The following is a 132,660-nucleotide window of genomic DNA, read 5'->3' as shown; positions in this document are numbered from 1 at the left end:
ACATAATATGACATTTGAAATGTCTTTATTCTTTTGGAACTTTTCTGAGTGTCATTTTTATTACACTTTTGTTTATTATCTATTTCACTTTTCTTTATTCTATTTCACTATTTCACAAATTGAAATTAAATATTAAAAGTGTTATGTGGGAAGAATTGTCAGGGGGGAAAAAAAGAGGTTTAAAAGCGTGGGGGGAGAGTAGTCTGAATTGGGTTCTGGAGGTGTACTCCAACTCACACATCGCACTCATACGCCAGCCATGAGTGTTTCCAAACCAGTGAGGTTCACATCCACCAGTAGTGCTGGAGAGCTGCACTGGCTGGTTTCTCCTGTAAAGACAACTCACAATGGCCCATATTCTCTGTGCACTCACTCACCCAGATCAGGTGATACCCTGCTAGGGCAGTGATTGGCTCTTGTCTCAGACCTTCCCCAAGGTGATTGGTTGAGTGACTAGCACCCTGCATGTGACCTCTACAATGAGCTTCCTCCCACATGATCAGAGGAAGCGTGAACGTTGTTATATAGTTTCACATCAGCCCAGACAATCTCTATTACGGTTTAATGACAACATTTAAAATTACCTTCCAAAATGTACCATGATTATAGAATACATTTTTATATGTATTACTTCGATGAAAATTCTCACATAGGTACAGTTGTCTGCGTTTGTTTCTGTTTCTACTACAAAATCAGACAAACTAGAGTGAAGCATCCTGGGAATATGCAAATCAGGAGAGCTATGATTGGCAAATTAAGGCATAGTTTAGGATTTTGGCAATCTACTTCCCCAAGTGGATACTACTCATGGATGTAATTTATGTTCATCCCATTTCAATCCAGTAGACAGCAGCAGTGTACTTTAAGAAAATAATGTGTTAGTCTTAGTAAAATGAAAATCATACGAAAGAGTGCTTTTTTWAAATGTTCTTTATTTTTAAACTGTTTATTTTTGATAATTTGGGGCTTTAACCCCAGAACTGCTCCCATCAGAAAAAAATATGTATACACACCCAGAGGTGTCATGCCCATAGGGTGCAACAGGTCTCAAGCCAACTTCATAAAATTGTTAGGTGGACAGCAATATTACAGAGATTATATATGTAATATGTATATATATAAATACAGTGCCAGTCAAACGTTTGGACTCACCTACTCATTCCAGGCTTTTTCTTTATTTTTACTATTTTCTACATTGTAGAATAATAGTGAAGACATCAAAACTATGAAATAACACATTTGAGTTACCTCTGCTGCAGAGGATAAGTTCATTACAGTTACCAACCTCAGAAATTACAGCCCAAATAAATGCTTCACAGAGTTCAAGTAACAGATACATCTCAACATCAACTGTTCAGAGGAGCCTTCATGATCAAATTGCTGCAAAGAAACCACTACTAAACAACACCAATAATAAGAAGAGACTTGCTTGGGCCAAGAAACACGAGCAATGGACAATAGACCGATGGAAATCTGTCCTTTGGTCTGATGAGTTAAAATTTGTGATTTTTGTTTCCAACCGCCATGTCTTTGTGAGACGCAGAGGAGGTGAACAGATGATCTCTGCATGTGTGGTTCCCAGCATGGAGGAGGAGGAGGTGTGATGGTGTGGGGGTGCTTTGCTGGTGACACTGTCTGTGATTTATTTACAATTCAAGGCACACTTAACCAGCATGGCTTCCACAGCATTCTGCAGCAATACACCATCCCATTGCGCTTAGTGGGACTATCATTTGTTTTTCAACAGGACAATGACCCAACACACCTCCAGGCTGTGTAAGGGATATTTGACCAAGAAGGAGAGTGATGGAGTGCTGCATCAGATGACCTGGCCTCCACAATCACCCGACCTCAACCCAATTGAGATGGTTTGAGATGAGTTGGACCGCAGAGTGAAGGAAAAGCAGCCAACAAGTGCTCAGCATATGTGGGAACTCCTTCAAGACTGTTGGAAATCATTCCAGGTGAAGCTGGTTGAGTGAATTCCGAGAGTGTGCAAAGCTGTCATGAAGGCAAAGGGTATCTACTTTGAAGAATATAAAATATATTTTTTACATGATTCCATGTGTTATTTCATAGTTTTGATGTCTTCACTATTATTCTACAATGTAGAAAATAGCAAAAATAAAGAAAAACCCTTGAATGAGTAGGTGTTCTAAAACTTTTGACCGGTAGTGTATACAGTGGCAAATAAAAGTATGTGAACCCTTTGGAATTACCTGGATTTCTGCATAAATTGGACAAAAAATGTGATCTGATCTTCCTCTAAGTCACAAAAATAGACAAACACAGTGTGCTTAAACTAATAACACACAAATTATTGTATTTTTATTGTCTATATTGAATCCATATTTGAAATATTCACAGTGTAGGTTGGAAAAAGTATGTGAACCCCTAGGCTAATGACTTCTCCAAAAGCTTATTGGAGTCAGGACTCCGCTAACCTGGAGTCCAATCAATGAGATGAGATTGGAGATGTTGGTTAGAGCTGCCCAGCAATTTAAAAACACTCACAAAATGTGAGTTTGCTATTCACATGAAGAATTGCCTGAAGTGGACTATGCCTCGAACAAAAGAGATCTCAGAAGACCTACGATTAAGAATTGTTGACTTGCATAAAGCTGGAAAGGGTTACAAAAGTATCTCTAAAAGCCTTGACGTTCATCAGCCCACGGTAAGACAAATGATCTATAAATGGAAAAAAGTTCAGCACTGTTGCTAATCTCCCTAGGAGTGGCCGTCCTGCAAAGATGACTGCAAGAGCACAGCGCAGAATGCTCAATGAGGTTAAGAAGAATACTGTGTCAGCTAAAGACTTACAGAAATCTCAAGAAAATGCAAACATCTCTGTTGACAAGTCTACGATATGTAGAACACTAAACAAGAATGGTGTTTTGGGAGGACACCACGGAAGAAGCCACTGCTGTCCAAAAAAAATATTGCTGCACATCTGAAGTTTGCGAAAGAGCACCTGAATGTTCCACAGCACTACTGGCAAAATATTCTGTGGACAGATGGAACTAAAGTTGAGTTGTTTGGAAGGAAGGAAGGAACACACAACACTATGTGTGGGGGAAAAAAGGCACAGCACACCAACATCAAAACCTCATCCCAACTGTAAAATATGGGGGAGGGAGCATGATGGTTTGGGGCTGCTTTGCTGCCTCAGAGCCTGGACAACTTGCTATCATCGACAGAAAAATGAATTCCCAAGTTTATCAAGACATTTTGCAGGAGAATGTAAGGCTATCTATCCGCCAATTGAAGCTCAACAGAAGTTGGGTGATGCAACAGGACAACAACCCAAAACACAGAAGTAAATCAACAACAGAATGGCTTCAACAGAAGAAAATACACCTTCTGGAATGGCCCAGTCAGAGTCCTGACCTCAACCCGATTGAGATGCTGTGGCATGACCTCGAGAGCAGTTCACACCAGACATCCCAAGAATATTGCTGAACTGAAACAGTTTGTAAAGAGGAATGGTCCAAAATTCCTCCTGACCATTGTGCAGGTCTGATACGCAAAGACAAAAAACATTTTGTTTAGGTTATTGCTGCCAAAGGAGGGTCAACCAGTTATTAAATCCAAGGGTTCACATACTTTTCCCACCCTGCACTGTGAATGTTTGCACGGTGTGTTCAATAAAGACATGAACTGTTTATGTGTTATTAGTTTAAGCAGACTGTATTTGTCTATTGTTGTGACTTAGATGAAGATTAGATCAAATTTTATGACCAATTTATGCAGAAATCCAGGTAATTCCAAAGGGTTCACATACTTTTTCTTGCACATGTATATATATATAATCTCTGTAATACTACTATCCACCTAGCAATTTTATGAAGTTGGCTTTAGCTACTCTCCCCACACATTTCTACCACTATTAGTAAAAGTTATGTGGAAAGTTATGTGTGTTAGTTGTGGGGGTGCCCGTGGAGCTGGAGATCGGAGGTGTCCGGTGAGAAAAAGGCAGATTGAGGTTGTCAGAGTCAGAGTAGTACAGAAAGTGTTATATGCCGAAGCAGTAAAGAGAGTTGTTTTTTTCGTTTTTTTCTCTCTTTTCTTTTTTTCTTCTTTCAGAAACGTTTTATCGCATTTCCTTTAAAACAGCTCAGAAATATTTTTGTGTAAAAAGTACATGTTGTTAAAACCAATAAAATAGTACTTTTCTATGTAACACATCCAATTCTGTAAAAGCCATTTAAAATGTGTACAAATGATTTAACAAAAGTAAAACATTTTTAAGACATGGAAAACATGTTAAAAAGTAACTTTGTTAAAAAGCTGTCTTCGGTCCTTTGTACAGGAGCGGGGTGAGTCCTTAACAAACTTGCCTCCTCCTGCTCTTCCGAATCAATCACCATCCTGTCCTTCGGGGCCAAGAGAAGATCCCTCCCCTAGGCGCACGCCTGGGGGGTGGTCTCTACTCGTTTCACTACCAGCAGGTTGCGGGAGGACCACAGTGCATCCTTCAGACACGTGAGGGTGGGCCAGAGCTTGGTGAAGGCCTTCGGTGGAATAGGCCTTCGGCCCACCCCATACAGCACGAGCTGGGGCGTTAGGTCCTCCCCTGCAGGCAGACATTCGGAGATCAGGGGGCCTGCTTCCTTTCACAGGTCCCTGGCGGCTCTGCACTCCCAGAGCAAGTGCCTCACCGACTCCTCTTGGCCACAGCCTGGTCGGGGGCATGCGGATATCCTCGCCATGCCCCGGGAGTGCATAACGGCCCTGACCGGGAGGATCTCGTGGGCGACCATCCAGGACAGGTCCCAGTGCCGATTCAGGAGAGCAGGTAACGCTAATCCGTTATGGGCTCGCCTATAGCAAGCCCGCGCACTGGACACACTGGTTCCCACTCCTGCACCTGCACAAGAGAGAGAAGAGAGCGGTATTAAGTTAAAACCGTGACTGCTTCTTTTTCCAGTTTAAAATGTCTTATAAACTTCTGGAGCTGGACGAAGTGTGTGTGGGGCAGGAAAGAAAGTGTCTCGCAGGTCGACTAGGATCAGCCTCAGGGTTCTGAGGTAAGATCCCAGCCAGAACCGTGCGAGGGCCTGTGTCTTGTTGTTGACCGGGCAGGTGGCAAGAGTGAGATGTAACGCTGTGTAGCAGCTGCCCAGAAACAAGTAGAGGTCAGGCAAGCCTTTCCCCCCCTTGGACCTGGGCCTCTTGACCACCTCCCTCCTCAGCCTCTCCCACTTGCTTCCCCACAGGAGGTAGAACAGCATCGGTTCCAGAGCTAAAAGAGTTCTTCGTGGGGGGATAAAAACAGAACTGATTAATAAAAGCACAGGTAAAATCACAGCTTTAATGATAAAAACCTTGCCCTCAAAAGTCAGCTGTCGATATCCCCAAAAACCCAGTTTCTGTCTTACTGTCCCCAGGATCCCACTCCAGTTGCCGCTCCCTCCTACCTCCCAGTCAAACTTTATCCCCAGTATCCTTATGTCCGTCTTTTTAACAGTCAGTGGAAGTCTGGTCAAGTCTGGGTCTGTCCAAAAAATTGGGCCTCTGTCTTGTCTCTGTTCAGTCTCGCCCCAGAGGCTCGTCCGTACCAGTCAGTCCTGTCCAGGGTCCGGTCGACGGATAAAAGGTTGGTACATAAAATGTTCACATCGTCCATGTAAAAAAATCACTTGGCGGTCATCCCCCCACTCCCCGGGATACCCACCCCACTGATTCATTGGTCCCTTTGCAAGACCTGTGCCAGTGGTCAGATACAGGCCACAAACAGAAGAGGAGTTTATCGCCCTGACGGGCGCCACAGTGTACTCCCACTGCTTTTGACAAATGCCCATTTACAAGGGGTTTTGCTGGTGACATCCTCGTACAGCAGTCCCACCCAAGCTAAGAACCTGTCCGGGAAGCCCATTTTTTGCAGTACCTTGAAGAGGTACTGGTGCGAGACCTGATCAAAGGCTTTTTCCAAATCTAAATTTAGGACTACAAGCCGCATGTTTCTGTCTCTCGCATAACAGATGGCATCTCTGATCAGTACCAGGCTGTCCGTGATCTTCCTTCCGGGAATGACACAGGTTTGGTCCGGGTGGATCACCTACCCTAAAATAGAAGACATTCTGAGTGTGAAAACCTTGGTAAAAAGTTTACAATCAAATTTAAAAGGGTAATCGGTCTCGAGTTCTTCAGGTCAGTCCTGTAATTTTTTTAATGTAAAAGAGTCACGATCCCTACTCTAAAACTGTCAGGTAGTCTGTCAAGGTGTTCAAAGTCAGTAAAAACAGTGAGAAGTTTGTTGGCTAAAACATCCCAAAAGGTCAAATACAACTCCAAGGGGAGGCCATCCTCCCCCGGTGACTTACCCCTCTTAAAATGTTTCAGTCCTCGATCGATTTCTGTCCTCGTCAGGTCGTTTGTTAGGTTGTCTGTGTTGGGTAAGGTCCTGTCGATGTACAGAGAATGACACAAATATAAATTTTCGCAAAGTCTGCTGCCTCACTTTGTATGATGCCAATTTGCATATACTCCAGAATGTTATGTAGAGTTATCAGATGAATTGCAATTAATTGCAAAGTCCCTCTTTGCCATGCAAATGAACTAAATCCCCCCAAAACATTTCCACTGCATTTCAGCCCTGCCACAAAAGGACTAGCTGAAATCATGTCAGTGATTCTCTCGTTAACACAGGTGTGAGTGGTGACGAGGACAAGGCTGGAGATCACTCTGTCATGCTGATTGAGTTCGAATAACAGACTGGAAAAGGAGGGTGATGCTTGGAATCATTGTTCTTCCTCTGTCAACCACAGTTACCTGCAAGGAAACACGTGCTGTCATCATTGCTTTGCACAAAAAGGGCTTCACAGGCAAGGATATTGCTGCCAGTAAGATTGCACCTAAATCAACCATTTATCGGATCATCAAGAACTTCAAGGAGAGCGGTTAATTGTTGTGAAGAAGCTTCAGGGCGCCCAAGAAAGTCCAGCAAGCGCCAGGACCGTCTCCTAAAGTTGATTCAGCTGCGGGATCGGGGCACCACCAGTACAGAGCTTGCTCAGAGAATGGCAGCAGGCAGGTGTGAGTGCATCTGCCAGCACAGTGAGGCAAAGACTTTTGGAGGATGGCCTGGTGTCAAGAAGGGCAGCAAAGAAGCCACTTCTCTCCAGGAAAAACATCAAGGACAGACTGATATTCTGTAAAAGGTACAGGGATTGGGACTGCTGAGAACTGGGGTAAAGTCCTTTTCTCTGATGAATCCCCTTTCCGATTGTTGGGGCATCCGGAAAAAAGCTGTCCGGAGAAGACAAGGTGAGCGCTACCATCAGTCCTGTGTCATGCCAACAGTAAAGCATCCTGAGACCATTCATGTGTGGGGTTTTCACTCAGCCAAGGGAGTGGGCTCACTCACAATTTTGCCTAAGAACACAGCCATGAATAAAGAATGGTACCAAACACATCCTCCGAGCAACTTCTCCAACCATCCAGGAAGTTTGGTGATGGACAATGCCTTTTCCAGCATGATGGAGCACCTTGCCATAAAGCAAAAGTGATACCTAAGTGGCTCGGGGAACAAAACATCGATATGTGGGTCCAAGGTCAGGAAACTCCCCAGACCTTATCTCATTGAGAACTTGTGGTCAATCCTCAAGAGCGCGTGTGGACAAACAAAACCCACAAATTCTGACAAACTCCAAGCATTGATTATGCAAGAATGGGCTGCCATCAGTCAGGATGTYGCCCAGAAGTTAATTGACAGCATGCCAGGGCGGATTGCAGAGGTCTTGAAAAAGAAGGGTCAACACTGCAAATATTGACTCTTTGCATCAACTTCATGTAATTGTCAATAAAAGCCTTTGACACTTATGAAATGCTTGTAATTATACTTCAGCATTCCATAGTAACATTTTACAAAAATATCTAAAGATGCATAAGCAGCAAACTTTGTGGAAATTAATATTTGTGTCATTCTCAAAACTTTTGGCCACGACTGTATGTTAAAACGTCCCCCATGGTTTCCTCACACACATCCTTTACTCCAAACAGTTCCCCATAAAAATCCTCGACTACTTCCTTCTGTATTCCTTCTGTATCTGTTTTTAAAATCCCATCTTTATTTTTTTAATCTGTCATTGTTCTACCTTTACTATTTTCTTAAAAAAGTACCTTGTGCACTTGTACCCTCTTCTAATTCCCTTTCCTTACTTCTTAAAATAACCCCCTTACTTTTCTGTTATGCTAAAAGTGCTATTTCCTGTTTTACTTCTTTAATTTCATGGTTAAAATCAAAGCCCTGTTGACCTAGATTAAAATACCTTTCCAGTCGCCTCTACAGTCTCACCATGCGTCTATCTTTTTCTTTACTTTTCGTCTTTCCTATCTCTCTAAAGAAGGTCCTCGTCCTACCCTTCACCATTTCCCACCACTGTGCTCGTGTGTCAAAGAAGTCCTGTAGCATCTGCCACTGGCTGAACTGCTCCCTGTACTGACTAACTACTCTATCATCTTCTAAAAGGGGGCAGTTCAGTTTCCAGGGCCCTCTTCCCACAGTCACACCCGAAGTTAGTGATCTGAGAAGAAAGCAGGGGTTATTCTAGCATCAGTTGGGGAACAGTCACGGGTAAACAGATAGTCAATGCGAGAGGCTCTGGTGCCGTCACCACTGGTCCAGGTGAAGCCCTCCTCTCTTGGATGCAAGGTTTTAAAACAGTCAGTCAGTTTAAAATCCCTGCACAGCCCTTGCAATAAAACACTTGACCTATCTACCTTAAATCCTTTCCCGCCCCTCTCCTGTCTGCTCTACTTAAAACACAATTAAAATCCCCACCCACTACTAGAGGATCCCTCCTTAGCATGTGGGACTGCAGGTCTTCTTCTACCGGTCATGTTTGTCGTTAAAACCATACACATTTTAGCACATTAAAATCCCTCCCATAAAAGTGCAATTGGCTAAAAGAGCACTCCCACCTACCACCACCGTGCTCCCCCTCACCACCACCTGTGGGGTCTTGATTAAAATGGCAACACTGTCATTCTTGTTAAAATTGGAACCACTCCAAATGGAGGGCCCGTGCTGCCACTTATCCTGCCATTTATTGTAAGAGGATAAAAAGGGTAGACCACACTCCTGTAATAAAAACACATCTGAGTTAAACCTTTCTAAAAAGGATAAACCCGACTGTGCTCTTACTTCCGTTTTTACACACCTGACATTTATTGTGGTGATGTTAAAAGCCATAAAAGGGGTGAGTAAAAACAGTGCTAAATAAAAAAGATGGCATTTTAAAAACAATTTAAAGGGGTTACTTTTCAGGTACTTTTTCGCTCTCCCTCTAGGGCAAAGGGGGTTGGCAGGGAGAGGAAGTTAAAACCGGACTTAAAAAGGAGATTTGGTTGGGGGAGTTGGAGGGGAAGGTTCTAGGTTCTTCCTCCCCCTGGGAGCTCTCCCATTCCGCTTTGCCCTTTTTCTCCTCACCCTGTTCGGGGTCGGAGAGATCCTCAGCATTTCTTTTTCGTGGGGGAAGGTGTTCCTCCAGAGTCTCCCCCTTCTCCCGTATCTCCTGACACCGTCTCCGTGGTGCTATCCGTTCCCATGCTGTCTGACCCACTTGGGGAGCACTCACTCAAAACCTCTCCGGAGCCGTCTTTCTCAGCCCTTTCTCCTTCAGGGGTCACATCAGTCTGGAGCAGGGGGATTGGGGTGGGAAGGGTTTTGTCCTCTCCTCCCACTTCTTCCACCACCGCACCCTCCACTACAGCCACCACCTCCACTACCACCGGCTCCACAACCGCCTCCTCCACCACCTCGGCAACTGCCGTTCCTTCCATCTGGCACTCGGAAGCCCGGTCCGCGACCACCATCTCCCTCCTGCCAGCCCTGACCTTATTGGCCCAGGAGGAGGGGCAGCCGCGGATGAGGTGGGACCGCTCGCCACAGAGGTTGCACGACCTTCCATTCGTGCATTCCTCGTAGCGATGGCCCACCTCCCGGCACTTCATGCAGACCACCTTTTCACAGGCGCCTACTAGGTGGCCATGTTCACCACACTTACAGCACAGCTTGGGCTGGTCCTGGTAGTAAACATGGCCCCTGTTCTCTCRGAGGACTATGGTGGATGGGATGGCTTTCAACCCACCATGGCCACCAGGGTCCTCCCTCTGCTGGACAGTGACCCTCCAGGCCCCTGTCCAGATCCCATCGGGATCCTTCACCTGGACCAGGGGCCCCCTCACGTTGCAGTACCTGCCCAGCCATATTGCAACATCCTCCGGCTGTACGGTTTCATTGTACATACTTAATGCTATTATCCGTCAGCTTGGTCAACTTGAACATCATTGTCAGGGACCCCTGGGTGATCAGGGCGTTCTGGAGTTTCCCCCAGATCTCCCTCAGGAAGATGGCACTGGAAAAACTGTCAAAACTTTTCTCCCTTCTCCTTTAAGAGGAGGCGCACAACATGGTGCCTCCTCATTCCAGCCTGTGCTGCTCACATGATGGAGGCCCACTCCATTTTAAGCCCAACACCAGTGAAAGGGGGGAGGGGGATGGAAAAAAGGGGAGGAGGAAGGAAAAGGGGAAAGGGAAGGGAGAGGGGGTTGGGAGGAAGGGGAAGGAGTGTAAGCAACCGAGGAAGCTAGCAGGCTCAGCCAGGCTATGCTAACAGGGCCTACCAGCACCACGGGACACACAACAAACTATCTAGCACAGCAACTTATCGACAATGGGAAGGGACACTAGGAGGGGAATTTTATTATTTTTTTCCACAAAGGGGAAGGGCACAAGGGCGAGACACAAAAATAAACCACACAACCCAAATAAAGGCCAGGAGGCTAGCAGGCTACACCAGCAGGTCAGATTAAGCTAACCAGCTAGCAGGCCTGCCAGCCATGAGGCCTCACAACAAAAACAAACAAAACACACAAACCAAAAGGAAGGACAAACTAGGGGGTAAAACTAACAAAACAAGATGATTAGGTGAAAAGGGAAATGAGGGAATAAAAAAAAACCTTACCAACAACACCTGCCAAATTTGAGGTACGAGAAAGCTAGCAAGCCTCACCAGCAGGCTAGGCTAACCAGCTAGCAGGCCGGCCAGCAAAAGGTCCCTCAGTTGTGTCGTAGCTGAATCAGAATTAGTTAGGTAACATAGATAAATAAGATGTTTTATTTACTTTATACTTGTCATTAGAATGTCTTCTTTTGGACTATACTGTTGGCAGTTGCATTTTCCTTTCTTCTCTTGGGAAAAGTCACTTGGGGCCCAGAGAGGGGAGAGGTCAGGCTTGTCTTTTACATGTCTGGTAATATGCAGAATATCAGAAAGGGAGAAGTCAGGTTTGAACATTGTCTTGCATATGTGAATATATCTGTGAAACCATGTGAAGGGCTCCACTATGTCTGTACTCCAGTCACTCCCTCATTTTCCCATTGGGGGGGAGGAGTATGGCAGTGTCTGGAAACATTGTATTACCCCTCTGATGTTGAACTTATCTTTCATAGATAAGTCTTTCATATGACCTAGAGGTTCACTCCCCTTAGTGAGCTTCTCCAGGAGTGGGGAGAAGAGGGGGTGTATTTGAGATCGGAGTATCTAGAATTGACAATTGATATATGCCATTGGATGAGGTAATGTTTTGGTACTAAGAAGTACCAAGAACGAGATTAAAACCTCGTCTTAGAGAGCAAACTGAACGATAATTTATAGCTAACGCTATCTGGCTATGGGATACTCCTCTCTCAAGTAAAAGTCTTTCTTTGTGAACTGTTCCTGAGATCTGTGGTTCGTCATGTGAGTTGAGAAATGGCTAGCTAGTTAGCGGTGGTCCGCGCTAATAGCGTTTCAATCGGTTACGTCACTCGCTTTGAGACCCTGAAGTAGTGGTTCCCCTTTCTCTGCAAGGGCCGTGGCTTTTGTGGAGTGATGGGTAACGATGCTTCGTGGGTGACTGTTGTTGATGTGTGCAGAAGGTCCCTGGTTCGCGCCCGTGTCGGGCGAGGGGACGGTCTAAAGTTATACTGTTACATTGGTGCCGTGACCCGGATCACTGGTTGCTGCGGAAAAGGAGGAGGTCGAAAGGGGGGTGAGTGTAACGGATGTGAAATGGCTAGCTAGTTAGCGGTGGTCCGCGCTAATAGCGTTTCAATCGGTTACGTCACTCGCTTTGAGACCCTGAAGTAGTGGTTCCCCTACCCATTTATCTTTGTTTCATAGTGTAGTTTATTCTTCTTTTTATTCAGTTGAAGTACCTGAGGTGCAGGAAGATCAGGCTCCAAGCAGCTGAGCAGAGTACTAATCTTAAATAAATAATTTGCGTTATCCAAACTGGTGGAGAGAGTGCTGGGGAAAGTGAAGGCTGTGAGGATCACCAGTGGCGGGCTTGTTAAGATTTCTTTGTGCTTCTGCAGATCAGAAGGAACGTGCGTTGTGTCATAACTGATTTAATAAGTTTGAAGTGTTGTGCGTGTCTCTTCCGAACAGGGCACCCCTCTATGGAACGCCATTTGGGTCTTCACGTGTCAAAAAAGATACACGTCAAAACTATTTGAAGCGTTAAATAAGCTTTGAATTTGACACATCAAATAACACAATTATATTATAGAATGTTGCGTGTGATGAATTTGCACGTGGAAGCCAAGCACCACCACTACTATCAGTAGCACTGTCAAAGCTGTACAAAAAGTCTGCAAACAAGCACACACTGGCCACGAACGATGTGTTTACAATACCGTGTTGGTAATAAGGCATTCTTTTTTCGACCGCAACTTCTGGGGTACCTAGCTAGCAACAATACAACCAGCCTAAAAACAATAACCAGTAGAAATTGCAGTCATTTTTATCTTTCTTAACAATGCTTTAGGAATCCTTGTAAGTATTAGCTAGGTAGCCACTTGTTGTTCGCCTATTGAAATTGAACTTCAGTTCATGAAAATAAATAGCTAACCAGCTACTTAACCCTGTTGCCCAAAGCTAACGTTATAAGCAGCCAGCTAGCTTCTTCTGGCTAGTGAGGCTCGACCTGACCGGGTTATGTGTTGTGAAACTAGCCACAATAAGGAATAGGCACAATAGTGGAATTTGCGGTTCAAACTAAAAGTACCTCTTTGAACGTGATGCAGAAGGTTACAATTTGTGGAATCATGCCATATTTAGACTAGATAATGTTAAACAAGGTTTGAATGTGAAGCAATGAAATGGGGTATCAGTCTACTCAGTGACACCCACAGAACACAACTGTGAAGAGTTTACGCAAATATTAGCGTTGTGGCTCTTATCACGGGACTGTGACTGTGAAATCACCTCCCGAGTCAGCCTATTGTGTGTATTGACATTCATATTGCACTGTACAGCTTTACCTAAGGATTGGGGATCAATGAAATGGGGTATCAGTCTACTTTTCCCAACGTCCTCCTCAAAGTTATCAGACCCCAAAACATCCACAAAGGAATGTTTTTCCTTGGGAATAGTGTTCAATACACATTTAATTATTATTTTTAACCTTTATTTAACTAGGCAGGTCAGTTATGAACAAATTCTTATTTACAATGACAACCTACCGGGGAACAGTGGGTCAACTGCCTTGTTCAGGGGCAGAATGACTGTTTCTGACCTTGTCTGCTCAGGGATTTGATCCAGCAACCTTTCGGTTWCTGGCCCAACACTCCAACCACTAGGCTACCTGCCACCCCAATACACATAGGTGGACAATAAATGTGGCTCAATTCAGAGTCCCGCAATAAGAGCTACGACGCTAATGTTCTCTGGGTGTCACTGAGTAGACTAATACCCCATGTCATTGATCCACAATCCATAGGTAAGGCTGTACAGTGACATAAGTATGCCCACAATGCAATTCTAAAGTCTAATACATCCAGTGTGATTTCAACAGATTTTTGTCAAATTAACAAATTATTGTCTTTTGTTGATTGTATATAACAACATTCAAACCTCGTTTAGCATGATCTATTCAATTATGGCACAATTCTACTATTTGTATTCATTTGCATCACTGTCAATGACATACTTTCATTTTGAAGGCTAACTGCAAGGTCCATTATTGTGGCTAATCCTTATTGTGGCTAGCTTCACATAGATGGTCTGACCACCATTAATCAAATGAGAACTGTTTTATAAAGGTTATTTTAGATGATGACACCTAGCTATGTAGTTAGTTAGCTAACTATAGCTACTGAAACAGATGATGTTGTTTTGCTGTGTTTTTGGGGAAGAACATTGTTTACATCAAATCCATCAGCTAGCTAGCTTTTTTACGACCAGAGCTTGGGGAAGGGCAGGTGCGTGAGACAACTTTACCAGCATCATAGCATACGTATCGATGAATCGTTGTGACATATGAAATACGAGTGATAGTGTAATCAATGTGTAATAACTATGTAAAACATTCATGAACTCGTTAAATTATTATGTGACGTGCAGTCATATTCAGGTCCTGATTGGTAAACAAGCTTATTTGACACGTCAAATAGTGTTATTTCAGTCTTAGTCTTTTTTGACATGTAAAGACCCAAACGGCGTTCCATACACCTCAAGGGGGTTATATATGGTGTCTCATGGGAAGTTGATTTTGAAGAGATTAAAAATATTCCTGGAATGATTGAAGCATGTCGGATGAATCGTGTGGTGAAGGGTGAAAAAGTGAAGTCTATCTGTTCTTTTGTTTTTGAAATGGAGTCTCTCCCTACTCAAGTGCAGTTAGGGTATATTAACTACATAGTCAGATAATTTATCCCAAGACCAATTGTAATGGTTCTCCTCTTCCTCTTCATCCAAAGAGGAGGAGCATGGATTGAACCAAGACGCAGCGTGATACTTAGACATGATATTTATTTAGACACGACAAAACYACGAAGACAAAAAACGAACTATACTTGAATTAACTAACAAAATAACAAAACGAATGTAGACAGACCTGGACGTAAGAACTTACATGTAACACGAAGAACGCACGAACAGGGAAATMACTACATAAAAACCGAACGAACAAAATGAACAAACAAACCGAAACAGTCCCGTATGGTGCAACATAGACAGACACTAACACAGGAGACAACCACCCACAAACAATGTGACCCCACCTACCTTAATATGATTCTCAATCAGAGGCGATGAAAACCACCTGCCTCTAATTGAGAACCATATTAGGTACCCAAACCAACATAGAAACAGAAAACATAGACTGCCCACCCAAACTCACGTCCTGACCAGCTAACACATACAAAAACTAACAGAAAACAGGTCAGGAACGTGACACCAATGCGGTGTGATCATTGTAAAGCTTTTGGTCATGTAGCAAGTGTTTGCAGAAGGGAGAAGCCGAGATATCCAAGTTGTGGAAAGTATCATATTATGTGATAAAAGTGATGAATATGTGACATGTTGCAATTGTGGTGGGAACCAGGAAGCCACGTCTTCTGATTGCCCCACAAGGGTTAAAGAGGATGAGGCGACCAAAGTCAGGGTTGAACAGAGCATTTCATATGCAGCAGCTGTGAAAAGGGTTGAGGGTTTGAATGGTGCACCAGAAGAGTCCATGGTGGTGGATAGGCCTACACTGCAAGATGCAGAGGTTGCCTTTCACCAGCAGGATTCGTACTTTTTAAAGATTAAGAGGGTGGACCTTGTGGCATTTATAGCTATGGTAATTAATGGCACTGCCAAGGTGGAGATCCAGGAAGATAGAAATCATAGTGAGATATGGGGCTGAAAGATTTCTCAGCAAAGGAGTTACATGGAATATTGGCACAAGCCATACCACTCTCTCAGGTCATAGTGCCTGAGAAGAGAGATATGGAACACTAAAAGAAGGTAGAAGTGGGAGTTTTGTTTGTTTTGGCAATGTACTATTTTTATTAGAGTGGATTAAGTTAGTTTCACTATTACGTATGAACTTATTTATTTAAAAAATGTTTTCAAACCGTSCAATTGGTGGCGACAATACACCTTTTTGGGTGTAGTCCGCCATAAATCACACAGAATATGAAGAAGAAGAAGACAAATAAAAAGAAGATCAGGCTCCAGGGAAGCGAAACGATTCGTTGTTTGTGGAAAGCCGCTGTCTTCGGCTTCCACGGTTTGTGACATGCGACCAGCGTTGATTGCCATGCTCCTCTTGCTGTGCTCCTTCGACTACCCTATCAGATGGGGGAGGAGAGGCAGGAGATGGCTCCCCTGGCAAACGAACCCCGGGCAGCACCGGCCAGTCGGATAACGACAAACAACAAGACGGAGATGCATCCAAATGCCGTCTAGCCACCGGCGTAGAAAAGGTAAACATTCCACTCTGCGTTTTCCCAAGTTTCTTACGTAGGCTGTTGACCTGCGTGATCAAGGAAGCCACCTCAAGCKTATTATCCTCGGCAAGCAAACAATTGCCGCATTGGAACTCTGAGTGATCCAGTTTGTCCTGAAACAAAGAGTAGTAGATACAGCTCCTACAGTGCTGGAACCGTTCATTTACCTCTCCAGACAAAGAGGGCTCTGTTGGAAAACTCATCATCTGGGACTTACTTTGTTAGCTTGATGGCTAACGTTAGTAACTTAGCTAGGTTAGCGGCTCTTTCAAATAGACTTTAACCTGTCAGTTAAGCAGGATTCCGGGACAAGAAAAAGCGGTCCTAGCTGCTAAAAGCCAACCGTGCAGCTGCGCACTATGACGACGTTGGATCACGCACTCTGATGACGTCTATGACATGTATTGAATGTAACTGTGGGGGGAAATACTGCTGTTGGTGATAACACATTTATGTGCATGGATAACATGCTGACAACCTGCGCACATCCAGTCCCCAACTCAGGCTATTACCTTACGCCCCGACACTCCAGTCAAGCCCCAGGGGAAAAAGATGAGAGGGCAAGAGGGTATGTCACTTCTTGAGATGCTAAATAATATTATGATGCTTTTGACAGCAAAGATAGATGAAAGGGCAGATGGCTTGGAGGGCACGGTTAGGAGGAATACAATGAAAAATTAGGCAATAAAAACATCTGTTCTCTTCATCTCTGGAGAAGTGAAAACCCTCAAAAGTGACACGAAGAAGGTGAAAGTTAAGGAAAATGAAAAGAAGGTGGCTGAACTCAGGCTTAAGGTGAATGAGGTGGAGAGATACCAGTGCAGGTGGAACCTAAAGGCTTCATGGAATTCCAGAGCAGGTGGGTGAGGACATCAAACGCAGAGTWGTTGACATCTGTGGAGCTGTCATTCCCCAATCAAAAGCAAAACTTCAGGAAAATGTAGACATCGTTCATCGTTTGGGAAGACTCTAGGATCATCCGGTTCACCAACAGATCTACACGGGATCTTCTCTGGAGGCGAGAAAAGAACTGCAAGTTCCTCATCAAGCAAAAATTAAGGTTCACGGAGGATCTGACCTCTGCGGACAAAGAGACTTGGGAGAAACTGGTGGCTGCAGCTCTAAAGGCAGGGAAAACCTAATTCTTTGTCGAGCAAGATCATTGATGGGAAAGAAATGTGGCCAAATCTAACTCGGAGAGAACAGTAGAGAAGTCTAAAAGGAACTGAAATCTGAATTATAAAAGTGTTTGTTTATTTAGTTGAAAGAGTAAACGTGAGAGAGCAGGAGGACAGTAGTTTGAGAATAAAACTGTGGGCAGAGAGTAGTCTGAATTGGGTTCTGGAGGTATACTCCAACTCACACATTGCACTCATATGCCAGCCATGAGTGTTCCAAACCAGTGAGATCACATCCCCAGTATGCTTGAGAGCTACACTGGCTGGTTTCTCCTGTGAAGACTGCTCACAATGGACAATATTCTCTGTGCACTCACTCACCCAGAGAGGGTGATGCTGTAACGGTTCTCTTCGTCCTCCTCTGATGAGGAGTAAGAAATGTCGGACCAATGCGCAGCGTGGTATGTGTCCATAATATTTTTAATGAAATATCACTGGACACAGAAAAATAAAAGGAACAAGAGAATAAATTAAAACCGAACACAGTCCCGTATGGAACAACAACTGATACAGAAAATAAACACCCACGCAACACAGGTGGAAAAAGGCTACCTAAGTATGATTCCAAATCAGAGACAACTAACGACACCTGCCTCTGATTGAGAATCCTACAAGGCCAAACGAAAAAACCAACATAGAAAAACGAACATAGATACCCACCCAACCTCACGCCCTGACCATCCTAAAACAAAGAAATAACAAAAGAACTTAGGTCAGAACATGACCTGCTAGGATAGTCATTGGCTCCTGTCTCAGACCTTCCCCAAGGTGATTGGTTAAGTGACTAGCACTCTGCATGTGACCTCTACGATGAGCTTCCACCCACAGAAACAGAGACAGGGTAGATGTTGTTATATAGTGCCACAGCAGCCTCGACCTTATCTATTACGGTTTTACAACTACTTTGAAAAGTACCTTTTAAAAAGAATCATAATTTTACATATGATCATTTTTTCATCAACAATCCCACCTAGGTACAGTTGTCTTGTTTGTGTCTGTAACAAAATCATACAAACTAGAGTGAAGAATTCTGGGAATACAAATCAGGACAGCTAAGATCAGTCATAAAGGATAGTTCTGGATTTGCAATGAGGCCTTGATCTTTGGGTAGAGTAGTCTAATAGTAACTGAAATTTGAATAGTAAAAGTGTTTGTTTATTTAGTTGAAAAGAGAAACGTGAGAGAGCGGGGGACAATAGTTTGAGAATAAAACTGAGGGCAGAGAGTAGTCTGAATTGGGTTCTGGAGGTATACTCCAACATCGCACTCATATGCCAGCCATGAGTGTTTCCAAACCAGTGAGGTCACATCCACCAGTAGTGCTTGAGAGCTACACTGGCTGGTTTCTCCTGTGAAGACAGCTCACAATGGACCATATTCTCTGTGCACTCATTCACCCAGAGAGGGTGATGCCCTGCTAGGCAGTCATTGGCTCTGCTCAGACCTTCCCCAAGGTGATTGGTTAAGTGACTAGCACTCTGCATGTGACCTCTACGATGAGCTTCCACAACAGAAACAGAGACAGGGTAGATGTTGTTATATAGTGCCACAGCAGCCTCGACCTTATCTATTACGGTTTTACAACTACTTTGAAAAGTACCTTTTAAAAAGAATCATGGGCAGAGTATTATTTTACATATGATCATTTTTGTTAATCAACAATCCCACCTAGGTACAGTTGTCTGTGTTTGTGTCTGTAACAAAATCATACAAACTAGAGTGAAGAATTCTGGGAATACGCAAATCAGGACAGCTAAGATCAGTCATTAAAGGGATAGTTGGATTTGGCAATGAGGCCCTTGATCTTTGGGTAGAGTAGTCTAATAGTAACTGAAATTTGAATAGAAAAGTGTTTGTTTATTTAGTTGAAAGAGGAAACGTGAGAGAGCGGGGACAATAGTTTGAGAATAAAACTGGGGCAGAGAGTAGTCTGAATTGGGTTCTGGAGGTATACTCCAACATCGCACTCATATGCCAGCCATGAGTGTTTCCAAACCAGTGAGGTCACATCCACCAGTAGTGCTTGAGAGCTACACTGGCTGGTTTCTCCTGTGAAGACAGCTCACAATGGACCATATTCTCTGTGCACTCATTCACCCAGAGAGGGTGATGCCCTGCTAGGGCAGTCATTGGCTCCTGTCTCAGACCTTCCCCAAGGTGATTGGTTAAGTGACTAGCACTCTGCATGTGACCTCTACGATGAGCTTCCACCCACAGAAACAGAGACAGGGTAGATGTTGTTATATAGTGCCACAGCAGCCTCGACCTTATCTATTACGGTTTTACAACTACTTTGAAAAGTACCTTTTAAAAAGAATCATGGGCAGAGTATATATTTTACATATGATCATTTTTGTTAATCAACAATCCCACCTAGGTACAGTTGTCTGTGTTTGTGTCTGTAACAAAATCATACAAACTAGAGTGAAGAATTCTGGGAATACGCAAATCAGGACAGCTAAGATCAGTCATTAAAGGGATAGTTCTGGATTTGGAATGAGGCCTTGATCTTTGGGTAGAGTAGTCTAATAGTAACTGAAATTTGAATAGTAAAAGTGTTTGTTTATTTAGTTGAAAGAGAAACGTGGAGAGAGCGGGGGACAATAGTTTGAGAATAAAACTGGGCAGAGAGTAGTCTGAATTGGGTTCTGGAGGTATACTCCAACATCGCACTCATATGCCAGCCATGAGTGTTTCCAAACCAGTGAGGTCACATCCACCAGTAGTGCTTGAGAGCTACACTGGCTGGTTTCTCCTGTGAAGACAGCTCACAATGGACCATATTCTCTGTGCACTCATTCACCCAGAGAGGGTGATGCCCTGCTAGGGAGTCATTGGCTCCTGTCTCAGACTTCCCCAAGGTGATTGGTTAAGTGACTAGCACTCTGCATGTGACCTCTACGATGAGCTTCCACCACAGAAACAGAGACAGGGTAGATGTTTGTATATAGTGCCACAGCAGCCTCGACCTTATCTATTACGGTTTTACAACTACTTTGAAAAGTACCTTTTAAAAAGAATCATGGGCAGAGTATATATTTTACATATGATCATTTTTGTTAATCAACAATCCACCTAGGTACAGTTGTCTGTGTTTGTGTCTGTAACAAAATCATACAAACTAGAGTGAAGAATTCTGGGAATACGCAAATCAGGACAGCTAAGATCAGTCATTAAAGGGATAGTTCTGGATTGGCAATGAGGCCCTTGATCTTTGGGTAGAGTAGTCTAATAGTAACTGAAATTTGAATAGTAAAAGTGTTTGTTTATTTAGTTGAAAGAGGAAACGTGAGAGAGCGGGGACAATAGTTTGAGAATAAAACTGAGGGCAGAGAGTAGTCTGAATTGGGTCTGGAGGTATACTCCAACTCGCACTCATATGCCAGCCATGAGTGTTTCCAACACGTGAGGTCACATCCACCAGTAGTGCTTGAGAGCTACACTGGCTGTCTCCTGTGAAGACAGCTCACAATGGACCATATTCTCTGTGCACTCATTCACCCAGAGAGGGTGATGCCCTGCTAGGGCAGTCATTGGCTCCTGTCTCAGACCTTCCSCAAGGTGATTGGTTAAGTGACTAGCACTCTGCATGTGACCTCTACGATGAGCTTCCACMCACAGAAAYAGAGACAGGGTAGATGTTGTTATATAGTGCCACAGCAGCCTCGACCTTATCTATTACGGTTTTACAAMTACWTTGAAAAGTACCYTTTAAAAAGAATCATGGGCAGAGTATATATTTTACATATGATMATTTYTSTTAATCAACAATCCCACCTAGGTACAGTTGTCTGTGTTTGTGTCTGTAACAAAATCATACAAACWAGAGTGAAGAATTCTGGGAATACGCAAATCAGGACAGCTAAGATCAGTCATTAAAGGGATAGTTCTGGATTTGGCAATGAGGCACTTTATCTCCTTCCCCAGAGTCAGATGAATTTGTTGATATCATTTTTCTGTATCTGCGTCCAGTATGAAGGAAGTTAGAGGAAGTTTCGGGAGCCAATGCTAACTTTTGTTAGCGCAATGAGTGGAAGTCTATGGCATGGGCTTGCACTCTAATTCAATTTATGTTCATCCCATGTCATTCTAGTAAGATAGCAGCAGTGTACTATAAGAAAAGAATGTGGTAGTCGTTGTAAAATGTTAATTATACAAAATTGTTATTTTTAAACTGTTCTTTCTTTTTAAACTGTTTAATTATTGGTTAAGAATAATAAAGGATATTTTTTTCAGAACTTCTCCCATCAGAAAGAATATACACACCCAGAGGGGGCACAGGAGCACTTGCCCCCTCAGATTTCTCCAGGTACGGCTGCGATATGACAACAGCCAGTGAAAGTGCAGGTCGCCAAATTCAAAACAACAGAAAATCCCATAATTGAAATTCCTCAAACATACAAGTATTTCACACCATTTTAAAGATACACTTCTTGTTAATCCCACCACAATGTCCGATTTCACATAGGCTTCACAGCGAAAGTACCACAAACGATTATGTTAGGTCAGAGCCAAGTCACAGAAAAACACAGCCATTTTTCCAGCCAAAGAGAGGAGTCACAAAAATCAGAAATAGAGATAGAATTAATCACTAACCTTTGATGATCTTCATCAGATGACACTCATAGGACTTCATGTTACACAATACGTGTATGTTTTGTTCGATAAAGTTCATATTTATATCAAAAAATCTCAGTATACATTGGCGCGTTATGTTCAGTAGTTCCAAAAACAACCGGTGATTTTGCAGAGAGCCACATCAATTTACAGAAATACTCATCATAAATGTTGATGAAAATACAAGTGTTATACATGGAACTTTAGATAAACCTCTCCATAATKCAACCGCTGTGTCAGATTTCAAAAAAGCTTTTCGGGAAAAAGCAAACCATGCAATAATCTGAGTACGGCGCTCAGAGCCCAAACAAGCCAAAAAGATATCCGCCATATTGTGCAGTCAACAGAAGTCAGAAATAACATCATAAATATTCACTTACCTTTAATGATCTTCATCAGMATGCACTCCCAGGAATCCCTGTTCCACAATAAATGTTTGTTTTGTTTGATAATGTCCATAATTTATGTCCAAATAGCTCCTTTTGTTAGCGCGTTTGGTAAACAAATCCAAACTCAGGAAGTGCGTTCACTAGGAGCAGACGAAAAGTCAAAAAGTTCCATTACAGTCTGTAGAAACATGTCAAACGAAGTATAGAATCAATCTTTAGGATGTTTTTAACATAAATCTTCAATAATGTTCCAACCGGAGACTTCCTTTGTCTGTAGAAATGCAATGGAACAGAGCTCGCTCTCACGTGAACGAGCGTGGCCAGCTCGTGGCATTCTCGGGCAGACCTCTGACTCATTCCCCTGTCATTCGGCCTCCCTTCACAGTAGAAGCATCAAACAAGGTTCTAAAGACTGTTGACATCTAGTGGAAGCCTTAGGAAGTGCAACATGACCAATATCCCACTGTATCTTCAATAGGGAATGAGTTGAAAAATGACCAACCTCAGATTTCCCACTTCCTGGTTGGATTTTTTCTCAGGTTTTTGCCTGCCATATGAGTTCTGTTATACTCAGACATCATTCAAATAGTTTTAGAAACTTCAGAGTGTTTTCTATCCAAATATACTAATAATATGCATATATTAGCAACTGGGACTGAGTAGCAGGCAGTTTACTCTGGGCACCTTATTCATCCAAGCTACTCAATACTGCCCCCAGACATAAGAAGTTAAATATATATATTTAAAAAATGTATTATTTATCTGTATCACTACTGTCCACCAAGCAATTTTATGAAGTTGACTTTCACTAGCCCAGATAGGTTCCCAATCTCCCAACCTCATAACTAGCCACCAAKAAGCTATGTCAGGCAATCAATCAAGTTAGAGTAGCTAGCTTGTCTAATTATCTTAGCTTGCATGTCTAGTGACAAGGTTGGTAGACTTTAGACAAGTAAGCAATTATTAAACGTACAAAATAAGACTCACATTTCTTTCAATCTTTTACCCATATTTTTGCAGTGATGCAGAAAAGCATATTTAGTTCGTTTTTGAAAAACGACCAGTTTTTACAGACAGCTCAGTAGGTATGCTTAGATAAACAAAAGGAAAAATAATACAGTGTCAAAATTATGCCGCATACCAATCTGCATCCCACTGCTGGCCTGCTTCTGAAGCTAAGCAGAGTTGGTCCTGGATGGGAGACCAGATGCTGATGGAAGCAGTGTTGGAGTGTCAGTAGGAGACACCCTTTCATCTGGTCCAAGAAAATATCCCAATGCCCCAGGGGGTAGGGTGCTGTCTTTCAGATGGGATGTTAAATGGCTGTCCTGACTCTCTGTGGTCACTTATCATAAGAGTAGTGTTTCTTGCATTTTGCCACCAAGTCATGTTTTGCAGAGGGGTCAAATACTTATTTCCCTCATTAAAATGCAAATCAATTTATAACATTTTTGACATGCGTTTTTCTGGATTTTTWTGTTGTTATCCTGTTTCTCACTGTTCAAATAAACCTACCATTAAAATTATAGACTGATAATTTCTTTGTCAGTGGGCAAACGTACAAAATCAGCAGGGGATCAAATACTTTTTTCTCTCACTCACATTTATTTTATTTTTTTTAAATGGAAGATGTTTGGAACCACCAAGACTCTTCCTATAGCTGGCCGCCTGGCCAAACTGAGCAATTGGGGGAGAAGAGCCTTGGTCAGGGAGGTGACCAAGAACCTGATGGTCACTCTGACAGAGCTCTAGAGTTCCTCTGTTGAGATGGGAGAACCTTCCAGAAGGACAACCATCTCTGCAGCACTCCATCAACCAGGCCTTTTTGGTAGAGTGGCCAGACAGAAGCCACGCCTCAGTAAAAGGCACATGACAGCCTGCTCGGAGTTTGCCAAAAGGCAGCTAAAGACTCTCAGACCATGAGAAACAAGACTCTCTGGTCTGATGAAACTAAGATTGAACTCTTTGGCCTGAATGCCAAGCGTCACGTCTGGAAGAAACCTGGCACCATCCCTACGGGGAAGCGTGGTGGTGGCAGCATCATGCTGTGAAGATGTTTTTCAGCAGCAGGCAGCAGGGACTGGGAGACTAGTCAGGATCGAGGCAAAGATGAACGGACCAAAGTACTGCTCCAGAGCGCTCAGGACCTCGGACTTGGGCTAAGGTTCACCTTCCAACAGGACAACGACACTAAACACAGCCAAGAAAACGCAGGAGTGGCTTCGGGACAAGTCTTTGAATGTCCTTGAGTGGCCAAGCCAGAGCCCGGACTTGAACATCGCCAGAGAGACCTGAAAATAGCTGTGCAGCAACGCTCCCCATCCAACCTGACAGAGCTTGAGAGAATCTTCAGAGAAGACTGGGAGAAACTCCTCAAATACAGGTGTGCCAAGCTTGTAGCGTCATACCCAGGAAGACTCGAGGCTGTAATTGCTGCCAAAGGTGCTAAAGTCAACACTGACACACTGGAGACACTGAAGAAGGTCAAAATTGAGATTCCATCCCCCTGTATTACATTATTCCCAATATATTAGGAACCACAGTGTTTGCATATATTCTCTGTTCTAATTCAACTGACTCAAAAAAACAAGTGTTACCGACTGGTCCACTGATTATAGACAGAAATTGCACTTCTCAATAAGTTAAAACGCATGAATAATGTATAACATGATTCTGAATAACACATTAATAACACTATGACTTTATTTCCCCTCAGGGGGACTGCGTCAACATCAATGGAGTGACAGCCCACTCGCACGGAACAGTGTTCAACATTGGAGACTGCATGGGAAAAGGAGCGTCACTGACCTACAATGTTGTCAGAACACCACCCACACAGAACGCTTGGGCTTGTATACCAAGAAAATAAAAAGTGCACGATATTAATTCAGACTTCATGCACATGTTCCACCTCTTAGTCGATGTTTGAATTAAGCTACAACATGTAAGCAACTTGGCCTTGATATCTTAACATGTTCTGGATTGGAGAACTTGGAACAGTAAGGCAAGTGGAAGGCTTGTGCCCTGATTGCATCTTGTGTTCTTTCCTCAGACCTCATTGAAAAGTCTATGGCTGTGGTGCAATTCCCGAGTGCCAAGAGGTTCAAGCCCTCCTATTTGCACAGGTGGGTCATAATGACATGTCCATCATGTTTATAGTCAAACTTGAGGTCCCTGAAACAGCATAAAGTCTAACATCAACACGCCTCCTGTGTTACAGACTGCAGTGGCAGTTTGTGTAATTGGACTAAGCCATATGTCATATGGTTTCCATATCACCCTTAGTTTTGGCATGTCGTAGAACTACATTGTCTTCGTGAAGACCCCTGTGAAAATCAACCTTAAGTTCCTGGAGCATCCGAGGCGCCAACTACATGTATTGCTTTGAGTCCAATGACGTTATTGGTGTCAGGAAATAAACACTCAATATACTTTGGTTTAAAAGTGACACATTTATATACAGGAACATACAGTAACAGCATACTGTACCTAATCCTGGCACTGAGAACCAAATCATGCATGTGTGCTGTCTCAAGAGACTTCAGCATACCCCACCTGCATTTCACAGACGTGGTTCCACATCGTCAGAAAGGACATTGGAGGAGGACAAGGAGAGTATGTTGACCATAAGTTCAGGGCTGCTCCTATCAACCTGTTTCATCACATCAACACTTACGAGGAACAAGGCTTCGTCGTGGCTGACGTGTGTACATAGAAAGGGTAATGGAACAGCAAAAAATGTCTCTCATAAGCAATGGCAATGTCAGTACACTGGCAAATGTAAATGTGTATATAAAAAGTGATGACGTCATAACTGACTAGATAGTTTATGGAGGGATTTCAGGGGTGGCATACATTTGAAGTGAGTTGCCTTACACGGAACCCAAACCGGCTGCGCGCGTGCGCCATAGTGCATAAATGTATTTTGTCCCCCCACACCAAACGTGATCACGACACGCAGGTTAAAATATCAAAACAAACTCTGAACCAATTATATTAATTTGGGGACAGGTCGAAAAGCATTAAACATTTATGGCAATTTAGCTAGCTAGCTAGCTTGCACTTGCTAGCTAATTGGTCCTATTTAGCTAGCTTGCTGTTGCTAGCTAATTTGTCCTGGGATATAAACATTGAGTTGTTATTTTACCTGAAATGCACAAGGTCCTCTACTCCACCAATTAATCCACACATAAAACGGTCAACCGAATCGTTTCTAGTCATCTCTCCTCCTTCTAGGGTTTTTCTTCTCTTGACTTTATATTGCGATTGGCAACTTTCATAAATTAGGTGCATTACCGGCACTGACCTCGTTTGTCTTTCAGTCACCCGCATGGGTATAACCAATGAGGAGATGGCACATTTGTAGCTGCTTCTATAAACCAATGAGGAGATGGTAGAGGCAGGACTTGCAGCACGATCTGCGTCAGAAATAGAACTGACTTCTATTTTAGCCCTTGGCAACGCAGACGCTCGTTGGTGCGCAACAATTGAATAACATGTATGTCTAAATTTATTTTGCAGTCGTGGTGTAGTCAGCCTGTTAGCAATGTCCWTTTTCAGAATAATTGATTAATGATTCCTAGCCCATGGTCTTTAAACACTGTCTGTTCAAAGGATTATACAACTCATTCTTTATTTTGTTTCCTGGTAGGTTTGAGTTTGTTTACAACTACCTTTGGCTGGCCAACCTGCGCTTCAACTGGGAGGAGGTGAAGAAGGCAGCCACGATGACTCCTCAGCCAGAGGTCAAGAGATAYGTCATCCCACTGGACATCCACAGGGTAAGTTATTCCCTGCCCTGAATGGAAATCCTGAAATGGAAGCTGAAATACGCGAAAGGTGAAACAGCGCCACTGGTCGCCCCAAGCACGTTATTGTTTTTGTTCTGGTTTTGAAACGGAGGACATGAGCATCCAGCTTCGTGAAGAAGAAAAAAATCTTAGTATGTACTATGTTCTATTGCGCTTGCAATAATGTCCGAGGGGTGGGGAAATGCATTTGTTTGAAGTAACGTCTTTGTTATTGTAATATCGCAAACACCACGGATTCCAGCTTTAGAAAAAAAATATTTTTCATTTCCATATGTGTCAATTGTTTTTTACATTCAAGTGCATATGTGCATACCCTGTATTTCCCCTTCTTTTGGATAGCAACATATACYGATTATATGTTCCAGGAGGAGCAGGGAAAGAACCTGATCTGCCTGCCATACACCACGGCAACAGCGGTGATGTGTTCTGATGGGACCATCTGTCTGGAGCCTGAAGCGCTGTTCTCTGGGCCCCGCCAAGCCTTTGAGTTCCTTTAAATCAACTATTAGAAGCACGGTGGGAAGAACTACACATATGCCTACGCCTCAACCACTTCAGGGTTGAGGCGATCCCTGACAGGGTGAGTCATCCTGTTTGCCACAAATCGGTCTTCAAAATCTTCTAACTCTGAGCAGTGAATAGCAGGGGCCATAGCATGTTACCTGAGTGACCATGAGTTTCTGTCTATATATGGTTGTACATCATCAAGCTGAATGTGAAGACCAAAACATGTATGTTAGACCTTGATGAGTCTCTGTCCACTTGCGGCTGTAGATTCAAGTTGAATGTGAAGACCAAGGAGACCTAGGTGTGGAAGGAGCTGGACTCCTACCCCTCAGAGCCTGTTTATGCAAACCCCCGATGGCATGGATGAGGATGATGGTATGTACTGTACTGTTACTGTAGTATACGGTAACAGTTACAGGTATGGTGCAGGGCAAACACATACCCAGTATCTTGTTTGTGTTAGTGTTAGGAAGAGAGTTTAAGAGACTTTAGCTATTTATCCAGGGACAAGGCATTTCAATTTAGTAGAAACATTTTCTCAGCAAAATTGATCAAAAGTGGGGTTACTGTAAAATTTGGTGGGCACTCTATTTTCAAACCTGGACTCAGGGGTAGACGTGACATAGTAAATGTAAATCTGTCTACCTCCATTTAGTATGATATGTTGTGTATTAATTTGTGGATGTCCATCATCCATTTCGTATAATATGGTATGAATTACATTTCGTATGATATGTTACGAACTGCAATGCGTACAATATGCTATGAATATATGATATGTATGATTTGTTACTAACTTCAATTTGTTGTGGCTAACGTTAGCTAGGTGGCTACCGTTACCTACCCTAGGGGTTTGGGGTTAAGGTTTAGGTTAAAGGGTTAACCTTCGTCTTATGTAACCATACCAAACATAACATATCATACTAATTTGAGATTCCCCGATATAATATGTTACGTCTAGTCTATGCACCCAGGCTGTTTTCTAACAACCAGTGTGGTTTTCCAATGACTCACAGGTGTCCTGTTGACCATTGTGGTGGCCCCCGGGGCCCAGAGGCCAGGGTACATGCTGATCCTCAACGCCAAGGACATGTCGGAGATCGKCAGGGCAGAGGTGGAGTGCTCTATGCCTGTCACCTTCCACGGAATGTACAAGCCATAACCTGGCAACAATACTCAGGGCACAAAGACTAGTATTCACCATTCCAAGCTATTCAAACTAACTAAGCACCAACTGTCACTCAACAATAGAACAAACAAATAAACAATGACAAACTATAGGTTACAAATAACTTACAAAAAAAGCCACGTACCTGATCATCTTACATCATGATTTGAAGTCATTTAACTTTGTGAAACCTATGATTTAGTATGGTTGAGYGTTCATTTTGGGGAAAATAGAACCTGCAGGTATCAGGGCATCAGTAGGCTTCTTACAATTATTTCTCTGGGAGCCCACAGACAGCGTACAAGATCAGCGGCACCACAATCATAACAATCTGAATACAATTACTGTGCCAGTGCTGGAAATCAATGACTTTGTTCACAGTGCCATGTCTGTTGAGTACTTCAGGGTTGCAATAATAAAAAATAGAATCAAAACACTGGCCTTGCTTTTGTATGCCAATTATTTTGGGAAAGTTGCATGGTGTAACTAATAATTTGACTATTTTATATTGTATAAAAACACCTCATCCCCTATAGATGCACGTGTAGTGCAGGTACATATATGAAAGCGCTAGTCCCAAAGGCAACAATAAAGTCCCTCTGCTCCATGTCAGTGCTCCTTCATGAAAATAAGATTTGAATACATTCTGAGACCTTGCACCCCAAAACCTTTCTAATGCTGATTGGAACTACTAGTGAAAGGGAAACAAAGACTAGCTGTTGCCATAGAAAATCTGATTAGGTGTATTGTATGCATGCACGACTAAGTCGTTTTGGATAAAAGTGTCTGCTTAATGGCATATRTTATTATGATTGTATTAAGTTTCAAGGAAAAGTACAAACATGTTAGCATGTTGCAACTAGAGTAATTCTTTTGACAGAGCCCATGTTTTGTTTAACGTTGCCTAATGTAATCTTGCCTACGTATCATGACATTAGCCTCGCTAGCCTAAGCTTTTCAGGTGATTGCATTGCAACATTGCTAAACTAATCACACCGATTAATTGATTAATTGGGTCAAACACCTAATCTGAGGAACAAACAGGCATGTTGCTAATCCCTTTTGTAAAAGCACAGATCATGGCCATAAAAGCCTGGCTTTGTACAAAACTGTATGGCCATGTCTTGACAGGCAGCCTAATTCTGATATTTTTTTTCACTAATTGGTCTTCATACCAATCAGATCAGCTCTGAAAAACATCTTATGTGAAAAGATCTTACGTGATTGGTCAAAAGACCAATTAGCGTAAAAAAAAATCTGAATTGGGCTGCCTGTGGCAAGAGACTTTCAAACACCATGGCAACGATAATAACAGCTATAAAAATAAAAAAAAAGGAGCAAGATATACTGTATGTACTGTGTTGATAGAGCTTTAAAGGGGAAATAACATTGTACTACCATCTGGTTTAACTAAAAGATACTATAGTCTCAGAACACATTCAGGGATTACCCAAGTGTGTGCTTTCCGGTTTATTTATTTTTTTACAGATTCAATATGGGGGCTGTTTGGCCTTCCAAAAACCAAGATTACATTTATTTTCAGATTCCTGAACAAAAAAAAGAAGCAAAAGATGTAAAAAAACATTTACTTTTTCCACATTGTTACATTACACCCTTATTCAAAAATGAATTAAATTGTTTTCGCCCCCTCATCAATCTACACACAATACCCCATAATAACAAGCAAAAACTGTTTCTTACATTTTGGCAAATGTATAAAATTTTAAAAACGCATCACATTTACATAAGTATTCAGACCCTTTACTCAGTACTTTGTTGAAGCACCTTTGGCAGCGATTGCAGCCTCCAGTCTTCTTGGGTATGATGCTACAACATTTCCCCCATTCTTCTCTGCAGATCCTCTCAAGCTCTGTCAGGTTGGTCAGGTCTCTCTTAAGATGTTAGATCGGGTTCATGTCCGGGCTCTGGCTGGGCCACTCAAGGACATTCAGAGACTTATACGAAGCCACTCCTGCGTTGTCTTGGCTGTGTCCTTATGGTCGCTCTCCTGTTGTAAGGTGAACCTTGGCCTCAGTCTGAGGTCCTGAGCACTTGGGAGCAGGTTTTCATCAAGGATCTCTGCACTTTGCTCCGTTCATCATTCGCTCGTTCCTGACTAGTCTCCCAGTCCCTGTAGCTGAAAAACATATCGACAGCATGATGTTGCCACCACCATGCTTCACCGTAGGGATGGTGCCAAGTTTCCTGCAGCAGTGTTGCTTGGCATTCAGGCCAAATAGTTCAATCTTGGTTTCATCAGACCAGAGAATATTGTTTCTCACGGTCTGAGAGTCTTTAGGTGGTTTTTGGCAAACTCCAAGCGGGCTGTCATGTGCCTTTTACTGAGAGGTGGCTTCCATCAGGCCACTCTAACCTAAAGAACTGATTGGAGGAGTGCTGCAGAGATGGTTGTCCTTCTGGAAGGTTCTCCCATCTCCACAGARGAACTCTGGAGCTTTGGCAGAGTGACCATCGGCTTCTTGGTCACCTCCCTGACCAAGGCCCTTCTCCCCCGATTGATCAGTTTGGCCAGGCGGCCAGCTCTAGGAAGAGTATTGGTGGTTCCAAACTTCCTCTATTTAAGACTGATGGAGGCCACTGTGTTCTTGGTACCCTTCCCCACATCTGTGCCTTTACAGAATCCTGTCTCGGAGCTCTACGGACAATTCCTTCGACCTCATGTCTTAGTTTTTGCTCTGACATGCACTGTCAACTGTGGGACCTTATATAGACAGGTGTGTGCCTTTCCAAATCATTCCAATTTAATTTACCACAGGTGGAATCCAATCAAGTTGTAGAAACATCTCAAGGATGATCAATGGAAACAGGATGCACCTGAGCTAAACTTTGAGTCTCATAGCAAAGGATCTGAATAACTATTTACAGTTGAAGTTGACATACACTTAGGTTGGAGTCATTAAAACTCGTTTTCAACCACTCCACAAATATCTTGTTAACAAACTATAGTTTTGGCAAGTCGGTTAGGACATCTACTTTGTGCATGACACAAGTAATTTTTCCAACAATTGTTTACAGACAGATTATTTCACTTATAATTCACTGTATCGCAATTCCAGTGGGCCAGAAGTTTACATACACTAAGTCGACTGTGCCTTTAAATAGTTGGAAAATTCCAGAAAATGATGTCATGGCTTTAGAAGCTTCTGATAGGCTAATTGACATAATTTGAGTCAATTGGAGGTGTACCTGTGGATGTATTTCAAGGCCTACCTTCAAACTCAATGCATCTTCGACATCATGGGAAAATTAAAAKAAATCAGCCAAGACCGCAGAAAAAAAATTGTAGACCTCCACAAGTCTGGTTCATCCAAATGCCTGAAGGTACCACGTTCATCTGTACAAACAATAGTACGCAAGTATAAACACCATGGGACCACGCAGCCGTCATACCTGTCTCTTATACACATCTAGATGTGTATAAGAGACAGGACAAACACCATCCCAACCGTGAAGCACGGGGGTGGCAATATCATGTCACAAAATAGATGGCATCATGGGGTAGGAAAATTATGTGGAAATATTGAAGCAACATCTCAAGACATCAGTAAGGAAGTTAATGCTTGGTTGCAAATGGGTCTTCCAAATGGACAATGACCCCAAGCATACTTCCAAAGTTGTGGCAAAATGGCTTAAGGACAACAAAGTCAAGGTATTGGAGTGGCCATCACAAAGCCTTGACCTCAATCCTATAGAAAATTTGTGGGCAGAACTAAAAAAGTGTGTGCGACAAGGAGGCCTACAAACCTGACTCAGTTACACCAGCTCTGTCAGGAGGAATGGGCCAAAAGTCACCCAACTTATTGTGGGAAGCTTGTGGAAGGCTACCCGAAACGTTTGACCCAAGTTAAACAATKTATAGGCAATGCTACYAAATACTAATTGAGTGTATGTAAACTTCTGACCCACTGGGAATGTGATGAAAGAACTAAAAGCTGAAATAAATCATTCTCTCTCCTATTATTGACATTTCACATTCTTAAAATAAAGTGGAGATCCTAACTGACCTAAAACAGGGAATTTTTACTAGGATTAAATGTCAGGAATTGTGAAAAACTGAGTTTAAATGTATTTGGCCAAGTTGTATGTAAACTTCCGACATCAACTGTAAATAAGGTTTTTGTTTTTATATATACATTTGCATAATGTCTAACCCTATAATGACAAAGTGAAAACAGGTTATTGTGTGTAGATTGATGGGGGATTTTTAAAATGTAATCCATTGTAGAATAATGTGGAAAAAGTCAAGTGGTCTGAATACTTTCCAAATGTACAGTAAATCTTCTCCCTCTTGCACTCTATATCTTTGGGACAGAGTTTTGCAGATGCATAGTTAAACCAGTGGAAACTCTAATGGCCAAAACTTTTATCTCCTACAAACACAATGACAAACAATACATCTAAAGGTAGGAGATATACAAACATCCAGTGGTGTAAAGTACTTAAGTAAAAATACTTTAAAGTACTACTTAAGTAGTTTTTGGGGGTATCTGTACTTTAGTATTTATATTTTTGACTACTTTTACTTCGCTACATTCCTAAAAAAAATCATGTATTTTTTACTCCGTGCATTTTACATGACACCCAAAAGTACTCGTTACATCTTGAATGCTTAGCTGGAAAGGAAAATGGTCCAATGCATGCACTTCTCAAGAGAACATCCCTGGTCATCCCTACTGCCTCTGATCTGGCATACTCAATAAGCACAAATGCTTTGTTTTGTAAATTATGTCTGAGTGTGCTCGTCTATCCGTAAAATTAAAAAACAAGAAAATGGTGCCGTCTGGTTTGCTTAATATAAGGAATTTGAAATGATTTATACCTTACATTTGATACTTAAGTATATTTTAGCAATTACATTCATCTTTGGTACTTAAGTATATTTAAAACCAAATACTCTAACTTTTACTCAAGTAGTATTTTACTGGGTGACTTTTACTTGAGTAATTTTCTATTAAGGTATCTTTATTTTTACTCAAGTATGAATTTGGGTACTTTCTCCACCACTGCAAACATAAATACAGAAAATGGTATCATTATAATATAAACTAAACATTTAACGGAAATAATTCACCGCAGCAGCAGTTTCAAACATATATATATATAAAGCGACAAACAAAAAAGGAAATCATAGTGTACGTAAAAACAACCAGAACGTATTTTTGCGCAATGATGTATTGACTGTGGGAGAAGACTGAAAATACAGATAAGTAAGCTAAGTACTTAAGGGCTGTAACGGCGGTCCTCTCTCTCTTCATAAGAAGAGGAGGAGTAGTGATCGAACCAAGGCGCGCGGATTGTGAATACATGATGAAATTTTAATACAAGACAACGAAACAAACTATACTTGAATAAACTAACAAAAATAACAAAACGAAAGTAGACAGACTTAGTACGACGAACTGACATAAAACACGCCAGAACGAACGAACAAGAAAATAGCCTACACATAAATGACGAATGAACAAAAACAAAAGAACAGTCCCGTATTGTGCGACAAAAACACTGACACGGAAGACATCACCCACAACGAACACTGTGACAACGGCCTACCTAAATATGACTCTTAATTAGAGGAACGCCAAACACCTGCCTCTAATTAAGAGCCATACCAGGCAACCAAAAACCAACACAGAAACAGATAACATAGACTGCCCACCAAAACACATGCCCTGACCTAAAACACATACAAAAACAACATAAAACAGGTCAGGACCGTTACAGAACCCCCCCTCAAGGTGCGAACGCCGGGCGCACCAGCACAAAGTCCAGGGGAGGTCTGGGTGGGCAGTTGACCACGGTGGTGCTCCGGCTCTGGACGCTGTCCCACACCACCATAGTCCATCCTAGCTTCCATCTCCCTCTAAGAATGTCCACCCTCCTTTTACCCCACAAAATCTTCTTAGTATCATCACTAATAGAGACAGCACCGAGACAGAGAGATAGATCAAGACAGAGGGATAGATAGAATATAGAGGTAGATCAAGATAGAGAGGGAGATAATGATGAGAGGGGCAACTCCGGACTGAAAGGCAGCTCCGGACAGAGAGACAGCTCTGGACTGAGGGCAGTTCTGGGTAAATAGCCGTTTCTGGCTGAAGGGCAGCTCATGGCTGACTGACGGCTCTCGACGCTCATGGCTGGCTGACGGCTCTCGACGCTCATGGCAGGCTGACGGCTCTCGGACGCTCATGGCTGGCTGACGGCTTCTCGACGCTCATGGCTGGCTGACGGCTCTCGAGCTCATGGCTGGCTGACGGCTCTCGACGCTCATGGCTGGCTGACGGCTCTCGACCGCTCATGGCAGGCTGACGGCTCTCGACGCTCATGGCAGGCTGACGCTCGCTTCGACGCTCATGGCAGGCTGACGGCTCTCGACGCTCATGGCAGGCTGACGGCTCTCGACGCTCATGGCTCTCTGACGGCTCTGGCTGCTCATGGCTCGCTGACGGCTCTGGCTGCTCATGGCTCGCTGACGGCTCTGGCAGCTCATGCTCGCTTGACGGCTCTGGCAGATCCTGTCTGGCTGCGGCTCTGGCAGATCCTGTCTGGTTGACGCTCTGGCAGATCCTGTCTGGTTGGCGGCTCTGGCAGATCCTGTCTGGTTGGCGGCTCTGGCAGATCCTGTCTGGTTGGCGGCTCTGGCAGATCCTGTCTGGTTGGCGGCTCTGGCAGTCCTGTCTGACGGACGGCTCTAGCGGCTCCTGTCTGGCGGGCGGCTCTAGCGGCTCCTGTCTGGCGGACGGCTCTGTAGGCTTATGGCAGACGGGCGGCTTTGCAGGCTCACGGCAGACGCGGCGGCTTTGCAGGCTCATTGCAGACGATGGCTCAGACGGCGCTGGGGAGACGGATGGCTCAGATGGCGCTGGGGGAGCGGATGGCTCAGATGGCGCTGGTGAGACGGATGGCTCAGATGGCGCTGGTGAGACGGATGGCTCAGATGGCGCTGGGGAGACGGATGGCTCAGATGGCGCTGTGAGACGGATGGCTCTGGCCGGATACTGCGCACTGTAGACCTGGTGCGTGGTGCCGGAACTGGAGGCACCTGGCTAAGGATAAGCACCTTCCTACTAGTGCGGGGAGCAGGGACAGGGCACACTGCATCTCAAAGCCCACTCTATACCTGATGCGAGGTACGGCACTGGTGACACCGGGCTGAGGACAAGCACATCAGGATTAGTGGGGGAGAAGATACAGTGTGTTCAGGGCTCTGGAGACGCACAGTGGCTAGTGCGTGGTGCCGGAACTGGAGGCACCGGGCTAGATACACGCACTACAGGAGAGTGCGTGGAGGAGGAACAGGGCTCAGGAGACGCCACTGGTAGCCTAGTGCGTAATGTAGGCACTGTAGGTACTCGTACTAGGCTGGGCGGGGAGGTGGCGTTGGAAATACCGGACGTGCAGGCGTACTGGCTCTCTGAGCATTGAGCCTGCCCAACCTTACCTGGTTGAAGCTCCCGGGTGCCCGACCAGCGGGGAAGTGGAATAACCCGCACCGGGCTATGTAGGCGAACCGGGGAAACCATGGTAAGCAGGTGCCATGTATGCCGGCCCGAGGAGACGCTGGAGACCATACGCGTTGGCGCGCCCTCCTGACACCTGCTCAATACCCAATCTAGCCCTACCAGTGCGGGTGAGAGTGAGAATATACCGTCTCGCACTGGGCTAATCGCAGCTGTATCGATAGTCCACGGAGACTGGACAGTGCGCTCTACTGCGTATACACGGGCGCCTGCTCCGTGAAGTCGTCGCGCTCTCCCACGGATATCAGTCCTAGGGTAAGGGGATCGCAATGGTCATCACGCTACCTGCCTTGGCCCACCAACCTTGAGTCCCCGCCCCCCAATAAATTTTTGGGAGTTACTCAGGCTTTTCGGGCTTCCGTTGAAAGACGCGTCCTCCTCATAATTCCGGATAGCTCCTGCTCTCATCAGTCCTGCTGTCTGCCTCTATGGGCAAGGCGATGGCTCCCTCACCAGGTTTATCTCCCTCCATTGGTGTAGACAACCCCTTTGTCCGCAATATTCGCGATTCCCATGTCCATGGCTCCTTTTTTCCTGTCCCGTTACTGTCCGTTTACCGCTGCTTGGCTCTGGTAATGGTGGTTGATTCTGTACGGTTCGCGGGTCCCTCTCTCCTTCATAAGAATGAGCGAGAGTGAGTTAGTCGAGACCCAAGGCGCAGCGGATTGTCGCATATACATGATGAATCATTTTAATACCAAGACACACAGACACAATAAGCTTTGAACTTGAAGTATAATAACAATACATACAAATACGAAAGAGTGCGTACGTATCACACTTCAGTAGCGTACTCGATACTTGACATCAAATACACTGCTAAGAACCTGCAAGCAAAGTAAATATTGTTTTCGTGCGTTAACAATCATTAAGGAGATCACAACGTCTTACCCAATGAGAGCAAAAACAACCGAACAGTCCGGTTGGTGGCACAAAACACTGACACGGAAGACCAATCACCCACAAACGAACCACTGTGACAACGCCTACTAATATGACTCTTAATTAGGAGGAACGCCAAACACCTGCCTCTAATTAAGAGCCAACCAGGCAAACCCAAAAACGCAACACAGAAACAGATAAACATAGGACATGCCCACCCAAAACACATTGCCCTGGACCTAACACCCATACAAAAACACATTAAAACAGGTCAAGGACCGTTACAAAGGCGAAAAAATTCCACTATTCTTAATGTCTCCCCTTCTCCCAGTCACTTTCACACAAAAACACACACTAGGATCAAGACAAGCAAAACAAAGCAGAGACTCACTCTACTGAATCACACAATTCATGAATGTATATTCAGCTATTGAGCTTTTCTTTAATGTGACAAGTGACCAATGGTAGCATTGATACCATTATCAATATCAATCCTAACTTCTGTGCTGCAAAAATAATAAATAATATTGAAAAGTGCAAGGTTATAGATATATATATATATTAACATAATGCTTCCGTTAATGTCCTATAAGTAAAGTGCAAATCTCGGGATCAGATTTAATGTGTGTGCAAGCATTCCTAACTTCTAGACTGATCCTCCACCACATGCACAAATGAGCCCTTTACATTGGCTGACAGCTATGTTAATCCTCTAAAAGTAAAACATATTAACCTTACACAGGGTGACTGACATACAGCTCATACACTTCTTTAGGCCATTCGGAATGGCAGTGGAGCTATTTCGAATGGTAAATCTGAATGGCAAAACAAAAGCTAATGCATGTAGTATACAGTCTAATAAAGGATGGACTTTGGGTGATTTCTGCACTGTGTATGTGCATACCATAGTTACATTGTTGTAAGCCTAAAGAATACTATGCTCTGTAACTTATTTTACTTTGCAACTGTAACACTAAAACAGGGTAAGCTTCAGTCCATAGAGAGATACCTATTATTACGCCACCATGCCGGCTTTCCTGGGGCTTTTTTACCCTTACTAAGCCATATTCAGAGTGCAGGATTTGGAGACTTTAGAAGACAGATAAGTCATGTCATCGTGTTGCCAGCTGTGGCTTTTAAAGGAATCTGATAGGATACCTCCTGGTGGCCAAATTCAGACTACAGAGAATTATCCAATCCCATTCCCAACTACTAATCATGGTGAACAATTTGCTGGGATGGGATACCACCGAGACCTGCTCAAGTGGAAATGCAGTGTAACAGCCCCCCCCCCCCTCCTTCCCACCATAACATCACCAACCCAGGCCTACTGTATTCAACAGCTGGCTCAGGAACCCAGTCCACCACAGACACACAAACATATTTTGCATGCTTGTCCTCCTATGTCCTCCATGACTCAGCCTGTTCAGTTCAGAGCCAGTTCCAGGTGATGGGTGGATGGGTCAAAGTCTTTTCATTGTTAATCACTAGTGTTCGCATAGTCTCTCTCTCTATGTCATCACCGACCAAGACACCATGCTACTTTTTATCCCAAAGTTAAAAGCGGAGGGGAGGAGGGCAGCGTGTGTATGTATTTGTTGGGGCTGGTGGAGGTGGCGCTGTAAGAAGTCTGTGATGGTTGTAGAATGTGTGTGTGTGTGTGTGTGTGTGTGTGTGTGTGTGTGTGTGTGTGTGTGTGTGTGTGTGTGTGTGTGTGTGTGTGTGTGTGTGTGTGTGTGTGTGTTTGTGTGTGTGTTTGTAGGGGTGCGGCTAGGCGGAGCTCATCATAATGGGGTAGGGTTGTCTTAGGGGTCAGTTGGTCTCGTAGGTGGAAAGCAGGGCAGCATCCACAGGCTCCATGCAGGAGGGGCAGGTGAAGGACCTCATCAGCCAGTCATCTATACAGTCCATGTGGTAAATGTGCATACAGGGCAGGAACCGGATGGGGTCCCCGTACACAAAGTCCATCATACATATCACACACCTAGAAAATGGGTTATATACAATTATGAATAGTAGTTTTGATTAGAGTCTGTCTGTATATTTTTCCTGAGCACATTACCTGACCAGGAAAAACTATGGGCACTAGTTATGTTAAACACACAGTTAAATGTTACAGCTAGGGCCGAAGTTTTACCTAGTTAGGTCACATGATCAGTGATCTTTATCAATAACATCAGAGAATAAAAACAGTGGTAAACTAATTATATCAATATATAATATCAAAGAATAAAAACAGTGGTATGCAGATGCTCACTCTCTGATTTTTTTCTCGGAGCCGTCCCGGCCTCCGTCATAGACGCCCCGGGGAAGATGCTGGATGAGGCCAATACGCTGGGCGATACGGACCTGCTCCTCCTCAGTCAGCTGGGTGGCCAGGCGGGCCTGGCTGGGGGTGGGGTGGTACACCGGCATGTGAGCCTGCTCCTGGAGAAAAGACACACATACAGAGGAGAGTCAATACACATGCCAACTCAACTGGACTGATCGCACAACCCAGTGTTTTATCAATCACTGTATGGGTGAGGTGGGATGGGCACCCCTCCTAGCTCGGTTTCACCCTGCCTATAAGAGTGGCTGGGCTTATATTGGTTTTCAATTGATAAAGTTGTAATAGCAGAATGCACAAGGTGCAATTCTGAAATTGGGCAGTGCATCATCAGTTCCTCTTGTCATGTTAGTCATTGCATACCTTAGAGAGCTATTTCTAACTTGTCAGAAATTTCATGTCAGCTAAAGTTTTTTCATTTAGGCTTTTTAAGCTCATAGATACTGTTGTACTGTTATCCACCCTGCCGTGGATAAAGCAGTTGACAAAAACTGCCCATTATGGACATTCTTGGCAAAAGGAACACTTTTGTGAGATTTAAAAGCATTTGGGCAACAAAAGTGCTGCGTGTGTGTTTTTTCCTTTGTGTAACTGGGTTTGTTAAACTATTGTAATATGAAAACTCAGACCCATAATCAGTTGCAATACCTAGCTATGAAAATAATAATTTTAATGCACTATGGACTCCCGTGTGGCGCAGTAGTCTAAGGCACTGCATAGTCTAAGGTGTCACTACAGTCCCTGGTTCGAATTCAGGCTGTATCACATCTGGCCGTGACTGGGAGTCCCATAGGGCTGAGCACAATTGGCCCTTGTCCAGGTTTGGCCGGGGTAGGCCGCCATTGTAAATAAGAATTCGTGCTTAACTGACTAAAAAAAAAATATATATATATCAAAATATTCAAAACCTATTATTTCCCCTGGTCTTTAAATCTTTCATTCGGACTAATCTGAAGGCAAATTGAAACTATACATTTGACAGCAACTTTAAACTATAACGTTACCGAGCTAGATTAATGAGTCATAAATGGTCTGGAAGAATACAAAAGAAAATACATCAACCAGCTAGCTAAATAATCAGAAAATGTTTTGACCAGATTCCCAAGATGTTAAATGCATTTGACCCCTACCCTGGGTTTTGCATAATTCTGTCAATTATCATAACCCTACTTCACAGCAGTGACTAGCTAACGTTTGTTAGCTAAATAACTAATAAAACTATCTAGCTAAGTTAATATTAAGTCTGACCTGGTAAGGCGGAGGTGGCTCCAAATCCGCGTCTGCGTCCCCATAACTTCCTCTGTCAGACTCGTGAAGCAAAGATATATCGTCCGACGTCGGCGATTTGAGACAATTGCCCATGTCCTCTTCTCAGCCCCTCGTTGTTTAGCTAGCTATAGTAGCTAGCTTGTAAACTTACTATTGTTAGTTTACAACCACATGTATCCTCCACTCGTTACAGAAGTAACGGTATTACACATTAACTACTGTTTAACAACCCATTAAAATATAATATGTCTGTTCATACGAATACTATATCGAGCCCCCAGCAGCTGTCCAAGCTATTCAACATCATCAGACCATCACAGTCAAAACAAAGAGCTAGATAATAACAGTAGCTAACGTTAGCTACTTCGCCTAGCTAGCTAATGTTATCGACATGTTATTCCTAAATGAAAATCACTCATTCCTCGGTCTACGATTTGAAATGTAAAACGTTCGCTTAAAAAGCAACTACCATAACAACATCAAGCGATAGAAAATGAATATTTTGCACAAATATCGACCACTGACTTCGCGAAAAAAATTCACTAATAACTGTCTGGCTAGCAATGTTATCAGAGATCCTGGACAAAATGACAAGATGCTTGTGACTCCGCCCTAACAATGGGATTCGCTGTCCATAGAGCGGAACAGCGGGATGTCAAGCTCCCGCCCATTCCTCTCTGGATTGGTAGATACATCTCGTTATTTGAATATATTTTCAATATTCGATAAGGGTGTTGACGTCAACCGCCTGTATTCAATGGAGAGTGAGATGCTATTCTAGCCTCATGAATATGCATAGATGCCTTGAATTTCAACAGGGACAATTCAATGAATTGTGTTTTTTCTCAGTTTACCAGAATGTCACGTGCATCACACTTATTATCAGTATGCTCATAACAACCTAAGCATTACTTAACTTTTATTAGATCAAATAAGCCTCAGGTATCAAAAAAACTATTAATTTTTTTCTCAACTAAATTCCACCCTCTCTCAAAAACTCCTCACTTGCTTAATAATTAAAGATGCACTATGCAGAAATCGCTCCGCCATTTCTTCAATGCAAAAATTCTAATAGTTCACCTAATTTCAGTTTATGTAACAAAACAATTAAGTATAGTGTAGTGTAGAGTATAGGGTAGAGAATCATTAAGTGCTGATGGTGCCGACAGAGAGGGCTGCCTCGCTTCTAGTCAATAGGAAACTTTGCAGTATTATTTCTTACATTGCTAGCCCAGAAAATCTATATTAGATTTGCGATTATATACACTCTATCGGCAGGATAGTGTTATTTCATACAGCCAGGAAGAACTATTGCTAGTTTGTTTCTTTTTTTCGCGTTGTTCGTAACTTGTTTGGTACATAATGTTGCTGCTACCGTCTCTTATGACCGAAAAGAGCTTCTGGACATCAGAAATGCAATTACTCACCTTTCATGAAGCTGCCAGTTGAGAACTTGTGAGGCGTCTGTTTCTCAAACTAGACACTCAAATGTACTTGTCCTCTTGCTCAGTTGTGCACCGGGGCCTCCCACTCCTCTTTCTATTCTGGTTAGAGCCAGTTTGCGCTGGTCTGTGAAGGGAGTAGTACACAGCGTTGTACGAGATCTTCAGTTTCTTGGCAATTTCTCATATGGAATAACCTTMATTTCTCAGAACAAGAATAGACTGACGAGTTTCAGAAGAACGTTCTTTGTTTCTGGCCATTTTGAGCCTGTAATCGAAGCCACAAATGCTGATGCTCCAGATTTTCAACTAGTCTAAAGGCGGACAGTTTTATTACTTCTTTAATAAGCATAACAGTTTCCAGCTGTGCTAACATAATTGCAAAAGGGGTTTCTAATGATCAATTAGCCTTTTAAAATGATAAACTTGGATTAGCTAACACAACGTGCCATTGGAACACAGGAGTGAAGGTTGCTGATAATGGGCCTCCGTACACCTATGTAGATATTCCATAGAAAATCTGCCAGTTCCAGCTACAATAGTCATTTACAACATTAACCATGTCTACACTGTATTTCTGATCATTTTGATGTTATTTTAATGGACAAAAAATGTGCTTTAATTAATAAACAAGGACATTTCTAAGTGACCCCAAACTTTTGAACGGTAGTGTATATATACTGAACAAAATTATTAACACAACATGTGTTGGTCCCATATTTCATGAGCTGAAATAAAAGTTCCCAGAATTTTTCCAKAAGCACAAAAAGCTTATTTCTCTCAAATGTTGTGCACAAATTTCTTTACATCCCTGTTAGAGAATATTTATCCTTTGCCAAGATAATCCATCCACCTGACAGGAGTGATATATCAAGAAGCTGATTAAACAGCATGATCATTACACAGGTGCACCTTGTGGTGGGAACAACAAAAGGCCATTCTAAAATGTGCAGTTTTGTCACACATCACAATGACACAGATGTCTCAGGTTTTGAGGGAGTGTGCAATTGGCATGCTGACTGCAGGAATGTCCACCAGAGCTGTTGCCAGAGAATTGAATGCTCATTTCTCTACCATAAGCCGTTTTAGAGAACCTCGTGGTGCCCCAGATCCTAATGAGTTAACTGTTACATTCTTAATTTAATCAGGTAACAATTTAACATAGTTAGTTAATTAGATAAATAACAGTCTTCAGATTAATGTTAAAGTCAAGATAGCAGAGCAGCACTTCATCGAGGACATACAGTACCTCTCCCCATCTTAGCAAGCAATGCATCAATATGTTTGACTACTTCAGTTTCAATCTAGGTTACACCAAGCCGTTTAGTCTCCTCAACTTGCTCAATTGCCACATTATTCATTACAAGATTTAGATGAGGTTTAGGGTTTAGCGAGTGATTTGTCCAAATTACAATGCTTTTAGTTTTTTATATATTATGGACCAGCTTATTAATAGCCGCCTATTCTAAAACTGACTGCAGCTCTTTTTTAAGGGTTGCAATGATATCACTTGCTGTGGTAGCTGACATGTATAATGTTGAGTCATCAGTGTACATAGACACACAGGCTTCACTCAAGGCTAATGGTAGGTCATTAGTAAAAATAGAAAACAATAAAGGACCAAGACAGCTGCCTTGATGTATACCACACTGGTTTACGTTAGAGGCTCCCATTAAAGAAAAACCTTATGTGTTATGTTAGATAGGTATCTCTGAATCCACAATATGGCAGATGATGTAAAGCCTCTGACCATTGGTCTAGTCTACCTCAGATATGGAGACAAGCAGCCACATATTGTATGTGCAATTGAGGACACTTTTATTAATATATACAACTATTATACACATATAAACCAAACAACTATTTTGCATTCCAGGACAATTCTCCATGTTTTTTGGTTAACTGAGTTTCACAGAATCATTACCCTTTTTCAGGCAAATAAAACAAATACAAATACCTTAAATTAACATTCCAGAGATATCCTATTCCATCCTTCAAGTGTGTTGTGAGCAGAAAGGGATATTGTCTCTTATAATCCTACAGAAAACATGATATAAATGTACTGTACATTATTAGTAAACCATTCTAAATAACGGGTGAAACCAGGTGTGGAAAACATCTTTCTACATCTGTCGTCAGTAATGGTTCATACAGTATTGACATAAATAATAAAGGAGGAAGATATACAGTTGCAGTGAGTTCTTTGACACATACTGATGATGTTGGAAGCTAATGTAGAAGAGGAGAATGTGGACGGCTACATTGATGAACAACAAAACACTCATGTTCATGATTGCTTCTGTGCCAGTTATTGATTCTGGAAGATGACAAGGAATGAATCCGTCAAATGGTAGAATATTGTAACAACTGAAGAAAAACAGGTACAGTACATGGACAAGATGAAAGTTGGTCCAAGACAGGCAAATGGTCTGCTGGTTTTCCTAGTGACTTAATAAAGGTTCGTTGATGAATTGAAGCCATGTTCTGGGTATAATTCTAGTCATTTGGTTCTCTAGAGTCCAGTTCATAGCAAAGCACTGTCTTTCAAATCACACTGGATATTTAGGCATTCCTTTCTGAAAAATAGTTTATCACATTTCATAACATTGTTGGTTGCTTTCAATTGTCCTGCAAATCGGTAAAAAAATGAAATAAATCATACAGATTCCCAACAGAAGAGTGTGCCATTCACTTCCTGTTTGTATAAAGTGGATAACTGTCCTATTGGTCATTGTTTTATTCCTTTGACATTTTACAACAGGAATTACATAGTTTACGTATGAATAGATAATTACTAAAGAAGTGTGTTCCCTTTGTAGACAGTAAATGGATAGGAAATCTAATGGTGGAGGGTGCAAAAGGTTAAAAAAAATATCTCTACTACATTTCAAAACACATTGCTTTGATCAATTATTGTTTGGGTGTATTTTTTTACAGACATGATTCCATTTTATTAACTTTATAATACGTCAACAGTTAACCTTCTCTATGGCCATGTATCCTACTCAGACAATCAAGTGGTATTGGTGGCATTACAATTTTATGACAAAAATCACATGTATTTACAAAAACCATGGTTTTCAAAGATATTGTTTCTCCTTATTTTGCACATATTCACACACCCCACATACACTGTTAAGAGAAACACAAAATCAATGTCAGAGAAACACCTTCAGAAATGACAATACCTATTGACACATAACGTAATTCTATCCTTTCTATTTATTTMATCTCTTTTCTGTACATCCAAGGCTATTTGAGGTTTATTATTAGTCACTTTCTTTTGTTAGTCAGAATATAAATAAACCACAGTCAAATATTTGTGGGTAGATATTTATTGTACATTTTCTGTGTGACTTTAAAAGGGATCCCACTTGCAGGAAGTGAAAAAATGGATGTTCTTAATTTTTTTCTCCCCTCACATTTTATCAAACATACTGCAATCACACAGGTATGCAGTAGTAATGCAAGAGAGCGACAAATGTCCCTTTTTCTTTTATATTGTAGTACATCTTATACACTAGCACCTTCCTCACCTCTCATCCACCACCACTTCCTCCTCCTCCTAGCAGCGGTCGTCCTCCTCTGTGTCGCTGAGTGGCTCACAGCCTGCAACAGAGACGGTCTGAGCCAGGCGTTTCCGGAAGTGTCCATTGGGGATCTGCCAGCCGCTCCTGGAGCCCCGTCGGGCTGAGCTGAAGCTAGAGCTGGAGGTGGAGCTGACTGTGTTAGCGCGTCCCAGGCTAGTGGCCACCGCCGCTTCGAAAGTCAGTGTCTCCATGAACCCGGAGGGGTCCGGACTGTGCTCGTCCTCCTGCATGGTGAGATAGGGCTCCGACGGGTAGCGACGCAGAGGGGAGCCCTGCTGGTGGTGGTGGCGACGACCCCTTGGCCCGGTCTGTCCCTCTCCCCCTGCCTCTCTGGAGGCCTCCCCCCGCCTCTGGGTCTCTGGGCTGCCCCTGTCGTCATCATCGTCCCCGGAGGGAGGGTGTGTGCGACACACCAGAGGGGAGTAGGAGATGTGTGGATGGGAGCGAGTTGGAGTCTGGGACAGGGGGCGGCGACTAGGGGTACTAGATTCAGAGGTGGGGATGGGGCTGTCGGAGCTGTTACCCTGGACACAGGAGTCGAAACACATTTAATACAGACGTCTGATTGCCTTTTTTAAAAGTGTCTATTGTGTAATGTGGGTATGTGTTTGTCGTCTACTTTGTCTCAACCAGAGTTTACACCAGAGCTTTGCCCTGTGAGTCAATCCACGCTCTGTGTGTGTGTGTGTGTGTGTGTGTGTGTGTGTGTGGGTGTGTGTGTGTGTGTGTGTGGTGTAGTGTTGTGTGTGTGTTGTTGTGTTGTATTGTAGTGCTGTTTGTGTGGTGCTGTGTGTGTGTGTGTGTGTGTGTGTGTGTGTGTGTGTGTGTGTGTGTGTGTGGCCTACCTGTTTGTCCAGGGGGTGTGTGCGCTCTCGGCTAGGGGAGCATGAGGGCTGCAGACTCCTCTCCTCAGAGTTACAGCGGGATGTGTCTGGGGAGAGGAGGTGGCGGCGCTCTTTGGACCTCCCGCGCTCCTTCTCCGTGTCCAACTGCCTCTTTCTTTCTGACCGGGAGACTGGAGGAGGACGAGGAAGACCATGGAAAGGAGCACAGAGAGGGAAAGCAAGATAAAAATATATAGATTTTTTTTAACACTGTAGATCATTAAAAAGTATGTTGACAGGTAGATCATTGATGCACTTAGGATAAAAGAAAAGGAAAAGTGGCACTTGTATATAGGATAAAGACATAAGAAAATAAAGGGAAAATGTAGGGAAGAGAACTTGACATATTAACACATGCAAACAATAACCACACAGTAACATCCCTCATCATGCCAGTAGGAGAGATAAGAGGAGAGGTCACGTGAGTGGAAATTGGAGAGTGGAGACTGACCGGCAGCCTTGTAGCTCTTGTGGCGTGGTCTGTACAGTCTATCGGGACTCTTCTTCTCCTCCTGCCACAGTCCATTAACCCTCTGGTCAGCCACAGTAGACGAGGACCGCTTAATGGAGCCACTGGCCATGTCCGTCTGCACGCACACACACACAGAGGGAGACACAAATAAATACCCACATGTACCATAAAATAGGTTTTGTTATTTTCAAAGGTAATTCATCCATCTGTCGATCCGTGCAGCATTCTCTGTTTTTAATCCATATCCATGCTCACTATTCCAGGAAATTAACAGGTCAACTAGGATGCTTGAACCTCTTCATTTTACTCTTCAACTCATTGTTTAGCGCAAGACAGAGACAAAACATACCAGTAACCCAGGATTAATCAAACACCATTCTGAAACGCTAGCATTCCTTTGAAACATCCATGTTGATTATCCCTCTCCAGAAACCCAGCAGCAAACAGAAGATCCATAAACCCATTTTTCTCTCCAAATGGCACAACCAGTGTAGCCCTTCTGGCCCCTGGAGGAGTCAGTGTGGTCAGAGGGCAGTACCTGTGGCTCTACAGCCAGACGGGGCATAGAGGAGGCCCGTACACACAGCCCCTTGCCAAACGGGAGTGCCAGTGAGTCAGGAATCAACCCACTGAACTCCCCTGCACTCACCTATATGAGACCAGAGACAGAGAGAGGGACGAGGGGAAAGATAGAGTACAGTACAGATCAGGCTGGTCAATTTAATACCGGGACTAACTGCCTTATGGGATTCCAGCCAAGGAGGGTTTCGGCCAATGTTACATCGTAATAATTTGGGAGAAAACTTAAGCCATTCCATCATCACCAACCAATCAGAAGCCATTCCAGCCAAAGAGCCACAGATTAACAACCAATGACAACAAGGAGACTGACCCCAGAAGGATTGGGTAAAACAGGAGTAGGAGAAAGAGTCAGAGGGCGTAAGGAGATGGCGACATAAGCACATCGCTACGACAATAAATGAGAAGAGAGAGGACAGAACAACTATCGGGCTGTTGTTACACATACACTCATGCAAGTTCAGATCTGGATGCACCAAACATACTGAGCCAGACAAGTTCACCTGCTTTAAAGCCAGTCATGTTACTCCCCAGTGAAAATATACATAGAAGAAGGCAAACACTAACAGATTCCTATAGGGCAAAAAGTACACTGCAGACCAGTTCAACCAAACAGCATAGAAACAGTACAGTGAGCACTGAGAATGACAACATCTCCTTTCAAACCTCCACTAACCGGACTACAACTTGGCAAGGACAGAAACACCTTGAAACATCAATGCTGTGCTCTGTAATGCACTACTAGTATCTTCATTCAACCATTACTAGGGACAGTTGTTTTAAAAAAAATGTTTTTTTCTTTGACCGGTATTTCCAGCATTATCCACTAGGTTTGCTGCAGGTAGAAAATCCTAGGAAATCTTCTTTAATTGACACAAGTTGTCTCCAATCAATCAATCAATGTCTGGTTGCACTTGAGTGTTTGGTGGGGGGATCGCCTAAGCCAGGGGAGGCGTAGCTCTTCGAATCTTAATCAACAGCCTGTTATTTGGCAGGGAATACTATTTGTAGATTAGATATTCTACACCTCACTTTGCTCAAGCTGATCCTCTCCAACAGACTCAGAAGTATAGCTAAATATTGGTAAATTAGGTGCTGTTTAAGGGACGAGTCAATTAAACCAACCATGGAAGTGTGTTGTAGTAAATTCGTGGGGTAGCCCCGACTAGGATTCCAACCCAGGTCCAGCAACTGTCAAGACAACACCTTAACCAGAATTATGAATTTCTTGACGTTTTTACAAGGAAAAGTACTTTTATTCATGGTTATTTCTATTGTTTTTAACAACTTGTACTTTTTAACAAATTTAAATGTAATATTCAAATACTGTGTTTTATGTTTTTATGCCGTTTTTATGTGTATACAATTCTGTACAAAAATTTGCTGTTTTTAAAGGAAATGCAACAATAACACTTTTCCAAAAKAAAATAAAAAATGAATTTCTTGCAGTGAAATTATACAACAAATGTTCATTTTGTCTCAGGAACACGAGTGGAGAAATATTTCTTTCTTTCAGCATCTCTTGAGAAAACACAAATGTGCCTGTAATGTGTAATCTTTGACACTTATATAAGCAGACAATATTTTTTAACCACATGAAATATGCACCCAAGACGAACTGAAGTCTTATCAGAAAGGTGTTTCGTCGTTTTCTCAGCTTTTCATTTCCTTAAAACCGGTCAAACTGATGACATTGGACATTTTGCACAGGACCAATCTTTCCACTGTTTGAGTTATTGCGTTTTCACCCCGGTCCCTATACAAAACAGACAACTTTACTGGTGTTAACTAGATCACCAATGCATTAATTCTACTGATGTAAGACATTCTGGTAGCACTACTTTACTTTGACAGAAGAGACGCTGCATGTATCAAACCATAAACAAATGTCCTACCAAATGTCGGAAATTATAATATGGCCAGTGTCGGAAATTACAGTTGAAGTCGGAAGTTTACATACACTTAGATTGGAGTCATTAAAACTTGTTTTTCAACCACTCCACAAATTTCTTGTTAACAAACTATAGTTTTAGCAAGTCGGTTAAGACATCTACTTTGTGCATGCCACGAGTAATTTTTCCAACAATTGTTTACAGACACATTATTTCACTATATCACAATTCCAGTGGGTCAGAAGTTTACATACACTAAGTTGACTGTGCCTTTAAACAGCTTGGAAAATTCCAGAAAATTATGTCATGTCTTTAGAAGCTTCTGAGTCAATTGGAGGTGTACCTGTGGACGTATTTCAAGGCCTATCTTCAAACTCAGTGCCTCTTTGCTTGACATCATGAAATAAATCAGCCAAGACCGCAGAAAAAYWTTTGTAGACCTCCACAAGTCTGGTTCATCCTTGGGAGCAATTTCCAAATGCCTGAAGGTACCACTTTCATCCATACAAACAATACTACGCAAGTATAAACACCATGGGATCACGCAGCCGTCATATAGCTCAGGGAGCAGACGCGTTCTGTCTCCTATAGATTARCGTACTTTGGTGCGAAAAGTGCAAATCAATCCCAGAACAACAGTAAAGGACCTTGTGAAAATGCTGGAGGAAACAGGTACAAAAGTATCTATATCCACAGTAAAACAAGTCCTATATCGACATAACCTGAAATGCCGCTCAGCAAGAAAGAAGCCACTGCTCCAAAACCACCATAAAAAAAGCCAGACTACGGTTTGCACATGGGGACAAAGATCACACGTTTTGGAGAAATGTCCTCTGGTCTGATGAAACAAAAATATAACTGCTTAACCATAATGATTATTATGGTTAAGCCAACTGACATTTATTCCTGATTATTATTTGACCATGCTGGTCATTTATGAACATTTTGAACATCTTGGCCATGTTCTGTTATAATCTCCACCCGGCACAGCCAGAAGAGGACTGGCCACCCCTCATAGCCTGGTTCCTCTCTAGGTTTCTTCCTAGRTTTTGGCCTTTCTAGGGAGTTTTTCCCAGCCACCGTGCTTCTACACCTGCATTGCTTGCTGTTTGGGGTTTTAGGCTGGGTTTCTGTACAGCACTTCGAGATATTAGCTGATGTACGAAGGGCTATATAAAATAAACTTGATTTGATTTGATTATTGTTATGTTTGGAGGAAAAAGGGAGATGCTTGCAGACCGAAGAACACCATCCCAATCATGAAGCACGGTGGCTGGCAGCATCATGTTGTGGGGGAGATTTGCTGCAGGAGGGACTGGTGCACTTCACAAAATAGACGGCATCATGAGGTAGGAAAATTGCGTGGATATATTGAAGCAACATCTCAAGACATCAGTMAGGAAGTTAAAGCTTGGTCACAAATGGGTCTTCCAAATAGACAATGACCACAAGCATACTTACAAAGTTGTGGCAAAATGGCTTAAGGACAACAAAGTCAAGGTATTGGAGTGGCCATCACAAAGCCCTGACCTCAATCCTATAGAAAATGTGTGGGCAGAACTGAAAAAGTGTGTGCGAGCAAGGAGGCCTACAAACCTGACTCAGTTACACCAGCTCTGTCAGGAGGAATGGGCCAGAATTCACCCAACTTATTGTGGGAAGCTTGTGGAAGGCTACCTGAAACATTTCACCCAAGTGAAACAATTTAAAGGCAATGCTACCAAATACTAATTGAGTGTATGTAAACTTCTGACATTTCACATTCTTCAAATAAAGTGGTGATCCTAACTGACCTAAGACAGGGAATTTTTACTAGGATTCAATGTCAGGAATTGTGAAAAACTGCATGAAAAACTGCAAACAAATGTTTTTGGCTAAGGTGTATGTAAACTTCCAACTTCAACTGTATAACAGAAACTTGTCTAAATTACAGGTGAACATAGCAGTGAAAGTAGCAAGTAGTAAATTAATTATAATAAGCAACATTTATTATTTAATAAATATGGTGGCTCGAACTGCACAGGTAGACTACTTTTTGAAGTGATTTGTTTGTTTGACAATCAGATGAAAACATCTTCACACAATACGCATGATATGYGAAACTGAGCCTGGACAGTAAACGGGATAAGATGTTTACACAGTATCCCGTTTTAGATCAGAATATCCCAGGCATCTTCTCCGGGTTTCTCATAACCAGGATATAGGCTTTTTCCAGTTATTGTAAACGGGATAGGATATTTATATGAGTCGACTCAAAAACAGAATACTTGAGTATCCCAAATAATAATGGGGTATTGGTGTGCATGTAAATGTGGTCATTGACTCTCCCCTTAAACTGCCTCTAGGGCTGCGTTTAAACAGGCAGCCCACTATTTGTAGAGCAGTGACTCTACACCTCACTCAAGTCGATCCTCTCCAATGGACTCGGAAGTTGTAGCTAAAGATGGCCCAATTAGGCTGCATTTACACAATTCTGATCTTTTTTTCACTAATTGGTCTTTTGACCAATCAGATCAGCTCTGAAAAAGATCTGATGTTGTTGGTAAAAAAAGATCAGAATTGTGCTGCCTGTATAAACATAGCCTTATTGACCAACTTTTTSCTACAACTGCCGAGTCCATTGGAGAGGATCGGCTTGAGCAAAGTGAGGTGTATAATCACTGATCTACAAATAGCATTCCCTGCAAAATAATAGTGGAAAAAACACAAAAACCTACTAAAACAACTGGCCCTAACCCTTACTACTAGATGTGTCATTGATTCATTGTTGTCTATGTGTGGGTTGATATTGAGCTTTACCGCAGGAGGTTAGGTATTCATTGTGCATTATTTCATATTTTGCCCATAGCTACTATATCAATGTGATTTTACTTTTTCCTTTTGGCTCCTAGCAAAGGGCCTTATAGAGCTATCATTGTATGCTTACTAAATTATATAAAGCCTCCTTTGTTAGTGTACTATGTGTTGGTGTCTGTGCTAGTTTAGTGTGATATACAGTACTCCTGTGATACGTTTCTACAGTACGTAGTCCTTGGTACTTCTCCTTACCCTGGAGTGTTGACTGCTGGTGTCCTGGTCAGAGGCCATGGGCTGCATGGCGAACAGGTCCTGGGAGAGAGGACTCAATGCCACCAGGCCTCCTCTGGTCCTACAGATGGAGGCAAGCCCCACATGAAATACTGTCAAATACTTACTAAAGGCACAACACACACACACGCACGCACGGCCGCACGCACGCACGCACGCACGCACGCACACACACACACACACACACACACACACACACACACACACACACACACACACACACACACACACACACACACACACACACACACACACACACACACACACACACACACACAACACACACACACACACACACACACACACACACCACAAAGTCTTGAACAACTAACTTGTGGGGACACACAATTCAGTCCCATTCAAAATATTTTCTATAACCCTAACCTTAACCTGAAAACCTAACCTTAACCCTAAACCTAAAACTAACCCTAGCTCCTAACCCTGACCCTAATTCTAACCTTAACCCTAAACCCCCTAGAAATAGCATTTGACCTTGTGGGGACTAACAAAATGTCCCCAGTTGGTCAAATTTTGTTTTTTGTTTACTATTCTTGTGGGGACTTCTGGGCCCAGATTCACAAAACCTTCTTAAAATAAAAATTATTCTTAACTGCCATTTTTCCCTTAACTATAGACTTGAGAAGAAAGATAAGCMAAGTTGCTAAATGGTTATTGGAAAATGTATTGCGCTATTTCTTGTTTCTCGTTAAGAAAAAAGTTAAGAAGAAATGTGATTCTTGAAGATAAAGTTATTGGAAATATTCTTAATTTCAAGATAGCTAAACCCTTGTCTTAAACTCAGAGCAGTGAGAGAAAAAGCTCAGGAAAGCAATTGAACATGTTTAATTTACTCACAAACTTCATCTGAAAGTTTCAGTATTGATTATTTTGAACCCAAAAACATGTTTTAGAACAGTAATCTCAGTGAGAAATAGGCTAACATGATTGCCATTGCTAGCTAGATAGCTACCTAAAACTGTTGCCTAGCAACACACATCTTAAGAAGATTTGTAAAAAGATATTTGAGAAAATCCAAAATATATTTAAGAAAATCATTAAATCTTAAGATATTGTCGAGGAATTGCACTTACGAACTTCTTTTTTTTTCTTAAGAAGCTTACGTTTTTGCGTAAGAAGTGTTTTGTGAATCTGGATCCTGGGTCCCCACAAGTATAGTTAAACACGTCCACACACACACACACACACACACACACACACACACACACACACACACACACACACACACACACACACACACACACACACACACACACACACACACACACACACACACACACCACAACACACACACACAACACACACACACATACACAGCACGCACACACAACACCACACACACACACATCACAGCACACACACAGCGTGGATTGACTCACAGGGCGGAGCCGGCACTGAGGGACATGCAGGGCAGGGGATGGGCATTGTACAGAATGTCTTCAGAGAGAGTCGAGGCATCCAGCCTCTTGAACGGCATCAGGCTGGCCTTCTGTAGAGGAGACCACACCAAGCAATGTATCACTACAGGCACTGGGTTGTGTCAACAGATCAGATGCCATGATAATCTTATACAAAAGAGAAGTGAGTTTTATACAGTATATATGATGTTAATATAGTGTGTACATCTGACCTGTGCTTCCAGCTGTGCTCTCAGCTTCTTGGCTTTGTTCTGTTTGAAGTAGTCCATGATCATCATGGAGGCATATATCTTACCTACTGTCATGTCGGAATCTGTAAGACACAAACACAGTTAGATTGCTAGTCATTGAGTGACTGACTGCCTCCCAGCTCTACCTCTCCAAATCTCTCTAACGTGGGTCTGACCTTTGTTGATGGGCACCAGTACATCCAGGGTCTTCTGGGGGAGGTACGGCCATATCACACTGATCTCCTTCTGTAGCTCAGTGTCCAGAGCTACTCGGTCCTCCCCACCTGGAGCACAATAAAATAGATATTTATTCATCCATTATACACAGGCAGTGGAAATTGTTGATTTTGCTAAATTTCCTGATTCAACTACTCAAACAATCATCAAGCCATTTATAAGTTGAATCAGGTGTGTTACCAGTAATGGGCTGGACCAAAAGCCTGCATCCCTAGGATTTGTGGATCTCCAGGCTTAAGATGGAAGACCAAGTCTAAACTGGATAAATGCATGCAGATGCAGTGATGCATGGTGGTTTCAAACTCAACTCATTCCCTGACCTCGTGCGATCTTGATCTCCAGAGCGGTGCGGATGAGAGACATCAAGGTGGAGGTGAAGTGGACTGACATGTCCTCATCCACTGGCATGTTCATCAACACCAGCCTCTGTGGAGGGAGGGAGAGGGAAGAGGGAGGGAGGGACAGAGTAAACAACAGTAAAACAACTTAAATTAAAAAGAAGAAAATAAGTGTTTCTCCCATACCTTGTAGGCCATACCTCTGGGGCATTTCTTCCCCAGACCAAGGGGTGGAGACATGTGGGTCAACATCTCATACATGGCAGTGTAGTGTATACGCCCACTACGGAAGAAACAGAGAAGATGAGGAAGGAGAGAGAGAGAGTTGAGGAAAAAAGGAAACGGTAGAGGCATTCATTAAGAGTTTGTGTAAGTTGGAAACAGAACAAGTTGGCAAATCTTGCACAGGAATTAAGGCAGTTTAGGCCTATTTTGTCTGTAGCGAATCAATACACTGCCCTCTGCTGGGCAAAGTTGAGACATGGTGGGGTTCTTATCTCTCACCATGCTACGCGGTCGTACTCTCCCCAGACACGGACAAACTCATCCAGGTGATGAGGTCCCAGGATGGAAGAGTCTCTGGTCAGATACTCAAAGTTATCCATGATCACAGCCACAAACAGATTCAGCATCTACAGTGTCACACAAGAGGAGAGGACGTGTGAAGGACAGCATGTGTGTATGTACAAATATACAGTATGTGCTATACTGATGTGCACATGTGCATGCATACAATAAAAATAACTGCTTTTAAAGTATGAAAATGAATAAGATGGACAGAGAGTGCTGACAGACTGGAGAGAAATATGTGTATCAAAATGTACTTTGTGTATCAGTAAGATGGACACCACACACAGAGAGAGAGAGAGAGAGAGAGAGAGAGAGAGAGAGAGAGAGAGAGAGAGAGAGAGAGAGAGAGAGGAGAGAGAGAGAGAGAGAGAGAGAGAGAGAGAGAGAGAGAGAGAGAGAGAGAGAGAGAGAGAGAGAGAGAGATAGTGGAGGTAAGGAGAAAAAGTGTATTTCTGGAGCTTCCTCACCAGGAAGGAGCTGAAGAAGATGAAGGAGACAAAGTAGCAGTAGGCGAAGTCAGTACCACAGCCACCCTCGTGGTCAGGGGACATGGTCATGGGTGCCATTGAGGAGTCTGGCTCACACTCCTGCCCCCCCAGACACGATAGCATGATCTCCTGCCATGACTCCCCGGTCGCACTCCTGTCAGTCAATGAGTTAATCAATGAGTCAATTAATTAATCAAGCAAGCAAGCAATTATTTGATCAACCAGTTAGTCTATTAATATATATTAATTCATCATCAGTCAGCATAATCATCTACTTATAGTTTAGAATATCTCAGTTCAGCTTCCGAGGCCTTCTCAATGCGCCCACCTGAAGAGAAGCATCAGCGCACCGGAGAAGGTCTTGAAGTTGTTGTGCTGGTTTATGTGGTTTTCGTCGTTCAGTTTGATGTTTCCAAACACCTTGTGTGGATCAGGTGAGAAAAAAACATGATACAACATCCCTTTGAGCAGGGTTCCCCAACTGGCGGCCCCCCATGTTTTCTGAGCAAAAATTAAGTACATGCATTTTTGTTTTTTGACATAAAAGACTGTAAAAACACTAACAAATCAGCTCCAAGTGATTTTAATTTTGGAAATCTGTTCCAAAGTATTCCCACGTATAATAGAGAGATATAAGGGATGGTATACAAATGTMAACATGGTTTGAAACGATCAGGGGCGCAACTTTGTTTTTAGAAGTGAGGGGTACTGCTCAGAGGCGTCTGCATGGTCCTAAAACACCCCGTGCCTCGTTTTATATCACATTCCAATGATAAAACTGGGGGGGACAAAAATTTCAGAACGTGTGGTGGATATGTCACCAGTGAAAGTTGCGCTCCTGGAAACAATTATGTTTTAGTCAAATATTATATCTGTTTTGGCTTCTTGGTAACTATTGGTGTATTTTCCGGCTCCCTGATCATCCACTGCTGAATCTAGTTGATGATCCATGCCTTTGAAGCTGAAGTTACCATTGTAAAGCATATAAGCGTTTGGATGCTTTACCTGCATCCCAATGATGGCATAGATGAAGAACAGCATTGCGATGAGCAGACACACATAAGGAAGGGCCTAGAGAGAAGAAGAGATAAAAAGAGATAAATAATTATTTGGTTTTCCCAATAGCATACACTCTGGCAGCATACTGCAGGTCAGTGGTCACCAACCAGACTGGTCGAACTTCAAGGCATTCCTAGTCGATTACCAAACACTTCTGTAGAAAAGCCAACGATTAAGGCTAGCTTTCCTTTTTTTTGTGTTGCGCTGTTGACGGCAGATKCACTTGATTTAGAAGCCCTGCGCATTGGGTAGGCAAAGTGTTCCCTTTTGAAACATTCCATTTGTCTGAAAATACAAACTGCGGGAGATCTGTGGCTAAATCAAGTGAGTCTACTGTGCTGGCCAATCGGATAGCTCAAATCACCATGCCTACCTACAGCTTCCACGACCCTGCCCACAGCAAAGTTTGATACTAGCCTATGTGAGATTTCATAACTTTTAAAACCATGACCGGAGAGAGACTGTCAAATACAGCAAAGAGCTGCTGTTTTTATGAGTGAGTTCATGTATACGTTTTATCCAGCACTGTCAACACATTTACATTACATTTAAGTCAACACAGTTTTTTATTCAAAACTATTACAAAACATAAAACGGGCTTCTCTCTACTTCCACTCGGGCTGCAGCTGCAATGAATGTGTAGCCAAGTGTATCGCTAACGTTGCATTTTTATTATTAGCAGCAGTTCATTGTGTCTATTTTAATATCGAGGAGTATTTCACTTTCTCTGGTCATAGGAACAACATGAATTTGTGCCTGAGGCAGATGCGGTGCAACTGAATGACTAAATGACTAAATGACTATCGCCCCGTAGCACTCAYTTCTGTCGTCATTAAATGCTTTAAGAGACTAGCCAAGGATCATATCACCTCTACCTAACCTGTCACCCTAGACCCACTTCAATTTGCTTACCGCCCCAATAGATCCACAGAMGATGAAATCGCCATCACTACACACTGGCGTATCCCATCTGGACAAGAGGAATACCAATGTAAGAATGCTGTTCATTGACTATAGCTCAGCATTCAACACCATAGTACCTTCCAAGCTCATCATTAAGCTCGAGGCCCTGGGTCTGAACCCCGCTCTGTGCAACTGGGTTCTGGACTTCCTGACGGGCCGCCCCCCAGGTGGTGAAGGTAGGAAACAACACCTCCACTTCTCTGATCCTCAACACTGGGGCCCCACAAGGGTGCGTGCTCAGCCCCCACCTGTACTCCCTGTTCACCCATGACTGCGTGGCCAAGCACGTCTCCAACTCAATCATCAAGTTTGCAAACGACACAACAGTAGTAGGCTTAATTACCAACAACGACGAGACAGCCTACAGGGAGGAGGTGAGGGCTCTGGAAGTGTGGTGCCAGGAAAATAACATCTCACTCAATGTCAACAAAGGAGATGATCGTGAACTTCTGGAAACAGCAGAGGGAGCACCCCCATGTCCACATCGATAGGACCGCAGCAGAGAAGATGCAAAGCTTCAAGTTCCTCTGCGTACACATCACTGACAAACTGAAATGGTCCACCCACACAGACAGTGTGGTGAAGAAGGCGCAACAGTGCCTCTTCAACCTCAGGAGGCTGAAGAAATGTGGCTTGGCAACTAAAACCGTCACAAACTTTTACAGATGTACAATTGAGAGCATCCTGTCGGGCTGTATCCCCACCTGGTACGGCAACTGCACCACCCGCAACCGCAGGGTTCTCCAGAGGGTGGTGCGGTCAGCTCAACGCATCACCGGGGGCAAACTACCTTCCCTCCAGTACACCTACAGCACCCGATGTCACAGGAAGGCCAAAAAGATCATCAAGGACAACAACCACCCGAGCCACTGCCTGTTCACCCTGCTATCATCCAGAAGGTGAGGTCAGTACAGGTGCATCAAAGCTGGGACCGAGAGACTGAAAAACAGCTTCTATCTCAAGGCCATCAAACTGTTAAATAGCCATCACTAGCACATTAGAGGCTGCTACCTATATAAATAGACTTGAAATCACTGGCCACTTTAATAAATGGAACACTAGTTGTAGAAAAGGCCCATGGAGTTGGTGGAATAATCCTTTAATTCATGGCCATTTGCTCAGCTGGGCCAGGGGACTTTAATTATGTCAGGTGGAATGTCCGACAGATCTCAACTCATTAAAAGGAGGAAATCGCCATCGCCCGACCTCGCTGCTTTCTCTTCCTTAACTCTGTCTAATTCAGACACTGTGCGTCCGTGAATCCACGTAAGTCCACCGAATCTGTTACCTTTCATCTGAACTATCTGTTGCAATCAGGAGAGCGGGCCATCAGTTATTATTTATAGTCATTACCGCGGAACGCGGCTTGGAGCGCACGCTTCAAACCTATTGCGTAATGTAAATAGACAATAATCACAGCCCTACAGATCATCACAGGCCAATTATGCCATCGATATCTGGTTAATATGTAATGAAATGACATGTACATATAAAATGTAGTGGAAATTCAGTACTGAAAGACTTGGTCTTGGTAATTTCTTCAAACAATCATCTTTATTTAATATCGATTAATTATTGCAATAATGAGACCGTCAGCCCACCAGTCTTGACTGACTGTTAGGCTGAGAGTCTAGCCTTTACAGACGGTGCACAGTTTTTATATAGCTGATACCAAGATTGCTTAGTCAGTCACTTCTAACCTTCCCATAAGACACCCTGGTTATCTACACAGGATGGTCTTTTACTTAGTTTCCCAGATGCATGAAAATGAGACAATGAGGCATTGTTCTTAACTCTTCCAGGCTCTCTCTATCTCGAGTCACACACACCACATCCTGTCTATAGAATGCTAGCTTTTAGGTTTTTATCACCAACACAAATCAATTGTCAGCTTTAAGCTATCTCTAGTAGAACCCATGTCCTCAACACCCAGACTAGCTGCAGGGTGCTAGAGTGGAGACAGCAATAGCAGGACAGAGATATCTCACTGTTCGTTAAGTAAATAATTGTTACATAGCCAACAAATAAGGTGAATACATMATTTTTCCCTCACAGAAGTCAAACTTGAAAGGTGAAATATGAAACGTCATTATTGTTTGCTGAACTGATCAATTCTGATATCAAACTGATGGAGATTATAGATTGAATAACCGATCACTGATTTAATTATTTGTATTATTATTCTCCTGATTATGATGAATAGTTATGAGCCTAAATGACTCAATGATGATTCCTATTGACTTCTTATTGAACTGAATTGCTGAATTACGTAAATATGTTAATAATGAGAATGATTGTTATGATTTGACCTTTGTGATTATGAATTTCATACATGTTATTCTGTTTCCTTTGTTATGCAGCAGAGACAGACTACCCAGTAAAAATAACACTTTATGGTTAAAGGAATTCCTGCCTCAGTCTCATCCATTCCGTGACCACCTGTTCACCTTCACTGTCAGTCATCCTACCTGTCCAGCTTCCCACACAGATTCCAATAATCTTTCACTAGTCATTTTAATAATGTTTACATATCTTACATTACTCATCTCATATGTATATACTGTACTATATACTATTCTACTGTATCTTAGTCTACGCCGCTCTGACATTGCTTGTTCATATATTTATATATTCTTAATTCCATTCCTTTACTTAGATATGTGTGTATTGGTATATGTTGTGAAATTGATAGATATTACTTGTTAGATATTACTGCACTGTCGGAGCTAGAAACACAAGCATTTCGCTACACCCACAATAACATCTGCTAAACATGTGTCTGTGACCAATAAAATTTGATTTGAACTCGAGTTTCGCCATCAGGTGGAAGACTGGCCCTTTCTCTGGTCAGTCTCACCGGAGGACAGGAAGAAGAGAGCAGAGACGGTGAGAGGCAGACCCTCTGCTGCTCTCTCCCTCCCGCTGAGACTAATGCCATGTTAAAATAAACTGGGGACTTGGAAATCTCCGACTTCTGATTTCAGTGCGTTCAAGACAACTGTGAACTCGGTGAAAAAGATCAGACTGGGGAAAATCGTTTTGAACAGTCATCCAACTCGGAAACTCTGGCATCTTTTTAGAGCACTGACTTTCTGACCGGATATTCACTGATGTTATGATTTGACCTTGTTTTTTCCGAGTTCCCAGTTGTCTTGAAAGCACCATGACCATCAGATGCTGGTACCAGTCCAGTAAAATAAAAATRTAAATTATTAGCAAATTATTTCAATTTATGCTCAGCTGTGCCTCGCAAGTGCTACACTAACTGATCTATCTTGTTATCCGAGCTCGAGTTTTCAAACATAATATGGTCTGAGAAGAACAATATTGGCAGGCCAGGAATATCGGCAATATGCTGTGATAATGTATTAGACCTACTGCACAAACCTCATTCATACAGAACTGTTTTTATTAGTTTAAAGTTACATTTATTAAGTCAAGTAAAAAAKAATTGTGAGCGGTAGTTCTCGGCTTGCTTTTTGACTGCGAAAATGATCTTAACTTAGAAAAGGTTGGTGGTCCATCGTAGTGTACTGGGACCAGGGACATACAAAATAAAGACTGAAAACCATTTATATTAACAAAGTTGGATATTTATTAAGTGGACATGAGAGATGGTAAAACTAGGGGAGAACATGGCTGACCTTAAAGGATTGTACGAAGGTCCAGAGCAGGATTCGTATGGTGTAGCCCTGCCTCAACAGCTTGATCAGCCTGGCAGCCCGGAACAGCTTCAGGAAACTCATATTGAACGTGTTTATTGACTGAGATAGACAGACCATAGGAAATATAGAGAAAGGAGAAGGGTCCGGGGAGAGAGAAGGTGTTAGAGAAATGACAAAGACATAGGCAGATAGGGACAGGCACTCAAGTGAACGAAGTRAGTTTACAACTTTAATAGCCTAGTTTTTACTGAGAGAAAAAGCTTTACAGTACTACCACCTTGGGAATCAGAATTGGTACAAAGTAAAGGTTAAGGTGCTAGAGTGAAATATTACCTGTAAGTCCACAATGATCTCAGTGATGCTGCCGAGCACGGTGATGAAATCAAAAATGTTCCAAGTGTCTCGAAAATAGTTCTGTCAGGGGACAAATGAACACCATTGTAAAATGGCAAGGMTTCTTTCTTGAATGGAAAAGATTATATCTGTACATGCTACCATGTCATTGGATCAGTTAATTACATTTTGCCAACAGTTCACTAATGTCCTACTGTCTTGCTCACCACAAAACCAAAGGCCATGATCTTGAGGATACACTCCAGGGAGAAGAGAACGGTGAAGGCTGTGTTCAGGTGCTTCAATACTGTATCATACGCTGCTGGAGCGGAGTTGTACTGCAGATAAACAGGACACAGTCAGGATAATACCGGGATGTATCAAACAGTGAGCAGGTTGGCATTTATTGAGATGTTTCATGCCAGCAGCATACCACCCTGCATACCACTGTTGGCTTGCTTCTGAAGCTAAGCAGGGTCGGTCCTGGTCAGTCCCTGGATGGGAGACCAGATGCTGCTGGAAGTGGTGTTGGAGGGCCAGTAGGAGGCACTCTTTCCTCTGGTCTGAAAAATATCCCAATGCCCCAGGGCAGTGATTGGGGACACTGCYCTGTGTAGGGTGCCGTCTTTCGGATGGGACGTTAAACGGGTGTCCTGACTCTCTGAGGTCATTAAAGATCCCATGGCACTTATYGTAAGAGTAGGGGTGTTAACCCTGGTGTCCTGGCTAAATTCCCAATCTGGCCCTCAAACCATCATGGTCACCTAATAATCCCCAGTTTATAATTGGCTCATTCATCCCCCTCCTCTCCCCTGTAACTATTCCCCAGGTTGTTGCTGCAAATGAGAATGTGTTCTCAGTCAACTTACCTGGTAAAATAATGGAAAAATAAAATGTACTGGAGGCAGCTCTGCAGAGTGGTTACTAGCCAAGTCATAAAATCTGAGTTTAACCTTAACCACACTGCTAACCCTAATACCTAACTCTAACCTTAAATTAATACCAAAAAGCTCATTTTTGTTTTAACCTATTTTTATGATATAGCCAATTTGACTTTGCAGCTGGCCCATCTAGTGGAAACCTCTCAGTTCTGCCYCCAGGGTACAACTCATGACAATAAATGTCAACCTCTGCAGAGCGATGGCAAAGAAGAGGGTAACATATTTAATACAAAGAGTCTGAGATGTGTAATATTAAACTGTTATCAGACAAACAGGGGCACACTGGGCTTTATCCTATGGATTTGAGTCTTTGAGAGTGAAACTAGATTCTAACAAAGGCCTGTCATGTTTATAAGCTCTGTTAAAAATATATAGGTTCCATACCTTCATCATGAGCACCACAGTGTTGAGGGCAATCATGACCAGCACTGTGTACTCAAATGACGGTGACACCACAAAGTGCCACAGCCTGTACTGGAAAGTCTGTCTGTTCTGAGGCATGTAGCAGGTCAGGGGCTTGGCACTGATGGTAAAGTCAATGCATGCCCTCTGATGGAGAGATAACAAAAAGAAGAGGGTGGAAAATCAGTAATTAATCTGTTACGAGTATTGTGATCAATAAAAAGTGTATATCTGATCAAGATACCAAGATGGTTATTGTATGTGAATCAATTTCATGAACTCCTGTAATTGTACAGMGCATTCGGAAAGTATTCAGACCCCTTGACTTATTCCACATTTTKTTACTTTACAGCGTTATTCTAAAATGTATTACATTGTCCCCCCCCATCAATCTACACACAATACCCCATAATAACAAAGCAAAAACAGGTTTTTAGAAATGTTTGCAAATTTACAAAAATAAAAAAACTGAAATATCACATTTACATAAGTACTCAGACCCTTTACTCAGTACTTTTTTAAGCACCTTTGGCAGTGATTACAGCCTCGAGTCTTCTTGGGTATGATACTACAAGCTTGGAATGCCTGTATTTGGGGAGTTTTTCCCATTCTTTTCTGCAGATCCTCTCAAGCTCTGTCAGGTTGGATGSGGAGCGTCGCTGCACAGCATATTTTCAGGTCTCTCCAGAGATGTTCGATCAGGTTCGGGCTCTGGCTGGTCCACTCAAGGACATTCAGAGACTTGTCCCAAAGCCACTCCTGCGTTGTCTTGGCTGTGTGCTTAGGGTCAATGTCCTGTTGAAAGGTGAACCTTCACCGAGTCTAAGGTTCTGAGTGCTCTGGAACAGGTTTTCATCAAGGATCTCTCTGTACTTTGCTCTGTTCATCTTTCCCTCGATCCTGACTAGTCTCCCAGTCCCTGCCGCTGAAAAACATCCCCACAGCATGATGCTGCCACCACCATGCTTCACCGTAGGGATGGTACCAGGTTTCCTCCAGATGTGAGGCTTGGCATTCAGGCCAAAGAGTTAAATCTTAGTTTCATCAGACCAGAGAATCTTGTTTATCATGGTCTGAGAGTCCTTTAGGTGCCTTTTGGCAACTCTAAGCGGGCTGTCATCTGGCTTATATTGAGGAGTGGCTTCCGTCTGGCCACTCTACCATAAAGGCCTGATTGGTGGAGTGCTGCAGAGATGGTTGTCCTTCTGTAAGTTTCTCCCATCTCCACAGAGGAACTCTGGAGCTCTGTCAGAGTGACCATTGGGTTCTTGGCCACCTCCCTGACTAAGGGCCTTCTCCCCCGATTGCTCAGTTTGGCCGGGCGGCCAGCCCTAGGAAGAGTCATTTAAAAATGATGGAGGCCATTGTGTTCTTGGGGACCTTCAATGCTGCAGAGATGTTTTGGTGCCCGTCCCCAGATCTGTGCTTTGACAAAATCCTGTCTCGTAGCTCTATGGACAATTCCTTGGTTTTTGCTTTGACATGCACTGTCAACTGTGGGAACTTATATAGACAGGTGTGTGCCTTTCCAAATCATGTCCAAACAACTGAATTTACCACAGGTTGACTCCAATCAAGTTGTTGAAACATCTTAAGGATGATCAATTGAAACATTATGCTCAAATAGCTCAATTTCGAGTCTCGTAGCAAAGAGTCTGAATACTTATGTAAATAAGGTATGTGTTTTTTCTATTTTTAATACATTTGCAAAAAATGATAAAAACCTGATTTCGCTTTGTCATTATGGGGTATTGTGTGTAGACTGATGAGGATTTTGTTTTATTTAATCAATTTTAGAATAAGACTGTAACATAACAAAATGTGGAAAAAGTCAAGGGGTCTGAATACTTTCCGAATGCAATATATTTGTGTTGTAAACATTTGTGTATGAGTGAAGTATGTTTAAGCTACAGTAGACTGGGAGTGCATTTGTATGGCGCTTTTCTGTCCTGTACCTCATTTTTCTCTAAGCTGCACTCCTCCATCATCTTATCCCCCTGCTCCTGGAAGGTGATGATGATGAGAGCAACGAAAATATTGACAAAGAAGAAAGGGAAGACCACGAAGTAGACGACGTAGAAGATGGACATCTCCATCCTGTTGCCCCGACTTGGACCTCTGTCCTCCTCTGTCACATCCACAGAATGCTGCAGGACCCTGGAGGGGAGGAGAGAGAAAGATAGAGAAAGAGAGAATAGTAACACGCTAATGTCTAAACAGTCTCTCTGAATCCCCTATCAAATGGCATTCATTTGGTGTAAGAGCATACACTTAGAAAAAAAGGTGCTATCTAGAACCTAAAAGGGTTCTTTGGCTGTCCCCATAGGAGAACTGTTTGATAAGCCCTTTCCACAGAGGGTTTGACATGGAAACAAAAAGCGTTCTACCTGGAACCAAAAAGGGCTCTACCTGGAATCAAAAAGGGTTCTCCTATGGGAGACAGCCGAAGAACCCTTTTGGAACCCTTTTTTCTAAGAGTGTAGGGCTGGGAACATCAGGGACTCACTGCGGCCAGCCCTCTCCAGTGGAMACAGTGAAGAGGGTGAGCAGAGCCCAGCAGACATTGTCATAGTGGAACTCATGTCTCTTCCACTCCCTCTTCTTCACTTCCTTCTTGTCTCGAGCGTAGTCTATGTAGTAACCTCTGTATGAAACAGAATGGTGGTTAGGGGACAGAGCCAGAGGAGGTTGGGATTCCTCTGATCACTCACAAAATGGGTGGTGTGTGGATGATCACAACTTAATGGTATTTATTTATTCATTCGATTATGAAGAGATAAATTAGTACGGTCAATGTGTATATCTTTGTTTGTTCCAGTGTGCGTATTGTAAGAGGGGACAGTAGGCAGTGTGTATATATATATATGTGTGTTTGACTCACTGGCACTCCTTCTCTGTGTCCATGGAGCTGTCTGTGCAATAGAAGAACTTTCCCTTGAAGAGCTGCACGGCGATGACAGCGAAGATGAACATGAAGAGCTTGTAGACGATGAGGATGTTGAAGACGTTCTTCAGGGACGTCACCACACAGTCAAACACTGCCTGTATAGGAGAAGGAGAGATGATAACGTAATGACATGGTAGCACAAATCAAAGGTAAAAACCCACATTCACTGGAAATTCCTTGAAAGGTTTCATTCATTTTAATGTAGAAGCCAAGGTCGACTAAACACTGACATGTTGGCAGATGAACATAAATGAACATATACACAGTACATTACCTTGAGTTTGGGGAGTCTCTTGATGGTCTTCAGAGGTCGTAGGGCTCTAGGACCCTGAGGGACTTGATGGTCTTGATGTCTCTGCCTTTGTTTTCCTGTTAATGTAGACATGTGTTTAGTGTGCTGTGGGGACAGGGAAGACGCACGCAACGCACGCACGCACGCACGCACGCACGCACGCACGCACGCACGCACGCAACGCACGACAAACACACACACACACACACACACACACACACACACACACACACATTAACAAAAAAGATCTCAATCTATCTTTTGATGACAAACAATACTATAAAGAACATTTTCAGAGTAATATGAAAACACTTGTATTCAGTACTTTAAAGTTTTGTAGCTGAGTGGGAAGTATCAGACAAAAGACATGGCGAATCGTGTACAAGAAGTATGGGAAGTGCATGAGAATTCTATGAGAAGTGTATGACAAATTGTACATGACAAGTATGAGAGTGAGAAGTGTTTGCTTTACCCAATCACATTCCTGGAAGCCCCAACAGTGATAAATTCCCCAGGAACAACAGAGAAATAGAAGCATAAATAGAGATACACAATGAGGATCACAGTTACAGCTATATCCACAACAGAGAAATCAACACACAGTCATATCTATGTATAAGGCAGAGGAGAAGCACTAGTTCATTAACCTCGCAACCCAGAACGGAATATTTTGTGCGCTAGCTAGCTATTTGATTACGTTACTAGTCTGTTAGCCTACAAGAGACTGAAAGTTATTTAACATGTTCACCTGTCAGAGGGGAAAGAGTTAAACAAAGAGATAAGAAATGTAATATTTATATCCCCGCATGAGGCATCAACCAGAAGATGAATGTCAGACACTTAGTTTTATATATTTGGAGATATGCTACAGTGCAGTGTATAATATATGTGAGTCAGTGAGTCAGTGTGATTACTAATCCAGCACCAGAAGTATTGTGACTCACGTCAGAGCGAAGGCGAACAGAGCTCCCACCACCACGATGAAGTCCAGAATGTTCCACAGGTCACGGAAGTAGGAGCCGTCGTGCAGAAGCAGGCCCAGGTCAATCATCTGGAGGACACACGCACACACCCACATACACAGGACAACATAGATACACACAAAGACACACACACACACACACACATAAGACAACATAAGTTACTACACTAAAAACAATGTTACAAGTGTATTTCTGTGCATAGTTTTAGGAGGTTCGTAATTGATCGTTTCTCTTTGAGTATCTCACCTTTATGATCATTTCAAAAGTGAAGACTCCAGTAAAGACGTAATCAAAGTAACGGAGAACCTAGAAAAGCAAAAACACATCCAACAATTACGTGAGAGGAAATACACATCTTCACGTCACTGACACAAACATTCCAGATTCATATTGAACTTACCCTGTTTCTGTCAGAGTTGGTGCACACAGGGTCTTCAGCAGCCAGAGCGATGCTGCTAGCCACGATCACCAGCAAGATGGTCATCTCAAAGTAGCGCATGGTCACCATATAGTGACAGATCCTTCTGATCCTACAGATCAAAAAAGAGAAGCGGAGTTGACAGTATCGCATCCACTTATGGTCGCTCATACAGGCTCAGAAAAGAGGGTACAGAATTGTACGTAAAGRGGTACAAACTTGCCACTGTAGTGGTACCCTCTAAGGTAATTGTACCCTTGTAGTTTGTACCTTAAAAGAGGCAATTGTGTACCTTAGGGGACAAGATAGAAAAAGGTACAAATGTGCCTTTTTAGGGTACCCCGACAGTGACAAAGCAGTTTGTTCCTTTTAAGTGGCAAAAAGGACATCTTCTCTATACCAAGACCCTCATATGTACACACCTCTCTGCAATCCTACTTCTGACACCAATGTAGCGAATTCAGCCCTGACCAGGACTTGAACTTGAGTCCAGCCAACACCTTAACCATTATACCAAGATATCTGTACCTCTTGACATTGTCTCTCAGTGTTGGGTCAAGGCCAGGCACCACACCCAAATAGGGTATTTTKATTCCATGAATCATATCACAATCAACTTTAACCAGTTGAATGTGGACACAAATTAGGTTATATCTAATTAAGTATGCACATATATTCTAATAAAGTTTTCTGGCCACTGATGAAGTCAGCCTAAATATTTTTGCTTCATTTTGTTAAGACACTTCATGACTGGATTTTGAGATAGCAGATTGGTTAAGGGCTTGTAAGTGTACACCTGTTGTATTAGGAGCATGTGACCAATACCATTTGATTTGAATTGAGATTGTGGATTAATACTTTTTACATACTAAAGAAAGGTAGATATAATGAATGTGTCAAATTTTGGGGAAGAAAATGTAATCTAAAATAAACATTTGACAACATATCAACAATTCCCTATGTATAAATCTGGAGAATAGGTGTAAAGATAACACCACAAAATCTGGTGAATCCAGAAGCTTCTGAGGCTGGGAAAAATTTGTTGGCGTATGGGAAGAGTCTGACTTTCGAGTAATGGTAGTTACAGACAAGCTCACTGAATTTAGAGTAACAAACGCCAAACTCCTATTTAGACCCAATCACCATCTTTTCAAAGTAAGTTACTACATTTAGACTAGTTTGTAACATTGTCTATGAAATGGGCTTTTAAATTATGTGTAATTCAACGTTGTAAGCTTTGAAATGATGGATGTATAGTTGAAGTCGGAAGTTTACATACACCTTAGCCAAATACATTTAAATACAGTTCCTGACATTGAATCCAAAAAACAATTCCCTGTCTTAAGTCAGTTAGGATCACCACTTTATTTTAAGAATGTGAAATGTCAGAATAATAGAATAATAGTAGAGAGAATGATTTATTTCAGCTTTTATTTCTTCCATCACATTCCCAGTGGGTCAGAAGTTTATATACACTCAATTAATATTTGGTAGCATTGCCTTTAAATTGTTTAACTTGGGTCAAATGTTTCAGGTGGCCTTCCACAAGCTTCCCACAATAAGTTGGATTTCAAAAATGGACATACACAAAATAGTCAAAATTGGTGAAGTGAAATGAAAAAAATTTAAAACGGAAAAGTTGTGCGTGCATATTTAAGTTTTTATGCTATGAAGCCCCTAAATAAGATCCGGTGCAACCAATTACCTACAGAAGTCACATAATTAGTTAAATAAAGTCCACCTGTGTGCAATCTAAGTGTCACATGATCTGTCACATGATCTCAGTATATATACACATGTTCTGAAAGGCCCCAGAGTCTGCAACACCACTAAGCAAGGGTCACCACCAAGCAAGCGTCACCATGAAGACCAAGGAGCTCTCCAAACAGGTCAGGGACAAAGTTGTGGAGAACTACAGATCAGGGTTAGGTTATAAAAAAATATCAGAAACTTTAAACATCCCACGGAGCACCATTACATCCATTATTTAAAAAATGAAAGAATATGGCACCACAACAAACCTGCCAAGAGAGGGTCGCACACCAAAACTGATGGACCAGGCAAGGAGGGCATTAATTATAGAGGCAACAAAGAGACCAAAGATAACCTTGAAGAAGCAGCAAAGCTCCACAGTGGAGATTGGAGTATATGTACATAGAACCACTTTAAGCCGTACACTCCACAGAGCTGGGCTTTACGGAAAAGTGACCAGAATAAAGCCATTGCTTAAAGAAAAAAATAAGCAAACACGTTTGGTGTTCGCCAAAGGGCGTGTGGGAGACTCCCCAAATATATGGAAGAAGGTACTCTGGTCAGGTGAGACTAAAATTKAGCTTTTTGGCCATCAAAGAAAATGCTATGTCTGGATCAAACCCAACACCTCCCATCACCCCGAGAACACCATCCCTACAGTGAAGCATGGTGGTGGCAGCATCATGCTGTAGGGATGTTTTTCATCAGCAGAGACTGGGAAACTGGTCAGAATTGAAGGAATGATGGATGGCGTTAAATACAGGGAAATTCTTGAGGGAAGCCTATTTCAGTCTTCCAGAGAATTGAGACTGGGCCGGAGGTTCACCTTCCAGCAGGACAATGACCCTAAGCATACTGCAAAAGCAACACTCGAGTGGTTTAAGGGGAAACATTTAAATGTCTTGGAATGTCCTTTTCAAAGCTCAGACCTCAATCCAATTGAGAATCTGTGGTATGACGTAAAGATTGCTGTTCACCAGCGGAACCCATCCATCTTTAAGGAGCTGGAACAGTTTTGCCTTGAAGAATGGGCAAAAATCCCAGTGGCTAGATCTGCCAAGCTAATAGAGACATACCCCAAGAGATTTGCAGCTGTAATTGCTGCAAAAGGTGGCTCTACAAAGTATTGACTTTGGGGGGGGTGAATAATTATGCACGTTCAAGTTTTCAGTTTTTTTGTCTTATTTCATGTTTGTTTTACTATAACAAATCTTTTGCATCTTCGAAGTGATAGGCATGTTGTGTAAATCAAATGATACAACCCCCCCCCAAAAAAAAATATGTAATTCCAGATTTTAAGGCAACAAAATAGGAAAAATACCAAGGGAGTGAATACATTCGCAAGCCACTATACGTGACAGGCGGTCCTCATGAGAGCCAGTTTCATCATAGCGCTTGATAGTTTTTGCGACTGCACTTAAAGAAACTTTCAAAGTTCTTGAAATGTTCCATATTGACTGACCTTCATGACTTAAAGTCATGATGGATTGTCGTTTCTCTTTGCTTATTTGAGCTGTTCTTGCCATAATATGGACTTGGTCTTTTACCAAATAGGGCTATCTTCTGTATACCCCCCTACCTTGTCACAACACAACTGATTGGCTCAAACGCATAAAGAAGGAAAGAAATTTCACAAATTAACTTTTAAGGAGGCACACATGTAAATTTAAATGCATTCCAGGTGTCTAACTCATGAAGCTGGTTGAGAGAATGCCAAGAGTGTGAAAAGCTGTCATCAAGGCAAAGGGTGGCTATTTGAAAAATYGCAAATATAAAATACATTTTGATTTGTTTAACACTTTTTTGGTTACTACATGATTCAATATGTGTTATTTCATAGTGTTGATGTCTTCACTATTATTCTACAATATAGAAAATAGTACAAATAAAGAAAAACCCTTGAATGAGTAGGTGTTCTCAAACTTTTGACCAGTAGTGTACCTCTGAAGATACATTATGTTTATTTGGATATTTTTGTACTACAGGGAACAATATGGGACTCTAACCATACGTTTTTCTCTGAGAGTGAGAGTGCTGTACAGCTACAGTGCATGAGAGAGTGTGTGCAGAGAGAGAAACACAATAGCCTACGTATACTAAAAGGGATCAAAGAAACATGTTTCTGAGTCCTTTTATAAAACTGAACTGAATTGATTAGTATCGCACTAGAATGCATGCCAAGACATGGCCAGGAAGGAGAGTCTTACGGATTGGAGGCCTTGAAGAGGAACATGCTGTCAGGAGGTACAGGTTTGGGCGGGCTGGCCTCCTCCTGCGCCTCCTTCTCCTCCTGCGCCTCCTTCTCCTTCTCCTTCCTTTCAGGCTGGTACACCTCCATCTCTTTGTTGCTGTGTAAAGCTAAATGTAAATTGAAGATAAAACCTGTTATTTGACCTGGCTCCTGCCGGGCATTGCAAAAAAAGTCCATCGTTATCGTTACCATCCTTGTTCCAGCAGGAAACGGTACAGAACAGTCAATGGCAATTACATTGCTCTCAATTAACTAGAACGTATCAAGCTACGAATGTCGGTCAAGAGCGACTATATGGAAGCATACCTGTCATAGGGATGATCTCCAGCAGTGGCTGTTCTCCAGACATCTCTATGATCACACTAGTCTGACTGTCTAGGACTTGGCCTGGCTCCTCACCCTCCTCACGGTTCAGGGAGGCTGGGTTGTTCTCTGAATCATTGACCCCGGATGCTGCCTGGAGCTCTGGGGGGTCTGTGAACTGTTCTGGGGCTGGCTCCAATGGAGGGTCCTGAGACAGGGGCTCACACTGCCCAGTTTCCCCCACCTCGCCCTCCTCCATCTGGGGTGGAGGGTCCAACAGGGGTGGGGGTAGGGACTCAGGGAAGTCATCACATAGGGGAGGCTCAGGGATGTCTGCAATACACACTCTGAAGAGGAGGTGTATGGAAGAAAATGTGTGGATGTGTTTAGACACTTAGCCAATCCTAATGTGGGCCTGAAGTCTTATCTCATGAATCACAATGCCTTAACCCTTAGCGTAAAAGAATGGAACCTAGCACCACTGTCTTACCTCAGATGCTCTTCTTCACTCTCTAAGTTGACAATGCTGGCTCCTTCTTCCTGGCCCGACACTCCTCCCTCCACCTCAGCGACCTCTTCTTTGTCCGTCTTCTCCTCTTTTTCTTCTTTCTCCTCCCTCTCTTCTAGTATCTTCCTCTCTCTGCTGCCTGATTCTCTGACCTCCTCATGTGGGGACTCTCTGCTCTTGGCCTCAGCCCGGGCCTCACGATGACGGTGCCTCCTATGCCGAGCCACCCCTCCCTCCTCCSCCCCCCCAAGGCCAGGTCTGAACTTCCGGGCCACCCTGTGCCTCCTGTCCCCACCGGCGGGTCGATGGTGCACTGCTCTCTCCTCAACCAATGTAAACAGAGGCCTAGGCTCAGAGTCTGGAGGTTCCGGCAGCTGGATGGCGATGGACATCGGGGGTTCAGGCATGGGCATGATCCCGGACATGGGCGACTCGGGCAGGTGTCCGGGACTGGTGTCTGGGGAACGGGTGGGTGCACGGTAGGCGGTGGTAGGGTTGTCAGTGGTGTCCTCGGTGGGGCTGCCTCCGAACAGCACCTCCTGGCTCTCCATCTGGCGCCGCTTGCGTAACTGGTTGGCCCTCTGCTCCCACACGGATCTTCCGCCTCTTCCTCCTCCTCCTCCCCCCCTCCTCCGTCTGTCACGGCGGTTGGAGAAGGCGTTGGCCCCATTGGGGGGCTGGTCAGCTCCGCCCGGGGCGTCGCTCTCCTCCTCCTCTTCGGGGACGGCCATACGGCCCCTGTGAATGGCCTTCTTCCTGCGGAGATAGGGCCTCCTCCTCCTCCTACAGAGCACAACACAAAGCCTGTCACTAGAGGGCAGCATCACGCCTATGTCATATGTACACTTACATATCAATGAAATACTAAATACAGTATAAACATATTACATATTATATAACATTGTATGTATTCATGTATGTATGTAAGTCAATAATGAAGTACGAAAATTGCATGACATATATTAACATTTTGACTCAGATATATTGCATATTGTATGGCTAAAGATGAATTGAATTCACATATTGAATTATCATCAAATAAAACAAACATCCATAAATTCAATTGAAATTCAAATTATGAAAGTACCTGGGAAGAAAGCACACAAACTCAAAAAGCCACAAAAACAAAAAGGAATAGTGCAGGATTAAAATAGGGAAATACTGTTATATCTAGCAATTAACTTCTTCTTCTAAGATAAAGGAAATGGAATTAGGTGTGACAGGAGTACAGACAAACAACTTTACTTACGGGTATTCAAACTCTTTTGTAGTCCATGTAATCAATGAGTGATTGGTTGAAAACAAGACATTAGTGATTTTGGAACAAAGACAGAACAGAACCTTGTGACACAGTCCAAAACCAGGTCAAGGGTCAAGGCCAATGGTCAACAGACGTCACCTTAATGCCAGTCTAGTATATTTGGTTATATCTTATTTTATTTTTCTTATAATTATATTTTATATTTGGCATGGGGATTTGGCTTTGACGGCTTTGACGGCTTGATAAATGGATCCAAATCCTGTTCACTTAGAAAAATCATTATTTCCTAAGTAGTGACAGTGGATGTTTATAAATCTTATCAGATAACAGTGGTTATCCAAGTTACAAATTGTTTCACCTTGACCGTACAGGGGCAGTGGTAGAATTTAGACTGCTATATTTTGTCATATCTATTTGGTCAGTGCCACATAACAGGCATAGAGTAACAAGACAACATGATGGAAGAAGCATGACATAACATTACACCATAGTACAGTATATGTATCAAAAGCAGCACCATCTTGATAGCTCTGAAACACATAGGACTGACACTCAAATATGTAGTAACAGACAAATGACAGTCAGCGTAACGTGCCTGGAGAAGATCAGAGGACAGTACAATCCATGCATCCTTTTCCCCCCTACCTGTACCTGTTACAGAGGGAGCAGAATGGTTGGTGGTGCTTATACACTAAGCACATACTATGCTTATATTCTATAATTGCCCCGTCATTTGGTTTTATTTACCTGTTGACTGACATGCACAAATAAACAAACTCTAAAAAAATTAAAACATGCGCATATGACTGGCCTGTTATCTTTCTTAATTTACCTGTTGAATGACATGCTCAAATAAACAGAAAAAAAGTATAATTAAAATCATGCATTATCCTTTAGCAAGTCCCCAGAACAACATCAGATTCGTGAGCGAAGATGCTTGTAATCACTAGGATGTGCGCCTCATCCCTTATTTCACTAATGCAATTACCATTACACATGCTATGTGACAGGCAGGTATACATACATTTTCCACACTCAGAACATGCCTCTCTAACCCTGAAGACTCATCATGCAGCTGTACGCAAGGAAAATAAACATTCTTCCTGACGCCTACATCAGATTCTCAAAGAGAATAGTGGATCCTTATTTTTCTGTGGGTGTTACGGCTGTGTAATCGACAGATATTGAGAAAGCATCATGATCACCCCTCAGATTCAATCTCCTCCTAATCATCATCAAGACTAGGCCAAAGTAGGTGACTGACCAACTGCCATTGTGATAAAAGTATAAACAGAACACTCACTCAGACATCGGGCCATCTCTGCCTCTGGCGTATCTCGCATTGAAAAACTCCTCTTCCTCCTCTTCGTCCTAAAAAAGGTCAAATAAAAACACAAAGTCATTTACATCCCACAATTAGTTTATGATATAGGGCAGATATGGCTTTAGGTCATGACCCTTACACATTTCTTTGAAAGCACTTATTTTAATTTAAAGATACCCCATTCCGTAAAAACTCTTATAACAGTACTAGACACCTTGGTGAGTTCCTGTGCGTTGGCAAGGTTATCCACAGCGATGGCCAAGAAGACATTGAGTAGTGTATCTGTTCACAGTATGGTCAAGAGTCACAGGGATGGATGAAACTGCAATGCATGAATTAGGTTGCTGTCGGACAGTTCCACAAAACATCTGAAATACGTTTAAAACAAGTGGAATCGCTTTAAAGGGTTATCCCCTGGGTTGAACTCAGTGCATCTTTTCCCCCAATAAATCAACCCATCACCCTACTACCACTTTAGGTCTATGCTACAACTTTCAAAGAAAAAGAAAGATACATGTAAACCTATCGACAATGTGAGCAGAATCTGTCAATTGTGGTTATGTTGAGCAAGGATACAGTTCCCAAACAGGGTGAGCACTATGAAGTATATGGAGGACCACATGCCGTACTGCACTCCTCCTTGGGAGCGGATGCCATTGTACATCACCTCATTCCAGTCCTCACCAGTCAGAATCTAGATTGAAAAGTACAATATCTATAATGATCAGCCTCTTGAAATCTGAATGAAAGTAATACGCAAACAGAAAGCATAAAGTGCATTAGGAAAGTATTCAGACCTCTTGACTTTTTCCACATTTTGTTACGTTACAGACTTATTCTAAAATTGATGAATTGTTTTTCTTTCTCATCAATCTACACACAATACCCTATAATGACAAAGCAAAAACCTGAAATATCACATTTACGTAAGTTTACTCAGTACTTTGTTGAAGCACCTTTGGCAGTGATTACAGCCTCGAGCATTCTTGGGTATGACACTACAGGCTTGGCACACCTGTTTTTGGGGAGTTTCTCTCATTCTTCTCAGCAGATCCTCTCAAGCTCTGTCAGGTTGGATGGGGAGCGTTTTTCAGGTCTATTTTCAGGTCTCTACTGAGATGTTCGATCGGGTTCAGGTCCGGGCTATGGCTGGGCCACTCATGGACATTCAGAGACTTGTCCCAAAGTCACTCTTGCGTTGTCTTGGCTGTGTGCTTAGGGTCGCTGTCCTGTTGGAAGGTGAACCTTTGCCCCAGTCTGAGGTCCTGAGCGCTCTGGAGCAGGTTTTCATCAAGGATCTCGCTGTACTTTGCGCCTTTCATCATTCCTTCGATCCTGACTAGTCTGCCAGTCCCAGCCGATGAAAAACATCCCCACAGCATGATGCTGCCACCACCATGTTTCACCGTCGGGATGGTGCCAGGTTTCCTCCGGACATGACGCTTGGCATTCAGGCCAAAGAGTTCAATCTTGGTTTCATCAGACCGTAGAATCTTGTTTCTCATGGTCTGAGAGTCCTTTAGGTGCCATCTGGCAAACTCTAAGCGGGCTGTCATGTGCCTTTTACTGAGAAGTGGCTTCCGTCTGGCCACTCTACCATAAAGGCCTGATTGGTGAAGTGCTGCAGAGATGGTTGTCCTTCTGGAAGGTTCTCCCATCTCCACAGAGGAACTCTGGAGCTCTGTCAGACTGGCCATCGAGTTCTTGGCCACCTCCCTTACGTTGGCCCTTCTCCCCCGATTGCTTTGGCCGGGCGACCAGCTGTAGGAAGAGTCTCGGTGGTTACGACCTCTTCCTTTTAAGAATTACGGAGGCCATTGTGTTCTTAGGGACCTTCAATGCTGCAGAAATGTTTTCATGCCCGTCCCCAGATTTGTGCCTCGACACAATCCTGTCTCGGAGCTCTATGGACAATATCGTCAACCTCATGGCTTGGTTTTTGCTCTGACATGCACTGTCAACTGTGGGACCTTATATAGACAGGTGTGTGCCTTTCCAAATCATGTCCAATTCATTGAGTTTACCATAGGTGGACTCCAATCAAGTTGTAGAAAGGGAAGGAGTCTGAATACTTTCCGAATGCACTGTATCTTATAAAATGCTAACACACAAATACATTATGGGCCATAATTTAATCACATCGTTAACAGGGTTATTTCTCCCTGCAGAGTTAATAATGTCAGAACTAGTATTACTTGATTTGTCACGGAAACCCAGTTTATGGTTTTGATCAAACATTCTTCCATATTTCACAGCTCTGACATGTATGTGCATATGTGTATGTATGGGATGCTAGTAGATGGAGGGGGAGGTGAGCAGTGTTGTTCCATTTTGGCCCTGGGGGGTTGTGGGAGATATTCCCGGGTAGGTTATGTGTGTCACCATGGAGAAGCCAGTGAGAGGGACGGTCTGGAGTGTATGAGCCAAACCTGGAACACTGTCATGATGGCAGCTGGAAACGTGTCAAAGTTGGCAGGAGTGTAATCTTCAAAGATGAACCTAAAGGGAGAGAAAGAATGGATGGGCAGATATGACCGGGGAAGAAGAGGAGGAAGAAGTGGGAAGAGGAGGAGGTGGACATTTCTATTTTCAACTAGACGTGTAATTTCAGGTCTAGGAAATCGTTCAATTTCCGACGCAGCAAAACAAAACATGGCAAGCTTCAAGCTGCTTCTGAAGTTATATTTGTAAATATATACGGTGACATGATGATGGGAAATACACATCATTAGTCAATGAACAGATCAACTGAAAATACATTCATGGGACCTGGGACTTCTGCATACCAAAACATATTGATATCCTAATATTGGTGAAGCACTGAATCGCTATCCTGAGATCAGTGACACCGTATCTAATAAGTGAACCCAACCCTCTGGTTGTGCTCACCTGCCCCCAAAGAGCTGCATGCCCAGCAGGGCGAAGACGACAATGAAGAGGAAGATGAGGAAGAGCAGACTGATGATGGACTTCATGGAACTCATTAGAGACACAACCAGGTTCCTAAGAGATGCCCAGTACCTGGTCAAGAAAAAGGAAAGAAGGTTCACATACAAAATAGACAGACCTCAACATCTTCCGTTTGTCATTTTATTGTATTTTGGAGAGTATTACATTGTACTTACAGCAGTATAACCAATGCTGACCCTACATTTACATTTACATTTGAGCAATTTAGCAGAAGCTCTTATCCAGAGCGACTTAAAAAAGTGCATTCATCTTAAGATAGCTAGGTGAGACAACCACATATCACAGTCGTAGCAAGTACATTTTCCCTCAACAAAGTAGTTATCAGACAGGTCAGTGCTAGTAGGAAAAGACAGCAGTAACACTAAAGCTGACCCTACCCTAACCCTAACCATAGAATGGTAATACATTGTACTTACAGCAGTAACACTAATGCTGACCCTACCCTAACCTTTAACCTAGAATGGTAATACATCGTACTTACAGCAGTAAAAATATTGCTGACCCTACCCTGACTCTAACCCTAGAATGGTAATACATTATACTTACAGCAGCAACACTAATGTTGACCCTAACCCTCATTCTGGTTGATGTCCCACTCACTTGGTGATCTTAAAGATCCTCAGGAGTCTCAGTGCCCTCAGGACGCTGATGCCAAAGGACATGCCAGGCCGGAAGAAGCCCCACACCACCTCAAAGATGCTGCCAACTATCACCTGCACGGGAGAGACACCACGCAACATTCAAACACCATAAGAGAAGTTTAGACAAACCTGTATCATTAAGAACACACAGTAGTCACCAATATAGGAAAGTATCACATAACAATAGGACTTAATTGTCCATATTGTTAGAAATTAAATGTCTTGTTGTTTTTCATAACTCGCTAATATAACACACCTTGATTCACCTGTACAACCATAAGAAAATCTTATGTTGCCACACTTCTAAGTCCTGGTTCACCATAAGCTAACATGGAGTAAAATGCATGAACTCACTCCGCAGTCGAAGCAGTTGAAGGAGGAGTGGAAATAGAGCCGGAAACCCAGGCCGTACATCTTTAAGAACATCTCTGCCAAAAAGAGCCCCAGGAAAACAAACTCCGCATAGTCTGAAGAAAGAATAAATCACTATGAATCAAAGACTGGGCAAATGTTCACAGTTTTTTCTCTGTTCAAACAAAGCTATTTAGCTTTTTTTCATGTTAGAAACTCTGTACAACAGAAGAACCACATCTCCATAGTCTAGAAGTATATTTGAAAGCCGGCCAGATTGCATTGATAGTTTGCTACTGTAACTGTAAATACACTACATAGCCTATACTTAGGACCTGGAGTTTCTTCTGAATGTGCAATCGTTGTTGTAAAAAGGGCTGTAAAAGACACATTTTCATTCATTGATTGGTTGATTGATAGTCCAGCCCAGACGTACACAAGAAGGTGGAGAGCCATTGGGGCTGGTTATGATGTACGATGGCCACACAGATGGTGTTGAGAGCCACCAGGCTGAGGACGGTCCAGTAGAAGGTGTCGGTCTTCACCATGCGCCGCAGGGAGATACGCAGCATACGCTCYTTACGACGTATATACGCTACCGGGCCACGCCGCACTGTCCGGATCCGCATACGAGGTGCTCCTGGGGCAGGAAGAATGAGAAGAGAGGAAGAGAGGATGAGTAAATAGAAAGAAAGAGAGCGAGAGAAAGRATATGGAGAAAGAAAAAGGTCAGGGTTGGAGAGGAGAGAGAAAGGATATGGAGAGAGAAAAAGGTCAGGGTTGGAGAGGAGAGAGAAAGGATATGGAGAAAGAAAAAGGTCAGGGTTGGAGAGGAGAGAGAAAGGATATGGAGAAAGAAAAAGGTCAGGGTTGGAGAGGAGAGAGAAAGGGTGTTGAAAATAATAAATATGTCAAATAGAGGTCAAATACAGTAGATATTGGGGAAAGAGACCAGAAATGAAGGTGGAGAGAAAAACAGCAAGACGCCTAAATATGAGGATCTGGGCTGTGTGTTCCTCTCTCACCTATAGTGGAGATCTCTGCATCCCCAGGACCTCCTCTATGCTTAGCATTTTTACTGGTGGCCCGCTTCAGCACTGAATACACACACAACACAAAATTAGGACAACAGAGAATATCTCCAATAGCATAGATAGAACAACAGATGCTTATAAGCATAACGGCACAACATATTTCACTTGCCAGCCATTTTGTCCATAAGGAACGACAAACTAGTTATAGAGATAATGATATATTAATGGATGGAAACGGTAATGTTGACATACTAACTKYCAGGGCAAACTGACTGAAATACTCTGAACATGAGAGGAAGGAGGAAGAGCCAACTAAATGTGGCTTTATTGATGGCACCTTTTTGTTAGGTTGATAAGGTATGGTGTAAATGAAAGTGTCATTCTCGTTTTCCAAAAAGGAGTGAGACTAACAAAAACATGATAAAAACAAGACGATATATCACTACAGGCGTGCGCCAAGCCATTTTCACCTTGCTGTTACCAAGACACCCGCGATGTTCACACAGTAATCAAAACAAATTCACTTCTTGAGGGTTTTATGGTGTATTTTCCWCTGAAAGAGGTTTAGCCTTTTCACTGCAATTTTCAATTGTCTGCAGCAGCTCTAAGCTAATGGAGGTCAAAGAGGAACAACATGTCTGCCTTTGTTTACAACTGGAGTTAAAGTGTAGTGGGTGGAGAGAGGCAGGTTGTGTAACAATTTTGGAACATGGTATAGAACATTAAAAAACATTGTACTGTACTGTACTGTACTGTTGGAAGTGTAACAGAGTTAAGAAGGTACCGTAAACTCATTCCACAGCAAGCTTTCAAATTAGATATTTTCCCAGCAGCCAAAACCATTGGAACCATTGGAAGGTCAAGGAGGGCAGTCCTTTTGCAAAGCAGAGGATCACTGGTTCAAGCCCAGTAAGGGGCATTTGGACAGTAGAGGAAGCAAAGCTCTTGGCAGCACACTGACCCCTGTTACATAAGGATTTACTGATGTGAACGTGGGAGGAAAGGACTTCAGCACAATTGAATTCACCATTATGGTGGTGACTCCTCTCAATGAATTGTGTTTTCTGGTTCTTACCATCTAAAGCAGATCTCCCTGAACTCTTGTTCTCCTCAGCCAGCATCACCTCCTCTGAAACATTGGGATGAGCATGTCATTGTCATCCACACAAAGTGAATTCCAGGTCAATCATAAAGTGCTCCTGAAACATAAACAGGGCTCTCTCTCTCTTTCCCTTAGCACTCTCAGAAGATCGTGAGCAAATCATGGGGCTAACCTGTTTAAATGTAATATTGTGATGATTTTATTAGCATTACAAAGGTGAGTATTTGGCCTGAATGCATAGTGTTGCATAGTGTTGATGCTCTGAGAGAGGGAAGAACTCATCATCAGGTAAGAGCTCATCCAGCGCTCGCCTGGTAGCTAACTTTTCACTTTCAGGGCCCTGATGACGCCCTGCAGAGAGGGAACACTTATTGATTTCTATGACTAATGCATACATTCAAACACACACGGATGGACGCGTGGATGTGCACACACACACACACACAGACACACAGACATTCACGCGCACATACACATACAGATGAGCGTACACACACACATGGATGAGTGAACACCCACCCACACGGATGGACGCGTGGATGTGCACACACACACACACACACACGGACGTACACACACAGACATTCACACTCACACACACACACAGATGAGCGTACACACACGGATGAGTGAACACACACACACACACACACACGCATGCGTACACGCTCACACACACAGATATGCACAGACTCACACTCACACATTTACACTTGAGTCAAGGAGTTCGCATCACCTTCCACTCAACCTCTACTTGCGTGGGAGAAAGATACTGTAGATTGCCATTATAGCACTGCAGCTTCACAAAGTCACCCTCCAGCCATATATTCACCAGGTATCTCCATCAGGGCAGAGCCATTTCAAAAGCACCACAGCAGCTTGCAAAATGAACATGATCTACTTCGACCAAACCATAACACCCAAATCACCACTTGGATCTTATAATATATACATTGTTCCATCTTACGTAGTTCTGGTGGCGGTTCTAAGGTGACAGTACAGTACCTGCTCGGTCTATCCAGGCTCTGTATCCATTGAGTTCTCTCTCCACCTGCTGTTGACGTCTCAGCTTCATGAAGGCTCTCCTGTTCTCCACCCGCTCCCTCTCTTTGGCAAACTCCCTACACATGCAGGACATGGGGCAATCCATTAATACCCCTTCCAAAACCCTCATAAAATCACACACAAACTTCCACGTGTGCACACACACACACACACACACACACAGCTTTTATTTACTCACCCAGAGAGGACTCCCAACACCAGGTTGAGTACGAAGAATGAGCCAATGATGATGAGAGGGATAAAGTACATCCAATTCCACATAGAGCCCAAGGCATCGTTGGTCTAAAGGAAGTACAATAGACATGTATAGGGTACATAAATACAGGTACAGACTTAACGCTTCACTGCTGAAGAGTTACTATGTAAGAACAAGGGGCTATGCATTCTCTGGAAATCAAGCACAATGCGGAAGCTGTGCCACAATGCGGTGYGCCGGGGACGCATCACACACGCATTATTTCCACCGGACTTCATAGCCCCTCTTTGATTATCCCTTACTTCAATGTCTCTACCTTAAAAATAGTTCCTAAAAAATACTTTGAGTGATCTGTTCTCACATTGTAGAGTACAGCTGTCCATCCCTCCATGGTGATGCACTGGAAGACAGTGAGCACAGCGAACAGGATGTTGTCAAACTGGGTGATGCCGTTGTTGGGGCCGATCCATGACCCGATGCAGTCATAGTTCTCCGGACACTTCCTGACTCCACACGCAAACTCCACCTCGGTCGTATCCATCGTCTCATTTTCTAACACAGGACAAGGCATGGGTTGTGGTGGTTAACGTGTAGGTAGCTTGTTACTTTCTACACAAAACGAACAGTGTCACAGCTTTTTCATTGTTTGATTACATTGGCGCTGCATCTGACCTTTTCAATGTGACAAAGTTGCCTTAAAGGGGCAATCTGCAGTTGGTACATCCAATTTTGACCTTTTAAATTAATGATATGCACCCATTGATTTTTGAAGAATATAACTTATAAATACCCCATTAGCTTAGTTCAGCTGCCGTTGCCCATCTGAACCCAAAATATAAGCTTGTTTTATAGGTCCCGTGTGGCTCAGATGGTAGCGCATTCCGCTTGCAACGCCAGGGTAGTGGGTTTGATTTCCATGGGGGACCAATTGGAAAATGCATGCACTCACTATTGTAAGTGTGTCTGCTAAATGTAAAACATTACATTGTTTGTAAACAAAGTAATTGAGAACAAACACTGTATAGCCTCAAAACATTGTTAAAACTATCATTTTGATATCATGGATGGTSAGTCCTGGCATCCATAGCTCCGTCTATGAATTTGAGAGAGGGTTACATTTTTCCAGCCCAAACCCTCAGCTGTTTACCAAAACAGTGGTGGTAGAGTGAACGCTTTGTTTTTGTTTGAAATGCAGATTGCTCTTTAAGAGGGCAATAAGGTTTAGGAGTAGCGTATGTCTAGAGCGTCAACCTTAATTACAACAGGTGAGCTGTGATCCTTCCTCCTTCAAAGACCGCTTAGATTAAAAACTGCCACTTGAAAACTGACTGAATCTGTTTCAGCTAACCACCTCAGGGACCGGTCACCAACATCCCAGGGGTCAGTGCTGCTTCGTGAATTGAGGGTTGAGAAATACACATTCTGGAGAGATCATATCTGACTGTGTTAAACCATATTTAATAAAATACTATATTTGGCTTGTGTGATTACAGAGTAATCATTGTTGGCTAATTAAAAAGGTAGCTAGGGAGCCCAGTTGGGCGTATTAAGGGACGGATTCCAATTTACAGAATAGATACCTAGAGGAAAATGGGGTAGTGTCATGTTCAATTTCAGTCAAGGGGAGGGATTGGGGTCATGTAATTTGTMATTGATGAAATGTTTATATTTCTCTGTGTTGCTTATTAGGCTATATATCGATGTGTGCCTGATGCCGTCCCTCATCTCTGATTCTCTGCTGGGCGTGCAATATCAAGTGCGCATATATGCTATTTAGTGTGGTCTCAATCAAGTGATCCATAGCCTATAGGCTACGAAGTGCACGCTCGGAGAAGCACAGARCAAAGTTACATTTCTAAGATAGGTGATGGGATGGTGTAAATTAAACTAGGCTTTATTACACACGGAAATGGATATTCCAACCCTGAGCCCCCGCCTGCTCTGCTCTTTTTTTTGTGTGCTGCCTAACCAATGGCTGTGCTGTGTAGGCCTACGGTGGTAGTTCAGGAGGAGAGTCAAAGGTTTCTACCAAAAATAGGTTTTGATTGGGCCGACTCCAAAAAATGCACTTTCTTGTGCACRAACTATGTTCTGTTCAGTTTGAGAAGGAGAGAGCGAAGATGAGGAGGAGGACCGGGGGTCAACTTTGATAGCTTGCTACTACTATAATTGATTTGATTAGAAACAATATGTTTCTTGCCCCTGATGTTTTTATTAAACTTATTGACCTCACAATAAGCCAGATTCGAGTAACTTAATGTACATTGTGGTGCCGTGGCACAATCAATCGAAAATGGACAGCTCATGGTGCTGAAAGTAGTCAAATTCTGATAGGCATAATTTAATTCAACCGTCSTAATTTTAATTAGACTTTAATAACAACAAGAGGGTTTTGTGTTRGAGCCTATTTCTTCCTATTCAAGAAAAAAGAGGTAGGCCTACCTGTTTGACAGACAAAATTAGGCTATAGGCTGCTATATCCATAGATTTGTTGGTTATTCTTCCACCCACAATGCACTCTTCAATTATTTGACGTTGGAGGAGGAGGGAGGGGTGCTAAGCTGACATATGGAATTGTTTTAAGAGGGTTATACTATGGATCATTTAGCTATTTGATTTTGAATTGTTGGACCCCATAAGTTATAAAAAAAAGCACAGGCCTACCGCTTGTTARTTTAASATTTTGAAGAAAATAAAACRGATCTGATTATATAAAGTGATCTATAAGAGCGCTTTGATCCRCKATGCTTTATGCTAGAAACAAGCTGTAAAATACCCGGRAAAGGTGCATATGGGGATATAACTGTTTTGTTTTTTTGACATTCACAGGCTGACWTTGCTTGGGAAATAATCTAATTATGTCACTATYAATTGATTAAGCTATTCACTTTCTGTACAATAGAAGATGTTAAACTCAGACAGCTTTTAAGGAAACACTTGTGACCTTCTCTYGTTGGATTAAGCCATGGAAGAAAAGTAGCCAGCACTTAAAGCTGTAATCTTTCTGCATCTGTAGSCTTACTCTGTCTGGGGTGGAAAGGTAGGCCTAACTTTTGAAAGCACCATGCACAGATTCCTAATGATGTCTCAGRTTGAATAATTTGAAAACAAGGACAGTTTGGTTGCAAACAAGACACACTGATTTGGCATTGGAGAAATAAGATTAGATGAACACATAGGTTTTATCTCTCTGTCCATTCTTAGCCTGTCATTTCAATTACTTGTGTGGTATTAAAAAACGATTCCGCTAATATGTAAAATTAAGTACAATTGCGTGACATTTTTTCTCGGACCTGCAAATACAACGATAGATTCATGTAATGTTTTTACTATAAAGGAGATCTTTCCACCCCTACTCTTGTCCATGGTCGTCTGCGAACCCACAACCTTCTGGCCCGCAGCCTTGTGCGCTATCAAAATTCCTGCATTGCCATATCATGCTTACAGGACGAAGAACAGTTTCTAAAACTGCATATCTAAGGCTCTGGTCTGTCTAAGAAGTCAGGGTAAATGGTAGACATGTTCTCTGCTATCCACTTTTTCATTATTATTTGCGGTATAGGGGAAGGTGACCTGTTTATTTTTTAAGTGTTCAGGGAGGGTTTATGTGAAATATATTTTGCTGCAGGTAGGGCCATCCATTTTCATTTCAGAGGTCAGATTTTCTCCATGTAACCCTTATTATAAATAACGTTCACTCACAAACATGAATAATGTTTGCCCCATGCCATCACCTTACAATTTTGTAAACTTTACTCCTGCCATACAGTGCACTAGTTAGAACAAGCAGTTTGAAACATGACTGTGTAAATAAAAACAWWAWYAWWATWWTTTTTTGTAGAGTAGGGTCAGATGCAGTGGTGTATMTGTACTTTACTTTACTATTTATAGTTTTGACAACTTTTACTTTTACTCCATTACATTCCTAAAGAAAATAATKTACTTTTTACTCCATACATTTTCTCTGACATCAAAAAGTACTTGTTMCATTTTGAATGCTTAACAGGACAGGAAAWTTATACAATTCATGCACTTATCAAGAGAACCGCCCTGGTCATCCTTTTTGAAAAGATGGCGTCGAAGAACATGGCTGACGTTTTACATTCTCCCAACCAATTATGCAATTTTCTTATTTTGGGGGGGTTTTGTGCAACTTATTATTTTGCTTATTGTGTACATAATGTTGCTGCTACCGTCTATTATGACCGAAAATAACTTTTTCCTTTAACGAGTCAGACGAGAAGGATATCCTGCTTTCRCTGGAACAGGCCGAGATCTATGCCTTTTCCGTGAAGAAAAGACRCCGGAAAAGGGGACGCAGATCGGGGATCCTTCTGAGAAGCCGGAGGCGAGCGAGTAAACTCCCAATGCCTTCCATTTTCCTTGCTAACGTGCAATCGTTAGAAAATAAAATTGATGACCTGCTATTAAGATTATCCTACCAATGGGACATTAAAAACTGTAACATCTTATGTTTCACCGAGACATGGCTGAATGAAGAAATTAACAATATAGAGCTGGCGGGAATTTCCATGCACTGGCAGAACAGAGACCCTACCTCTGGTMAGACGAGGGGTGGGGGTGTGTGTCTTTTTGTCAGTATTGCTCACCTGAGGTAAAGTACCTTATGATAAGCTGTCGACCACACTATCTACCAAGAGAGTTCTCATCTGTATTATTCGTAGCCGTCTATTTGCCACCACAAAGCGAAGCTGGCACTAAGACCGCTCTCAACCAACTCTATAAGGCCATAAGCAAAGAAGAAAATGCTCACCCAGAAGCGGCGCTCCTAGTGGCCGGGGACCTTAATGCAGGCAAACTTAAATCAGYTTCWCCAAATTTTTACCAGCATGTCACAYGTGCAACCAGGGGGGGAAAAATCCTATACCACCTTTACTCCACACACAGAGATGCATACAAAGCTCTCCCTCCATTTGGCAAATCTGGCCATAATTMTATCCTCCTGATTCCTGCTTACAAGCAAAAACTAAAGCAGGAAGTACCAGTGACTCGCTCAATACGGAAGTGGTCAGATGACACGGATGCTACACTACAGGACTGTTTTGCTAGCACAGACTGGAATCTGTCTCTTATACACATCTAGATGTGTATAAGAGACAGCCTTTACTCCACACACAGAGATACATACAAAGCTCTCCCCCACCCTCCATTTGGTAAATCTGACCACAATTCTATCCTCCTGATTCCTGCTTACAAGCAAAAACTAAAGCAGGAAGTACCAGTGACTCGCTCAATACGGAAGTGGTCAGATGACACGGATGCTACACTACAGGACTGTTTTGCTAGCACAGACTGGAATATGTTCCGGGATTCATCCAATGGCATTGAGGAATACATCACCTCAGTCATCGGCTTCATCAATAAGTGCATCAATGACGTCATCCCCAAAGTGACTGTACGTCCATATCCCAACCAGAAGCCATGGATTACAGGCAAAATCTGCATYGAGTTAAAGGCTAGAGCTGCCGCTTTCAAGGAGCGGGAGACTAATCCGGACGCTAATAAGGAATCSCGCTATGCCCTCAGACGAACCATCAAACAAGCAAAGCRTCAATACAGGATTAAGATTGAATCCTACTACACTGGCTCTGATGCTCGTCGGATGTGGCAGGGCTTGCAAACTATTACGGACYACAAAGGGAAACCCAGACACGAGCTGCCCAGTAACGCGAGCCTACCAGACGAGCTAAATGCCTTTTATGCTCGCTTCGAGGYAAGCAACACTGAAGCATGCACGAGAGCACCAGCTGTTCTGGATGACTGTGTGATAACGCTCTCGGTAGCCGATGTGAACAAAACCTTTAAACAGGTCAACATTCACAAAGCCGCTGGGCCAGACGGATTACCAGGACATGTACTCATAGCATGCGCGGACCAACTGTCAAGTGTCTTCACTGACATTTTCAACCTCTCCCTGACCGAGTCTGTAATACCTACATGTTTCAAGCAGACCACCATAGTCCCTGTGCCCAAGGAAGCGAAGGTAACCTGCCTAAATGATTACCGCCCAGTGGCACTCACGTCGGTTGTCATGAAGTGCTTTGAAAGGCTGGTCATGGCTCACATCAACAGCATCCTCCCGGACACCMTAGACCCACTCCAATTTGCATACCGCACAAACAGATCCACAGAYGACGCAATCTCAATCGCTCTCCACACCGCCCTTTCTCACCTGGACAAAAGGAACATCTATGTGAGAATGCTGTTCATCAACTACAGCTCAGCGTTCAACACCATAGTGCCCACGAAGCTCATCGCTAAGCTAAGGACCCTGGGACTAAACACCTCCATCTGGAACTGAATCCTGGACTTCCTGACGGGCCGCCCCCAAGTGGTAATAGTAGGCAACAACACGTCTGCCACACTGATCCTTAACACTCGGGCCCCTCAGGGGTGTGTACAGGAAAAAGAGGGCCGAACAGGCCCCCAATAACATTGATAGGGCTGTAGTGGAGCGGGTCGAGAGTTTCAAGTTCCTTGGTGTCCACATCACCAACGAACTATCATGGTCCAAACATACCAAGACAGTTGTGAAGAGGGCACGACCACACCTTTCCCCCTCAGGARAYTGAAAAGATTTGGCATGGGCCCCCAGAYTTCTACAGCGGCACCATCGAGAGCATCCTGACCGGTTGCATCACCACCTGGTATGGCAACTGCTYGGCATTTGACCGTAAGGCGCTACAGAGGGTAGTGCGAACGGCCCAGTACATCACTGGGGCGAAGCTTCCTGCCATCCAGGACTTATATAATAGGCGGTGTCAGAGGAAAGCCCATAAAATTGTCAGATACTCCAGTCACCCAAGTTATAGACTGTTTTCTCTGCWACCGCACGGCAAGCGGTACCGGAGCGCCACATCTGGGACCAAAAGGCTCTTCAACAGCTTCTACCCCCAAGCCATTAGACTGCTGAACAATTCATATAAATCACCACAGAACAATTTACATTGACACCCCCCCCCTCTTGTACACTGCTGCTACTACTCGCTGTTTGTTTGTTACCTATGCATAGTCACTTTGCCCCCACCTACATGTACAGATTACCTCAACTAGCCTGTACCCCTGCACACTGACTCGGTACCGGTGCCCCCTGTATATAGCCTCGTTATTGTTATTCTTATTGTGTTASTTTTAATTATTACTTTTTATTTGAGCCTACTTGGTAAATTCTTGAACTGCACTGTTGGTTAAGGGCTTGTAATTAAGCATTTCACTGTAAAGTCTACGCTTGTTGTATTCGGCGCATGTGGCAAATAAAGTTTGATTTGATTTACTGCCTCTGAACTGACTCACTAGACACTTTGTTTGAAAATTATTGTCGAAGTGTTGGAGTATATCCCAAAATATATATATACAGTATATATTTTTGTGTTATTGTGCAGTCTGGTTTGCTTAATATAAGGATTGTGAAATGATTTAAACCATTACTTTTGATACTTAAGTATATTTTAAACCAAATAATTTTACACTTCTACTCAAGTAGTATTTTACTGRGTGACGTTCACTTTTACTTGAGTCATTTTCTAATAAGGTATATTTACTTTTACTCAACTATGACAATTGGGTATTTTTTCCATCACTGGTTAGATGGGACAGTCCGGTCCTCATGAAGCTGTCAGGTAAAAGAGAAGCAGTATAAAGATGTTCTTAATAACGATGCAGGGGGGAGAGCACGAGAGAGCGAAACAGAGAGAGATTGTCAAATACAGGATAATAGAGATGAGGACCCTGTGAAGATGCAACACAGAGGGGAAGGGAACCTCTTTCATGGATAGAGGTACAGTAGAAGTGGGCAAAGAGGTTTTGGATAGAGAGAGAGTATGAGGGAGTGTGGGGTAGTGTATAAAACACAGAGAGTGTGAGGGAGACTGGAGTATGTAACTACCCAGGATGTCAGCAGTAGGTAGACAGGTGTGGTGGAGCTTCCCACTGTAGAACTCCAGGCCGATGATGGCGAACATAAGAATGGCGAAGAACAAGAGCAAACCGATCTGGAGCAGGGGCACCATGGCCTTCATGATGGACTTCAGCACGATCTGCAAGCCTGATGATAAAATGTATAACACACACACACACACGTGTGAAGAGTTAATGTCTGAGTGCCTCTGAGAATTAGACATTACAGTAAGGTACATATTRAGGTATTATGACACTGTAAATTATATTGATATGCTGGTAGATATTGACTGTACTCACTGGGGATCCCAGAGACCAATTTAAGGGGCCTCAGGACTCTCACCGCCCTCAGGGTCCGCAGATCCACTGGTATGTTCATGTGGGCCCCTGCTGTTGCSAGTATTCTGCAGATAGAAATACATGATCAGATTCAGAATAAAAGATTGAATTAATGTTTTCCAATGGGATCAACGGTTAATAAGCAGTGTGGTTTATGGATAAGCGGTTTTGGGGCGGAAGTGGTGTACACTGAATTATAATTTACACTGAGTATACCAAACATTAGCAACACCTTCCTAATATTGAGTTGCACCCTCTTTTTCCCTCAGAACAGCCTCACTTCGTTGGGGAATGGACTCTACAAGGTTTCGAAAGCGTTCCACAGGGATGCTGGCACATGTTGACYCCAATGCTTCCCACAGTCGTGGCAGTTGGCTRGATGTCCTTTGGGTGGTGGACGATTCTTGATACAAACAAGAAATTATTGCGCGTGAAAAACCCAGTAATGTTGCAGTTCTTGACACAAACCGGCTTTGCACACCTGGATTGTACAATATTTGCACATTATTCTTTAAAAAATTCTTCAAGCTCTGTCAAGTTGCTAGACAGCCATATTCAAGTCTTGCCATAGATTTTCAAGCTGATTTAAGTCAAAACTGTAACTAGGCCACTCAGGAACATTCAATGTCGTCTTGGTAAGCAACKCCAGTGTAYATTTGGCCTTGTGTTGTAGGTTATTGTCCTGCTGAAAGGTGAATTTGTCTCCCAGTGTCTGTTGGAAAGCAGATTGAACCAGGTTTTTCTCTAAGATTTTGCCTGTGCTTGGTTCTAKTCTGTTTCTTTTCATCCTAAAAAACTCCTCAGTCTTTGCMGATGACAAGCATACCTATAACATGATGCAGCCACCACCATGCTTGAAAATATGAAGAGTGGTACTCAGTGATGTGTTGTGTTGGMTTTGCCCCAAACATAACGCTTTCTATTCAGGGYGCACATTTTTTGCAGTTTTACTTTAGTGCCTTATTGCAMACAGGATGCATGTTTTGGAAACATGTTATTCTGTACAAGCTTCCTTCTTTTCACTCTGTCATTTAGGTTAGTATTGTGGAGTAACTACAGTGTTGTTGATCCATCCTCAGTTTTGTCCTATCATAGCCATTAAACTCTGTAACTGTTTTAAAGTCACCATTGGCCTCGTGAAATCCCTGAGCGGTTTCCTTCCTCTCCRGCAACAGAGTTAGGAAGGACACCTGTATCTTTGTAGTAACTGGGTGTATTGATACACCATCCRAAGTGTAATTAATAACTTCACCATGATCAAAAGGATATTCAATGCCTGCTATTTTTATTTTTACCGATCTACCAATAGGTGCCCTTCTTTGCGRGGCATTGGAAAACTTCCCTGGTCTTTGTGGTTGAATCTGTGTTTGAAATTCACTGCTCGAGCAAGGGGTCCTTACAGATAAGTCCATGCAACTTATGTGACTTGTTAAGCAAATGATAACTGCTGAAGTTATTTAGGCTTGCCATAACAAAGGGATTCAATACTTACTGACTCAAGACATTTTAACATTTCATTTTCAGCTTTTCATTTTTTATTAATTTGTAAATATTACTTTGTCTTGACCAAAAGAGTATAATATGTTGCCGCCGTAGCATTTGATTGATTGATGCCTGCAAGCATTTGGCCACCCTTGATTAAAAAATTATAAAATAATTAGCCAATCAGCGTTGAGCTGAGCTCAACTGTGGGTTGTCCTAGTGCAGCAAAGCACCGCCCATGGGTGGCCAGTTTGGATTAGGCATCATACCAAATCAAATCACTTCCTTCGCAAAACGTCRTTGTCAGAAAAACGTGTCTGTTTCTGGTCTGCTTGTGTTGATGTCCTGCAGTAGCTAGCTTGCTAAATCGTCCCTTTCCTAAGCCATGGACGGAGATGGGGATTTGAACTTCCGGTTTTGACTTAACTCTCTGTACAGACCAATGATGATGACAGCGATTCTGATCTAACCATAAATGAATATGTTGTGCCACTGGCCTGAGACAATTGAAGTTTAATATCTAGCCTAGATGTAGCCTAGTAGGCTCGCATTAACTAGCTAGTTAACTTAGATGGTTCATTGTTGCCCATGTGAGGAATTCAGGCTAGCAAGTATTTTAGCTAGGGAGCCTATCACAACAAAAACTAAAAGTGTGTATGACAGAGCCATAGACTGTTTTGCCAACAAGAGAGGAGGATGGCATTGGCRTTCAACTAGTCTACAAGTAGGGTCAGTCAACAGTTTTTGTTTTACTTACTTACACACACACACACACAAACAAACAAACCAACACAGACGGATCAGCACCATGGACAGCCACATGATATTTAGCAACATTGATTGGACTAAATCATTTTTGTTATCTTTAAGTTTGTTTTCAGTGTATTAAACTAAGCATGTATAACCTTGTTGAGCTGATGATGTTTCAATGTTTAAGTTGAAATGGTGCTGGAATAGCGGAGGCAGTGCTCCTGTTGTCTTWGTGCTGACTTGCGGTAACTCTGTGGTTCTAAATCAGYAGTTGTTAGGTAAACTGTAAATATTAACTTRCTTGACCATGCTGCAGGTGATATAACTGTTGGTATGCACTATTTGCTTTGTGGACTTCACCGGACATACGTTCATTTCCAGTTTTGGGATGGAACAAATGTATGTGTCACGCCCTGATCTGTTTCACATGTCCTTGTGCTTGTCTCCACCCCCCTCAAGGTGTCACCCATCTTCCCTATTATCCCCTGTGTATTTATACCTGTGTTCTCTGTCTGTTTGTTGCCAGTTCGTCTTGTYCGTTCAAACTTGCCAGCATTTTTCCTGTCAGCTCCTTTCATTTCCCAGCCTCTCTTTGCTAGTCCTCCCGGTTTTGACCYTTGCCTGTCCTGACCCTGTACCCGCCCGCCTGACCTCTCTGTCTGAGCCTGAGCCTGCCGTCCTATACCTTTGCTCCACCCCTGGATTACTGAACTCTGCCTGACCCTGAGTCCACCTGCCACCCTGTACCTCTGCCTTACCCTGTATTTTCGACCCTGCCTGCCTTGACCTGTCTTTGTCTGCCCCTGTTTGCTACAATAAACAGTGTTACTTGACAGTCTGCATCTGGGTCTTACCTTGATCCCTGATAGTGTGTGTAGTTGAATCTATWCMGACACTGTGTGACTGTTGTCTTTTTGTTGTCACAGCCTTATTGTATATCATGGTGGTGTATGAACTAAYRGGTTATAGAGCAAACAATGCAATTATCACAACATAGGTTGTAATATGGCTTTTTTACTGATTTGGCTTGGCTTCCCCAGTGATGTTATCCACGCACCGCTACTGGTCAGGAATGCAGCGTACAGTACAAGATATACAGTGTATACAGTACATAGAGACTGTGAATTTGCCTTTCTTTGCCTCCTGTTGGTWGCTGTAAATGGTGTTTCAATGTTTCCGTGTGTGGGTGGAGGGYTGTCAATACGGTTGTTGAGGGATGTGAGATTTGGTTTGTACTCTCTCCCTCCAGAGAGAGCCACACTGAATGATGTCTGTGTTCTTACCTACTGATAATGTCTCTCTGAATGTAATGTGATCAGATTGATAATAAATAATAATCAGTGGTGTAGTCAATGATTTATACACTGAGTATACCAAACATTAGGAACACCTTCCTAATATTGAGTTGCACCCCCTTTTGCCCTCAGAACAGCCTCAATTCATCAGGGCAAGGTGTTGAAAGCATTCCACAGGGATGCTGGGCCATGTTGACTCCAATGCGTCCCACAGTTGTGTTAAATTGTCTGGATGTCCTTTGGGTGGTGGACCATTCTTGATACACACAGGAAACTGTTGAGCATGAAAAACTCGTTGCAGCGTTGCAGTTCTTGACACAAACCGGTGCACCTGGCACCTACTACCATATCCCTTAAAAATGCGGTCTTGGCCATTCACCCTCTGAATGGCACACATTGACAATCCATGTCTCAATTGTCTCTTTAACCTGGCTCCTCCAATGCATCTACATTGATTGAAATGGATATAACAAGTGACATCAATAAGGGCTTTCACCCTTAAAGCTATGAATGCATGCAGCGTTCATAGCTTTCACCCGCTCTTTCGATGTCATGGAAAGAGCGGGTGTTTTGTATACTCAGTGTATATTAGTGTTTTGTTGTACATACTTTTTTCTTTATTTTATTACAAATGTTCGAATTTCTTTCCACAGTACAGTACAGAGTAGTTTGTGTAGATCATTGACAAAAAATGACTATTAAATTCCTTTTAATCCCACTTTGTAACGCAACAAAATGTGAAAAAAGTCAAGAGGTGGGAATACTTTCTGAAGGCACTGCAGATTAATAGATTCACTCACACACGTCAGGCTGTGGATTGTGGGCGAGGGTGTTGTGGTGTGTGTGTGTATGTGTGTGTGGTTGTGTGTGTGTGTGTGTGTGTGTGTGTGTGTGTGTGTGTGTGTGTGTGTGTGTGTGTGTGTGTGTTGTGTGTGTGTGTGCGGTGCGTGCGTGCGTGCGTGGCGTGCGCGCGCGTGCGTGCGTGCGTGCGTGCGTGGCGTGCGTGCGTGTGCGTGTGCTGCGTGTGGTGTGTGTGTGCGTGTGTGTTGTGTGTGTGTGGTGTGTGTGTGTGTGTGTGTGTGGAGGGGTGCAAGAAAGCACATGGCAGAAACTCAAGTGTGGGCCCACGCAATATTCACTGAAAGCGGAGAGAGAGAGGGAACAGAGAGAGAGAGAAAGAGGGAGAGAGATTGATGAAAAGAAGGAGCGAGAGATTGAAGGAGAAAAGAGGTAAGAGAAGAGCGTGACAGAACGAGAGAGAGGGGGTTGTCCTGAGACTGGGGAGAGAGAGAGAGAGAGAGAGAGAGAGAGAGAGAGAGAGAGAGAGAGAGATAGAGAGAGAGAGAGAGAGAGAGAGAAGAGAGAGAGAGAGAGAGAGAGAGAAGAGAAGAGAGAGAGAGCGAGAGAGAGAGAGAGAGAGAGAGAGAGAAAGAACACATGGAAACCATATGTTTTCTGTATTTGATACCAGTCCACCTATTCCGCTTCAGCCATTACCACGAGCCCGTCCTCCCCAATTAAGGTGCCACCAACCTCCTGTGGTGGAGAGGTGTAGGAGTCTACAGCCAGCAAACACATTTAACAAAAGCTGGTCTGGTGGGGGGGGACTGGTTTTGACATTGGTTTGGTTTGCTCTCAGAATCACACGACCAATAGCCTCGTCCCAGATCTGTTTGTGCTTTTGCCAACACCACTGCTGTCACTGTCAAGCCAAACATGACAATGAGTGACAGTTGATATGATAGCACAAACAGACTGGCACTCAGGCTACACAAACCAACTGTCACATAAACAGTCTAAATCAACCAGTTCCTGCATTGGAGAAATACACTAGCTAATAGAGATGAGTATTTTCAGTAGTTGTTAATGTAAGGGATTGATAGGAGTAGTATCGGCAGATTTCTGGAATTGATTTATGTTGTTTAAGTGTTTGTTTTGTTCATTCATTCACTCGTTCATTCATTCACGCTACTCTGAATGGTTGCTCCACTTTCACGGTCACCTCATAGTGTAACACTGTATTGTACTGAAACGGACTTTTAAGTGATTGAATTCATTACATGAACAGAATGCGGCCTGCCGGCCTCTCCCACACACCTCCACCTACACGGAGAACCAGCACAGAACACTGGGAGGGACAAATAGAGAAAAGGAGAGAGACAATAACTGTAATCTAAACATCACGTTGCTGCCATTATAAGACAACTCTGCTTACAGCTAACGACAACAACACAAACAGAGGAGTCCTGTACGTAAATGACACCAAAGGGGTAAGTTGAACCAGCCTTGTTTCTAGGAAACCAGACACAAAATGAATAATTTCATTTTGTCTGTGAAGGAAGAAACCACATGGAAGTGGTGAGCAAGTTAGATCCAAAAAACAGATTTTCACCAAGTCAAATGTATTTATTGTGTTAGAGGATTCATGATGCTTCTATCTAAACCAACATAGATCATTTTACGATTGTTCTATACATTAGTTGGGGTCTATAAGATTCAATATGAGGTCCTAAACTTACTGTAGTATGAAAGTGCATCCTTGTAGCTGTGTGGGCTAATATAGTCAAAATGTTTGCCAAGGGGTAAATTGAGCCTATGGCCATGGGGTATGTTGAGCCAATGGTAGAGCCGATGGCAATTAGAGCAAATTGAAATGTTTTCTTCCTAGGCATAATGCAAGGCATTATCGCTGGGATACAAGGTAACAACAGGGTCTGGCCTATGTTAAAACTGTTTAAAAAAGTACAAATMGTTTTTTAGATGTTAAGCCTCTGTTAAAAGATGCTTAAAATTATTAAAAGATTGTGTTGATTGTGTTTGTGTTTGTTTGATTGTGTTGTCTTGTGTTTGGGAAAAAAGGATAGTTATGGTAGTGGTAATATTTCATTCATTACATAAATTTGTAGGCGGCTTATCTTACCCTGTCTCGCGGCTCAACTTACCCCATATCCGGGCAAAGTTGTGCCAAGAAACCACATTTTTTAGACAAGCTAGCTTTTCAAAACTGTAATGTTTACATGATTCTAATTATTTCCAGGGATACACAACATGGTGAAATATATGTAGATATATTTTCTTTGATGGAGTGCTGCTGAATGTAAAACATGGCTCAACTTACCCCACGCCTATAGATGACTGTACTAGACTTAAGTGCATTATCTTCCATTTAACTTCATAAACATAATGTTTTATAAAACGTTTAACGTGCTTCCATTGGGATTAGTAAAGCATGCGGCATTAAACCATTATTAGTCACAGAATAAATAGCTGGGCCTGTGTTTTCCCAACCACTACCCACATGGGACTAGAAACCATTGTTTATACAGTTCAATTAGCACAGCAAGATTGGAAATGAGCCCCCCCACCCAATCCCCCCATCCATCTCCTCCCCTCCCCCCTATATTATAAGTGCTGTATAATAAGTGCTGTATAATATTGCCAATGCTGTGTACAGACTGAAAATGGAGAGAAAGAGAATCAAGAGGTGGACTGAATATATGTTGAGGAGCTGGGAGTGTCCACTGTAGCTGTGTGTGAGGTGTGAGGCGATGCCGAGTACAGGTAATCCACACACACACACACACAGCATGGAGTAGCTGTCTCTGTGCCAGGTGGCTAATAAATCATTCAGAACACCCTCCCAAATCTATTATGAATCAGAGCTAAGTGTCACACACACACACACTCTAACAGGAACAGCAGAGAGACAGCATGAGGAGAGGCAGGTGATGGCTGGGGGGTGAGGGGAGTATGGAGGATGAGCTGGTCTGGCACATACGGTAGAGAGAGGGGTGAGGGGGCGAGGGGTGAGAGTTGAGGAGTGGGGAGGGTGAGTTGGTCTGTGGTCTGAATGTGTCATTCAGGCTGACACATACATTGTAGAGGGGTCAGTAGTACAGTACAATGAAATGCCGTTTGGCATAGAGGGTATCCAGCAAACCAGGAGCATTCCCAGAACATTAGYTAAGATTCCCATTAAGTTCTAGTTAGGGTTGTATCTAACATTAGGATGATAACATAACCAAAACATTCAAAAACCAAATGTTTTTTTATGTGTAAAATTAAATATCCTTGGTATGTTCACCTAGCATTCACTAAAATGTTCCCARAAATTCAAAATTGGTTCTGTAAACATTAGTTAAGTTGTGGCAAATGTTCTCATAACACAAAAACTGTCCAGTTGTGCTGACCCCACAATGTTCAGTCGTGATGTCCCAGTCGGGTGGGAACATTGTGAGGACATCACAAAATATGAACTGACCTGTTGTACGGATTATTATACAATGTTTATTTTAGGGTGCAAAAAACATTCACCTGATGTTCACYGTGCTTCTMCACCTGCATTGCTTGCTGTTTGGGGTTTTAGGCTGGGTTTCTGTACAGCACTTTGWGAYATCAGCTGATGTAAGAAGGGCTATATAAATACATTTGATTTKATTTTATTTGATGTTACAAGAACATTCTCAGAACACATTTTTTATGTTATTTAAAAGCTCCCAGAACATTTAATTAGGTTGTGGGAACAGTGTGGGTACATTAAAAGAGAGAGGTTCCCAAAGCACAAAATATGCTCAGTTGTGATGACATTCATAAAATGTTTAAGTTAGGTTACACAGGACATTCCCTTAATGTTCTTTAAWGGTTCCCAGAATATRTAATTAAGTTATGTGAGTTTTCTGTAATGTTGCAGGAATATTCTTGTGACATGTACATATTGTACTTAAGACATAGCACACAGCACTCCCCCAATGTTCCACAATGTTCCACAATGTTCCACAATTTCCAAATAAGTAATTTGTTCATAGCATATTTGTTTTAGCTTTAACATCATATTCAATTGATGTTCACACAATATGCATTTTAAATTCTCTTGGAGATCCTCAGAATATTTCAATAACATTTAGAAAATGTTATATTTCCTTTTCACCTAATATTACCACAACATTCTCAGCATGTACATTTCTAGTTCCTTAATAAAGCAGATTATAATACATCCCTATGTTCCACTCCAGATTTAATGACATTTCACATTTGAGGATTGTATTGCAGGCCCACTACAAGGTGATATAGACACATGGCATTTAATTCGTAGAACATTGTGATTGGATATCAGTCCTTGGCCGAAACATTGAGTCTTGTATTTATCCACATCCTCATTCAAGACATAGACCAAATGGCACAGTTCTAAGCAATCTTGTATCTATACCATTTCAAGCCAACCCCAAGGCTATTTCATATAGAGGGTTACCTACTGATCAGAGCATGTTTGTGTTAGAGACTCCATCTGATCTGAATCCCAAAGATGTGGTCTTAGACAGATTAATGTAAATGTCAGTTTGATTTTGAAAATTGATCTTATTTTAATTCTGTCTTCTCAAACTAACTCKGACATTTTGATAATTACTGAGACTTGTTTAAAAAAAAGTCTGTGCCAGACTCCGATGTGTCTAAATGGATAGAATGTTTATAGATCTGACAGAGATGGGGGTGTCACCATATTCATAAAGAACAACTTGAATGTTACTGTGTGTGTTATCACCTCTGTCCCTAAGCAATTTGAATGTCTTGTCCTAAATGTGGGCCTTGGTAATAATGCCCAACTAACGTTAGTGGAAGTTTATTGCTCTCCCGCGACTGAGCTAAATTTAACTCAACTGATAACTAAATCAACCCACCCCAACTTAAAACAGCCTGAAAAATCTACTTTTTTCATTCTGACAAACACCCCTCATAAGTTTACTGCCAATGGAATCTTTGCTAATGAGCTCAGTGACCATTGTCCCATTGCCTGCATCAGAGATTTTAAGCTACCGAAATCATGTCCACGCATTATTACAAAGATACATTTTAGAACGTTCAATGAACAATATTTCCTGTGTGACCTGGGATTGTATGATTGGGAGGATGTGTCCTCTATCTCTGATTCGTATCAGGCCCTTAAATGTTTTACCTCTCTGTTTAACTCTGCTGTAGATAAACATGCCTCATATAAGAGATTAAGGGTAAAGGACAGATCTAACCCATGGTTCACGCATGAATTGTCTGAAAGATTTCATGAAAGAAACTTGCTTGGAGTAAGGATAGATTGACTGATTCTTCCCGTGACTGGTAGTCCTTCAGACGTTTGAGAAATATATGTCTTAATCTGTTTCGAAAAGCAAAGTCAGCATACTTCTTCAATTGTGTATCGGAGAGTGGTGGAAATCCAGCTAAATTCTGGAAAGTGGTCAAATCTTTAAGAATAAACTCCATCCCCCCATTGCCCCAGCAGGCTGTGACAGCCTCTGGTCCCATAACAGACACCAATTGAATGTGTGGTGCTTTTACTAACCATTTAGCCCCAGCTGGCCATCTATTTGTAAAAATTGCTTCTGAAAATACCTCAAGCTCCACTACATGGCCAAAAGTATCTGGACACCTGCTCGTCGAACATCTCATTCCAAAATCATGGCCATTAATATGAAGTTGGTCCCCCCTTTGCTGCTATAACAGCCTCCACTCTTCTAGGAAGGCTTTCCACTAAATGTTGGAACATTCCTGTGGAGACTTGCTTCCATTCAGCCACAAGAGCATTAGTGAGGTCGGACAGTGTTGTTGGGCGATTAGGCCTGGCTCGCAGTCTGCGTTTCAATTAATCCCAAAGGTGTTCGATAAGGTTGCGGTTAGGGMACTGTGCACAGGGCATTGTCCCGCTGAAACAGKAAAGGGCCTTCCACAAACTGTTGCCACAAAGTTGGAAGCACAGAATCATCTAGAATGTAATTCWATGCTGTAGCATTAAGATTTCCCTTCACTTGAACTAAGRGGCCTAGCCCGAACCATGAAWAACTTCCACAGACCATTATTCCTCCTTACCAAATGTTACAGTTGGCACTATCATTGGGGAAGGTAGCATTCTCCTGGCATTCTCCTAGCATTCAAACCCAGATTTGTCGGTCGGACTGCCAGATGGTGAAGCGTGATTTATCACTCCAGAGAACGYGTTTCCACTGCTCAAGAGTCCAATGGCAGCGATCTTTACACCACTCCAGCCGACGCTTGGCATTGCGTATGGTGATCTTAGGCTTGTGTGCGGCTGCTCAGCCATGGAAACCCATTTCATCAAGCTCCCGACGAACAGTTCTGTGCTGACGTTGCTTCCAGAGGCAGTTTGGAACTCGGTAGTGAGAGTTGCAACAGAGGACAGATGATTTTGACTCGCCACGTTCTTCAGCACTCCGCGGTCCTGTTCTGTGAGCTTGTGTGGCCTACCAMTTTCCATTTCTTAAGACTTTCAACACGTGATGAAGAAAAAAAATCATWAAATACAGTGTACACAGCATATGAAGAGGATAGGAACATTGTAATAACTCAGAAACGGTGTTCTGTGTCCTGATTGACCATATTACCCTATCTACAGTGCATTCAGAAAGTTTTCAGACCCCTTGACTTTTTCCACATTTTGTTAAGTTACAGACTTATTCTAAAATTGATTAAAGAAATGTATGCATAAATTTGCTCTGCAAGGGAAACGCTGCTTCGAGGGTGGCTGTTGTCGATGTGTTCCTCTTTCGAGCCTAGGTAGGAGCGAGGAGAGGGACGGAAGCTATACTGTTACACTGGCAATACTAAAGTGCCTATAAGAACATCCAATAGTCAAAGGTATATGGAATACAAATGGTATAGAGAGAAATAGTCCTATAAATACTATATTAACTACAACCTAAAACCTCTTACCTTGGAATATTGAAGTATCATGTTAAAAGGAACCACCAGCTTTCATATGTTCTCATGTTCTGAGCAAGGAACTTAAACCTTAGCTTTTTTACATGGCACATATTGCACTTTTACTTTCTTGTCCAACACTTTGTTTTTSCATTATTTAAACCAAATTGAACATGTTTCATTATTTATTTGAGGCTAAATTGATTTTTATTGATGTATTATATTAAGTTAAAATAAGTGTTCATTCAGTATTGTTGTAATTGTCATTATTACAAATAAATTWAAAAAATCGGCCGATTAATCGGTATCGGCTTTTTTGGTCCTCCAATAATCGGTTTCGGTATCGGCGTTGAAAAATCATAATCGATCGACCTCTAGTTTGGACCATTCTAGTTTGTTGTTGATGTGGACACCAAGGAACTTGAAGCTCTCAACCTGCTCCACTACAGCCCTGTCGATGAGAATGGGGGCGTGCTCGGTCCTCCTTTTCCTGTAGTCCACAATCATCTCCTTAGTCTTGGTTACGTTGAGGGATATGTTGTTATTATGGCAAACACCCGGCCAGGTCTCTGACCTCCTCCCTATAGGCTGTCTCGTCGTTGTCGGTGATCAGGCCTACCACTGTTGTGTCATCTGCAAACTTAATGAGGGCAGTGTGGAGTGCAATAGAGATTGCATCCTCTGTGGATCTGTTTGGGCGGTATGCAAATTGGAGTGGGTCTAGAGTTTMTGGGTTAATGGTGTTGATGTGAGCCATCACCAACCTTTCAAAGCACTTCATGGTTACGGACGTGAGTGCTACGGGTCTGTAGTCATTTAGGCAGGTTGAGTTTGTGTTCTTGGGCACAGGGAGTATGGTGGTCTGCTTGAAACAAGTTGGTATTACAGACTCAGAYATGGACATGTTCAAAATGTCAGTGAAGACACCTGCCAGTTGGTCAGCACATGCCCGGAGAACACGTCCTGGTAATACGTCTGGCCCCGCAGCCTTGTGTATGTTGACCTGTTTAAAGGTCTTACTCACGTCGGCTACGGAGAGCGTGATCACACAGTCGTCCGGAACAGCTGATGCTCTCATGCATGCCTCAGTGTTGCTTGCCTCGAAGCGAGTGATTTAGCTCATCTGATAGGCTCGTGTCACTGGGCAGCTTGCCGCTGTGCTTCCCTTTGTAGTCTGTAATAGTTTGCAAGCCCTGCCACATAAGACGAGCGTCTGAGCCGGTGTAGTATGATTCAATCTTAGCCCTGTATTGACGCTTTGCCTGTTTGATGGTTCGTCGCAGGGCAGAGCAGGATTTTTTGTCGGCTTCCGGGTTAGAGTCCCGCACCTTGAAAGCGGCAGCTCTACCCTTTAGCTCAGTGTGGATGTTGCCTGTAATCCATGGCTTCTGGTTGGGGTATGTACGTACAGTCACTGTGGGGACGACGTCCTCGATGCACTTATTGATTAAAGCCAGTGACTGATGTGGTGTACTCCTCAATGTCATCGGAAGAATCCCGGAACATGTTCCAGTCTGTGATAGCAARACAGTCCTGTAGTTTAGCATCTGCTTCATCTGACCACTTTTTTTGTAGACCGAGTCACTGGTGCTTCCTGCTTTCATTTTTGATTGTAAGCAGGAATCAGGAGGATAGAGTTGTGGTCGGATTTACAAAATGGAGGGCGATGGAGAGCTTTGTACGCATCTCTGTGTGTGGAGTACAGGTGATCTAGAATTTTTTTCCCTCTGGTTGCACATTTAACATGTTGATGGAAATTTGGTATAACTGATTTAAGTTTCCCTGCATTAAAGTCTTCGGCCACTAGGAGTGCCGCCTCTGGGTGAGTGTTTTCCTGTTTCCTTATTTCCTTATACAGCTGACTGAGTGCGGTCTTAGTGCCAGCATCTGTCTGTTGTAGTAAATAAACAGCCACGAAAGGTATAGCTAAAAACTCTCTAGGCAAGTAGTGTGGCCTGCAATTTATCACAATATACTCTACTTCAGGCGAGCAAAATCTAGAGACTTCCTTAGATTTCGTGCACCAGCTGCTGTTTACAAATATGCACATACCGCCCTCCCTCGTCTTACCGGAGTGTGCTGTTCTATCTTGCCGGTGCAGTGTGTATCCCGCTAGCTGAATATCCATGTCGTCATTCAGCCACGATTCCGTGAAACATAGGATATTACAGTTTTTGATGTTCCGTTGGTAGGATATTCGTGATCGTACCTCGTCTAATTTATTGTCCAATGATTGCACGTTGGCGAGTAGTATTGTCGGTAAYGGCAGCTTTCCCAGTCGCCTTCTCCGGGTCCTGACCAGGCATCCGGCTCTTTGTCCTCTGTACCTGTACTTCCTCTTGCAAATAACGGGGATGTCGGCCCTGTGGGGTGTTTGGAGAATGTCTTGTGCGTCGTCCTTGTTGTAGAAAAAATCTTTGTCTAATCCAAGGTGAGTGATCGCTGTCCTGACATCCAGAAGCTCTTTTTTTGCCGTAAGATACGGTTGCAGAAACATTATATACAAAATAAGTTACAAATAACACACATAAAAAAAACACATAAAAGAAACACATAAAAGCACAATTGTTTGGGCGCCCGTAAAACTGCTGCCATTTCTTCCGGCGCCATTGATCATCCTTGAGATGTTTCTACAACTTGATTGGAGTCCACCCGTGGTAAATTCAATTAACCACCAAGACTCTTCCTAGAGCTGGCTGCCTGGCCAAACTGAGCAATCTGGGGAGAAGAGCCTTGGTCAGGGTGGTGACCAAGAACCTGATGGTCACACTGACAGTGCTCTAGAGTTCCTCTATGGAGATGGGATTACCTTCCAGAAGGACAACCATCTCTGCAGCACTCCACCATTCAGGCCTTTATGATAGATTGGCCAGACCGAAGCCATTCCTCAGTTAAAGGCATCACAGCCATTTTGGACTTTGCCAGATGGCACCTAAAGGACTCAGATCATGAGAAACAAGATTCTCTGGTCTGATGAAACCAAGATTGAACTCTTTGGCCTGAATGTCAAGCTCTACGTCTGGAGGAAACCTGGCACCATCCCTATGGTGAAACATGGTGGTGGCAGCATCATGCTGTGGGGATGTTTTTCATCGGCAGGGACTAGGAGACAAGTCAGGATCGAGGGAAAGATGAACGGAGCAAAGTACAGAGAGATCCTTGACTGAAACCTGCTCCAGAGCACTCAGGATCTCAGACTGGGGCGAAGGTTCACTTTCCAACAGGACAATGACCCTAAGCACACAGCCAAGACTATGCATGAGTGGTTTTGGGACAGGTCTCTGAATGTTCTTGAGTGGCCCAGCCAGAGCCAGGACTTGAACTTGATCGAATATCTCTGAAGAGACCTGAAAATAGCTGTGTARTGATGCTCCCCATCCAATCTGACAGAGCTTGAGAGGAACTGCAGAGAAGAATGGGGGAAACTCCCCAAATACAGGTGTGCCAAGAAGACTCGAGTCTGTAATCACTGCCAAAGGTGCTTCAACAAAGTACTGTGTAAAGGGTCTGAATACTTATGTAAATGTGATATTTCAGTTTTTTTTTTTTTACCTTTTCACATGTGAGTTCCAAATATCTCTAACAGTCGCCCCAGCGTGAGTTGTTTTATGGCCGTGATGTCAGAATGCACTCACTGTTCCAAAATGTGATTGTTACCCAACAGGACAGTTAACACGTGCTGCATGCTAATTTTCTATAGGCTATGTTTCAACTTGTCAATTTCCAAGTATTTTCTAACAATAGTTTGAATTGAGGTGTGTTCGACCTCATTAATTCAGATGGAAGTAGCCCATTTCAGTGTAGATTACAATTTATGTTTGAGCCTTTACTGAGCCGCGCRCACGTGTGTGTATGTGTGTGTTTGTGGTTTTTGTGGTGTGTAAATGATTTTATAACTGCCGGGTAAAAAATGACCCTATGACAATCTTTGTACCCTGGTAGTGTACAGCTTTCATGGAAATATGAACAAAGGCGATATTTCACTTTTTCTAATGTTGGGGTCAATCTAGGAAAACTCATAAAATTGTAAGTTGAAAATGTTTTAATTTAGGGGGTTTTCTCTGCTGTTGRACATAGTGGCGGGTCATTTTTGACCTTAAGACAACACATGGGTTAAGTATCAAAAGTAGAATTAAAAGTATAAATCGTTTCACATTCCTTATATTAAGCAAACCAGACGGCGCCATTTTCTTGTTTTTTAAACTTACGGATAGCCAGGGGCACGGTCCAACACTCAGACATAATTTACAAATGAAGCATGTGTTTAGTGAGTCTGCCAGATCAGAGGCAGTAGGGATGATGAGGTATGTTCTCTTGATAAGTATGCGAATTAGACCATTTTCCTKTCCTGCTAAGCATTCAAAATGTAACGAGTACTTTTGGGTGTCAGAGAAAATGTATGGAGTAAGGAATGTACTGAAGTAAAAGTAAAAGTAGCCAAAAATATAAATAGTAAAGTACAGATACCCCMAAAAACTACTTAAGTAGTACTTTAAAGCAGACCTTCTTAAAGTATGGGTCGCGACACTTAATGGTGGGTCGCGACGTGTCAGAGTAAATGTATACTTATTTAATTAATTACTGGAATTGATTTGCCCAAGTGCAGCGGTCTCTGCTCAGTTTGGCAGCTGCGCGAGTGGGAGAGGGAGATGCCCGTTTACTTCACGGTTTACCGGATCTCTTTTCTGCAGTTTTCTTGAAGATCACTCCGCGACACACGCTGCGGCGCTGTCGTTCAGGCGGCAGATGAATCGCTGTCAGCCACTGACTTGTCATTCCCACTCGCCATCACTAACCGCTGTCATCAAATGGACTCATGCTAGCCACAAGTTCTGACTGAGCTCAATTGTCATGAAACGCAAATACAGCGATACGTTTCTCTCTCTTTCATACAAACTTATAACGAGGAGCGCCCACAATGTGTTTTCTGCGGGGAAGTGCTTAGTAGTGCTTCGACAGTGGAAAAGTAAGTCAGCTAGCATTGTTGTCATTTTATAACAGGCGAGGACAGCAGAAATAAGGGAGTACTGACTAACTCTCATAGTAGTAGATGTGAGTTTGTCTTTCAAACAATCCCCTGGCCTTGTAAACAGCTAATTGCTAACATTAGCCAAAGCAAGCTAGCTACTGTAACAGTACAGATGAAGATGAAAAATGATCAGGCTTACTGTACATTTTACTGTTGAAATTATTGTTAAAAACTAGTCTAGGTTGGAACTGTTGCTGTTAAAATACAAGTAATAATTGTTATTCTTAACTCGAATAAACTGATTGAAGCAAGATGCTTTTTGAGGCAGTTCTGGGTTGCTCATCTACAGCAGGAAGCGGTCTCCTGCCTGACTGAGAAAGCAGTAGATTTTCTGATCCAGTTTGGCACCACATACCTATGCGAGCCAAGGTTCACAACTCTGACATACTTAAAAAACAAGTACAGAAACAGTTTCAAGGCTGAGCATCACCTCAGTGTTGCACTGTTAAAAACTGAGCCCAGAATAGACATGCTTGTTGACAACCTCAACCGGCCACACACCTCTCATTAGGACTGTGTGTGTGTGTGTGTGTTTTCTGGTCTACATCTGTGTGATGTGATATATCAGTTTATTCCAGTTCAGAATAAAAACATATGTATTTTAACAGCAACAGTTCCAACCTAGACTTTCTTTCAACAATAATTTAGACAGTAAGATGTACAGTAGGCCTGCGTCCCAGGCTGAAAAAGTTTAAGAACCCCTGCTTTAAAGTATTTTTACTTAAGTGCTTTACACCACTGTTATTTATATATTGTAACAAGTGGTAACTATCCCACCACTGGGATATGGATATGCTCTTAAAGAACTCATACACTTGTGTAAGCCACATTAAAACTACAAAAGTGGCAGTGTTCAACTTTAACATGTGATAACAATACAACAGATTAACCTGAATGACATTTACTCTTACGGGTGACCAAAAATATCTATCTGAAAGCCACACCCTACTAAGCCACGCCTCCAGTCTTCTGATCTGACCCGCTGGGTCATATCTCAACAATCTAGCATCAATAACCCTGCATCAACAACCCAACCTTGCTCTTTTTAAAGTAAACAACCCAACTAAGTGACCCAATGCCTGCAACCCAGCAATTGGGTCATCGAAACAACCCAGCATTTTTTTGAGTATAGRGAAATTGACTAGTGATAAGAGGGTTGCAATTTCAAATCCTTGGAGCTGGAAACCCCACCTCTGTATAGGTGCATATATTGTAGCTATCCAGTTGTCCAACTAATTCAGAATGCAGCAGCCTGTCTGCTAACGAAGACCAGAAGGAGAGCACACGTAACATCTATTTTAAAGTCCCTGTATTGGTTTCCTTTTAGTTTTAGAATTGATTTAAAGATTGCTTTATTGCTTTTTAAAGCACTTAGTGGCCTTGCACGCGAATACATGTCTGATATGCTTTTAAGATATGTGCCTGGTCGGCCCCTCAGATCCTCTGGCAAAGGCCAGAATAAAAGCGTTTGGTGAGGTTGCCTTAAGCCACTATAGTCCTGGCCCCTGGAACAGCCTGATGGAGCACCTTAGGGCCTCAGAAACTGTAGAAATGTTTAAGAAAGATCTTAAGACCCACCTTTTTAGTCAAGCTTTRCTTAGGGTGCTTTTATTTCATTTCACTGCTATTTTATTGTTGTTTTACTCTTTAAATGTCTCACCTTTTATTATTCTCTTTTGTTAAGCACTTTGAAATGCAATCCCATGTAAGAAATGTGCTCTATAAATAATGTTTGATTTGATACAGTAGTAAAGCATAATTGGAATACCAACATATGCAATMAAATTCACCTGGGATATGCTAATCAAAAATGACATACCAAACTTGTTGCCAGGGGAGCTACTGTAATTGACCACATTCAAAATCCCAGCAAATCAAATCGTTTTTTGGGGTATGATGGACTAGTATTGGATTTTTCTATACACTCTCCCCATCAAAATTAAGAATTCTTAATTGAGATCTGAGTCCCTGTAGATTAGGTTCCAGCGATTTCATTATTTTCAGACAAAATGAAAGCTGCCAGTTCCTGGCCCACTGGCCTTGTTTCAATTCCCATCCGGCCGCCGCCGTGACACGTGTGCTGTTTCTTTTAAGTCTGACTTACTTCCTAGCTGGCGGAGGGGAGGGAAAGGGTGGAGAGGAGGGGAGAGGGGGAATATGCTTCCAAACAGAAAGTGTGTCAGTTAAGTGCAGTAGAAAGCAGGTCATCAGTATTACAGGTTCCAGATGTGTCTGTGTGTGAATCCATGCCGGACAAAAGGATGTGGAAAACATAAGTGACAGATTTAGTATATTTTGTTCAAATGAATTGAATTGTAATAGGAGAAGGAGAGTTTGATTTTCAAACCACCCAGCTGCAGTGACCTTTGCGAATATTTTCTGGGTCAGGAGATCAGTCCAACTTCCTCAACTGATTAATTCTTCAATATTGCTAACACACTTGATTTAATATTTTTCTAGTGAAATATTCTGTCAAATATATAATATTTATTTGAATGATTGACTAATCAGTTGCTTACTACTACCCAAGAATATACAGCACGTAGCATGCAATATACTGACCATGAGTAGCAGGAAATGGCATGACACATCTTTCATTTGAAATAGTGACTCTTGTCAGGGGATGAAGCATTGCAATTAAACAGCTCTGATTCACCCAGGTCCTGACCTGACCTCCACAGGCATATTGCATTTACAACTCTCTCTCTCTGTCACACACACACACACACACACACACACACACACACACACACACACACACACACACACANACACACACACACACACACACACACACACACACACACACACACACACACACACACACACACAGTACATACACACACACACACACTTTTTTGACCTGCCAGCAGGAGAGCTACTGTACAATAAAGGGCCGGCTCTGTGGTACAGATCGATCATCAACCTTTTTCTTTCTAACAAGAACAGCATGGATGTTCTGTCCTCGAATTATTATCGCCTCAGGGGAAAAAAGGATTTACTCTGTAAACGCCACAGCTCTATGTACTCAATAACCGCGCCAGACAGTGACCATACTGTGTCTGTCCTCGTAACACTTGAATCCAGAGACTGTACGGACATGGAGTGGTCTGTCTGTCCTGCCGTGACCCCCCCACTGATGACTGATAAAAGGGGGGGAATTTCAACCCGAGTTAAGCATGACTAAATGGAACGTAAAATTCCCTTTTTATGCACTTTTCTCTCTAAGCATATTATGACCTTGAACTTAAGCATGAGAATAGCATGCTAGTCACCCACTATTCGTTTGGGGAAAAGATCATAGAAATGAAGGTGTGGCGGAGGTGTGTCTACATACATGCCGTATTCTGACCTCTGACCTCTACTTTCTTTTCAACGATATAAATAACCCCATTCTCCATGCACTGTAATTTAGAAATTGATAAGAGCTATTGATAAAAGCTAGGTAAAYGAGTAAGCTGTTTGGATAAATGGATTGTAAATATAAATGACAATTGTTTTCGATCTATTTTACCTTATGATCGCTGCAGACAAATGTGAAACCAGTCATATGGCAGAAAACTGAAGCATATCAACATATCACCTTTTCCACAGTGAATTTAATGAAATGCTGGCCTTATAACTTGCAGGAATACAATTTGACACTCAAGCTATAGGCTTCTGTAGCCATAAGCAAGTGACAGTATAGCGCCAAACCTACCGAGTTGATTTTTGATTTCTAGAATGTTTTAATTATATGCCCTTTTCACAGTATTTTTTATCATTTGCATCGTGTTAAATATTAGACACTGTCGGTAGCCACCATCACTTATACCCACATTCATTCGGTTCACGCGACTGGACCGTTGTCATTACAGTTCCATGATTAGTGAGGATTACTTGGGTAGATTTATAGGACTACTGTTCAACCCCTACACTATTCTCACCTTCCAATATTTCATGGAATGGATTATGTCATTTTTTTATTATTCAGAAATACTTACCTAACCCTAAATAATATGCAAGATCAGAGTATTTTTAAAACTTTGTCAGGATCGGTGGGTCCCCTGCGGGACAGTTGAGCTAACGTAGCTATTACAGTGAAATAGTAGCTATTAGTAGCTATTACAGTGAAAGAATACCATGCTATTGTTTGAGGAGAGTTCACAGTTTTGAACATGAAAAGCTATTAATAAACAAATTAGGCACATTTGGGCAGTCTTGATACAACATTTTGAACAGAAATGCAAGGGTTCATTGTATCAGTCTAAAACGTTGCACATACACTGCTGCCATCTATTGGCCAAAATCTAAATTGCACCCGGACTGGAATGATACATTATGGAAATTCTCTTGCATTTCAAAGATGATGGTACAATTATTTTTATTTTTTTACGGTTGTTTTTTTCTTTGTATTATCTTTTACCAGATCTAATGTATTATATTCTCCTACATTCCTTTCCATTTCCACAAACTTCAAAGTGTTTCCTTTCAAATGGAACCAATAAAATGCATATCCTTGCTTCAGGKCCTGAGCTACAGGCAGTTAGATWTGGGTATGTCATTTTAGATCGAAAATTGGGAAAAAAGGGTCTGATCCTTAAGAGGTTTTTAAATCTAGCAATTGGTGCTGAAAAGGAGACGAATATGTATACATGGCTTTCTTCCATTGATCCCTGATATTCTGAACAGTTCTCTCATATATTCTAGTCCAGTGGTCACCAACCGGTCAATCGCATTTCTGTAAAAAAAATAAAAAAAATAAAGCCTTGCGTTCCATTTTTTAAATTAGTTTCGCTTTTGGTGGTACTGTAGGGGCACTTCATTCAGCAGCCCTCGCACCGGGAAGGCAAAGTCTTCCCATTTTGAACCATTTCATGTGTATGAAGGTAGAACTCTGCCTCCCCGGCAGGTCTAGACAGCAAATGAAGTGCACCTATAGGCCGACCGCTGCCCAAATAGATAACTCAGATCACCTTGTCTGCACAGTTTCCTTGAGCCAGACTAAAAAGAGGCCTCGAACGCACAGCAAAGTTTATACTGTGAGATTTCGAAACTTTTAAAACCATGACTAGAAATAGACACAACGAATACAGCAAAGAGCTGCTGTTTTTATGAGTAAGTTATTCAAGTTGTTATTCAGCACTGTCAACACTATGTTSAACATTTTTATAAGCCATAAAATGTGCATTCTCCTTACGTCCACTCGTGCTACAATCAGCATTGCAGCTGCAATGAATGAGTATTGCAAAGTGTTTCAATAAGCTTGTGTTGTTATTATTAGCAGCTTGTGTATTTTTTATATTGAGGAATATTTCACTTTCTCTGGTAATAAGAGTAACAACATTAATTGTTGCATGAGGCAGAAATGATGCAGTGCAACTTGAGTTTCGCTACCAGCTGGAAGACTGTATCCCCTTTTCTCAGTGAAGGGAGGGAGAGCGGAGGGACGGTTAGTCGAGGCAGCCTCACAGCTGCTCCCTGCCCTCAGACTGACCATGAGATGCAGGCCATCAGTCCACTAAAAAGTATTATGCTCACTCAGCTGTGCCTCACAAGTAATGTATCTACATTTTTTTCAATCGAATTTCAAAATTGTCTGAGAAGAACAACATTGGTAGGGCAATTCAAGCATAGCCAATATGCAGTGATAATGTTTTGGGCCTATAGCCTACGGCACAAACTTATTGCTAAAAGGTAACTGCTATAGAACTGTTAATTGGTTAATGTTGCATAGGCTTTCATTTAAAAAAAATWATGTTTRGAAAACATTTGAGCGGTAGATCTCAGCATGCATTTTGACTCAGAAAGTAATCTTGACTCAGAAAAGTTTGGTGACCACTGTTCTTGTGAGTCTGTCGAGAAAATTTGAATTAAAGTTGCACCAATTTTAAAGGTAGGGCTTTAGATAAATGTACTGAAAACCCAATGAATGAAAACCCACTTTGGCCAGGAAGTGGGAGGGTTATCAGCGGTTGTATTACATTTATTCAGCGCGCGCAAGGGATCCACGCCCATTATGCACCTGCATAAGGTAAGTCTGAATATCAACTACTGAGAAGTGTGTAGGAAAGGCGTACATTTTCTAAGCCTGAATCAGGGCCCAAATGAATAAGATATATTTTGAATCTAAGTAGAGCCTCTGTTTTGGATTCTTCCAGCGATGGGCATCTATTCTTCCAACATAAATGGTGAAAGAACAGCTGTTGAGATTGACCTGTTGGTTGCCATGTTCTCACAATGTTAGATATTAATGTTCAAAACCACATTTCATGGAACGTTGCAAGAACAGTCCTGTGTCAGTTTTCTAAGGGTTGGGAGAATATTCCATCAACGTCACATCAAACTACACAGAACACGGTTGCCATGTTCTCACAACTATTAGATATTCATGTTCAAGACATGTTTCATGAGAACTTTGCAAGAAAGTCCTGTGTCCAGTTTTCTGAGGGTTATGCGAATATTCCATCAAAGTCACATCAAACATACACAGAGCATTGTTGCCATGTTCTCAGAATGTAAAAAGATATTCATGTTCTAGAACATTTCATGGGGACGTTGCAAAAATGGTTCCAAAGAAACGTTCTCACATCAACAACAAAAATTCATTACACGTTACGCCTTGTTACTGTTGCCAAGCCCATTAGGGCCCTGATTGGTGACACTGATTCAGTCAAAGCTCTTTTTGTCTGTTGGCACGGTCAGTGATACACACACATACAGTAGGGCTGTTATGGTGACCGTATTATCGCCACACAGGCGGTCACGAGTCATGATGGCAGTCATATTCCACTAGTTACAGTAATTAGGCTTCTCCAAGCTCTGATGCTGCTGGTGGTCATTAGTAGCCTACCAAACTTGCTAACAGCCTGGTACTTAGCACTCTATTGTCCTCTATCATTTCTGAATCAATGCAAATGTAATCATAAAATCGAATCAAACACTTCATGAGAGCCCATGAGCTCATGTTGCGCAACATTTCTATATGCTATGCATTGCGTTATAAAAACAGATTGATGGCCTCTATTAAAAAGAGGAGGATTCCATCAGCTTTCTATAGGCTAGGCCTACTATATTTATTTCTCAACTTTCCTAATATTAAAAACCTTTTGTCAATAGGGGAGCTGTTAGCATTATTTATTTTTTTACATTTCAAATTAAACTGCTCGTACTCAATTCTTGCTCGTACAATATGCATATTATTATTACTATTGGATAGAAAACAATCTCTAGTTTCTAAAACCGTTTGAATTATGTCTGTGGGTGAACCAGAACTCTTTCTACAGCGAAACTCATGACAGGACATGCGAAGCTCTGAAAAATAGTCTCTGATCTCGGATCAGTTTAAAACTCTGTGTGTGCCCTATGGCTTGACATGAACTGCACCCGCCTTCCCTGGATGTCAGTAACCAATGAGAAGTGGAATGGTGTCTCTACGTGTTTGTCAGAGTTTTTAAAAGGGAATGGAGTGAGATGTCCCTTCTTTTCGACGCTTGCCAGGACGCAAGGGAGGACATCAGAATCGCATGCTCAAAAGCTCTCGTTATTGATCAAAGATATTATCCGTCTGTGATTTAATTCGATATAGGTGTTAGAAACATCATAACGAAGTTATTTGAAACCGATTTATATCAGTTTATGCGAGTATATTGCTATTTTTCTGATTTCTTCCTTAGTATTGCGTTTGAGGATTTGGGCATGTGTGTGCCGTGTAGCTATCGTTAGCTGCTAGTTCCGAAGTTGAGGAGGTCGTTTTACAACAAAGCAACGATTTCTTTTGGACAAGGACACATTGCCCAAGATACTGATGGAAGCTCGTCCAAAAGTAAGAGTTATTTATGATTTTATTCCGTATTTATGTGGAAAAATGTAAACGCAGTTGTCAGCCATTTTTTTGCGGCATAGTCTGGCTGTAACTCACAATGTATGTCTAGTAACGTAAATTTTTAAAATCTAAATCAGCGGTTGCATTAATAACCAATGCATCTTTCATTAGCTGTCCAACCTGTATTTTTTTTTGTCAATCTAATCGATTAAATAATCGTAAACATAGGTGCCTTTCCAAGATGGCGCCGGCCCGAATGCATGCATGCATGTTTTGCACAGATTACATTGCTAACCACGATTTGTGATGCTAAATATGCACATTTTCGAACAAACTCTATATGCATTGTGTAATATGATGTTACAGGACTGTCATCTGAAGAATTCTGAGAAGGTTAGTGAAAAAATTAATATATTTTGGTGGCGATAAGTTATCGCCCTTTTGCCTTGATTTAATGCTGGTGTGATGTTAGCTCATGTGGTATGCTAATATAACGATATATTGTGTTTTCGCTGTAAAACACTTAGAAAATCTGAAATTTTGTCTGGATTCACAAGATCTGTGTCTTTCGATTGCTGTAGGCTGTGTATTTTTCAGAAATGTTTTGGATGAGTATTTTGGTAATTGACGTCGGTCTCTGTAATTATTCCGGCTGCTTCCAACGCTATTTCAGATTGCAGCTGCAATGTAGAACTGTGATTTATACCTGAAATATGCAATTTTTTTGAAAAAAACATATCCTATACCATAAATATGTTATCAGACTGTCATCTTATGAAGTTGTTTCTTGGTTAGTGGCTAATATATATCTTTATTTAGTCGAATTAGTGATAGCTACTGATGCAGGAAAAAAATGGTGGAGAAAAAAAGTTCTGTCTTTTGCTATCGTGGTTGCTAATAGATTTACATATTGTGTCTTCCCTGTAAAACACTTGAAAATCTGAAATATTGTCTGGATTCACAAGATCTTTGTCTTTCAATTGCTGTAGGCTGTGTATTTTTCAGAAATATTTTAGGATGAGTATTTTGGTAATTGACGTCGGTCTCTGTAATTATTCCGGCTGCTTCCAACGCTATTTCAGATTGCGCTGCAATGTAGAACTGTGATTTATACCTGAAAATGCAAATTTTTCAAAAAAAACATATCCTATACCATAAATATGTTATCAGACTGTCATCTTATGAAGTTGTTTCTTGGTTAGTGGCTATATATATCTTATTTAGTCGAATTAGTGATAGCTACTGATGGAGTAAAAACTGGTGGAGTAAAAAAAGTGGTGTCTTTTGCTAACGTGGTTAGCTAATAGATTTACATATTGTGTCTTCCCTGTAAAACATTTTAAAAATCAGAAACGATGGCTGGATTCACAAGATCTGTATCTTTCATCTGGTGTCTTGGACTTGTGATTTAATGATATTTAGATGCTTGTATTTACTTGTGACGCTATGCTAGGCTATGCTAGTCAGCTTTTTTACTGTGGGGGGTGCTCCCGGATCCGGGATGAGTACCAAGTAAAAGTTAAAGACATTGCTTCTCTTTACAACAGGAGTATGGCATACCTGGCTGGCATGAAAATGAACCASGGGAAAAGCATCCTCCATTTGCTATTTAAGTGCATAGATGACATGTATTTTTTCCCGCTGCCCCTGTTTTTCGAGACAGGTGCATGAYAATGGTCCATTCTAAATCAAAACAAATTTCACACATATATTATTTAGTATATGTAAAGACAAGATTAAATCAAGAATAGTCTGTTGGGTGGCAACATTAGCCTCTCACTTGTGAATGATATATTCTCACTTGTGAGGCTATATTAAATACATTTATTAGATGTTTTAAAACGTAGATGTTCCAAAGGTCTGCATCAGTGGATGGTAACCTAGGCATGGAAGTCAGTAGATTCTAAATGTGTTTATGGTATTTAAAAGTAAATTACCGTGAGACCGGCAGTTATTTGCTTGACAATCACTTGCTGACTAAATTTAATGAACACTACAGCCCTACTCACACACACTGCTTTTAATATACAGTGGTTTTAACGTACATATTTTACACACAATATTGCATTGTGCATGTTAATTTATACAGAAATGATTATTCAACATTTCTTCACCTGGGATTTGAACTCACAACCTCCTGGTTCATGGCATTTGTACTGTATTTATTATGGATGCCAAGGCAGCAGCTATTCTTCCTGTGGTCCAGCATAATTAAGGCAGTTATTCATTTAAGAAAATATTACAATACATTTCCAACAGATTTCACAACATATTAAGTGTGTGCCCTCAGGCCCCTACTCTACTACCACGTCTACAACACAAAATCCATGTGTACGTGTGTGTATAGTGCATATGGTATCATGTGCCTGTGCCTATGTTTGTGTAGCTTCACAGTCTCTGCTGTTCCATAAGGTGTATTTTTATCTGTTTGTTTAAATCTAATTTTACTGCTTGCATGAGTTACTTGATGTGGAATAGAGTTCCATGTAGTCATGGCTCTATGTGGTACTGTGCGTCTCCCATTGTCTGTTCTGGATTTGGGGACTGTGAAGAGACCTCTTGTGGCATGTCTTGTGGGGTATGCATGGGTGTCCGAGCTGTGTCCCAGTAGTTTAGTCAGACAGCTCGGTGCATTCAACATTCCAATACCTCTCATAAGTATAAGTAGTGATGAGGTCAATCTTGGGGCCAGGAGAGATTGACATGCATATTATTAACATTAGCTCTCTGTGTACATCCAAGGGCCAGCCGTGCTGCCCTGTTCTGAGCCAATTGCAATTTTCCTAAGTCCCTCTTGGTGGCACCTGACCACACAACTGAACAGTAGTCCAGGTGCGACAAAACTAAGGCCTCTAGRACCTGCCTTGTTGATAGTGCTGTTAAGAATGCATAGCAGCACTTTATTATGGACAGACTTCTCCCAATCCTAGCTGCTGTTTTAACAATAAGGTTTGACCATGATAGTTTACAATCCAGGGTTATTCCAAGTAGTTTAGTCTCCTCAACTTGCTCAATTACCACATTATTCATTACAAGTTTTAGTTGAGGTTTAGGGTTTGTAAATGATCTTCCTGCTACTCCACCATGTCTATGTCAGTTATCAGTTAAATGGACTATTCTCTCATCATTGATTTTTACTTACTTGAACAATTTAAGGTCTTTCTTTATAGATGTCTAATGTTGGTTGGGGCATATTAACCTTAAACTATACTCGCCCAATAAGCACATGCCCTAGAGATCTCTCTTATTGGGACAGTGGTTAGGGTGTTCATCATTGGTGCTGACAGCCTGGGTTCCAGACCTGCTAGGGGAATCACCCTACCCTCCCATTCTTAGCAATATTTGATCATGTCATTATTGCCGTTCTAGATTGTATTCATCAGACTTGTTTATATGGACATAATGTGTATACAGTTCTTCTCTTTCACACATTTGTGGAACTTTGGCTGCCTCTTTCACACATTTCTTGAATTTTGGCCAATGTTCCAGAAATGCGTGAAATCCAGAAATGCGTGAAAAAAAGATTTTTAAGCCTTGAGACAATTGAGACATGGATTGTGTATGTGTGCAATTCAGAGGATGAATGAGCAAGAAAAAATATTTAAGTGCTTTTGAATGGGGTATAGTAGTAGGTGCCAGGCGCACTGGTTTCAGTGTGTCAAGAACTGCAACGCTGTTGGGTTTTTCATGCTCAACAGTTTCCCATGTGCATCAAGAATGGTCCACCACCCAAAGGACATCCAGCCAACTTGACACAACTGTAGGAAACATTGGAGTCAACATGGACCAGCATCCCTGTGGAACGCTTTCGACACCTTGTTAAGTTCATATCCCAACAAATTGAGGCTGTTTTGAGGGTAAAAGAGGGTGCAACTCAATATTAGGAAGGTGTTCCTAATGTTTTGTACACTCAATGTATGTTAAAACAATATTTGTGTTAAAAACACTGTCTCTTTTCTAACCATTTTCTGTGTATGTTTGATGGAATATTCTCCTAACCCACAGAAAACTGGACACATTAACGTTTTTGCCACGTTCTCATGAAACGTGTCTAGAACATTATTATCTTATGTTTTGAGAACATAGCAACCATGTTCTATGTATGTTGCTGGGATGTTGATGGAATATTCTCCTAACCCACAGAAAATTGGAACCTCTTAAGGATCCGCCCCTTTTTTTTCAATTTTCGCCTAAAATGACATACCCAAATCTAACTGCCTGTAGCTCAGGACCTGAAGCAAGGATATGCATATTATTGATACCATTTGAATGGACTTTGAAGTTTGTGGAACTGTGAAATTAATGTTGGAGAATATAACATATTAGATCTGGTAAAAGATACAAAGAAAAAAAACATGATTTTTTTKGTCTTTTTTTGTACCATCATTTTTKAAATGCAAGAGAAAGGCCATAATGTATTATTCCAGCCCAGGTGTAATTTAGATTTTGTCCACTAGATGGCATCAGTGTATGTGCRAAGTYTTAGACTGATCCAATGAACCATTGCATTKCTGTTCAAAATKTTGTATCAAGACTACCCAARWSTGCCTAATTGGTTTATTAATAACTTTCAAAGTTCATAACTGTAAACTCTCCTCAAACAATAGCATGGTATTATTTCACTAATAGCTACTGTAAATTGGACAGTGCAGTTAGATCAACAAGAATTGAATCTTTCTGACAATATCAGATATGTCTATGTCCTGGGAAATGTTCTTGTTACWTACAACCTCATGCTAATCGCATTAGCCTACGTTAGCTCAACCATCCCGCGGGGGGACCCACMGAGATCCTGTAGAGGTTTAATGGTCTTGCAAGGCTCTCATTTAACTTTTCTAGAACAGTCATATCTTAAGTTCTGAGAATACGGTAACCACGTTCTTGATAAATTCTATTTGATATTAAGGGAACGCACTCTTGGAAACATTCCTTGCAAATCACGGGAACATTCCTATGAAAACGTTAGTTAATGACCTAATTAAACTCTTAAGGGAACGTTCTCTTAAGTTGCGGGAACGTTTGTTGTTAGCTGGGCTTTTATGTAAGTACATTCAGTACGAGAAAGTGGAGAGAGAAAGAGATAGATGTGGGCGTTGGGGTGAGCTTTGATGTCAATATGCCAACAGCTATATTCCCTGAATACTGTATGCTTTATGCTGCTTCTCCTTCCATACAAMAGAAGTGAACGAATATGGATGCCAATAATATTGACTTAAAGCATTATGAATAAGTAAACATAAAGCATAAATTAACCCATTCCTGGGGGGAACAAAAGAACGGTCCCTGTGTCTCTCTCGCTCTGTCTGCCTCTCTTTCTCTCTCTCTACCCCGCCTCTCTCTCCTTTTCTTGCATAAAATCTTCATCAGGAATACATTTACAGGTCCTGGGGGCGAAACAGGTTTTCGACACGACAGCCAATCCACTTATCCACCCACCTATCTGCTGGCCACACTGTGCAAGGGGAGCACACACTTCCCCTAGTTATGCATAAACACACATGTTAGTTGTTACACATTTTCATTTCGTAATGATGAACAACTATCTAACCAACACAAGTCATGACATGAGCAGGTATCGATAGCTACACTGTATCAAGGCAATTGAATAAGATTTCTTCACCAATTTATGACTTACGGTATGTTTGTCAGACTACGTTTCATATGTCCAAGGTTGGAAATATGGATCCATCCTCATATACAGTGCATCTAAGTACAAACACTGACTGAAGCCCAACGCACACAATGCATAGTCATTACTGTAATAGTCACTGCCTAACTGCCATAGACTAGATCCATATGGATATGTTGGCAAAACAGTCCACAACAACAAACCACTGTGGACACCCACACAGCCATAGCTTTGGAGGTCACGGAAAAGAGAGGAAAGCGGCCCATGCTGCCACTCACCCATTGAACTCAAAGAAAATGTTCTAATTTAGGCCTTAAACCCAAAACCTTGGCACAAAATAAACAAGTAATATTCGTGCAGGAGCTTCTTGTCTTTGAATTACTAGTCCAAATTTCACACACATATGCAAAGCAATCCATATTTCACTAGTTGTAACTCACCCGCTGACCACGACGATGAAGTCCATGATATTCCATCCATTCCTCAGGTAGGAGCCTTTATGGAACACAAAGCCAAGTGCCACCAGCTTGATTCCAAACTCAAAGCAGAAGATCCCGATGAAGTAAGGCTCAGTACACTCCTGTAGAGGAAGAGACAACATGGATACATTAGGATATCAGAGGGACAGGAGCCAAGATGGAACCCTATTTACCCTACAAGTGTAGGATCTTAATTTGTGCCATCAGGAAAATAATCCTCCAGCAACAGGACATTTAAATCGTTTTTGGGGTTGATACATTTTTCGTTAGGGCAAATCATGTCTGAAATTTCAAAATGGAAATTAGAAACTTTAGAAGTCTTTTTTTAAACACACTACCACTTTCATTTCTTCAGGAAAATTCTCAGYGACAAAGTCTGTATATAGTGCCATATGGACCATGGTCAAAAGTAGTGCACTATGATACACTGAGTGTACAAAACATTATGAACACCTGCTCTTTCCATGACATAGACTGACCAGGTGAAAGCTATGATCTCTTATTGATGTCACTTGTTAAATCCACTTCAACCAGTGTAGATGAAGGGGAGGTGACAGGTTAAAGAAGCCTTTTCAAGCCTTGAGACATGGATTGTGTATGTGTGCCATTCAGAGGGTGAATGAGCAAAACAAAATATTCAAGTGCCTTTGAACAGGATATGGTAGCAGGTGCTAGGTGCACCGGTTTGTGTCAATAACTGCACGCCGCTGTGTTTTTCATGCTCAACAGTTTCCCTTGTGTATCAAGTATGGTCCACCACCCAAAGGACATCCAGCCAACTTGACACGACTGTGGAAAAGATTGGAGTCAACATGGGCCAGCATCCCTGTGGAACGCTTTCGACACCTTGTAGAGTCCACTAATTGAGGCTGTTCTGAGGGCGAGGGGGGTTGCTGGCCACTTTAGACTGTACAAAACAGTAAAAGAAAGGTAGGTAAACTTACCGTTTTTTAACCAATAGGCCTACAAAATAAAAATTGTAGTAGTTCTCAGTCACATGAATTGCAATGTAATACAATGACTCTCTTGTAAATAACATCTGTAGATAATTCTTAATGAAATGAACTGTGTCACATTCAACTCTGTAACCCATTTACTGTAAGTTAAAACACTATAGTGAATAGGGGGGCATTTGAGATGCAGCCTAAAAGTCTAATAGAAACCAATCAGGGCCTGTAGTCTCACCAGTCTTTTGGCCATGGGAGTCTTGTCCTCCCCAGGAAGATGTTGCTCCAGGGCCAGAACGATGCAGTTGGCCGTGATGGTCGCCAGGATCACCCACTCAAACGGTGTAAGGGCCATAAGGTTAAGGAAAGTTTTTTTTTACACTATCATATACAGTACACAACAATCATTTGACAAACAGATGATAGTGATAATGCTAATTATATTGGTGTTGTGGGGAGGGAGCTTATCATTACAATGGAATCTGTTATACTTCTATGGCTGTGGATGTTGGTAGTTCCAGTAAAATGAAAACTGGATGGATGGACGATGGAATGGTTGATATAGAGAATGGCATCGAAACAAAGCAATCAGAGATAATACAGTATCCATGGCAACATTACAGTAACGGTTATCTGAGTGTGCTCAAAAGTCACTTTGGCCTGACAGCCTCTTCCCACAGGACAACTCTTTGAGGGACCTGCTGGATGTGAAATGTGATACCCACAGACTTGCTGCTGCATCGCTGTGTGTATGTGCCCGTGTGTGTGTGTGCATGTGTGGGTGTGTGTGTGGGTGTGTGTGTATGAGAGACTGTGTTTGTCTTGGCTATCGTAAGAGGCGCCACATGGAACACTCGCTCCATCATTATTAATTTCTAGCCTTGAGTGAAAATGGTGTCACTAACTCACTGAGGTAGGATGTGGCGGGGGCCTCTGGGAGCTACTGTGAATGAGTCCACATCATGTCAGCACGACTCAAACTATTTAAAAATAGCTAATCCAGAGAACAAAATAATACTCCTCAACAAAATAATACTCTGCAGATTCATGACTCCCATTAGTCACTCACAGTCACGTGAATGAATACTCACCACCAACTACCAGACCTGGGCTCACAAAATATTGTTTTCTTTCAAATATTTTAAGCGTTTGATTGAACCTGCCTGGAAGTGCCATGTGTACACCATGTGCACTTTGGCGACGATTCTATTAGGTCCATTGCCTCACAAAAGCTCAATCAAGTGCAGAAAATAAAATACTATCTGGTCCTGAACACTCACAGTCTCGCCCTTAAACCTCCAACCCTTTGCGTTCAACTTGCCTTGACCACTCAGGTCCCACACCCACACAACAACTAGGATGGTGGTTAGATAACAGCAAGCAGGAGAGTGACACAATGTATGAGTATGACGATACTCAAAAGAGCAGTGTATTGCATTATGGAATCAATGCAATATCTGTATGGCTAGAATGTAAAGCACAAGAACGTATTAGTACAGACGTAGGATCTTAATTTGAGCCAGTTTCATACAGCAAAAGTATCTGCAATGACCGACAAGGACAGATCGCAAAACACAAAAGTGAAAAGAATAATGCATTTGTCCTGACTCTTACTCTTGTTTATATTCCATCATGCACCAAGGCAGCAGAGATATGCTTACAACCTAGGCCTGTTAACTTCAGTGAGCACAACCAGCTCACATTCATACAGCATTTTATTGCACAATAGGTACAACTATGGGTTTGAGGGAGATGGATAAAGGTACAGAAGGTAGACTAGCTATTTAAAGTAGTCATGAAAAATGGAAAATGGGGCCTAGTAACAGTCCAATCAAATCTAAAGAACTACAGTGATGACTGAGGACAGCCATTACATAACATAACCTGCAACTAAATTCACTAAATTCCAAAAGTGAAACATTTGTAGAATAGCGCACTAGATAAGAATGGCGCTTTCCATGGTGCTGAACTGCACTAAAGTCAGTGTAGCGCCAACTTTTAGACAACGGAAAACTACTCTTAAGTGCTGTGATATTCCGGAGGTAAGCTTTATAATGAGTCTTTAAAGTATAAGGAAGGATATGGCCATTCTATGATCCTCTTGGCAGTTTTCCGAATGAAATTGTCCTCGGCGAATATAAAGAGTGACCTGTTGACGGTGAGGCAGTTCTGCCGGTGGGGTATAGGGTTGTAAAGAGCCATGGTGCGCGCCCTCGCTGCTTTGGTTTGTTTCAGCGTCCCTGACCCTGTACCTGACCCTGTACCTGAAGCCGTGTCCCCGCCGTCCTCCCCRCGCTCCGGGTCCCCGGAGTCTCGAGAATCCATCGCCATCTGAACCTCTTCTCCAAACCGAGCCATTCTATGGAAGAAAAAACGATGATCAGCTTTGCTAAATGTTGTTTTCTTGTATATCAAAGCATGAAAAATCTAATGAATTGAAATAGTAAAAGATCCACTTTCAATCCATTGACAGCCTGAGACGACCTTCTGGAGCACCAAAATTATCCCTCAAAAAGTTACATGTAATTTCATTCCATGCTGAAGTAAACTACAAAAGGTCAAATTCGTGAGGCGTCTTAATACAAATTCCACAATGTATAACGATTCGGTTACACGGATTGTAAAATATCTCAATCTATAGCCTATCAATCGTCCCATCTGTCCAGGCGAGTGAAAAGTAATTGTCAGCCTCGCTCCAGGCAAGTTTCAACATAAGCAAATCATTGGATCCACCGACTTTCTAAAAATTATTAACTTGAATTACGTACACTATAGAATGCATGTTTAGCTAAACCCAGTTGATCTTCGTTAGATAATGAAATACTCGTCTCCAACAACTTTAAGCATCTCCTCTCGTCCAGCCAAATTCGATATTGGTAACTTTCCGAMACGATTGGTGTACTAACACATTTTTGCATTCCTCTATCCGCTTATCAATCAGAAATGTAATTATTTCTGGAGAGAGAAACATTTGATGCGATAATACTGGTTTGATAGGCGCACGCTTATCTTTCAATATGATCACCTGCCTCTAAATGCGCTGCGAGCGCAAGCTCCCGCACGCTTGCGCAACGCAACCCCCTCCCACGTCTTTCAGTATGGCAATTTTCAACATCCATCTCAATGAGAATTATCATGAGATAGAAAAATCATATTTCCGTTTCCATGGCAATACATCTTTCAGCGTTCAATGATATACGCTGACATTTTCTCAAAATTGTCACTTTCCAAAAATACACATGAACTATGCATTATATAAATCCATTATCCAGACCATTTGCAGGTCCTTGTAAGTTCTAAATGTATAGCAAGAAGCATAATTCATAAGGTGGTGGGTAGAAGGGTGGGCTGAAATCGCCTTTGAAATTTAATTAAGGAACACTAGGAACATTAGGAATCCTATCTGTGAGCATTATGTTATAGTAAAATACAGKTAGATACACATACTGTAGGCCTCTTTCTCTGAAATGCATTTCAAAACGTTTTCTGCGTAACACGAGGTGTGTCATCTGTACCACTAGGCGACAGTCATTGCATCAGAGAACACACCATCAACATGAACTGTAGGGGTTTCTATAGAACCACTAACACGACACTAGCCTCCCACTGGGCACCAACTGGTTAAATCAACGTTGTTAATGTATTGTGATGTGGAATCTACATGGACAATACATTGGATTTGAAAAAGTAGTCAACTGTTGTTTCGAGTGTAACATTTTTACCATAGGATTATGTCTTCAGGGTAAGCAATTTTCAACATAGACAAACCTTAAAACAACGTTTAAAACAATATCTTCTAAGTAATATCCACTATAAGAAAAAAAACTATAGGCCGGGAAGGACCTTCTACTTAACAGAGCAAATTAAATGTAACCATCAATCCTACTGTAKATCATCAATTGAGCTTTTTAAGCCTATATAGCATTTGGAAAGTCATCAACAGCTATTGTTAAAATTCAGCCCAGGATTCAACTAAAAACGTTGKTTGATTTCAAATGGAATCTACAAGTTCATAATAAATATGTTGGATTCATCTCTCCATCTCAACCAAAAATCTAAGTTAAAGAATAGGACAGTGGCGACCAGTCATTCAGGGCAGGAGAGGTGGCAACCCGTAATTTATTTATTTTTATTTCACCTTTATTTAACCAGGTAGGTCAGTTGAGAACAAGTTCTCGTTTACAACTGCAACCTGGCCAAGATGAAGCAAAGCAATGTGACACAAACAGCCAATAACACAATAGAAAAGTCTATATACAGTGTGCGCAAATGAGGTAAGATTAGGGAGGTAAGGCAATAAATAGGCCGTAATGGCGAAATAATTACAATTTAGCAAGTAAACACTGGAGTGATGGATGTACAGAAGATGAATGTGCAAGTAGAGATACTGGGGTGCAAAGGAGAAAAAAAACAATATGGGGATGAGGTAGTTGGATGGTGGGTAGTATATGGGGCTTTGGTGACAAAACGGATGGCACTGTGATAGACTGCATCCAGTTCGCTGAGTAGAGTGTTGGAGGCTATTTTGTAAATGACATCGCCGAAGTCAAGGATCGGTAGGATAGTCAGTTATACGAGGGTATGTTTGGCAGCATGAGTGAAGGATGCTTTGTTGCGAAATAGGAAGCAGATTCTAGATTTAATTTTGGATTGGAGATGCTTAATGTGAGTCTGGAAGGAGAGTTTACAGTCTAGCCAGACACCTAGGTATGTGTAGTTGTCCACATATTCTAAGTCAGAACCGTCCAGAGTAGTGATGCTAGATGGGCGGGCAGGTGAGGGCAGCGATCGGTTGAAGAGCATGCGTTTAGTTTAACTTGGATATAAGAGCAGTTGGAGGTCACGGAAGGAGAGTTGTATGGCATTGAAACTCGTCTGGAGGTTAGTTAACACAGTGTCCAAAGAAGGGCCAGATGTATACAGAATGGTGTCGTCTGCGTAGAGGTGRATCAGAGAATCACCAGCAGCAAGAGCGACATCATTGATATATACAGAGAAAAGAGTCGGCCCGAGAATTGAACCCTGTGGCACCCCCATAGAGTCAACCAGAGGTCTGGACAACAGGCCCTCCGATTTGACACAATGAACTCTGTCTGAGAAGTAGTTGGTGAACCAGGCATGGCAGTCATTTGAGAAACCAAGGCTGTTGAGTCTGCCGATAAGAATGCGTTGATTGACAGAGTTGAAAGCCTTGGCCAGGTCGATGAATACGGCTGCACAGTTTTGTCTTTTATCGATGGTGGTTACGATATCGTTTAGGACCTTGAACGTGGCTGAGGTGCACCCATGACCAGCTCGGAAACCAGATTGCATATCAGAGAAGGTATTGTGGGATTCGAAATGGTSAGTGATCTGTTTGTTAACTTGGCTTTCGAAGACCTTAGAAAGGCAGGGTAGGATGGATATAGGTCTAGAGTGTCACCCCCTTTGAAGAGGGGGATGACCGCGGCAGCTTTCCAATCTTTGGGGATCTCAGATGATACGAAAGARAGGTTGAACAGGCTAGTAATAGCGGTTGCAACAACTGCGGTGGATCATTTTAGAAACAAAGGGTCCAGATTGTCTAGCCCAGCTGATTTRTAGTGGTCCAGATTTTTCTGCTATTTCAGAACATCAGCTATCTGGATGTGGGTGAATGAGAATTGGGGGAGGCTAGGGCAAGTTGCTGTGGGGGGTGCAGAGCTGTTGACCTGGGTTTGGGGTAGCCAGGTGGAAAGCATGGCCAGCCGTAGAAAAATGCTTGTTGAAATTCTCATTTGAGCCCCAGGGTTTAGCTAAAAAAACAACAACATATATATGTATATATACTACCGTTCAAAAGTATGGGGTAACTAGAAGTCCAGCATCCCGGAGTCGCCTCTTCTTTGACGTTGAGACTGGTGTTTTGCAGGTGCTATTTAATGAAGCTGCCAGGTGAGGACTTGTCAGGCATCTGTTTCTCAAACTAGACACTCAAATGTACTTGTCCTCTTGCTCAGTTGTGCACCAGGGCCTCCCACTCCTCTTTCTGTTCTGGTTAGAGCCAGTTTGCGCTGTTCTGTGAAGGGAGTAGTACACAGCGTTGTACCAGATTTTCAGTTTTTTGGCAATTTCTCACATGGAATAGCCTTCATTTCTCAGAACAAGAATAGACTGACGAGTTTCAGAAGAAAGGTCTTTGTTTCTGGCCATTTTGAGCCTGTAATCGAACCCACTAATGCTGATGCTCCAGATACTTAACTAATCTAAACAAGGCCAGATTTATTGCTTCTTTAATTAGCATAACAGTTTTCAGCTGTGCTAACATAATTGCAAAGGGGTTTTCTAATGATCAATTAGCTTTTTAAAATGATAAACTTGGGTTAGATAACACAACGTGCCATTGGAACACAGGAGTGATGGTTGCTGATAATGGACCTCTGTACGCCTATGTGGATATTCCATTAAAAATCAGCTGTTTCCAGCTACAATAGTCTTTCACAACATTAACAATGTCTACACTGTATTTCTGATCAATTTGATGTTATTTTAATGGACCAAAAATTTGCTTTTCTTTCAAAAACAAGGACATTTCTATATGACCCCAAACTTTTGAACAGTAGTGTAAATATATKTTTTGTTGTTGCCTGTTTTGCATGTTATTTTGGCATTAATATGTGTCACGTATCTGTTTGCAAACAATGTATGAAAGAAAATCATTGTTTTAATTAAACCGCATACAAACAAGGTCTCTTTTTTGCTTTCTTGAGTTAGGCAGCTCCAACATGCAGGTGTTTCAGCCTAGCTCAGTGCTTTCTGTGGTGGTGGGGCAGCCAGCGGAAAATACGGAGCGTAGGGGTTGGTGATGTTCTCTAATTGTGCTGGGATTGACTCAGTGTTCTGTCACTCATGGGGACACTACGTCACTGGAAAATCTATGGGTAGACCTCGAAAATTCAAGCCCCTTGGGTGCTGCCATTGAGTTACATTATAAGTGCCCATCCAAGAAGGCTCAAGATTATTGGCCACAGATAAAATGACGTAAAGTCACGTTATATCTACCGTAGCTTTGATTGGACTGATCATGTCAACATCATACTTTCAAACTCTTAGCTAGCAAGCTAGCAGTCATCATCATGAATSAAGTCAACAATCTACTGGCAAATCCTTTTCAATCCTTRTCATATGAAGAGAAATTATGAAGAGAAATGACAGATAAAACATATCGGTGCTCATCGGCCATTGTTGGCCAAGTTGGAAATCACAAATTCAACAATGAGCGGTTTGGAAGGAATCAGTGGCTAACTGCAAGCATTGCAAAGCAATCACTAGCCTGCTATTCCATGGCATGGGGGTATGGTCCAAATCTGGGTTTAAGGGTCTCTTTTCCAAGCTTAAAAGGATACATATTCAACATTGGCAATGCTGTAAATCCAGCAGGACTTCTGCTGCGTCCAAAAATAACTGGAAACTTGGAATGCTCAGACTTCAATGAGTTCAAGACAACTTGGAACTCTGAAAAAAACAGCCTCCGACTGGGAAAATACGTATTGAACGGTCATCCAACTCGGAATTTCAAGTTGATAACTTGGGCCTCTTTCTAGAGCTCCGACCTGAAGATCACTGATGTTGTGATTCAACCTGTTTTTTTTCTAGTTCCCAGTTGTCTTGAAAGCACCATAAATCCAGAGAATGCCAGACTTTGATTATAAAGTTTGATGAAAAAATTTGCCCACGAAGGACTGCCACGCCACCTTCCTCTTCAAGTGAACAAAGCACAACAAGGTGAGTCCAAAAATGTCTTGTATGCTGCTGCATAAATTATGTAATATGCCAGGGAGATATGTATACTGTAGCTAAGAAATTAATACTAAGTGTATGTTGTGTAGTAAGCTGTTAGTAGGCCATGTGCCTCACCATAATAATTTGGTCCCTTTSCCCCTCATAACTTAGCCRACTGTTCTGACTTGGTGGTGCACATGTAGCCTACAACCTGTTTTAGAGAAATGTCATCATTAAATATGTTAAGAGCTTTTATTGTCTGCTTATAATCCCCTTTATTTATCCTACGGTTCTGACTTGGTGTACAGGGAGAATACCGTAAGAACGGCCCATGTTCTGAATTCTGTCGCTGTACATTTCAAAAGTGCTGAACAAATGGTTATTTTGACTACATCCGTCCTAGCTTGCTCATTAATGTCTTAATYGAAATTACGGATTGCCTTTTATACGCGCGTCGTCCCCTTATGCCATAGTTTGTACATCTCAATTGTCAGAAGAAACCACATTTGTTTAAGCAAGTCAGCCATATCAGCTATGTTTTTTTAAAAGGCAGGAAATTAGGCTGAATGAACTGTTTCGCTGCCAGAAAAGGCTCCGATGATAGCCAGGGGTAGCAGTGGTAAGGTGTTGGAACTGCTGTTGGTACACCTTTATGTATGCCCTAACAGTTTGTGGGCACCGCTTGTCACTGTTATAGTGAAATTAATGTATTGTTTAGTGTTGTACTGTGTATTGGCTTTGCTATAAAAAAAATAGTTTTTTGCCCCACCAAGATTTACATGCTAAAATTGCCACTGGAATAGGATTAAATCAAATCAAACTGTATTTAAAGTGCATTAAAGTTTGATTTGACCCTATTCTTTAACTTAGATTTTTGGTTGAAATGGAGACAATTTATTAATTTGTAGACAAACTGGAATTAAAGCCAGACTCAGTGGCATAGATGGAGCTATCCAAGCAGAAGAAACATCTCAAATCAAATCAAACTTTATTTGTCACATGCGCAGAATACAACAAGTGTAGACCTTCCCGTGAAATGCTTACTTACAAGCCCTTAACCATCAGTGCAGTTCAAGAAGAGTTAAGAAAATATTTACCAAATAAACTAAAGTAAAAAATAATAAAAAGTAACACAATAAAATAACAATARCGAGGCTATATACAGGGGGTACTCTCGATGGTGCAGCTGTAGAACTTCTTGAGGATATGGGGACCCATGCCAAATCCTTTCAGTCTCCTGAGGGGGAAAGGTTATGTCATGCCCTCTTCACGACTGTCTTGGTGTGTTTGGAGCATGATAGTTTGTTGGTGATGTGGACAGCAAGGAACTTGAAACTCTCGACCCGCTCCACTACAGCCMYGTCGATGTTAATGGGGGCCTGTTCGGCCCGCCTTTTCCTGTAGTTCACGATCAGCTYCTTTGTCTTGCTCACATTGAGGGAGAGTTTGTTGTCCTGGCATCACACTGCCAGTTCTCTGACCTCCTCCCTATAGGTTGTCTCATCATTGTCAGTGTTGTGTCGTCAGAAAACTTAATGATGGTGTTGGAGTTATGTTCGGCCACGCAGTCATGGGTGATCAGCGAGTACAGCAGGGGACTAAGTACACACCCCGGAGGGTCCCCAGTATTGAGGATCAGTGTGGCAGACATGTTGTTGCCTACCCTTACCACCTGGGGGCTGCCCGTCAGGAAGTCCAGGATCCAGTTGCAGAGAGAGGTGTTTAGTCCCAGGGTCCTTAGCTTAGTGATGAGTTCCTCTCCTTTAAATGTTGATATTTGTTTGCGTTGACAGCCAAACACAATTCAGTAATGCTTTTGCAATATGGTAAATAGCCTATTAACTTATGATATGTTGGATTCAAATCTGCATCTCAACCAAAACATACAAGTTAAAGAAATCAAATAATAGGATTAAGCCAGTGGCTCAGATCTAACTATCCAAACAGTAGATAGTTGATATTTGGTTGCGTTGTCAACCAAGCATAATTCAATATATTAGGTAGGAATTTCATTGATCAAATATTACCCAATATTACCCAATTCTCCACGTTGATATTACATGGTGTGTCCAGTGTGCTGGGTACCAGTCTTTTGAGCTAACATTGCACTCCTTGTAGCCTACTCCATGTCAAATGCCAAAGAAATCTTCAAAAGATATTGGCACCCCTATTTTCAATACTTTGTGCACCCTCCCCTTGCTAGGAGGGTGCACTTTTTCTATAATGTTTTATGAGATTGAAGAACACATTGTGAGGGATCTTAGACCATTCCTCCATACAGCATCTTACCTGATCCTTGATATCCTTCGGTCTGCGCTTATCAACTGTGCTCTTCAATTTAAACCGCAGGTTTTCAATGGGGTTTAAATCCGGAGACTGAGATGGGAATTGGAAAATGTAGATTTTGTGGTGAATTAACCATTTCTTTGTAAATTGTATGTGTGCTTGGGGTCATTGTCTTGCTGGAAGATCCACTTGTGGTCTGGTTTCAGCCTCCTAGCAGAGGCAACCAGGTTTTGGGCTATAATGTCCTGGTACTTGGTAGAGTTCATGATGATGTAGACCTTAACAAGGGCCTTAGGAC

The 132,660-nt window shown here is 42.3% G+C and overlaps 3 protein-coding genes and 1 pseudogene across 3 annotated transcripts; 1 reads left to right on the top strand and 3 right to left on the bottom strand.

The window, feature by feature from the left end:
• Positions 1-15,609: 15,609 nt before the first annotated feature.
• LOC111979601 (retinoid isomerohydrolase-like) lies at positions 15,610-28,928 on the top strand (annotated as a pseudogene).
• A 10,071-nt stretch (positions 28,929-38,999) lies between these two features.
• Positions 39,000-41,541, bottom strand: LOC111979742 (RING finger protein 11-like). Its single transcript, XM_024010428.2, has 3 exons — positions 40,935-41,541; positions 39,615-39,784; positions 39,000-39,341 (listed from the first exon to the last, which is right to left on the bottom strand). The coding sequence occupies exons 1-3, from the start codon at positions 41,046-41,048 to the stop codon at positions 39,170-39,172; spliced, it is 456 nt and encodes a 151-aa protein (XP_023866196.1). The 5' UTR covers positions 41,049-41,541; the 3' UTR covers positions 39,000-39,169.
• A 2,650-nt stretch (positions 41,542-44,191) lies between these two features.
• Positions 44,192-91,020, bottom strand: LOC111979599 (voltage-dependent R-type calcium channel subunit alpha-1E-like). Its single transcript, XM_024010193.2, is given in 42 exon segments — positions 44,192-46,511; positions 46,833-47,002; positions 47,323-47,458; positions 52,863-52,962; positions 54,299-54,408; positions 54,550-54,650; positions 54,744-54,851; positions 55,113-55,230; positions 55,329-55,425; positions 55,647-55,774; positions 56,180-56,354; positions 56,529-56,620; positions 57,206-57,271; positions 61,867-61,986; positions 62,221-62,301; positions 62,448-62,558; positions 63,546-63,710; positions 65,519-65,720; positions 66,070-66,207; positions 66,445-66,605; positions 66,785-66,834; positions 66,837-66,879; positions 67,728-67,853; positions 68,032-68,091; positions 68,186-68,315; positions 72,163-72,313; positions 72,513-72,856; positions 73,000-73,827; positions 75,582-75,649; positions 75,817-75,884; positions 76,179-76,296; positions 78,032-78,101; positions 78,492-78,623; positions 79,173-79,285; positions 79,568-79,680; positions 80,001-80,204; positions 80,590-80,661; positions 81,674-81,727; positions 82,706-82,821; positions 82,944-83,047; positions 83,323-83,513; positions 90,868-91,020. Coding segments are annotated over 42 exon segments (6,216 nt in total). The 5' UTR covers positions 91,001-91,020; the 3' UTR covers positions 44,192-45,962.
• Positions 91,021-91,070: 50 nt separating this feature from the next.
• Positions 91,071-124,694, bottom strand: LOC139029316 (voltage-dependent R-type calcium channel subunit alpha-1E-like). Its single transcript, XM_070449025.1, has 5 exons — positions 124,420-124,694; positions 122,575-122,680; positions 121,351-121,490; positions 91,179-91,282; positions 91,071-91,087 (listed from the first exon to the last, which is right to left on the bottom strand). The coding sequence occupies exons 1-5, from the start codon at positions 124,692-124,694 to the stop codon at positions 91,071-91,073; spliced, it is 642 nt and encodes a 213-aa protein (XP_070305126.1).
• Between the last annotated feature and the right edge of the window lie 7,966 nt (positions 124,695-132,660).

This window comes from Salvelinus sp. IW2-2015, linkage group LG19, assembly GCF_002910315.2.
Source record: "Salvelinus sp. IW2-2015 linkage group LG19, ASM291031v2, whole genome shotgun sequence".
NCBI lineage: Eukaryota > Metazoa > Chordata > Actinopteri > Salmoniformes > Salmonidae > Salvelinus > Salvelinus sp. IW2-2015.
This window is presented reverse-complemented; position numbering and strand designations above follow the sequence as displayed.

Coding starts and splice junctions, on each gene's coding strand:
- LOC111979742 (XM_024010428.2), bottom strand. CDS start 41,048: ATGGGCAATTGTCTCAAATCGCCGACGTCGGACGATATATCTTTGCTT. Junction 39,785..40,934: donor AGCCACCTCCGCCTTACCAG/GTCAGACTTAAT, acceptor TCTTTTCTCCAG/GAGCAGGCTCACATGCCGGT. Junction 39,342..39,614: donor TCCGAGAAAAAAATCAGAGA/GTGAGCATCTGC, acceptor CCCATTTTCTAG/GTGTGTGATATGTATGATGG.